The sequence below is a fragment of the Pleurodeles waltl genome, chromosome 6 (genome assembly GCF_031143425.1).
Source record: "Pleurodeles waltl isolate 20211129_DDA chromosome 6, aPleWal1.hap1.20221129, whole genome shotgun sequence".
In the NCBI taxonomy this organism is placed as follows: Eukaryota; Metazoa; Chordata; class Amphibia; order Caudata; family Salamandridae; genus Pleurodeles; species Pleurodeles waltl.
The window spans coordinates 818780543-818924721 of record NC_090445.1 but is presented as its reverse complement, the minus strand read 5'-3'; the positions used below and the strand labels follow the sequence as shown (position 1 = coordinate 818924721).

At 44.0% G+C, this 144179-nt stretch overlaps 1 protein-coding gene and 1 long non-coding RNA gene across 7 annotated transcripts; one reads left to right on the top strand and one right to left on the bottom strand.

Annotated features, from left to right (window-relative positions):
* Window positions 1-37860: 37860 nt before the first annotated feature.
* LOC138300278 (uncharacterized) lies at window positions 37861-45316 on the bottom strand. Of its 2 annotated transcripts, none has more exons than XR_011204901.1 (2): window positions 44087-45316; window positions 37861-40416 (listed from the first exon to the last, which is right to left on the bottom strand). It is a non-coding gene; the product is annotated as an uncharacterized lncRNA (long non-coding RNA). The 2 variants fall into 2 exon arrangements; XR_011204902.1 differs by having other exon boundaries at window positions 45281-45310.
* Window positions 45317-45347: 31 nt separating this feature from the next.
* Window positions 45348-122463, top strand: SFR1 (SWI5 dependent homologous recombination repair protein 1). Of its 5 annotated transcripts, none has more exons than XM_069239445.1 (5): window positions 45348-45757; window positions 83189-83278; window positions 85412-85531; window positions 88618-89010; window positions 121642-122463. In XM_069239445.1, exons 3-5 carry the CDS (start codon window positions 85433-85435, stop codon window positions 121831-121833), a joined length of 684 nt encoding a protein of 227 aa, XP_069095546.1. In that variant the 5' UTR covers window positions 45348-45757; window positions 83189-83278; window positions 85412-85432; the 3' UTR covers window positions 121834-122463. The 5 variants fall into 5 exon arrangements, with proteins under 5 accessions (XP_069095546.1, XP_069095547.1, XP_069095549.1 ...); XM_069239446.1 differs by lacking the exon at window positions 83189-83278 and adding an exon at window positions 64146-64223; XM_069239448.1 differs by lacking the exon at window positions 83189-83278 and having other exon boundaries at window positions 45349-45506.
* Window positions 122464-144179: the final 21716 nt, after the last annotated feature.

The window sequence follows — 144179 nt, the reverse complement described above, 5'->3', positions numbered from 1 at the left end:
CTGACTGGAGGAGCATGTGGAGTTGGTGGAACACCAGTTTTGTGGATTGCTGAATTTCTGTGAGCTAGGTGAGACACACACACTGGAGGAAGAAAAGCTAGGTTCTTAAATACACTTAAAAGGGTGCTCTTTGATTGAGAGAGGTGGAACTGGAAAGGGGCCTGGGTGAATCTCAAATAGGAGATGGGGCTAATAAGAAAATCAAACTGTAGGGTGGGGGGCCTCATCTTACCATTTGATGCACATATCACTGTGGCTCACATCCATTTGTGAACCTCTAGTGACTCCAATGGCCTGTGTTGTGGGACGATACGATTTAGAGTTGCTTCTGCTGTGACAGACTGCTTTCTGGATGAAGGGCAGGGGTGATGAGATGGCACTTCAAAAGTAAGCAGACCCCCCATAAAAAAAACTTCAAAGACTCTGATACTAAATCACATTCTGTGTCTAGACGTGGAAGATAAGAATGGGAGCTCAAGGCCTCCATAATTGTCAACTTTCAAGCTGCCAGTGGAGTTAAGCGATGAGAAGCTCTGCAAGACTTTGCCTGTGACCACAGCTTTGAGGTAAGGCCTGCCAGTCTCTCAGCTGGATGAGGAGACATCACCCAGGGAAGCACCAGCGCCTACCTGCTTGCCAAGACCAGTGTGCCATGTGAGAAAGAGGAGATTGCTGGAGTGCCTGAGTGAGATCCCTGTAATGAGGTGTGAGCAGAGGACAACCGCGCTGATTGGGCATTTGTGCATGTGTGGTGTACACGTCAGTGACCACATTTGCCAGAGGGAGCTGCCATGAGCTTAACTGTGCAGATCGGGTAATCGCCCATGTGTGGTGGTGGACAACCCCGTATGCCAGCGGGGGCGCTGTGAATAGGAGCTAGCTGCCGTGCTGATAAGGACATTTACCATGTGTGGGTTAGTAGCGGTGACCCTCTATGCCACAGGAAAGTACAAGGATTGTAGCCTGGTTGATGTGCCGTGTTGACCAGGGCAGGCCTGGCCCTGACAGAGGATCAGGGTCAGTAGCCATCAAACCACCCTCTACACACCAGTGGGAAGTATCAAAGGGCACTTGCCATCACATTGGAGAAGCATGGAGGATGCCCAACAGCTGCTCAGGCAGAACTATGAGTGTTACTCACCAAAGGCAGCCGCTGCATCCTCCATGCCCACGAGTGAGACGCTCTGAGAGATTCAAGTTTTGCAATGCCTGCTGCTAAATAATCGAAGGGCTGGAAGGCCTTGGGGGAACTTGCATGGCAATAAGTGGTTCAGCACTGGAACACTTTTGGCTTTTCTAAGAGAGTTGGAAGAGAACTCCTGAGACTCGGACTGCTAGTAGGGCCTAATCTGGAAGTCACCTATAGTGAAAGAGGAATGACCACTACCACTAGTGAGAGGAAAGTGAGACTCAAGGTCCTGCCTAGTAAACACTAGAGGCCTGACCTCATGGGGCTGTGTGTATTGTTTGTGTATGCCATATTTTAGTATGTGTTTGCATATAAATGTTACTTTTGTCATAAAAGACAGTATTTTACTGGACAATCACTTATTGATTCTATTGAACGTGCTTTGAATTGAGAAGCTTTGGACCGCTTGACCCACGCTACCACTGAGTCAAGTGCCAAAGGGGTACTTGGCCCAGTTGCTCAGCATCCATAGTAGGTCACAACCGGGGACAACTGGAGTAAAAGGCCTCAACCCCCATAGTTGGACCCAGTGGCTCCTGCTTTGATATACCCCTCTGAAAGGGGTTCTGAAATACAGATTTCACTAATGCAAGTTAAGGTTCAGTCTTTTCCCTTGTTAACGCTCCAATTCAATTAAGATTAAAGAGGTCTATTTGAGGGAAAGAAGAAACCTATGCCCAACTAATCAGTCAAGACTATTAAGGAAAAATGTGCAAAACTAGGCTTCCAGTTTTCAGTTTATAGGTTTGTGCAAATGTTAAGTTAATTATCTCCAAAAGTAAAAAGAAAGAATCAGCCAATTCACATAATGTGTTAAAGGACAAGTGCCATTAAGAAAGTAATTAGCCATAGCACACTAGCAAATAATCAATTAATAAGAATAATCCCCAAATACAAAAACCACGTGTGCAAGAGATAAAGTGAAATGTCTAATGCCTAGACAAAATCAAGATGAGCAATGTCTTTCTAAAATAACAAGCAGTGCAATGCTGTAATGCAAAAATGTATAAAGCCTATAGTTTATTCTAAATAAACAAATCATAATGACTAAAAGGTTGTAGATTCTTTGATAATATATTAGACAAAGACACACTATTGCATGGCATGACATTATGTAGAAAAGATGTACTAAAATGTTACTTGAAGAGGAAACCAATCAAACTATTAGCTTCCAATCAACCCCAAATTACACCTGTTTGCACATAAGTTTCATAAGCTATTGCACAATTTAGTTGCACATAGGACATACATAGGAAATGAAACTTGATACAATGGACTGTACTGCATGATAATAACGTATCATGCCATGCTTAGTAGCATTTGAAACTATCAAGAAATTGCTAGTGTTTGGGAAATTCCCATTAGGAGGATATGAATGCACTAACACACTAATAAGTGCAGTCAAAATAAAGACTATTACAATTAATTGGAAAGTCATTTAGACCCTCCCCTACTTTGAAAGCATTTTCTTCATTCATTTCTTTAAAATTCAAACCTCTAAAGCAAAATAGCAAAGTTTGAAAAAGATAATCAGTAATTCAGGTAAAGTGTACTCAGTGTACAAACCTATCAAAAGCACAAATTCGGGATTCCGAGCTATGTGTGGTGACCCAGTGCAGTAACTTGCTCGATTTATCTTCCCCTTCACAAACCCGGCACATGGAAGCCATTCAGCATTTGTGGGCCTCCTCCATACGGAGCTGCCGCAGAGCAGTCGAGCTCTAATTGGTGCATTTCCGAGTCACTCAGGTTGTCCAGGGCCCTGTGCTCTGTAGTCATTATCGATATGTCTAAGTCGGTGATATAGCTGCGGTTTTCATGGCCAGTCCCTTGAATATAGGAGTGGGCAATGTCCCTCATGGAGGCCTTGCATGCCTCCCACAGTGTCCCTGCCAAGTACACCGACCCTCTGTTCAGATCAAGAAAGACTTTCAGCTCACTGAGCAGTTAGTTTGCAAATTTGCCGTCCATAAGGAACCAAGCATTTCACAGGACGCTCCCCTGTGAATGCTGCATCAAATTGGAGCTGGACCACAGCGTGGTCTGACATCCCACAGGCGAGAATTTGTGATCTCGTATTCTGAGGGAGGTCAACGGCCGGCAAAAAGTAGTCCATGCGGGACAGTGACCCATGAGTGGCCGATGCATGAGTGTATCCTCATTTCTCCAGGTTACATACCTGCCAGTTATTTCTAAGGCCAAGCCCTTGTACCCAGTCCCCCAGACCATGGCTTTGCAGTGTGGCCCCTCTCACCTGTCCCATGCCAGTCCTTCCATCCCATGATGTCATAAAAGTCACCCCCTACTATGGTTACCCCAGGAGGGAGTGAGGCCACTAAATCCATCAGAGTTCCTAGAGTGGCCTGGTGCATGGCTGGTGGGACATACAGGCTTAGGATATTATGCGTTGTGCGTTCCCTCATGCCCTCCAGTGTTATGTATCAGCCTTGGCCTACATGTGTGACCTTAGTTACAGCTAATGGCAGTGAATTCTGTAGAGGGATTGCCACTCCTCGGATTGACAGGGATACTGTGCATGGAATATTCTACCATATCCCCGGCAGTTGAGAAAATGACAATATTGTCCCTGTAGGTGAGTTTCCTGCAGCAGTATAATCTTCAGAGCATACCACTGCAAGAATTGAAACACTGCCCTCCTCTTAACGCGGTCCAATAGGCCGTTCATATTCCATGTCATAACTGAGCGGGACCCTGCCATAACGGCGGGAAGAAAATCAATGTAGGTCCTTCACAGCTTGTCCCTCTGCCTCCTGAACAGCCTAGCAGGTAGGGATGCGTTCAGTGGGTACATTTGTTTGCAGTGATGGGAATTATTTCAAGTTCAAATCTGTAGTTGCATCGGGTTGTGGCCGGGCATGAGGTCAGTGTCCAACCACCAGCGCCCTCTTTCTCCCTCAGAGTCCTTAGTGACCTCTGCCTCTGATGATCCGGTGTGCCACCGTTGCAATTTTCTCTTTCGGCGCTTTTTTTTTCCTTTTCAGAACTGGGCCCAGGCACCTGGGTGAGAGTGACATCAGGCCAGGGGGGTGGTGGATTAATGACAAGTGAACGCTGTTCAGTAAGTCGTGAGCCTGGCATCCTTTGGGGTGTCAAAAAACAGAGTTTTGGATTACTCGCAGCTTGGGGGGGTAGAGGAGTATGTATGGGATCTCCATGGCCCACAGTTTCATTTTTACCTTGTTGTAAGACTTACCTTCTGTTTGAACTATGCAAGTATAACCTCAGAAAGTCAGTATGCATCCTGATTGGAACATCAGGTCCTTTTTAGGCCAGGGGCCCTTCAGGACTGTGTTTCGGTATTTATAGAAATGCGCTGCTAGGTGCCTGGGTGAGGCCCCGGGAGGGAGCTTCTGAGCAAGGGAGCAGTGAGTGCACTCAAGAACAAAGCAAAGGGAAAGGCTCATTGGGTTTAACCTCCATTGCTTGAGGAATTCCTCTGGAAATTGGCCCCTGGCCCCTTTGGGGAAGCCAATGGGATTGTTAAGGTGGGCTCGGATTTCTGCATCTACTGTCTAATGCACAGTCCTGGAGAGCCTTCATGTCCCAGAAAAGGCAGGTCACTTTAGAGGAGAGATGTTTAACAGTGTTCTCCAGTTCTAAGATTCTCCCTTTAGCCTCCATTACCCTTTCCAGCGTCAGTCAGAGATCTTGGCTTAGCCTGGGCTCATCCACGCTCACCTCCCCTATTTAGCCTCCAGTGCAGTTTTGGAATGATGGATAGCTTGTAGGATAACAGAAGGTTTGTCTCTGTTCAACGGAGCCTGGGCCCCAAGACTCCAGTCTGGGGTCGCTTTTGCTGCTCCCATTGGTGCAGTAAATGTATCCATTTTAGCCAGGCCCGAATGGCACTTATCATGGGCTATGGTGCCTCTGTCAGTGCAGCTGCAGGAGTCTGTAATGTTTAGAAAAGCCAGATGGCAATGGGGTGGCTCTCAATTGAGAGGGTATCAACTGGAGACCTCCCTGGAGTCCCACTTACTTTGGGGGCTGACCTGCTTGCACCAGACAGTCTGGGCAGCATGAGTGATCGGGCCCAAACCCCGACCCGCTAGATCAATGGTCGCAGGCAGACCCACTCAGCTGCAAATCCATCAGGGTGCCAGACCTCAGGGCATGGTTTTACCCCACGCTCATTCCTCCTCCCAGTAATCCCCAAGGGTGGCTGACAGGGCAAAGGCTGCAGGTGTTGCGTTGGACAGTCTTTCATGGTCTAGGACCTGGCCCTTCATGCCCCAATCGGGTCGCTTGCGACCAGGTTTGTGTTGGCTCGTTTTGCCCCCATCACCCAGGGCCACTGTGGGTCAGTGGTGCCGTTACCCCTCGGATTCCTGACCACCACATTCACTAGTCTGGGCCTTCTGAAGTTTGGTCCTCCCTCCCCCCGTCGAATCCATCCCTAGCTTTCAGTCACTTCCAAGCAGGGGCACTCCATTATATCTCTATTCTCCTGGGGGCTTCTTAGGTTTGAGGCATAATAGATTTGCACCGCCACTCCAAGGTTATTAATTATGGGAGTGCTGGTGTTGGCGCAGAGTCCTTTGTGTGTGTCGCTGTGAGAAGGGCACAGGGGCGGTCCACAGCTCTGGCCCGCCAGGAGAAAGGACAACGTGGGAGGCAAAGTTAGTCTGTACCGGCCGCACCTGGTAGACTGAGATCACTGCAAGGCATGTTGTATCGTCAGACGGGGCCCTAGAGTGACTCCAGCTCCAGCCCTACAGGTATGAGCATAGCACGAGCAGAAAATCTAGCCACCCCAGTGGCCCGATGCACCACTGAGGTGAACTGATAATCACTCATGTACAGTGTCTTCATCCACGGATGGGCCGCGGAGCTTGCCTCATCCCTAGTCTGCTATTTTGAGGGGCATGGCAGCTTGGCTGCAACTACTGCTCCGGTCCCTGCCAAAGAGAGTCTCAGTGTTGGGAGTGCGCCACTGCTGCAGCTACTTGTATTGGGGAAAAGGGGGGAGCAGACAAGACTGACACAGTGTTGTGCTCTAAAACTGTGATCCTTTTTTCCCTGGCAAAGCTTTTCATTTCCTTGTCAATCTTCTTCCTTGCCCTTTCAATAGCCCCAGGTATCTGCGCCCCCGCCACACCCGATGCAGAACAAAAGCAGTCCAAACCACATGGCAACTTGACCAAAACTGCAGGATTTCCCGGATATCTTTCTTCGTGTCTTTCATCAACTGAAGACCCTTTCTCGCTACTAGATCATTTCCTCCAAATGGATCAACAAAAGGTCAGGACACTGCCCCTTTGCCATCCAACCGTTCAAAGCCAGTAACAATTCAGACCATTCCATACCCCCTTTCCCATGTCATTGCAAGCAAAAGGTAGGCAAATTTAGTCCCAAATTCCCCCCCTGCAATCCTTTCTGTGCTTGTCTGCTTGCCTATTTGATGAAGGAGTGCTCTACCAACCAAATCAACAGCATTGGGCTTTCTGGACCCGCAACTGAACCTGTAGAGAACAGAGGGCCAGATGTAGCAAACGTTTGCGACTCGCAAACGGGCCGATTCGCAATTTGCGACAGTGCAAAATCGGAAATGGGATGCAAAGATCCCATTTCCGACTCGCAAAAAGCGATGGGACCCGTTTGCGAGTCGCATCCGTTGCGACCCCATTTTGCGACCCGCAAATTGCAAGTCGCAATTTGCGAGTCGCAAACCTTATGCAATTGCAACTCGCAAATTGCGACTAGTCGCAAAAAGCCCAGTTTGCATGTCCCATTTACCACTAACTCAGAGCAGGTGGTAACCATTACCAAAGTATAAAAGGGGACCCAGAAGGCATCTGGGTTACTCAAGATGGCGGAGATATACCTGATAGCAGTGAGGAGGAGAGTCTACGCAGCCCAGCGGAGGAGGAGGAGGGGCCACAGACAGGAGAAGATATATAGAACCAGGCTGACTCTTTTTCAGCAAACTGAAGAGGAGATCTATGACAAATACCGCCTTAGCAGCGCAGCCATTCTAGAATTAATAGATTTACTGAAACCACAGCTAGAACACAAGACTCTGCGCGGCTGCGCCATCCCTACGCATGTGCAAGTACTATGCGCACTGCACCTCTTGGCCTCAGGGAGCTATCAGGGGGTCATTGCCGTGGCAGGTGGGGTATCCCAAAGTGCAGTGTCAAGGTTCCTCAGGGCATTCCTAGATGCCTTAGTCACGCACATGTCTCACTTCATATACTTACCAAGGAATGAGGCAGAAATTAACAGCACCAAGCTGGACTTTTACCGCATTGTCCACTTTCCTCATGTCATAGGGTGTGTAGATGGGACACACATTCAAATATGCCCCCCTGCTAATCTGGAACACATTTTCCGCAACAGGAAGTGTACCCACTCACTCAACATACAGGTTGTTTGTGATGCCCATTATGTCATCACGGACATCGTAGCTAAGTTTCCTGGCAGTACCCATGACTCATACATTTTTAGGCATAGTGGGATACATCAACGCCTGGAACGTGGGGAATTTGGAGACGGTTACCTCCTAGGTAGAGCCACAGACACTTGCAGACATACACACAGGTCACTGTGCACGACAATCTGGACTTCCTGACCGTGTACTTTTGTGCCCAACAGGTGACAGTGCATATGCTCTCAGGCCTTGGATCATGACTTCGTTTTTAACACCCAGAACTGAATCGGAGAGGCAATACAACAGTGCGCATAAGAGGACCAGGAACCTGATCGAGCGCACCTTCGGACTGCTGAAGGCAAGATTCAGATGCCTCCACCGCAGTGGAGGCGCCCTCCAATACACCCCCATTACCGCTTTCAAAATTGTGGTCGCATGCGCCATCCTCCACAACATAGCCATCCGACGTGGGCTACCTCTCACCCCTGCAGACCCAGATCCTGATGATGAAGAGCAAGAACAACCACATCGCCATCATGGGGATAGGAGTCTAGCTAATCAAAGCAGACTGAGACGGGACCACATTGCAACGCAATATTTTGGACGGTACGTTTCAACTCCCACCATACTCACCTATTAACCATTTGTTAAGTGGAACAAAAATAACTGTTTTATTAATGTCATGAAGAAACTATATACAAGTTGAAATTGTCCATGGGCAGGAAAATGCCAACCAGTCATGTGGCACATTAACGCCATGTGCCACATTAATCTGTCCTGGCTGTTATCTATGATCTCCTGCCCCTCCTGCCAGCCTGGCTGGTCCCTGCTGCGTCCATGGTGCTGTGCCTACCACTCCTCAGCACCCTACTGTGAGTGGCAGAGACACTGCTCACTGTTGAGCCCTCCTCCCAGGTGTATTTGTTAACTTCCTGGCTGTGATGCCATCATCATGTGCCAGGAAGTGTTTCCAGAGTGTTCTGGTATGCTTTCTGGAGTGTTCTGCTGCATCTGCAAGCAATTTTGAAGGTATTCGCAATTTGCGACACCCACTCGCTAATTGCGAGTTCGTTTTTGCACACTCGCAAACAGCGACCTCGCAAACTGCGGACTCGCACACAGCGTTGCAAAATGCGAGTCGCAATTTTTTTTTTTTGCTACATCTGGCCCAGAAACAATAAAATCACCAAACAACATAACTAAACTTCATTTTCATCCTTGCGCATATACCATTGCACACAATCTGAAGCCCACCTCCCCACCTTCATTAAAGCCCCAAAAAGACGTCCACACACTCAGAGTGCTGAACAGCAAGACTTCTGCACTATCAAAATGTACCAACCCCAATTTGGGCACCATCTCCGCCAATATCTTTAACAACACTGTCTGCCTCACCCTCCATTTATGAACTCCCTCCCTAGCCCACCCTTCAACCATCCTGGTCCCCAGTTCGCCAGCAGAAGTGGGGTAACCCAACGGAGCTTCTCCATAAAGGCGATAACTGCCAGCTTCCCTGCTATCATCATCCTAGATTGGCCATTCTCAATAAGCATCAAAATAAACAGTACTACATCCTCCGCTCTCTCCCATTCCCGCTGACGCTTACACACCCCACTATGTAAAAATTCCCTCCATGCTTGTAGGCTCGCCACATGGAGACAGCCAATAAGTTTGTCACCAGTTGCAGCATTCTTTGTCTCTTATGGTCCACCAATTTTGAGGCATCAACACTTTTGTGAGCTCGACGTTCGTGGCCAGCCCAAGAAACCACTCCCACGGTGAATGAGACAAAGCATCCGTAATGTTACTGTCCACGCCAGGCACGTGCCTTGCCCTAAATGCAATGTGATGTCTGAGATACAAGAGGACAAATACCCTGAGCAACTTGGCCACTTGCCGATCTCTTGCCGACTGGCGGTTAACCACATGCACCACCGCCATGTTGTCAATCCTGAAAAGCACTTTCTTGTGGGCCAACTCCTTCCCCCAAAGTAACACCACCACCAGTGGAAAACATTTGAGAAAGGCAATATTACTCCCTCCCATTTCCAATTTCTTGGCCGGTCCTGTGCGCACCGCCTGCCCTGCCATTAAATCCCAAAACCCACCCCTCCTGCTGTATCGGGAAATATTTGAGCATCCCACTCCGTCTCTTCCCAAGCTCTTAAAGGCACCCCAATAAATGCCTCCAAAAAATGCCTCCACATCCTGAGGTCCTCCTTCACCCCCACTGTCAAATGCACACAATGGTGTGGCAAGCGTCCCCCCGCCAAAGCCATCCCCAGTCGCCTACAGAACGTCCGTCCTGCCCGCACCACCCTGCATGCAAAGTTCAAGTGTTCAAGCAAGGTCTGAATGTCCCATACTATCACCTTCTGCCTTCCCAACATGTCGCTCAACAACCTCAACATTGCCTTTGTCTTGTCACCAGGTAGGTGGGCCTCCATCCTCAACAAGTCAATTTCAATCCCCAAAAATGACAACGTTGTACTGGGGCCCATCGTTTTTTGAGGGGCCAAGGGGACCTCTAGGTCCCCCTTAATAGTCTGAAATTGCTCCAAAGCCCTGTGACAATGCAGCGAGTTGGGCTGTCCCACCATGAAGAAGTCATCTAAATTGTGAGTGACCAACTGCAAAAATGTACTGAAGCACTCAAGCACTCAAACAGTGCGCACGGTGTGGAGCAAACCATTGGGAGTGCCTTGTCCACATACCAGGAGCGTTCAAGTTGAATGCCCAATAGCTCCAAGTCATCAGGGTGTACCAGCAGCAAATGGAAAGCCGACTTAATGTCGCTCTTTGCCATCAGGGTCCCCTGTCTGACCTGCTCCACCAGTTGAAAAAACACATCTACTGATGCATAAGTAACCAATACTTGCTCATCAGAAATGAGATCATTGACCGAATTCCCTTGCGGCCAAGACAAATGCTGGACCAGGCGAAATTGCCCCTGCTCTTTCCTTGGCTCCACCCGTATGGGGGAGATTATCAGATTCTGCATTGGCCAATCTGAGAAAGGGACTGACATGCGTCCTTCTCTCACCTCTTTACTCAATTTGTCCCGTACCACCTGCCTGTGTGTCTCTGCCGATTTGAGATTGTCTACCCACCGTCACACCCTAGGCCCAGTGTACCCCAAGTGAAACCCCCCTAGCGAACCTCTCCCGGAGCAGTGCTGCTTCATCAGCCTTGTCATACTGTCCCAGCCAGAAAATTAGCCTTCCAGATAAACTGGTGTAGGAGATCTTCTCCCCAGCACCCTGAGACCCTCGTCCCCCACCCCTCCCCTGGGAGGAGGGGGGTTGAATTTCTGGGCCCCAGAATTGTTTGTTTGTGACTGCCCTTGACTCCACGACTCCCCTGTGCTATCAGGTCCCTCATGGCAGTTAACAAAGACATGCCGGCCTGAGCATCTGGAGCATTCAAGCCTAAAACAGCAATATTCTCTTGTGCAGAGTTCCAACACGTCTCCCCTTGTTGTGAGCTTCCGTTCCCCTGAACTGTACTCTGTCCCTTGGCTACAGAACCCTCCCCCCCTTGAGTGGGAGGCTCCCAAAAGGGGCAATATACTATGGGCAAGCCATTGGCAATATATACTGTCTTGCCAAATTTAGCAAGGCCCATGGTATGCTGCCATAGGTCCGTGTTAATTTCTATCCACTACACCTCAGGATCCACCGCCATATGGGCCCGAAACTCTTCATCGCATTGGATCCAGACTTAAACCCAGCATTTAACTGTGCCTTCCTAATCACATCCATGTGCTTCAGCAATGTCACTTGCCTCTCTAGGTGCTTCTCGAAGTAACTGCTGGTAAATATTAAAAATGCCGCCGTCCAATTCTCTAACGAACCGGCACTTTAGGACACTTTGATAGCTCAACCTCCTCTTTTGAACCCTCCTTTGACCTTAGCTCCCTGTGGAGTAGTTTTAACATTTTGACATGCTCTGCTCTCCATATCTTTTCTATTGTTGATAACATCAAATGTGCCCTTACAGCTTTGACTCCCCCATGTATGGAAGCTTCTTAATTTTTACCTCTTTGTTTGCAACACCGCCTGCTTTGTCCTCCTTGCTGTCCCTGTCTTTGGTCACCTGTGACCCCGCTTCCACTGACACACCACCCCCCTGCTTAGAAACCCTGTCATCCTTTACCTGCGTAGTCCCCGCCCGTCCTCTTTTGTCTGTCCCCCCACCTCAACGTCGGTCAAGTACATGCCTTTCCAGAGGCGAGCTGCACCCTCACTACTTTGTTCAGTGGCCTCCACAGCCACTGAAATCATCGTCTTCTTACTCACCCGTGTAATCTTACATGGCGTCAAGGTCAGTGAACGCTCCTGACTCTGTTGCGTTGCCAGTGACTGGGCCTTGTGTACACTCCTGCAGCTGCCCTCCCGCCGCAGAATACTTTGCTCCAGAAAACCATGAGAACCATCAGATGACTCTCCTCCACGCTCCCCGCATCTTCCTCACACCGCCGACATCTCATTGATCAAATGCAGTGCTTCCTCCTCATGCACCTCGCCTTCCTCTAAACTGCCCACTTCTACCTCATCATAATCAAGCAAAGTCTGACCACTACAAAAACTACTCACTGCCCAAGAAGGGTCAGGCCGCTCATCATCCACATACTGAAAGCTCCCCCGTGGTGGCCCAGCTGCCACCGAAGGGCACTGAAGGGCCATAACCTGCCCAGTCTTCCTCCCTGCTGCTGAACATATGGGATGTACCTGACCTGGGACGCTGGAGGCCGCCTTAAACCTGCTTTCCCAAGTCGCGTCTGCGCTGGTGCTGCGCTGCCTCGCAATCGAAGATGTTTGTCCCCCAGTGATCCAGCCACCCAGGGCCCTGCCTTCTCTTCAGATAGGGCTAGCGAGCCACTCCGCGCTCCCCCCTGCTGCTCCTACTTCTATGTACCAGCTCCTGCAAAATATGACATGGGTCCATTATGCTGGCCTCACCTCTACTGTTCCTTCCTTTGCCCATAACCCAGATGGCGGAATGCCCACTGTCCGTCGGTCCCCCGCCTGAAGCTGGGGCTCTTGGCCGGTCGTTCTGGTGTATTGGGCCCCCCCAACCTACCATAAACCTTCCCCGGGGGTTAGACTGGAAGAAGGCTTCCTCCTCTGACTCCCCTTCACAGAACTCACCCACTTCACCCTCTGACTTGCCCTACCCTTCTCTGTCACTCCACTGAAGCATGGCCGCCATCAATGCAGAACTTGAACCCCGTGCCTTACACTCTGCACCTCCCTTCTTGCCCCTTACCTTCAAATCCAAAACCTCAGAGCACAGGTCCATCTCTTTGACCCTCGCCATGGACACCAAATGGCAGGTACCCTCTTCCCTTGCCCCATCCTGACCCTGTTGGTTTCCCTGTCCTTCAGCTGCTGCACTCCTTTCCATATGGGCCTTCTCTTTGATTTTATGCCATTCTACCTCTCCTACTCTGTCCTCCCTCTCAGTGCCGCCCTGCACCACTGGTTCCCATGGGCCTCTCCCCCCCATCCCCCTGGCCATTGCCTTTTCTGTGCGAAGCCCTCGCATTCCGCGAGGCCCCTTCCATTGTCCCACTAACTCCCTCCCACCCATTTCTTCCTCTGTGCAGCTCCTCCCACCGCTCTGCCGCACATCCTAAGGCCCATTTCCCCCCCTTCCCATGTAAGGCCTCCCCCGTTCCCAGCAGCGCATCTGGTGAGGCCCGATGATGAGGCTGCCCCACCACGGCCACTAGTCTGACACGGTTGCAGCCAGGGGTGCTTACTGCTGTCATGTGATCTCTAGGGTGCGGAGGCGAACAGGTGTATACCGCCGCCGCGACCCCAGGAGCCGTGTGCTGTGATGGACGCACTGAAGGACGTACTTCTTGGGCCAGTAGATCAAGCCTATCGGCTTCTTCCAGCAGGCGCATAGCCTGCCTTACTTTATCTTCCGGCGCCATTAGGTATGACACCCCGCTGCTGCTCCTCTGCAAGTGCTGCCACTGCTGTGAAGGACTGATTGTTTTAAGGGGAGATATGCCACGCTAGCCCCAGATGATAAAGAAAAGATTTACAAGGGCCCTCACTCCTATGCCAGCCACAGTGTCACCTTAACTAAAAATGGTGGCTGTCTCCACAAAATGTGAGGCTATATACCTATGAAACGCAGCATAGCCCACGTAGCCCAAAGTAGGCCAAGCAGTCTCCAGGCTGCTCCATTTCCCCAGAGACCTCGGGGGAAACCTCCCCGGATCGCCTCCTCCTCAAAACCCCAAAAGAACATAGTACCCCCTCTATACATTTAACATGCCTTTTCACATAATATTTGCTGACTCATAGGACAAAGTCCACACGCTTTTTTATGAGGAGTTTCTGATACGAACTTGCCCCTTTTTGTTTTGTTTTTTGCTATTTAGCATCAAAAGAGGTCCATTATGGGACACTAAACTGGGTGTGTATCTGCCCACCATAGACATCAGTCCCTACTATTTTAATTTACTTATTTCTGGAAGTACCAGGTGATGGTTCTTAGTACGGATCAGCACATGCTTTCCTTCCCTCACCATCTCACCTCCGAGAATTAGTACATTTTCTTGACTTATGGCGCAGTACTTTTTCTATGTGTGCACATTTGGGCACGCTGGGGTGGCTGTTCCCTTGTTGTTTTTATTGGGTTTTAAGACTCATTTTCCGAACCCAGGGCCACATTGGAAAGACACTAGACAATTGAAATAGTGTACATCAAGTGGTTTTTTTACATAATTGCACAACACATTATGTTCACATTACAAATATTTGTGATGGGAGCCTGAATATGGGCTAAGGTAGCCCACAGGCCTAATGTGTCATCAGCAAAGATCTGTGTGGCAGCAAGGATTAAATGTTTGATTCCCAGAGGGGCTAGCTTAGCCTTTCATCATCCAGGGTGATACCACCTGGGCCTTTGAATGGTATATCACACCATCACCGCATGGAAGAGACCGGCTGTCATTAAACTAACACACTGAGCCCAGAACACTACTATCCCAGTTAGTGAGAACTTCCAGAACCTAGCGGAAGGGGTGCCACAACTTCAGATGACACCATACAGAAGGCAAAAGTGTGCAAAACAAAACGGTGGGAAGATAATATATATGTTTTATCTTGTGTCTGTCTCTTGGTCCTTTCCTTGTCCTGGACTCATGTCTTGTCATGGTTTTGTGTGTGATGCCATATGGTTTCTCAGGATTTTGTATGTCAGCTGGAAACACTGCCACATACACGACCGATCACCTACCTTCTGTACGGATTCACATGGTAATAAATGCTTCAACATGTGTATTTGCCCACCACATGTGCTGTGCATCTGTGTCTTCTCTTCAGATCATCTATTATCAGGGCCACCGGAATTATGCAGCAAATGACGGGCAAAAGTATGTGGCAGAGGTGCCCGAATTATGTGGCTAGAAAGTACAAATTATGCTGCTTAATGCTGGACATTCAGTGGCAACATTATTTTGCTGTTTTGTCATTTAACACACATTTGTACAGTCTGAGCAAGGATGTCTCCTTATTAGTACCAGTTTAACGTATGACCACAAGAGTCAGCAACTAAACCTCTTTAAAGGATATCAACCTCTCTGCAGAATATGCCAGAGTCACAAAACTGCATCATTCCTGTGACCATTCCTCTTATTAATATACACCAAGAGGAGACACTGCATGCTTAATGTGGGCTACATAAATGATCATTAGTATTGTATTATAATTGTTACTGCATTAGTTGTGTGACTGGGTTATGCAGAGAAATGCATTTTTACGACTGTGCTACGTATACATGATGTAGTCTGGGTTTCCAACACAGGAGTTAATATTTTCTCTAAAGTAATACATGATTCATATTTATGACTTGTGAGGCACTGAAAACTTGTGGCTGACGCAACATCTACTTATGGTTCACAGACTTCGACACATCCGCTCTCAGCATTACCACAACATTGATCTGTTTCAGGGCAGCGGTTCACGGCATCTTATCTTCATTACACACAAATATTCCTGTAACATGAGCAGTTTATTCCTGGACATCTTCTTTGACTTTAAGAGAGGTCAGAGCTGAGTCACTGCCTGAGAGGGACATGACTATCTTAGCTTATTCTCATTGTGTGTTCTACGACTACACACCAGAAGTACTCGAATGCTGTATGCTTTATATTTGTTGCAGTTGGGGATGCACAAGGTCCCCTTCAGAAAGTATATGGTCTAACCAAGCCCTGTGGTGTAAGGAAGGTGCCTTATGGAGTCACATAGTGGTTAGGTGAAATTATTGTCAATTTACCTTAAATACCTATATGAGAACTGCACCATTGGCACAGTTCTAGTTTGCCCGAGGAGCTGAAAATTGTACTGCTCCCTGGCCTAGCTGTTCCAACAGAACATCCAATGAATGACTTGGCCAAATTAATTCTCACATGGTTTGTCCCAGCTTGTAATGGAACAGGGAAACTAAAACCGATGGAGCGGAATGTGCCTCACCATGTCTCAGAATATTGTATTTGATATTACAATTCTCACAGAGCTGCTTGTCAGCTGGAAAAGGTCTGTGTGATTTCTCATTTACAGCTGTGCCACACAACCAAACTGTGTCAAAACCAGAAAGGGGACCAAGCATCAGCATGATATAACACAAGGCACCACCACTGCAGTATCCAGTGCCACAACAGGGATGTGGACAGTGGCCACCCTAGGCTAGAACAATGTCCACATCCTGGTCTACCGGTATATTTTGAATGCAAACCTTTTCCTAGCCCCTAATTGGGCACCATGAGATTTACTTGTCAAATGATTTCCCGGGAAGCTGGAAGTTGGGTTCATGTGCCCGATAGCACTCATTGTCCGATACACAATCATTTGCATGTATAGGTTCAACTTACTTGTGTAAATGGCTTCATTTACAAAAGTGGAATATGAATTTGAACTTATAACTCAATTTACATACACTAATTTAACACCTATATTATGTAACATTAGGTTGGAGTAAATCTGCTCTCATTAGTGTGGAGTGTGCATTCCACAGTGGGGATGTCATAGAGAGTTTGTGCACACTGACAAATAAATGAATTGGTAACTACTCCCAAACATTCTCAGTCTTAAAAAGGAGTAAATCATTTCTCAGGAACATAATGAGGGGGAAACATCCCTACAATTTGTGGAATTGTCAGAGATGTGGCTTCTTTGCCAAGAGAAACATTTTCCCAGTGCAAAATGTAGGAAAAAGTTAGAAAAGGTAACTGTCTTAGTAAAAAAAAAAAAATTCTCATATGCAATTGTTTACTGCTGCTTGCGATTGGGAATACTTTCAAAATGTTGTGACTGTTGCAGGCTCCTAGGATTACTTCTGGAATTCTTTGAGAATTCCAAAATCAGAATTGAAAATATCTCTCTTAAATGTAGGAGTAAACTTAAGACTGTAGGTTTTCTTAGTGAATGTGGCCCCTTGTTTCTGAAAAAAAAAACAAGCGTAGAACATAACTAGAGGAGCCATGACTCCAGGCTGTGTGGCAGCCAAATGCCCCCTCCTCCATGTGTATATTTATGTTACTATTTCGCTACTGTAATTCTAACTTGCAATTTAAAATGAAGCTGGTGGTTTGTGGTCAGGCAGTATTTGTTTGCTTCTGTACACAGAAGTTCGGCCTAATTTCCTAGTTGCATGTCTTTGCATTCTGAAACAGTCATCTGTGGCTCGGGCTGCAAATCTATCTCTGCTTCTTAGCATCTTTGGGCTGGGTTACTTTTCACGTCATAATTCGAATGGGCTTAAAGTACTTTCTTTTCAAATACTGGATTTTTCAACTTGCTGGAAATGCTTGCTTTGGGCCTCTGTTGTCATTCTGCTTTCTCAGTGAGGAGAGACGTCAGCAACCTCATGAGCTGATTGTGAGCGGCTTACTTATAGAGCACGAGGTGACACAGGGAGCAGTGCAGTGCACAGCAGCTTTTTTAATTCATTTGTATGTTGCGGTTCTTATGTGCTATATACATATTATAGGTATGCATTGAGGTTATTAGAACACTTCATTGCATGCCAATATAGAACATGCATGTTCACTGAAGGACTGGGAAGGCAAGATCCATGCCAGGCTTGCAGGGTAACCACTGTGTAAATAAATTCCATATTATGCATATTATCTTATGTGGCTATCAAGAGACTCTGACATGGTTCTGGAAATACCTTGGATTCTAAAAAAAACATATATTTGAATCCTTTTTTTGGCCCAATAAAATGGCAGTGAACCAGCCCTGTAGGAACTTCAAAGCACACTACTGGTCTAGGTGAAAAAACACTATCGTCCAAACCCAGGCTTCCCGTTCTACTTTGAGTGGTCCAGATGGCAAGGCCAAGACTTCAAATTTTGGGTAGCTACCCCAACAGAGATAAATCTCACTTCAAAACCAGCAGCCCGTACAAAAATGTATGCATGAAAAGGCACCATCAAGGCCCAGGAGATTCAGGTACACATATCTGTTTTACAGAGTCCAGTAATGAGCCAAGGGCTGTCATGAGACTATTAGCCCAAGTCAGTGCTTTAAATAAACACAGAGTAGCAGCCCTTATGTATTTCCATTTAAAACACTGACCCAAGGTCACAGATATTCACACCTCTGGAACCTATCCAGTCAGCCCATCTACACTGAAGCTCTCTTTCACCACTCTGAACACATTTGAAGCCTCCTGTACAGTTAAGCTGCCTCTTCTGTTATTCTCTTTCTGTACAACGTTTTTAAAAGTTAGGCTGGTATTGCCATTGTAGAGGAATAATGTGTTTAAAAGTTTAACACAGAGAAATATATGGCTGTCCCCTTTTCTTTGTTCCTAACTCTATTGACCCCTTCATTCTCCAGACTAAGGGGGTCATTCCGACCCTGGCAGTCATGGACCGCCAGGGCCAGGGTTGGAGGATGCACCGCCAACAGGCTGGCGGTGCATCAAGGGCAATTCTGACCGCGGCGGTAAAGCCGCGGTCAGAAAAGGGAAACCAGCGTTTTCCCGCCGGTTTTCCCCTGCCCCTGTGAATCCTCCACGGCGGCGCTGCAAGCAGTGCCGCCATGGGGATTCCGACCCCCTTCCCGCCAGCCTGGTTCTGGCGGTTTTCACCGCCAGAACCAGGCTGGTGGGAACGGGTGTTGTGGGGCCCCCTAACAGGGCCCCACATTGATTTTCAGTGTCTGCCTAGCAGACACTGAAAATCGCGACGGGTGCAACTGCACCCGTCGCACACCAGCAACTCCGCCGGCTCCATTCGGAGCCGGCTTCCTCGTTGCTGGTGCTTTCCCTGGGCGGGCGGGCGGCCTTTTGGCGGTCGCCCGCACAGCGGGAAAGTCAGAATTACCGCTGCGGTCATTTGACCGCGCTGCGGTATTCTGGCGGGGGAACTTTGGCGGGCGGCCTCCGCCGCCCGCCGAAGTTAGAATGACCCCCTAAATGCCATGAAGTTGGCTCTTTGTGGCTTGTTTGGTGCTATAAAAGTTTAGGTAAACACACTAGTTTAGGTTGCATCTCCCCAAGATGGCATCATTGCTGTCTCCTCTCTTCTGCATTGACAGGCCTGGGAGGGTTGCTGTGGCACCTGGCATACATCTACTACACTCCAAACCAAAACACATAGGCAAAAGACATTGTCATTTACAACGGCAATAGCTCTAAGTCTCATAAATGCAAGACCTATTGCATTGCAAATGCTTGTTGTTTTTATGGCAGGCTACTCTAGAGAATAACCCACCTCCTCCCACAGTCCTATGGGGCCAATATTTCACCTCCATTCGAGCTCAGTAAAGCCCTGTTTTTGTCTTTACTGATTTCCTATATAATCCGTTACAGATATCCATACACTTCCCCCTTTTTCATGCTATTTTAAACATTCCTTTTTACATGATCACTCTCTATCAATATGTTTGTGATATTATGTTTTTGCCTGTTCTTTTTTCACACTAATGATGTTTGGTGAATGTTGTGCCTGAAACACAAGAAAGGCAGTATAATATGATGAAAGTGATAAATATGGACTAACTCGGTCTCTGCTTCATAGGGTTCTTATATGATCTCCACGTCAATTAGCTGGCTAGGAACATTACAGTGTGCATCAAGGCTAGGCAATCTCAGTTAATGACACTTACCTTTTGTTTTGTTTTTAGGACTAACAGTCAAGTCCTCAGATCCGTGAAGTCAGTGCACTCATATATAAATAGCTCCACGGGTAATGTCCTTTCTGGCTTAACTGAGATCTGATATACAGGGATCCTGAAAAAAGCCGGTGACCTTTGCAGGTGCAAGCAGGCTGAAACATGTTGACCATTTGATGTGAAGGACATGTAATGCATTTCATCATATCACACTGTTTTTATTGTAACCCTATCCTAGTCATAATTAGGGGTTACTTACATACAGAGTTTATTTTAACTTACTTCCACTTTCACTAGAATTTTCACAAATCCCATTATGTCTTCATAACCAGTGGTGACTCTCCTTGTGGAGATTAAAAGACCAGGTGATGATGCTATCAGCTGTTAGTACACCAGGGGCTAAAACATACCACTGGTAGAAATTATCTGGTGAGGGTCTAAGAACACTTTTTTGGAGAATTCTATAAAAGAATCAATGACTGAGTGAATGGAGAGGTTTCACTCTTGTTGATGTTTATGATTTTTTATTGAAAGCTGAGTGAAAGCATTGTTTTAGTTCTGTATCCCCCCACTGATGTTTGATGAGCATATCTTTTCATTGACACATCCATTGCTGCTAGAATTGTCTATTCATATTTAGTCAATCTTGCATTTGTCAGAAGTTAAGTTCTGGTTCAGGTCAGAAGTGTGTCCACTGAATGAGGGACTAACACAGTTGTAGTGTTTTCCCTAGCAATTGAACCACTTTGATAGAAGTAGCTGCAATCAATCTTAAGCATCTTTGTAAACATTTGCAACATTGTCAAGAGTTCCAGAAAAATATGCCACAGGCCTTTTTCCATTGGTGTGATGTTGTGCAAGAACAGAAAGTGAGTATGCTTCTTTTTCATGAATAATGAAATAAGACTTGTAGTAAATTGTGCTTTTGATTGAGGGAGTGTGACCCCTTCTCATGTGACAACCACAATCCCGGTCAGGGTACCTCACATAACCTGTTTTTACCCCTCTAGTAAATTGGCACATACGTAGTCAGGTTTTAAAGGGAGGTTCAAGTTCTGCAAAATGTAAATTATGCCAGGTCGTATTGGCAGTTTAAAACTGCAAACATGTTGCAATGGCAGACCTAAGGCATGTTTTAAAGGCTACTTAAGTGAGTGGCACAATAAGTGCTGCAGACCCACTAGTAATATTTAATATATAGGCACTGGGTACGTGTAATACTACTTTACTAGGAACTTACATGTAAATTGAATGTTTAGGTGTAAGCCAGTGTTTACCGTGTTTAAATAAGTGAATAGCAGCACTTTAGCACTGGTTGGCAGCAATTAAGTGCACAGAGTACTAACACCAACAAAAATGAATTTCAGCAAACTTGAGGGGAGAAGGCAAAATGTTTGGGGGAAGATCACATCAAAGGCTGTCAGGCCTAACAAAACTCTTTTTAAAACAAGGCATTCCTAGAGCGAGTGCTGTATGCCAAGTGTGTCTCAGCTCCAGGAAGGCTTTCATTCTTCATCCCAAGGTACTTGATCATTTACATACCTATCAGTCAATCTCTGTAATTCCTTTGCAATTAAGGAAAGGTTTGGAATCCACTGTCAACAGTAGCAAACTATCTGTAGAAACACTCTTACTTCTCTCTGTGTAGTGAACTGATTCATTCTCAGAATCTCAGATATTAGATATTTGGACAACTTCCCGGCTCCTTTTTGAATTTGATGTCCTAAATATGTCACTTCTGTCTGACTATACTGTAACCTTGTATATGAAACGTTATACCTATTAACAGCTAAACAATTCAATATTGCAATTGTATCTAACTTCCATTCCTATTTTTTGGTGCAATCATAATTCTTCAATGTATTGTACCAAGAATGACTCACATGGTACTTCTAAATCCTTTTTAAGCATCTGGAAGAAGCTAGAAGGTGAATCTGTATAACCTGTATAACCTGTTTAACCTGGTGGGATTCTTGCCCAACCAAATATTATGTCTTTAAATCTGAATATAAAATTATACTTGCTATTCTTATATAGAGGAATAGAAACAAATGCAGAACCCATATCAATCAAGTTAACCACTGTGCATCTGCTGGAATTTTAAACAAAGTCACTGTTGATTCTGTACAACATGGTACTACTACTGCATTATCCATTCTACGATCCTGACCAATGCTTCATTTCCAATGAGGTTTTCAAGACAGGCTCCATAAAACTTGCTTCGGGATGCCTTCCTTCAGAAGCACCTTATTTTCAATCATAAGATCCCTTCCTCAGCTTCATGAGAAAGCAAAGATATTGTGGAATGCACAGATACGCTGCATCTGGCTTCATTGTATTCTGCAATGGCTTTGCACTTTTAATGAGCCCAACATGTTTTCCAGTAAAATCCCAGACCTCTTTTTCACTGTCTATCTGAAATCTGGAGGCATGTTCTCCTATGTGAAAACCAAAAATATACCATTTATTACTGCCTGTGATTTCAGTTTGAAATTGCATGTAGATACCATCCGGTGTGCAATAAATTACACATTTCAATTTACACGGTAAATCTCAACCCAACAGATATACTGGACTGGCTTCACTAATCATAAATTTGTGTTCATGTATGGCTACTTTACTGGAACATTTGCTAACACCTTTTTAATTACCTGTTCATTTGAAATGCCTACTACTTGGACTTCTTTTCAATAGAGGGGTAGGTCAGGAACTTCTATCGGTCTTACATACTGGCATGGATAGCACCAGTATCAACCAAATATTACACAGGATGTCCATTTAACTACTCCTTCTATAAAAAGCCATTCTGGCCTACATCTAGGATTGCAGTCCTCCTCCCCTCTCAGGCACCATCTCTGTGCTTAGGTCCTCACAGAACTCAGAGGGTAGCTGCAAATAGTGGAAACAAATCACTGAGGGCCTGATTCACAAAGGTAAACTTGCACTTTTGGGTAAGTTTACAATAGCTTTTTTAATGTGGGGAGACTCTGCACTCTTAAAGATACTACTCGTAAATCCCTTTGTGAATGGTATGAAAATGTAGTAAGTATTTGCCTTTGTTTCTATAGTCAAAGCACTCAACAAATAATGCCTACTCAGAGGGATAATGTGTGGCACCTACACCTTGTAGTCCTCATAGTCATATGTAACATTTCCTATAGATTGATTTACACATGTGTAATTCATAGTCTCTGCATAATATGAAATGTGATTGATTTAAAGCATTCTGACACCCAACTTTTGTATCAGTAGCACTATAAAAAATTAAATAAATGTGAGAGATGGGCTAAGAAGAGATGAGGGGCAGGTTGGTAGTGAGAAAATGCATGGAGGAGGAGGTTTTCGAGGGTGGTGGCAACAAGGATTACAGGGAATTTCACGGATTACCATAATAGGCAATGGTTTTGGTGCAGACTGCCTCCTCTCACAAACCCAGGTGCTAGAAGATTTTCATTGTGCAAACTCTTGCTAAGCTTTCTTAACCCTGTGCGGGTGGATGACGGCTGTACTCTTTCCCCAGTTTATCTGTTGGCCACTGGTCTACACTGGGGAGGGCTTCAAAGGATATTTGCACTGGACTCTTCCTTTTCTAAGACGAAAGGGTGGGGGAGATGCAGAATCGCTTCCGTATCAGCCCCCAATCCCTCCTGCCCATCTGTGACATCAGCGCGCTACGAGGCGTGCTGACGTTACATTGCCCCACCAGCGGCAGTGAAGACAACAGGTCAGTTCTTCCTCCTCCAACCAGTAGGGATTTAGGGAGGCACAATGCCACCGTATCAGGGAAGCATTATTAGAAAGGGGAGAGTATCCTCCAACAATGCCTCCCTGACATATTTCACGGCTGTGGATTGCGGTCGTGCTGTGATCCACAGCCAAGAAAACACTAGGCCAACAGGGATCGTCATTTTGGGGGATGACCGTTCCTCAGGGGGAGCAATATTTATTAAAACAAAAGTGTTTTCTCCCCTGAGGCACAATCAAGCCCCTGGGGGAAATTAAAAATTAAATTAAAAAAGTATAATATTTGTCAGGGGAAACAGCAAGCGCAGGCCCCAGGGTGAACCACAGATTTCTTATAAAAACAAATAAGAGGCAGGGGGCGTTATAGATCCCTTAACTCACCCTTTTCATCACTTTTGGCCCATTTGATCTTCAAAACATTTTTATATGTAAATCAGCAGATTGCAGAAATTATAGATTATGTGGCATTTTCTTTTTATAAATGTGTTTTCCCTTAGCAGAAAATACACATTTACAAAAAAGAAAATGCCACATAATCTGTCATCCCTGAGTAATCTGCAGGTTTGTATAAAACATTTTTGCAGCTCATATTCGTCAAAAGTGAGTAGAAATGTGGCAACATACAGGGAGTGCAGAATTATTAGGCAAATGAGTATTTTGACCACATCATCCTCTTTATGCATGTTGTCTTACTCCAAGCTGTATAGGCTCGAAAGCCTACTACCAATTAAGCATATTAGGTGATGTGCATCTCTGTAATGAGAAGGGGTGTGGTCTAATGACATCAACACCCTATATCAGGTGTGCATAAATATTAGGCAACTTCCTTTCCTTTGGCAAAATGGGTCAAAAGAAGGACTTGACAGGCTCAGAAAAGTCAAAAATAGTGAGATATCTTGCAGAGGGATGCAGCACTCTTAAAATTGCAAAGCTTCTGAAGCGTGATCATCGAACAATCAAGTGTTTCATTCAAAATAGTCAACAGGGTCGCAAGAAGCGTGTGGAAAAAACAAGGCGCAAAATAACTGCCCATGAACTGAGAAAAGTCAAGCGTGCAGCTGCCACGATGCCACTTGCCACCAGTTTGGCCATATTTCAGAGCTGCAACATCACTGGAGTGCCCAAAAGCACAAGGTGTGCAATACTCAGAGACATGGCCAAGGTAAGAAAGGCTGAAAGACGACCACCACTGAACAAGACACACAAGCTGAAACGTCAAGACTGGGCCAAGAAATATCTCAAGACTGATTTTTCTAAGGTTTTATGGACTGATGAAATGAGAGTGAGTCTTGATGGGCCAGATGGATGGGCCCGTGGCTGGATTGGTAAAGGGCAGAGAGCTCCAGTCCGACTCAGACGCCAGCAAGGTGGAGGTGGAGTACTGGTTTGGGCTGGTATCATCAAAGATGAGCTTGTGGGGCCTTTTCGGGTTGAGGATGGAGTCAAGCTCAACTCCCAGTCCTACTGCCAGTTCCTGGAAGACACCTTCTTCAAGCAGTGGTACAGGAAGAAGTCTGCATCCTTCAAGAAAAACATGATTTTCATGCAGGACAATGCTCCATCACACGCGTCCAAGTACTCCACAGCGTGGCTGGCAAGAAAGGGTATAAAAGAAGGAAATCTAATGACATGGCCTCCTTGTTCACCTGATCTGAACCCCATTGAGAACCTGTGGTCCATCATCAAATGTGAGATTTACAAGGAGGGAAAACACCTTTCTGAACATTGTCTGGGAGGCTGTGGTTGCTGCTGCACGCAATGTTGATGGTGAACAGATCAAAAAACTGACAGCATCCATGGATGGCAGGCTTTTGAGTGTCCTTGCAAAGAAAGGTGGCTATATTGGTCACTGATTTGTTTTTGTTTTGTTTTTGAATGTCAGAAATGTATATTTGTGAATGTTGAGATGTTATATTGGTTTCACTGGTAATAATAAATAATTGAAATGGGTATATATTTTTTTTTTGTTAAGTTGCCTAATAATTATGCACAGTAATAGTCACCTGCACACACAGATATCCCCCTAACATAGCTAAAACTAAAAACAAACTAAAAACTACTTCCAAAAATATTCAGCTTTGATATTAATGAGTTTTTTGGGTTCATTGAGAACATGGTTGTTGTTCAATAATAAAATTAATCCTCAAAAATACAACTTGCCTAACAATTCTGCACTCCCTGTATTCCCACACAGTGGAATGGCCTGAGCAAAGGATGACTGGTCATCCTTCAGTTGCTTATTTATGTATTTGGTTGTTATAGTGGTACTATTGAGGTGAAATCTTTGCCCAGGCAGTATTATGTTTTCAAATCACAAAATATGGAGTAATACTGTCAAAAAAGTGCTGCTCTGTGTTGCATAATTTGGCTTTCTTACTGCATAATTTTGTCAACCCTGTCATATAATTTGGTGCCCTTCCACTGCATAATTCCACTGACTGTGAGTTTTCACAAGGGGCACACCTGCTCACAAATTTGCAGGGGCTACTGCGTGAATGTGAGCTTTTTGACAATGAAGGTAGATTTTTGGTTTCAGGAAATTACTATTATACTAGCAATGGCCCAGCAAGTCCCCCAACAGTAAGGTTTTGCATATGCCACGACTCAAGTATGCTGTGGAAACGGGTATGTAGCAAAGTGAAGTAATAATATGTCTTTTTTTGTGTCTTTTGAGAACCTGCAGATTCAGAAAACCAGATAAGTAATTTTGTGTTTATTTACTGTTGAACACATCTCACATGCACACACCCACTAAAACAATACTTTTGACAGTATTTTGAAGGAAGATTTTAGCCAGTCAGCAGAGATGGCATCGCAGAAGACTGCTGCTCAGGCCCTAATTTGGGTTATAAGGACAGCACTGAGGCAGGATCAGAGACTGAGACAGCAGATACAGAGACAGCATCTGAGGGAGAGAAAAATGGAGTGTAATCTGGAAGTGATTTTTCAAACGGCGGAGTTCCATCTGATGACTTGTCTTCTGGTGATTCTGAGGGACATGATGATGGCGGTCATGCTGTTCTTTGGCACGTACAGTCTGTACAGTGGAGCAACCATAGCAGGGTAGACAAACCCAGAGAATAGGCAAGTGCGGCAGCAAGCACTGACGGAAAGCTATCTTGGCAGCCCCCAATTTAGTCCAGCCCCAAAGTCTAGCATTCACTTGTGACGCTGGATGCAAATTTGATACAACCAGTTTTTTGCCGATTGATTATGCCCATCTCTTTTGTATGTTGACTTCCTTCAGCAAATTGTGCAGCAAACAATTTTGTGTGGCAAACAATTTCTGAGGGAGCATGGAGGCACATCGGGGCCTCATTCTAGGGCAAAGCGGTGGACTCCCACTTCACTTGAGGAGCTGAAGATATTTTTGGGCCTCATGCTTGAAATGGGATTAGATGCAAAACGGGTTTGTCCATATAATCCCACCCACCTGGGCTTTACACAACAAAGCCAAAAAGTGGTGAAGAAATGGGGATTAATTATGCACAAATCTAATCAACTGCAATGCGAAATTCAATTCTTATTATGCCATGAATAAATCAAGCAAAACATTTAATGCACATTATTTAATGTTGCTATCATCTATTATATCATGCAGGACTCCCAGGTCCTTGAGTACACTTCATAAAACGACAAACATCACAAGCATTTATTTATTATCTACATGGTTCACCAACAAGTACTTATTCTCTCATCCCCTCTAGTGATTTGTGTTACGGATGTTCAGAAAATTAGTCTGTGTAGCAGTCCACCACTGAGGTAGTCAAATTAGGAGAATCAAAACCACAAAATGCTCAATTTGTTTATCCTCCTTTTTTCATCACTTGAACAATTATTTGCATCTGTAATTAACTCCTTTAAATACTGTTGATGAGTTTTGGCCTCGTTCTATTTGTGGCCTCTTCAGGACGGAACAGACAAGGCAAGCCCTGTGTTTTTCTACCTGCTTTATGTTGTTCCCTATAAAAGTGAAGGAGTATGAAATTGACTGAGATGGAACTGCTGTAACGTAAACTTTTCAATGGCTGTGCAACGGATACCTTCCTTCTATGGGCCACTACTTCACTAGGCATGTAGCTGTAGAATTTATTTTTCTTCTACTCTTCCTCTGTGGCCTGCTCAACACCTTTATCTGCTGTCAGAATGTGGTAGGTGTTCTGTACGCCAATTGACAACTGCATTATAGTCCCTACACTGCACATAATGGTGGATGGAGCATAACCCAAGTAGTCACAGAGTTCCCTGTGTGGCAAAAACGTAAAGTCTTGATGAGGTTTTGAAGTGCTTTTTATGGAACTTTTGTATACAACACAAGGATCACCCTGGTTTCCCATGAGAACCAGAGTAAGTGTAATAAGTTAAACAAATGCCCAGTGTGATTCATTCACCAACGCTTCTACTTTTACACTCAATTCTAACTTCACACTTTCAAAGCAAAAGTAGAAGTGTTGGCGAATGAGTCCAATGGAGTCTTTGTTTGGCTTATTACTTTAGGGAACTTAGGCAGTATTCTCCAGCATGTTTGCCTTAGTTTCATAACTCAGATCGTGGAACGTAGGCCTTGGAAAGCATTCTCGAACACCCCAACTTACATCCACAAACTGGAAGGAGTTGGATTTAGCAAAGTGTATGCACCAGAGGTGCAAAATAGACAAGTTTTCTTAAGCTTCAAGTAGCTAGCTATGGAAAGTGTTAGTATAGGTTAATTTGGCAAGTGTATGGGATTAGTCAGGACTTTAATCAGGATAGATACATGAATGGATAGGAAAAACCTAGGCTAGGTGTGCTTCCACAGGGAAATCGCATAGGTGGAATGCAGACAGTCAAGGTAGTACAGATACACATGCCATCACTCCATCTTCACCTACAGACTCAGACTCGTTGGCGCTGCACTCATCCTGACACTGAATTATTCCCTCACTCAACTAAGCAGATAACACCAAACCATACACAACGCAGAAGACAGCCTCTTTTCTCAACAACCCAGCACACACAGCGTGCACCTCAAACAGCTTCACTGACTCCCCATCCACAACTCAATTCAAACTCCTGAGACACACATTCAAAACCTTACACAGCACTGGCCCAGCATACCTCAATACCGCCTCAGTTTTCAGAAACTTTCCAGACACCTTTGCTCAGCTGGACCCATGCTTGCACACATTCCATTCATACACATAATTAGAACAAGGGTAGGTGACTTCTCATAACTGGCTCCAAAAGGGCAGAATGACCTCTCCCACTCATGTGCCATCTCTAAAATTATTGAATTCCAAATGAAAATGGACACTTGGCTCTTTGATTAGGTTAGTCCATGGGTCAGCCCTGGCTGCTCCTGCGTCAGTGACAGGAAACCGTCCCGGGAAATAGTGAGCTTTCCAAAATAATAACATTACAGAGAACTCTGTACTCAACTCCATACGTATGGTAAAAGGGTTGTCCTGTTTTTCATGTTCATCCTCCATCAGATCTTAATAGATGTTTAGTTTGCTGTCTGACAAGTGCATTAGAGTCACAGCACTGCACATAACGGTGGACAGGACTTATACTATGGCTCTGAATATCCTGTTTGTCAAAAATGTACGCGCTCTTTTGGGAACTTAGGCAGTATCCCCTAGCATGGGTGCCTTAGTTTCAAAGGTAGATATTCTCACTTTGTTTGAGGAATGTAGGCCTCAGAAGGACTTCTTGGACATCCCAAACCTGCATCCACACACTAAAAGGAGTTGGCTTTACCACAGTTATTGTGCTAAAGCTGTAATAGAAGCCATTAGCAGAGGTTCACTTGGCATGCGTTCTGTAATGTTCAGAATGGAGGTAGGTACTTGACAGGTGGTAAAACTGTAGTCAAACTGTTTATTCATTTGTGAAGGTTGTGAATGCACCATCTGTCAACATGTCTGGACATATGCGTTTATAGAGGTTTGTTTGTGGTGTGTTTGTCTGCAATTTGGCTCATAATTGGTTGATAGGTTGTCTTGAATAGGCAGTATTCCCCAGCATGTTTGCCTTAGTTTCATAACTCAGATTGAGGAAAGTAGGACTGAAAAGCATTGTCGGACACCCCAACTTGCATTCATAAACTGAAAGGAATTGGATCTAGCAAAGTGAGTGCACCAAAGGTGCAAAAAAGGGATTCCGTGATGTGGCGTATGAATGTGATGGGCCCTTGAATGGCAGTGGTATGTTGATGTGAGTGCACTGATCTGTTGGATTGGGCCCGTGGCCGGCGGTCTGAATAATTTGTGTGAGGTGAATGAATGGCATGTGAATTGACTATAAAGCAGTTGGTGTTGTGACATGGTTTCATGGCTCACCTTCAGTGGGCTTAATTTCAATATTCTGATACTGTGATAAGTGTTTGTGCTTTGAAGCTAGCATCTCCAAAGGTTTTAAAACCAACCACTGTAAGTGGAGGATTAACTTTAAAAAATGAATACCAGATTTATATCTGTGCCAGTAAGGATATCCAGCGCAACAGTAACAACATATCCTTACTGTGAAAATAATGACCTGATATGTATGCGGACGGACCACTGGTGTAACCGTGGGAAGACTACTCCATCTCTGGGGTTCAGACTGAGTAAGGGCCATCTGTGGCTGACCTCTACATCCCCCCACCAAATTTAGATGTGCGGACATACAGGCCAGTTTTCACTGCCCGTCACCACCTGAAAAACTATGGTGGTAAGGGGCAGCGAGATCTGTCTAACGCCCCGCTTGTTGAGGGAGATAACCTCCATGATGCGAGGGGCATTTAAAAAAAATAATAATAATCCGGTTTTGGGATTTTGTTTTTCACATTAAAAAAAGTACTCCACACCAGTTTAGAAAAATAGCCTATAGTTATCTGAGCAAAATAAGACCAAAATGACAAAAATCGAATATAAACAAGCACAGGTATCACTTTTTAAAGGTTTAAATGAGCCTTAATCCATAAGAATCAAGGGTTGCATATTTTTTAGCAAAAAAGTACTTGGGATGCGTCAAAAACAAAGACAAAGCATGGAACATGGAGGTGAAGCACTGAAAAAGCAAAGCGATGCGTCAGTTCCTTGCTGCACAGGGAAGGTGATGAGTCAATTCTTTCCTTGCAGGTGAGGCAATGCGTCGGTTCCTTACTGCAGGTGAGGTGATGCGTTGATTCTTTCCTCGCAGGAAAGGCATGCATTGAATTCTGGACATGCAACCTTGGTTGACACATGAGAAATTGACACCCAGTGACGATGCATGGAAAATCAAGACGCACTGTGTTGGTAAAGCTGCAGTGAAACAGGCGCTGCATCGATTCTGCAGCGGTGAGACCGCTGCTGCATTGTTTCTACAGCCAAGGAACAGGTGCTGTGTCAATTTTTCTGCCTAAGCACATCGGTGCATGGATTTTCTCCTTCAGGTCACCAGCTTACACATCCAATGGCCCAGGGACTGGAGTTGGCACCACTTGGCAAGTCTGGGCTCCCAGCAGAAGAGGCCAGGCACTGTCAGATGACATTTTTGGTGTTCCTGAGACTTCTTAAAAGGAGGCAAGCTCAGTTCAAGCCCCTGCAGAACCTTGGAAAGCAGGACGTGGAAAGCCAAGTACAGTCCTTTCACTCCCAGGACAGAAGCAGCAGGCCAGCACAACAAAGCAACAGGCAGAGTGGCAGTCCCTCCTACAGACTCCAGCTCATCTTCCTGGCAGAATGTCCTCACTCCTGAAGTGTTCTAATTTTGTGGTGTCAGACGTCCAGTACTTAAACCCATTTCTGTCTTTGAAGTAGGCAAACATCAAAGAGAAGTCTTTGTAGTGTATGAGTCCCTGCCTTTCCCAGCCCTGGCCCCAAACACACTGCAGGGGGTTGGAGACTGCTTTGTGTAAGGACAGGCACAGCACTATTCGGTGCAAGTGTCATCTTCTCCCATCAACCTAGCTCAGGAAGACTCATCAGGAAATGCAGGGCACACATCAGCTCCCTTTGTGTGATTGTCTAGAGTGAATTCACAAACAGCCCAATTGTCACCCTGACCAATACGTGTATTCCACAGCCAGACAGAGGCACATGATGGTTAAGCATGAAAATGGCCACTTTCTAAAAGTGGCATTTTCAAACCTACAATTCAAAAACCACCTACACCAAAACATGTATTTTGAAACTGTTTGTTCAGAGACCCCAAACCCCATATCTCTATCGGCTCCCAATGGGAAATTACACTGAAAAGGTATTTCCTCCTATGGGAGAGACAGTCCTTGCAGTAGTAAAAACCAAATGTAGCAGTATTTCACTATCAGGACATGTAAAACACACTAGTACATGTTCTACCTTTTAAATAGACTGCACCCTTGGGTCTACTTTAAGGGTAACTTAACTGTAGTAAAAGGGAAGGTTTGGGCCTGGCAAGTGGGTGCACTTGCCAGGTCGAAGTGGCAGTTTAAAACTGTCCCCACTACAGTGGCAAGTCTGAGACATGTTTACAGGGCTACTCATGTGGGTGGCACAATCTGTGCTGAAGGCCCACTAGTAGCATTTGACATACAGGTCCTGGGCACACATAGTGCACTTAACTAGGGAATTACTAGTAAATCAAATATGCCAATTAAGGATAAACCAATCACCAATACTATTTGGAAAGGGAGCACTTGCACTTTAGCACTGGTCAGCAGTGGTAAAGTGCCCAGAGTCCTGAAGCCAGCAAAAAGGAAATTCAGCACAGGATCAGAAACAGGAGGTGAGAAGCAAAGACAGGGGAAACCACGCCAAGAGCAGAAAGGTCTAACAACCCACAATTGAAAGATGCTAAAAACGCAGCACAGACACATCACATTTATGCAGTGAAACACCGGTTTTTTTTGCAATGTGGGTTGCTGTGGATTCTGGGCCCAAGCTCATCCGGGGCCTAGGCAAACCGAGTAAACCTGCAATTTTTTTAAACATAGACAACGAGTGCAGTCCATGGGTGTGTGACTTGTGTGGCTCTCCCCTGGTATTTTACCCAGAAGAACTTGCAAATCTCAAACTTTGGTAAAAAAGGGGGAGCCACAAATGTCCAACCACTCTGAGTTCCCACACCTGTCTCTCAATAAGAACAGTTCCCTACTTACTTGTATGTGTGGGCCAAGAGACCACAATACAAAAGGCCCTAAAGTGCTACGTTTAGGGCTAGGCAATCGGTGAAGCTGCTGTATTTGGGGTTGTGCTGTGCCGCCACCCAGCCAAATCTACAAACCACAGACATTTTTGAAAACTAGACAACTAGTGGAGTCCAGGGTAGAGGCCCTTGTGCGGATCCCATTAAGTTTTCTTACCCACAATGCCCTGCAAACCTCAAACTGCCTGAAATCTGAATTTTTTCTTACATATATGTGATTAAAATTTCGGAATCTGCAGGAATCCACACAATTTCTACCACCCTGAATTACCTTACTTGTAACAATAAAAATGCTGTCCCACTTGTGTGGCTGGGCCTGAGACCCGCTACAGAAACGGATCAAACCAAGGTCAATTGGAGCCCTCGCCAGAGCCCAAAATCCACAGCTACCCATTTTGCAAAAAAGTGTCAGTTTTCAGTGGGAAAATGTATCCATGATGCATTTTGGGCTGCTTCCTGTTAGGGACACTAGGTCTTCCCACACAAGTGAGGTACCATTTTTTATCAGGAGACTGGGGAACTGCTGGGCAAAAGGAAGTTTGTGGCCCCCATAGATTCCAGACCTTTCTATCATAGAAATGTGAGGAAATTTGTTTTTTTAGTCAACGTTTGAGGTTTGCAAGGGATTCTAGGTAAACAAAATCTGCCTTTTCCCATGTAAGTCACCCCACCATGGATTACCCTACATGTCTAGTTTAAAAAATGTACACATTTGCTAGTTTTCCCTAGGCTCCGGGTGTGCTAGGGTCCAAAATCCACAGCATCCCACATTGGGAAAAAAGGATCACTTTTAATGGGGAAAAATGGGATGCTGCTTTGGCCAGTTTCCTGTCTCACACAAGTGAGGTACCATTTTTATTTGAAGACATATGAAGCATAGAATAGTAGAACATCTGTTATTACCAATTGGATTTCACTGACAATGTCAGCCAGTGTGTATGAAAGAAGACATTTTGAAAAATACCATCTAAATCTTATGCTAGCACAGGTACCAACATGTTCAAAGATGCACAAATAACCACTGCTCCTAAACTCCATATCATGTGCTCATTTCAGAAATATGTAGGTTTCCTTAATACCCATTTTCCACTCTACCTATTTCACCATGTGAATTGGTCTATATTCGGTACACAATGAAAAACCATTGTACGGTGCAGCTCAGTTTCTGGCTCTGGGTGCCTTGGGTTCTTGGAGAACCTACAAAGCCTATGCAACCCTGCAAGCATAAAGGTCTACCGGATGTAATGGTATATTGCTTTTGTAAATCGGCCATCATGACAAAAAGTTACAGATAGAAACATAATCACAAAGGGTAATTTTTTGCCACTCATTTTCAATACTTCTTTATTTCAACAGTCAGTTTCTTTGGGAAATGCTAGAGGGATCTACCCCTTACTGAATTCAGAATTTTGTCTACTTTTCAGAAATCATTAGCTTTCCTGGATCACCCATGGGTTCCACACTGGTTTCCGCCACAAACTGGAAGTATGTTGAGAGCACAAGAAAAAGAAAAAAAGGCTATCTCTTTGAAAAATGCAAAACTGTGGTAAATAAATTAGGTGTTTTATACAGCTTTGCATTATCCTGAAAGCTGGGTTAGTTGATGCCATTTTTAGAGAAATAAACAGATACTTTTATCCGGACCACTTTTTTTTCCTATTTTTCCCCACAAAAATGCAAAATCTAGCTATATTTTACCAATTTTCTCAGTCCAGTCTAATGGAATGAACAAAACTTGGGTTACCTTTAGAATCCCCAGGGTATTGGAAAGAAAGATGCACATTTGGCCTAGATACCTGATGTTTAAAAAAGTATGGAGCCCTAAAAGTAAGCTATCCCAAATAGCCAAAAAAGGGGCTCAGGGTTGGGGGGAAAAAGAGCCCAGCAGTGAAGGACTTAGATGACAATGTACATTCTTTTGCCAAATTTAATTGTGCACATATTTTTTATTTTATAACTGTATGCCTAATAGCTGCTGTGTGCTGCCAGAAATAACGTATTGTAATGAACCAATCATGTGTATAACCTTTCTCGTTGGTTCATCAAAAAATATTATTTCAGGCATATATATCCAATTTGTTTATGAAACATTACAACAAAGGCAATAGGCTGGAGATATTTCTGGTGAAAAGTGAATGTTAAAGACACTAGGGGGGTTATTACAACTTTGGAGGAGGTGTTAATCCGTCCCAAATGTGACGGATATACCACCAGCCGTATTACGAGTTCCATAGGATATAATGGACTTGTAATACGGCTGGTGGTATATCCGTCACTTTACCGTCACTTTTGGGACGGATTAACACCTCCTCCAAAGTTGTAATAACCCCCTAGGCCTTTAAGAGTGGATTGTAACTAGGACCCGCACTTATCCTGCATAGATGCACACCTTCTCTAGTGGACCCGCAGCCAGGACATCACTATACGTCAGACCTCAAACTAAAAAGTGTGAATAAGAAAAAAACTAGACAGAAGGCCTTTTCCATCTATGCACCCTAATCCGGAACAACATATCTATATCCATCACCCGTCAGAACTGCCCCAACACTGCTCCAGTTTAGGAAAGAGTTGAAGGCTTACTTTGCTTGATCACCTGAGCACATCTGCCTTCAAATGAGTGCTCCTATGTGTGATTTGTTCCCTTTGATTTCTTTTTGCCAATACAATTTGTATTATCAATATATATATATATTTACGGTTGACTTTTTCTTTTTACTTCAATGTTTGAAAAGTGTAACATCTGCAAGAAGCTCACCACGCACATCTCTTTCAATTTCTTCTCATTGACACTTTTCAACATTTTTTTCTCATATTTTTATTCATTTTTTCGAGTGTCCAAAATCTATTCAGACCATATGTCTGAGAAGGCTGTGGCTCATTTTACCTATAGTGAGACACATACCACACGGCCACTACTTTTAAACCAGGCTGCTATTTTTTTATCTCTATGTACAGTGTTTCATTGTTTAGGAAACCAAAATGGCTGACACATTAGAAGCACCATATTGACCAAAAGGATTCGAAACTACAAGTATTGTGCTATTTTCTTCTTCAGATGTACAGGTAATTTAACAAACATAAGCTTCCGGACCGAAGCCATTTAAGGAATGGTATGCATACCACAAGTCTGCTTTACACATCAAAATACTTATTTCAAGGGGGAATGAGAAATCTGGCCCTAATTATTTTTTTTATTGAGTACAAATGTTTCCTCAAGAAGTTGCCTATCTTCAGACGATGGCTAAGTGATTACCTTTACAGTTGCTGCTCCTCAGGTAAGCTCGGTCACAAAATGTATTTCGAACATATTTAATGAATATTTTAGCAAAGAATTAAGTTGTTAATAAATGTTTCTTTTTTGCAGTTTTGTGTTCAAGAGGTGGCCAATCCTCACTCAACTTAATAATGACTATTGCCACTTTGTGTGCACTGCCCTTCCAATTTTCTGCTGCAATTTTGGAGCCCTGGGCCTCTACAATTTTTTTGAGACCTAAACTAGGCACTTTGTTTTTAGGTAAAGGATGAATTTTTTGCCAGATAGTTTCTTTTATGTTGATAAGCCATAAGGAAGGTGCCTTCTCTTGTGACAATATGTGAGTTATTACACTTGCACCGCTTGCAACTTCGTTTTTAATTGCTGCTTCACAGGTAGGTCTGACCACCAAATGTGACCATAACTAAGACACTTTTCCTTAGCAGATAATCTGTTTCATACTAAATAGTTTTTCTTATGTACAGATTTATGTTCAAGGCGTTGCCTTCTCCGCTCTCACAACTCCACAGTGGCTACACCGTCAGCGTGTGTAAATGTATTCAGTTTCTGCTATAACTCAAGTATATTTGCCTCACATATTTATTGCAAATGTATACAGTGCAACTATTTTCCGCAAATAATTAATTTATTACTTACTACTTTCAAATTGAAGGGAATTGGAAACATTACAGGGACATACAAAGAATTTACCTTTGTCCTTTTTATCTTCATTCTTTATACCAGTAAGAAAACAAAGTGAGCCAGTGGAAAAATCAACTCATTTTTTTCCAACCGACAAAGGCTTGAAGAGGGTTCTGTCACTGTCATGCATCTGAGACATTTGCATGTGGCTCATTTCGTTTAAAATGAGACATTTCACATGGTTATTACTTTTAAACCAGATTGTCATTTTGGAATCTGTATGTGCATAGGGTTTCATTGTTTTTAAGATCTAAACTGGACGACACTTTAGAAGGACCATATTGGCCAAATGGATTCTAAACTACATGTATTGCGCCGTTTCCCTCTTCAGATATAAAGGCAATTTAGCAGCATAAACTTCGAGTCCAGACTGAGGCCATAAAAGTTACTGTATGTATACCACTAGTCTGATTTATACATCAAATTACGTATTTCATTCAGGAGGGAATGGGAAATCTGTCAGTAATTATATTTTTTCTTGAGTACAGATTTGTCCTCAAGAAGTTGCCTATCTTCAGATGATGGCTGAGTGAATGCGTTTACGGTTGCTGCCAATCCGGTAGGCCCAGTCACAACATTTATTTCAAACATAAAAATGCATACTTTACTTCACATATACAGGAACTTTAACAGCATAAGCTTCCTGGCTGAGTCCATCCGAGATATTGCATATTTCAGCAAATAATTAATTTGTTTAAAGTGTTTACTTTTTTCAGATTTGTGTTCAAGAAGTGGCCAACATTCACTCATCTCAATAGTGACAAGCACTCTTTTGTGTGCAACTTCCTTCCACTTTGCTGCTATCCTTTTAATTCCCCGGGCTTCCACATTTTTTTCAAACCTAAACTAGACACTTTGTATTTAGTTAAAGGATGAGTTTTTTGCCAAATAGTTTCTTTCTATGTTGATATGCCATTAGGAACTGCCCTTCTTGTGTGACATCCGAGTTACTACACTTGCACTGCATGCAACTCTTTTGACAATTGCTGCTTCACAGGTAGGTCTGACAACCACATGACCAATCTGCTGTACAGACTTGTGATCAAGAAGTGGCCTTCTCTTTTCACAACTCCAGAGTGACTACATTGTCAGAGTGTGTAACTTTCTTCACAGTTTCTGCTATAGCTCAGGTATGCCTGTGCTGCAGCGCTGAGAAATCCTAGCTATTACCTTAAACTAAATAGTGGATTTCGCGCCTTAGGCCAATGGATCGACACAACACTGATTTTAGAGGATGTCAAGGATGTATGTCATAATAAACATAATTGAACAAGAAATCAATAATCTAATTACTAAGCAATAACAACACTAGTTTATTAAGAAGATTATACATTTATTTCCCTATATTAACAACGCTAAAGTCACTAAAATATTTCGCAAACATAAATGATAAGCATATAGAATCATCAACGGCTGATTAGAATGCCTTATATATCTAAGTTTATTCAAAGCAAGTAAACAAATTATCTCAAGTATTATAACACAACTTAACACCAATATTTGCAACGGTGAAATAAAATACATTTGAGCAAAAGATCAAAGAATGTCAATATAAATCATGAGCATGTAAAGACAAATTCCCTCACTAACCACTAATTAGCATTAACATGTTGGGCTTCATGTAAAAAGATTTAGAAACACAAATTTAGGAAAATATACTAACTCGAGTTATAGCAAAAATAATATCATTATGCAGTATTTAATTTATGAGATGCAGCTGGTACCTGCAAACAAAGGACACATATAACGATACAATTTCATACATTACCCATAGAAAACATGCAGATCGCTTTAGCAAGGGGACACCATCAGTAGGCGATCCCTCAAGCCTATATGACTAATATATCACTGGAAAAGCTCGTATGGTCTGGTATGAATCGACAGCTAAACCCACTTCACTAGTCCGAGTCTCTCCCATGAAGAATAAGAACTCCCACACCAAGAATGGGTGACAGAACATTATATTAAATTTCACAAAACTCATGATTGGTCAAGACATGGGTTGTTAAACAATTCAGCCAATAAAACTAAAGTTAGATAACTAAAAGTTACACATTCATAATACACTTAATTTTCATTCGTCAACATTACATTGACGTAATTATTAGCTAGACTCGATTTATAACAATTTCTTCTTCTCTTCCGTCTCGTCAGTGGATCCATTGTTCCATCTCGTTCAAATCTTAGGTTCAGGAAGAAACATCTAATATTGTTTCCATCTACTTCCACCCTCGAGGAAGAAACCACACGTTAGTGACAATTCTAAACAATAGGACAGTCAAACTCGAACAATGACCTAATAAATATGACCTTGTACGACATAACACAAAAACCCACTAGGTGTAGCTGTCTACACGTCTATAAGCTATTAATCACACTCTTTTAAGTAAGCATTGAGCAAGGTGAAACAACTGCACATTTAGCTAAAGTAGAAAACAAAAGGAATTATGATGCCCATTTACAAAAGTCACCTGTTTTTTCACACATTAATTCATCAATGATCAGTACATTATTAATCAAAAAAATCAATTAGTAAAATCTCTACTCCTGCACCTGCCCCATATATTTATTGAAAATGTATACAAGACAACTTTTTTTAGTGAATAATTAGTTAATCACTTATTACGTTTGAATGAAGAGCAGTGGAAACATTACAGGGACACACAGTACATTTACCATTATCCTTTTCTATCTTCACAGTCTTTGTGCCATTGAGAAAATGAAGAGAGCCCGAACAGTCAACTCCTTTTTTCCAAAACGACTAGGGCATAAAGGTGGTTCCGTTCTCAGTAGAACAACTGTGCTACTACATCAGGCAAAAATGAACAACTCAAAAGTAATGCATCGAAGAACATGGGGGTATACATGAACATTGTGCTTCAGAAGAAACGCAATTAAGAGTGGAAGTCAAAGCTGAAAGGCACTGTCCAAACAAAGGAGAGACTAATTCCAAGGCAGCATTTGTCAATCCCTGGGATCCATTAAGGCTAGTTTCAAAGACTGAAAAACTCCAACTTTTAGTTCCACATGGGCCACAAAATCCATCTGGACCTTTTTTTAAAAATCAAAGTTGGTGCCAAGTTCAGAGGCTTCATGGCAGAATTTTACCAAGAGTATACATGGCTTGAATACTCTGTGGTGACTGAATGGATGTACTGTTTTCCATGTCGCAGTTTTGGCTGTAAACTTATCCATTCCCAAGGAAAAACTGGCTGCTTTTGCAAACACTGAAAAACTGGCTGCTTTTGCAAATACTGAAAAACTGGGTAAATCTGAGTCATAAAAAAACAGTGCCTCCCATTTTCACCGGCAAGCTGTTCAGCTTCTTGAAAGCTACATGAATTCGCCCAGGACTGATGTGACTATCAAAGGCTACAGAAGTCTACCTGAGAGAAAAGAAAAAAAACACCAAGAAAATTGTGCTGTGATATCACGTCTTGTCTTTGCATAATTCAGACCTTAGAAGTAGCTGGTGCACCACTGAGAAGACCTTGTGAAACTACCATAGGATGTACCATGAATTATATTAAACGCTTGCAAACTTTTACACTGTTCTTCAAAATCGTAAGGCATCTGCTCATGCGCATAACATGTACACTTCGAAAAACATTCAGAATTAACTTATTCATGCAATGGACTCTGTTATGTTAGACAATTTAGAGGAAAGTTTCACTATGTTGCCCAGGGTCAACAATATGCTATACGAGACTTCTGATTGCTCCCATCCTGAAAGAGTTGCAGCATTTGTCAGACATTGTGACAAATCTTGGAAATCCATGAGACATTTATCTCTCTCCAGCAGACTGAGAAACTTGATTCTGCATCTTTGATGGCTGTACTGCAAACGGTTCTGGCTTCAGTAGACATTCTGAAAGATAAAATCTTACATCAGGGCTATAATGGTGCTGGGCAATGAAAGGGGTATATAAGGGAGTTCAGGCACTTGAGAAGGAATGTCAGCGAGATGTACCCTATCTGCACTGCTATGGCCACTGCTTAAACCTTGTGCTAGTGGATTCAATAACGTCCACAAGGGCTGCATCCTCTTTCTTTGGACACCTTGAGCTCTTGTATGCTTTCATAGAAGGCACCAGTACACATCATGCTATCCGCAAGAATATTCTAAAATCCCTTCAGCTACCAGTTCTGTCGCTAAAAAATGTTTCTGACAAGGTGGTTGTGTAGAGCCAAGGCCATCAATGCTGTGGCAGCCAATATTAAGGGACTTGAGGCTGCTCTGAAAGAGATCAACTCCACCACAACCTACAGTATGGTGCAGAACATACGTTCAAGCAGACAGTTTGGAAAAACAATACAGTCTTTTAATTTTCTATTCTGGCTGCCCATGCTGAGTCCTCTACTTAATGCGATTGATAAAGTGAGTAAGCAGTTACAGATGTCCAGGCAGAACCTTCGTTAATTTTTTAGCTTCCACTGCATTTGAACATGCTACTTGAAGTGCTACACACCTATAACCTTCAAAAGGCTTGGCACACGTGCATGTTGGTCCAACTCTGGTCTTGGTGCTGCACCAGTTCAAAATGTTGAGGGCTGCCAGTGTTACAAAATGTGCTGCTGTTGTTGACTGGAGATCAAGGGCCCGATTGAGAGCTTGGCGGACAGGTTACTCAGTCACAAATGTGACAGATATCTTGGCTGCCTTATTACAATGTCCAAAGGACATAATGCAATTTTAATAAGGTGGACGGGATATCCGTCACATTAGTGACAGAATAACCCCATCCGCCAAACTCTAAATCAAGCCCTAAGTCGGAAGGTAAAATCTTTGACCAGCCGAACCTAGTTGGTGCATCCGACCCATGCTCCATTGCGGTCAGCCTCAAATTTCGCCTAAGTCCTGGTCTACCTCGATCATCGATTATTATCTGCCCTTTGTCTTTTTTGCTGCTATTACTTCTTACTTTAAAAATTCATATTTCCGGTTCTCCTTATTATGAATCATTTTGGTGTAATTTTGTTTATTCAATTTTTACCAATTTTGCTAACTCGGTTTGGGAATTTTATTGTTTAGCATTTTTACTTTATTACTGTTTTGGTACTGCATAAATACTTTACACATTGCCCCACGCTAAGCCAGTCTGCTCTTTGCCATAGTTACCAGGGAATTGTACCAGGGGAGTGATCTCAGGTTATTTTACTGACTTTGAGGTTTCACCCTGAGAAGGGTTGTGATTATTCTTTGAGCTTAGTAGTCATTCACTTCAAATATTTATCAAATTTCTTGCATGAGATATGTGGTTTCTGCATCTTGGTGTGGATAGACCTATATTGCAACTCCGGCAACAATCATTACGAGCACCACAGTGACATATTACAGGACTGAAATAGAATGAAAGTTGAGCTAGAATGCACGGGGCTGCATCTAGTTAGTCAAGTAACGTCATAACTAAATCATGTTTACACTAGTGGATAATGTCTTGCATAGTAGGCCAAACTCGGATGAGCACAGACATAACGGGACCAGAACTTGGGGGCACACATCAGCTACATGTGATTGGAGAATATCTGTGTGCAGCAATGCCAGTTTCTGGGACAGTTTCTGGGTTACTGCCTTGTCTTGTTCCTGTGGTAGTATAAGCTCATAAAAAGCAGCTGTGTTGTGTGGAGCTTGAGAACATACTTTCCAGTAAACATGGTCGATAGGGTGTATAGTGGAGCAGAGATGTCACTTTTATCAATGAAGGCAGGCAATAGGTTGTTGCTTTTTTTTTTTTTTTTTTTTTAAATACAAGGAGGGAAAATGTTTATTTGATAAGTGGCTGTCAGGTCTCTAAATTCTAACAAAAAGCACTTGGCCAATATGATTAGCCACAAGTTGACAGGATTTATAGAGTACTCTACAGTAAACATGATAGTTATTTAGTAGCATTTTATACCAGAAACTTGCAAATTACATGACGTCTTGCATGGGAGTGGCAATTGCTTGAAACTTCTTCGTTCAATTTAGATTTAATGAGAAAGTATGAGTAATCCTGTGGCTAGAAAACTTAAGGGGAAGGGCACATTGGGCAGACTCCTAGGTGGGCAAGTGAACAGCAAGAGCGGAACTCTTTAAAGCACAAAGAAAGAACTTCTGTAAGGGCCCCAAAAAGAGGTGAGGTGCTTCCCGTGTTCTACATGGGACTCAACAATCAACAACCTCAAACCTTCTGATGATAGGTACAAAGTGTGTTAGTTCTTTTGTGGCTATATTTATTGTGGAGGTGTGCCCAAAGAGCATCTGGTGATATTTTTATGTCAGATCACAAAATGTTACGTCAAAGAGCATCTTCTTATGCAGTACAACTCCTTGACTGCTCTCGACTGTGGAATCTGACCACAAGCAGTTTCGCTACTTTATCCCTCTGTGTATACGATTGATATATACCCCCATTCAAGCTCTCAGCTCAACATCACATACTCTGATGTGTATAACTCACAGGGCAGTTCTCCTTTCTGCTGAGGTATCAGCAACATAGGCATGCTTCTCCACTTGGTGGTATGCCCACTTTTTTTTTATAATTCCTTCTTGAATTTATCAAGAAGCAGTGGCAGTTCTACTACTGACCCAGGTTGGCAAATGCAGGCACCTCACTCAATCACTACTCAGGCCCTGCCCCTCAACTCTTTTTGCATATGTCACTGGTTCTTAACTCCAGGGAATGGCTGTAAGCCTATTCATGACTGGTTCATGGGTGTATCCTCAGCTCCTATTTACGGAAATAGGTGCATGTTGTGTTGCAGCCACCCTGCAGAATCTTTTATCAAATGTATCAGTTTTCACGCATGATCCATGATGGCCCCGGTGGGTGTGGAGCCAAAAGTACAGGTTGGGCACTGGATGACAACAGTCAGTGGCAAGTCAGTGTTTTTTCCGTATAAATAATTGTCTCATGCATTGTTTCCACAAAACCAGTTGTAAGTTGTGCAGTTTGTGACAAATGCTACAAAAAACAAGGGGCTTAAGGGAACAAAACACCTAGCACAGCCCTGAAGAACACTTCAGTGACCTTTCTACCAAGTAATGGGGCTGTGAAAAACAAATCTAAGTCTGTAAATGTAGGGAGTCTAATGCCAGCAGGGGCTTTTCCTCAATTTGAGTTATAAGATTAATTTTTCCTGTTTTACAAATCATAGTATTTTTAATTTCTTATTCTATATTGTAATGAGAAAGAGATATGGGATTATATGGAAAATAACCAACATTTCACACATAAGCACGTTTGCCATTTGCTTTAGACTAACATTCCATTCTCACTTCGCAGGACACTAGGCTGGTACAGAAAGACATTGCACAAGCAGAAACATCACAAGATGCTTGTGGAGAAGCGGATTTTTTTTTTGGGTGTTTCATTTCATAACTCCTTCCTGCGAATTAGGTAATTTTGAAACGTGTACCGAAACTGGATATTGTATTATCTTCTTGTTATTGCCACAGGACCAAAAGAAGAGGTCTCACAATCTACGTATATTCTTTTCTCATAACAAGGAAATATTAGGGAAACTCAAGACAAAAAACAAACTGAACTGGTTATTACCGGGTGCGGGGTGGGGGCGATTCTGTCCAATCTCATGGTATAATCACCCAAATTGCAGTATAGAGGTAAATATATAACCTTTCGCGCAAGTAGTAATGTGTTGCAACCATGGATCTTCTCAACTAATAAACTGATCACTGGAAATGCATACATTCCCTGTGGACCTGTCCACTAATCTGACAATGTGCAAGTCATTTGAAACGGGCTTAATGGAAGAAATAAACACCAAAGATCTATTCTTAGAACAGGATCCCAGCATAGTTTTCATTCGGGTCTGTTTAACAGCAAGTGGCTGCTAAAGCCGGGCCTGCTCTTGAAGCTGTATTGTGCAGGGCCCGACCTGTTCTGCGGGTTCTCTCGCCAAGCCATTGAAAAGGGCATCTTTTACAGATCCATAAGGCTGAAAGTGCGAGAGCGGTACAGTGACGACTAGAGGTGTACCCACTGGTAGCTCCAATCCTCTTCTCTTGCATGCCCAGCAAGTAGCAAAAACCCTTACATTTATTGTCCTGCAGCGAGTAGCTCAATATGGGGGTTGAGGGGATGAGATAAGGGGTAGCACGACAGACGACTCAAAAGGTAAAAACAACAGAAAATGGGATCATTGGCCATCCTACTTTACTCAGTGAACGACTTTTCGGCGCACAGCAAAAATGAATAAGTAGAAAAGAAGTCAGTCGAGGCATTCTTGGAGAAATCAAGGACATCATCTGGGAAGCCTTTGTGAATTATTAGCGGATAGTGAAATACCATACACATTAAACGTTCAAATACGAGTAGCAAGCGCTATATACATTAAATTGCAATCTAATACAAAAATATAAAAGCAGTAGAATGAAATTTCAGAAACAACACTTTTGATTTCCTGAAAAATAGGCATTTTATCACCCAATGTTTTAAGCTGTACGTTCTGTCGGGAGCCCAAAACATTTCAGTAAGAAATAATAAAACAATACTGCCAGAGTGAAAAGACTAGGAAGTCTGCGTTGTCTTTTACAAAAGCAGGCACCAGAACTTCCTACAACACACTAGCACGAGAAACACCAAACAATACAAAATAACCGATCGAAAAAACAAAAATACAATGCCAGAATATGGTCACCAAAAACAGCAGCGCACGAAACCTCCTAGCAATACAGTTATATAATAATAATAACACTAAAACTAAATCGCAAACAGCGGAAGCACAGTTACACTATAAAAATAACTTCATGGGTGAGTCTTTCCAGGTCAAGTGGGTGCTTTTCCGGGTTCAAATGGATGCATTTTCCGGGGCGGGTCTTAAATGTTGGAACCAATTACACGATTTCCTCGATCAACTTAAAGTAGCTTTCGATTTGTCTTTTCCCACCTTCACTTTTAAAACTATTTCGAAAGTAAATCAAAACAATCGGGGTTTATACCAACCCTCCGACCGGAGGTAAGGAAACCGTACACATCGGATTCAGGGTCGTTCTCATGTTTGCGAGTGCTAATAAAGATTTCAAGTGCTACTGCTACACAACTTCGGACTGTGTGCAGGCCATGTTAACAGTGCAAACAGCAGTAGCAGCCACCGTTTTCGTAAGAGAAGGTTGAATTTAATCGTGAGACGTGTTCTGCCAAGGATTGTTTCCGGTTGTTGGATGTGGTTACACAGAATGAATATCATCAGAAGCAAAGACCACGTGGGTGTGTAGAAATCATTTTAAACTCTTCACTGTATCATAGTAAAATGCAACACTGTAGATCACATGCACAGCACCAAAAGCACACTTCATCGCCTTCCAAAATATTTTGGTTTGTACGTTTTGAAATTCAGGCTGTGCGAAGGGTCATGGACGAAGACTAGTCTAGTACTGAAAAACATAGCTGCTAAGTTTCGTATTACTGGTGAGTGACATTACTATGGCTTAAGTGTGCTTATGTGTAACATTCCATGCCTTATGCGTGACACTGAGTGAAACTCAATTGCAATTAAAACCGTGCTGAAAAATTCCTGTAAAGATAAATATTAGAAATCACCCCACGTACGAAGTACTAAAGTGAGTGCCACTTTTTTTCCAAATGTACTTGCACTGAGGTAGTGCTCCTCACTGGTGGCATTGTGCCATTGAATTTAACGTTACCTGCGTCTACCCACCATCACCTCATACAATAGTGTACACTGTCCGAGGTTTAACCATGTCATGCTGTTAATCATTTTCTGACCTCTTATGGCTGCGGACAGTGGTAACAGCCAAATGCTGAGTTTCAGGGTCTTTCTTAGCACGCTGACACATAGCTTTTATCACAGGTGGCTCAAAAAGAAAACTGCTTCAAAAAACTTTGCACCTCTCCAAACTGCGTGATAAAGTGTTCCAGTGTGAGAAAGACTAATGATTTGCGTTAGTCTGACCCTCGATGCATGACACTCGGCAGGGCTGGAAAAGGGCAATTAGTTATGTATTGTAATTTGATTTATATACTGCATACTTCCCGTGATGAGGCGTTGGAGTGCTTTATGATGGACAGTACACTACTCAATTGCCCTAAATTATTGGTTAATCTAGTGATTGTTATTGTTGGTTACTGAGGTGACCTTGTGCTCTTAGGAAATTGTTCAGGCTTGTCTACAGTTTCGTTTGATAGATTAGGTTATTGCGATTTAGGTTAGATTACATATATAGAGTTTATGTAAGCTAAATTTAGACTAGTAGGAGAGATGATTTTGTGATGAACATTGAGTTAAACTTGGAAGCGTAAAAAGACTAGGACAGATGAAATATTGTTGCACTGCAGAGAATGGTTACCCAGAAGGTGAGTGTATGATTTGTGAGGAGAGGTTGCTGAACTACAGTAGAGTAAAGGGGACATGCATTGCAGCAGGGAAGCTACTGTATTAAGGCATGCAGAGGATGGACTGTAAGAAGAGGATTATTCAATAGAAAGGGAGAAGTGTATTATAATAACTATGAAATCAAGATCAGTTTTCATGCAGGGCTTTAGGAGTATAGTGGGAGTAGGTTTTAGAAATATGCAATCAGAGGATTGTCGTAGTTTGGACTCTTGCTCTGGGCAAGACTGTTGGTTAAAGGATGACAGTACTTTTGTTTGTAGGTGACTATGCCTATCCTACAACAAATCGCAACTATTGTCCCAACCTTACCGAGTCCGAAGACAGTCTGGAAGATGGACACAAAACCAGACCCAACAGCCTTAAAGAAACAAACAATCCCAGTGGTGCTCGAAGCATTGAATATTCTGGATACCAGTTCTCCAAAGTGCTTGGGGAAGTTGGTATTTAATAGGGATTGTATCTCGGCTGATGGTCTCGCAATCTGGAGAGTATACGTCTCCTTTGCGGATGTCAAGGCAACCTGTTTTTGAAACAATAGCGCCTTTAGCCTGCTCAGCTTGTCATAGTTCACATTAATAGTATCTATGTGGGGCCACATGTCAGATACTTTTATCTCTCGTGTGGGGGGGAAGCAAAACACGTCCACAACACGTAACAACCTTCGAGACCGAGATTGTGTAGGCAATTCCTGGTCGCATGCCGCAACAGCTTTGATCGTACAGTACCACATAACTTCCATTGGAAAGTACATGAAATACCGGGCGAATCAAAGGGACGGGAGTACCCTTCAGCAAACAGGCCAAATTCGCGACCCTTGCATTGCAAAGACCGTGAAGAGATACCTGCTTGCATATCATGGAATGACTAACAGCAGTCTCACATTCGCTTCCGCTAAGAAAGACCTCTGTTACGCCGTTCAGACATTTATAGTCAAAGGGCAACTCCCACTCTTCCTTAATATAGCTATCTCCTATTTGCTCGTACCTTCCCACTGCAAGATGTTTCAGGCAGCTTGAGAAACGAAAGGTCGAAATTGGTAAATTAATTATGCCATGTAAGAGCTAGATAGTTGACCGACTCTCTGCTAACGTGAAGGGCAACTTATCTAACTTTTCTACATGAAGCATGGTGAAACCAGCCTCCCTTTTAGCCATTGTCTGTTGTTCTCTGGAGAAATTAAAGGCAGTGAAGAATTCACTCCAGTTAATATACTTCCATGGAATGCGGCCATTTTTCAGTGTCTGTAAAGTCCAACCCAGCTGCATGATGGAACGTAGCTGTGTTTGCCCATGATATAACCGGGACAAGTCTGTCTGAGTGATATCAATGATATGATAGTGAATAAATCCTGTTGGACAGTGTATTCATGCCGTTGTCTACAACAGCTAATGCATTTTCAAAATCTTCTTTATCCAATTGCCTTAAATGCGCAGCAGCCTCAATCTCTGAAAGTTTCCAAATTTCAATGTACATAGCATATAAAAACCTCTTTGAACGCTTTTTTCTAGGACCCAGCAGAGAATCTAGCAAATCTATATCTTCGGAAAGGGTGTTCAGGTGTTGCTTAACTGCGGCTAACGTGTTGGTCTGTACCCATTGCTGGCACAGCTTACCCACACTGTATGTTGTAACTATACCTGTATGTTGACCCGATACAAAGCGAGGGTCTGGCCTGTTAATCGAAAACCCCCTGAAGAGTTCAAAAAACGGGCTTGACACTCATTAGTGTCAGTGGGCCATATTAACCACCTGCCGGGACTGGAAAGTGAAGAATTATAGCTACCAGCCCTAACCGTTGCATCTAGCCAGTCCTCGGTGATGTTAAGGAAGTATTGCCAATCTTTAAACCTTGCCGGAGTGGGGGTACTGGGCGTGTTTAAGTCTTTAATTTTTGCTAACCCTAGACAGGATGTCTGCTAAATTGTGTCATTTGAGAAAATCATTTGCACAGGAATCAGGCCTGCCCGAAATTAAGCCTCCCTACCCTGTATCTGCCAATCTTGTGTTCCCCAAATACTTATCAAGTCAATAGTGCTCTTCCAATATTCATAACCTTCAACTTTGAGCCGGGAAACAAAGGGATCTGAATAAATCATTTTTGTATCGGTTAGCAAAATTTTCCTAACTTGTGTCGGAGGTATTTTAAAATAATATGACTCTGCTTTTTTTTGTGTCATGCCCAGAAAAGTATGTAAATTTATCACTATAGTACTTGGGGCTCCCCACCGGTGGTGTAGAACAGTGTTCCCACTGTGTGTAGTTTAATACTGGCCTGTATCTAGTGGCACGGTGTAGTTAGTAATGTCCCCAATTGTTATAGCAGAACATTTCCCCATAATTCATTGTATGTTCATATACATCATCACTTTCAAAAGCGGAATAGTCCTTCATTTCAGTTAGCATTGAATCAACTGTTTCAACATCCCAATCATCAGAGACAACACCAGTTGGAATTACATATGTCATAGAAATTTTGAACAAGTATGGTATTTGAATAATTTCTGTAGGCCCGTATATATCAAATGGAACTTTGTCCCACACAATCCCATCAGAAATCGGTATTGCTGTAACATTTACAGGGGACAAGTCTCTGGGGACCTTATGTGAGGAGTGATATGGAGTTAAAACTTCATCAATAGGCTCCACAGCAGAGCGATCAGGAATATAGTGACCATTTATAAGCAAAAAGAAAACAGTCACAAACCCAATCCATAAAAATAATTCAAAAAATGTCAAACAGAACCATAAATAGTTCCATGGGTATTTCAAATAGTTCTTTTTAAGTCATTGATACAGCTGACTTCTTTTTGAAACATTGTCAGTCACAGTAGTGGATGAGTCTGAAGAAAAATCGTCAATGAAATAGCTAGAGGCAGTCTCTGCAAACACAGGAGCCGGTGCACCATCTGTACTTTGGTCCACTTCAGGTGGAGGCTCTTGGTAGACAGTGTCATTAGTCTGTGATGTGTTTGTGTAAAAAACAGCCAGATTTTGAACCGGGGTGGTCACTGAAGTAGTGACAGGAACTAGCAAGAGTTCATTTTCCGCCCTCCCCATGATAGAAGAGGTGTCTGGAACAGCATTAGACATTATTGCATAGTCTGTAGTGGTTTTGTTCATCCTACTATGTAGATGTATGTCCTGTTGGGTAGTGAGAGGGGATCGGGAACCACCCAAGGGACCTCTTGGTCTACTGTGAAGGATCGGCCGCATGGTGTAATTTGATGTCATCAATGGAGATGAATCTGTTCGTTCTAGAGCCAGACAGCGGTGGTAAGATGACAGTCCTGGTGCCTTGAATTCCCAAGACCGGTACAGGTGCTCTGTATGATGGGCCGAACTCCTTCTTCACTGCGATCTTCTCACAAACCAGATCCCCAACTTTAGGAATCCAGCCAGTTGAAGTTTTCGCTAAATCCCTTATTCCTAAGGTGGCAGCACTTGCAGATGATTTATCACCACGAAATTGCTGAAGCTCCTGTAAAACGGTGAGACGTTCATTTATGTCAAATGGTGTTTCTGCTGCCACCATACCAGGGGCATCAAGATCTGGGACATACATATGTATCCCAAAGAGAACCTCATATGAAGTGCGTCCCCCCCCCCCCCACCAAGGACCGTCTTTGCAGATTATTCAGTGCTCTCTGGACCCCATATAGGTGATGTAACCAACTGCGGCCTGAACCTAATACTCGAGCTGTTAAGGACTGCTTTAGATCACGATTCTGCCTCTCCACGACTGAATTTCCCTCGGTATGGTATGGTGAGGAGTAAAGGAGTTCAACACCCATCGTCCCCATGGTGTCCCTGAATGCCTTAGAGGCAAATGCAGGGCCCTGGTCCAAATGGAATGCTGCAACCGCACATGTACCGATAAAGATGAGCAAGCCTTTTATAACAGTCCAGGCGTCAGCCGACCGCTGTGGCCATACTCACAGGAATCTAGACAAGAATCTACAGCGACTAGAATGTATTTGTATGCACCATCAGGCTGTAACGGACCACAATGGTCCAGGTACACACACTGTAGTGGCCTGTTGGACACTAAGAGGGATGTTTGCGGTGGGCGTTTGATATTAGAGCCCTTTATCTGCTGGCAAATGTCACAGCAAAAGACATACTGTTTTGTTTGTCTGCATAGACCAGGCCACAAGAAGCGTTTCTGTAAGAGTGTTATCGTAGCCGATATACCAGCATGTGCAGAAGCGACACCCTCATGCGCTGCTTTAATTAGATCTAATCTCTGGTCTTCATTGGGGATAACTCGATCTCCAAACCCAGGAATTGTTGTGTAAGCAACATTCTGCGCACTGATATGGTAAGTATAGTTTGTAGGGTATCCTTTCGGAAGGGGCTTGCCTGCAGCCAAATCTTTAACAGCAGTCAATATTTCATTATCCAATCTCGTCTGAGAACGAGTCACTGCAGCCACAGAAGCCGTAGCTACTGATGCTTTGGCCGCTTCATCAGCCAACGTATTACCGGTAACGTGTACTCCTACACGTTGGTGTCCCAATGTATGTACTACATGGACACACAGCAGCTTATCCTTAAGATCAGCCACCTTCCCCCACAATATTTTGTGTTTAATGGTGTTCCCTTTAGAATCTCTAAACCCGTTCTGTTTCCAATGATTGAGATAGTCATTGTAGGACTGAATGCAGTAATATGAGTCACAGACTATTAAAGTCCGGCATCCTGGCTCTGTATGTTTGAGTGCTAGAATAAGAGCTTTAAGTTCAGCCAACTGGGCTGTGCAGTCCCCTAAGGTCTGCGTGTCGGTATTGTGAGGGTGGAAGACTCAATCTTCCATCACTCCGCTCACAGCTGCGCAAGCTGCTGAGTATTGATGTTTAGTACCTACATCCGGTTGTGCTGAACCATCAGTATTTATGACAGTATGAAATCTGTCTAGTGGCAAGATATTTAGAGGAGCGGGGTACTCTTGTTCGTACTGGAGAAACTCTTGTGTCTGAAGTTCTGGATCGAATATATAATCGAACACAGTGGCAGTCAGAGACGTTGCCCATTGAATCCAACGTGGATGTAATGCTTTAGTGTTGGGAACGCTTGCTTTGGTGACAGCCTCTAAAGCCGGCACATGGGAGACAACAATAATACGTTTCCCCTGGGCAAGTGGCCTCTCTTTTATGACGGCCATCTGAACTGCCGTCAGAATCTTTTCTGTAGGTGCAAAACGCTGTTCTGCATTGGAGTATAAATGTGATTTATATGCAATGGGTACCGTGCCACCCTCATTGAATGTGACCTAACTAAATCCAATGGCACCAGCAATTATTCTGATGACCAAATTTGTTTTATTGTCACGTGTGTGCAAGTGTTGAGCTTCTAGCATGTCCTGTAGCATTTCCTTAAGGATGCGTGTGTGTTCAATTGTCCAGTGTCTGCTAGAAAAATTGGGCTGAACCAAGTCATAAAGTGGCTTGATACGTTGTGCATAATCTGGAATGTATGTTCTGCCAAAGTTAAAGAAACCTAGTAGTGACTGTAGTTTCTTAAGTGTATTAGGAGGGTGCAGTTGAGCACATTTTTCCAGAAAGTGCGGGCCCAGACTCTTTCCCTCGTTTGATAGCCCATATCCCAGGAATAATACACTGAGAAAGGCGATCTTGCTTATCTTAAAATTGAATTTGTAACCGAGGTCTGCAAATCTCAGAATGATCCGATCGACCCTTGTAAGATGAATGTCGAGGACGTCGTCCATGAGATATATGTTATCTACGTAGGATAACGCCTCAGAATCAATATCATGTAATATTGATGCTACATGGGCTGAAAATAGCCCGGGCTATTTTTATAGCCTTGAGGTAAACTACAAAAGCGTTTCTGAGAGCCAAATGAGAATGCTCTCCGGTCCCGACTTTCATGTGCTAAATTCTGGTAGAAGAAGCCATTAGATATGTCTAATGTTGTTTTATATTTTTTGCGCACTATATTGTTTATTAGTGCTGTGCTATGTGAATTTTGTATAGCATATGTGCGTGTATGACTATTTAAATGTCTATAATCAATGACTATTCTGTATGAATGGTCTGGCTTTGCAATAGGAAATAACGGATTATTCATTGCAGATGTACAGGGCTCAATCACTCCCTGGTACTCAAGCTGGGCGAGGATCTCCCTCACCGGAGATTTGCTTCATGTTTAACAGGATATTGTGGCTGTGCTTGAGGTGTAGACCTAACGGGAATAACATGACAAGGAGACTCCTTGTCCCAACCTACATGATTGCGATATAGCGCAGGTGCCTGCGCTAGAGCCCATTCAGCAGCATAGGCTTCTTTTTCTGCTTCCGGAACAAGATCGGAGAAAGAAGGCAAAATGACATCTTCCCCATGCGGGTGCTTGCCGACGTGTTCAGGTGGCCAATCTCTTTCGGCCAATAGGATATCACTAGTAAGTTCATCCTAGAATATCACACTAATGGTGCGCTCCACGTCTCCCTCTATCTGAATTTTCAAATCATAAACCCTATCGGGGGGGAGAACGCAACCGTCCGCTGTTTCAACTGCGATGAAATCGCTAGTTGCTGTCGCATCCAGATGATCTTTCAGATTCTGGCGACATATTGTGACCTCTTCTGATGCGCTAACAGAGTCACTGCCCACGTCTTGTTCCTCAACAGTGTTCTCAAGTATACTGGCATTTTTAGCTGTCAGTGCTGCCACCTTCTTCTTTTTAAACTGTGGCTTTTGCTGAGAAGTCTTTTCTTCTTTTTTAATGGTAGACTGTTGTGAGTCTTTCTTTTCTTTCACGTATTCAGGACGTAGATCTTGACGGCCCCCTCTCTTGCTACGTCTATCCAGTGCGTCCGAAAGGAACGAGAGGGTCATGAATCAGTATATCTGTCTGGAGTTTTAATGTTCTCCCTATTTCTGAGATTATATCTCCTTTCGGAGTTCTCCGGGTGTGGAGAATCAGCTCTCTTATTCCTTCTTTCTTTGAAATCTTTTTGTTTGTCTCAGCGCTTCTTAGAGCCCTCTTGTGCCTGCTTTGTACCCTCCTTATGGGTGGTACCTTGTAACTCCAATTTCTTTGGTTTGGCTCCCAGACTATCCCGTCCTATACTAGTATAGGTGTCGGACATTATTTTCGGTAGCTGTCTCTCTTGTTCCTGGTGTGGAGTTTCCCGGAGACGCCGGCGTATTGCCAGGTCTACCGCTTCCCCTTTAATATTACTATTGAGTATTATCGAGGAAACTGCGTCAAAGTTACGCATTAATTTCATCCCCAAATCCAGGGCTGGTGCAGCCCCATGCTAATTTTGTATTTGTTTTAACACTTCCGTTAAATTGGCTATTGTCGGGGTACCATGTGGTAGTATATATGGCAGCGAAGACTTTACCCCATGTGGCACAGTCATCCACCGAGGGAACCATTCCAAAAGGCAAGCACATAGTGAACAGTCTTTTTTTCCTGTGGTCCCGTATGGGGAAACACAGCTTCCAGCTGATTTGTTTTCTGGGCAATCCAGAACAGTATTGTAGGAAGCTGGCTCTGTATGCACTATTTCAAAGTAAGAAATAGCATGCACAGAGTCCAAGGGTTCCCCTTAGAAGTAAGATAGTGGCAAAAAGAGATAATTCCAATGCTCTATTTTGTGGTAGTGTGGTCGAGCAGTAGGCTTATCAGAGGGTAGTGTTAAGCATTTGTTGTACACACACAGGCAATATACGAGGCACACACACTCAAAGACAATTCCAGGCCAATAGGTTTTTATATAGAAAAATATATTTTCTTAGTTTATTTTAAGAACCACAGGTTCAAGATTTACAATCAACACTTTAAATGAAAGGCACTTCACTTAGGTATCATAGGAACTTTGAATCAGCAATATAGCATGTACAGTTTTGGCAAAAATGGCAATAAGCTATTTTAAAACTAGACACAGTGCAAATTTCAACAGTTCCTGGGGGAGGTAAGTATTTGTTAGTTTTGCAGGTAAGTAAACCACCTACAGGGTTCAAAGTTGGGTCCAAGGTAGCCCACCGTTGGGAGTTCAGGGCAACCCCAAAGTTACCACACCAGCAGCTCAGGACCGGTCAGGTGCAGAGTTCAAAGTGGTGCCCAAAACGAATAGGCTTCAATGGAGAAGGGGGTGCCCCGGTTCCAGTCTGCCAGCAGGTAGGTACCCGCGACTTCGGAGGGCAGACCAGGGGGGTTTTGTAGGGCACCGGGGGGGACACAAGTCAGCACAAAAAGTACACCCTCAGCGGCACGGGGCGGCCGAGTGCAGAGTGCAAACAGGCATCGGGTTTGCAATAGGTTTCAATGGGAGACCCAGGGGTCTCTTCAGCGAAGCAGACAGGCAAGGGGGGGGGGGGCTCCTCGGGGGTAGCGACCACCTGGGCAAGGGAGAGGGCCACCTGGGGGTCGCTTCTGCACTGGAGGTCAGATCCTTCAGGTCCTGGGGCTGCGGGTGCAGTGTCTTTACCAGGCGTCGGGTTCTTTGAAGCAGGCAGTCGCGGTCAGGGGGAGCCTCTGGATTCCCTCTGCAGGCGTCGTGGGGGGCTCCAGGGGGGTCAACTCTGGCTACTCACAGGGTCGATGTCGCCGGGGAGTCCTCCCTGTAGTGTTGTTTCTCCGCAGGTCGAGCCGCGGGCGTCGGGTGCAGAGTGGAAAGTCTCACGCTTCCGGCGGGAAACGTGCTGTCCTCTAAAAGTTGTTTCTTTGTTGCAAAGTTGTTTCTTCTTTGGAGCAGAGCCGCTGTCCTCAGGAGTTCTTGGTCCTTTTAGATGCAGGGTAGTCCTCTGAGGCTTCAGAGGTCGCTGGACCCTGGGGGACGCGTCGCTGTTGCAGTTTTTCTTGAAGTGGGGAGACAGGCCGGTAGGGCTGGGGCCAAAGCAGTTGGTATCTCCGTCTTCTCTGCAGGGCTTTCAGGTCAGCAGTCCTTCTTCATCTTCAGGTTGCAGGAATCTATCTTGCTAGGTTCTGGGAGCCCCTAAATACTCAATTTAAGGGTGTGTTTAGGTCTGGGGTGTTAGTAGCCAATGGCTACTAGCCCTGAGGGTGGCTACACCCTCTTTGTGCCTCCTCCCTGAGGGGAGGGGGGCACATTCTTAATCCTATTGGGGGAATCCTCTATCTGCAAGATGGAGGATTTCTAAAAGTCAGAGTCACCTCAGCTCAGGACACCTTAGGGGTTGTCCTGACTGGCCAGTGACTCCTCCTTGTTTTTCTCATTATCTCCTCCGGCCTTGCCGCCAAAAGTGTGGAGTGCCCTGTGGCGCCATAACAAGGGGGGTGAGCCTTTGAGGCTCACCGCCAGGTGTTACAGTTCCTGCAGGGGGAGGTGAGAAGCACCTCCACCCAGTACAGGCTTTGTTACTAGCCACAGAGTGACAAAGGCACTCTCCCCATGTGGCCAGCAACATGTCTGGTGTGTGGCAGGCTGGCAAAACTAGTCAGCCCACACTGGAAGTCGGGTATGTTTTCAGGGGGCATCTCTAAGATGCTCTCTGGGGTGTATTTCACAATACAATGTAGACTGGCATCAGTGTGCATTTACTGTGCTGAGAAGTTTGATACCAAACTTCCCAGTTTTCAGTGTAGCCATTATGGTGCTGTGGATTTCGTGTATGACAGACTCCTAGACCATATACTCTTATGGCTACCCTGCACTTACAATGTCTAAGGTTTTGCTTAGACACTGTAGGGGCATAGTGCTCATGCACCTATGCCCTCACCTATGGTATAGTGCACGCTGCCTTAGGGCTGTAAGGCCTGCTAGAGGGGTGACTTATCTATGCCATATGCAGTGTGAGGTTGGCATGACACCCTGAGGGGAGTGCCATGTGGACTTGGTCATTTTCTCCCCACCAGCACACACAAACTGGCAAGCAGTGTGTCTGTGCTGAGTGAGGGGTCCCCAGGGTGGCATAAGACATGCTGCAGCCCTTAGAGACCTTCCCTGGCATCAGGGCCCTTGGTACCAGGGGTACCAGTTACAAGGGACTTACCTGGATGCCAGGGTGTGCCAATTGTGGAAACAAAGGTACAGGTGTAGGGAAAGAACACTGGTGCTGGGGCCTGGTTAGCAGGCCTCAGCACACTTTCAAATCATAACTTGGCATCAGCAAAGGCAAAAAGTCAGGGGGTAACCATGCCAAGGAGGCATTTCCTTACAGGTATTTTTTCCTGTTCCGCAGGCACTTTACCCATAATAGTATGCACTGTTTGTGGATTAATCCCAGTAGCCAATTGATAACCACCAGGTGCTGGCGGTGCTGGGCGCTCTGGTGTTGTGTTCAATTTTCGCATTACGAACTGAACTAATCGTCTATATAATGTCACCAATTCATTATACAGTATAAATCTCGCAGATCTTCCATTTGCATATTTTGGATGCCTGGGTGAGGTGTGTATGTGGCAAACATAGGCCACGTTGGTCCATCATTACTTAAGGGACCTAACCTCACTCTTTGTAGTACATGTGGTAGGGCGCCTTCAAACCAGTTCGGATGCTCTTGGTATGTGAGCGATATTTCATGATACTGGTATGCTTGGTACCATAAAGGTACGTTTTCAATTTCATATGTGTGGAATATATGTGTTCTTTGGTCTACCTCAGGAAAGGTGACCCAACAGTAAAATGTTTCTGTTTGGTATGCTTCATTAGCATCTATTATAAGACTAACATCCCTGCCCTCATCTGTAAGGCCATGCGTTAATAAATGTTGTGTTAGTGCATGTCAAGCATTTTCAGGAATGTCTATGGCAGCAGCCATTTTGTTTAGAGAAACGGAACACCAAAAATGGGGAGTATAAGTCCTTTTATGAGTTCGAGCTCGAACAACCTACAGCTTAATCAGGTGTTACCTTTTCAGCTGAGGAGGATTTTCCCAAAGACCACAGATGTCTCCGTATAATGGTACTTAGGGTACCTGTTGTCTGTGATACAGTGATAGTCGGGGTATCTGTAAATTAGTGCCTAAATACCATAGTTGGTGGCGCCATGTCATAGTTTGGACTCTTGCTCTGGGCAAGACTGCTGGTTAAAGGATATCAAGCCTAAAAGGGGAGTATCCTATAACCCCGCCTGCTTAGGATACTAACCAAAGCAAACTCACAACAATTAGCAGGCAAGGGATAAATTCAATAATTATTTCAAACAACCAATATTAACTCTTGGTTTCAAGGGGTAAATTATTTGCCCTTATTTATTCCATTTATTCACAAAATACAGCATCAGACTCATTAGAGAGCAACCTATCTCTTATTCTATCATCATGGCGAAGATATATACAAATCTAAATACATTTGTATTTACAACAAACATATCTTACAAACAGTACACAAATGAACATGTGCCCATCTACAAAGCTTTAACAGATAGTCACTGTAACACAATTCACAATGTGATCTAACATTATATGGTAACCAAGGGTCTTGCACCCAGCTGTACAATACCTAAATGTTTTTTGGCAAGGTATTATGTGTTGCTAAACCACTTATGTTTATTAATTAATTATCACTCCACGCCCTTGATTCCACTAGCAAGATGTCGACGCGTTTCGGCCTTAACACTCAGGGCCTCGTCAGGACTGTCAGGGGGCACTGGCATCGCTATTTATCCAAGCTACTTGGTCTAAGTATAACCATGCATATCCTGGGGCGTTAACTTTTATATTGCTCCTCCACTCTGTATGCGTTCGCGGGCCTCGCGTAGCCCGGAGGCTGCAACACGCTGCCTTCTATTTTCAATGAGTCTGATGCTGTATTTTGTGAATAAATGGAATAAATAAGGGCAAATAATTTACCCCTTGAAACCAAGAGTTAATATTGGTTCTTTGAAATAATTATTGAATTTATCCCTTGCCTGCTAATTGTTGTGAGTTTGCTGGTTAAAGGATGACAGTACTTTTGTTTGTAGGCGACTATGCCTATCCTAAAACAAATCGCAACTGTTGTCCCAACCTTACCGGCTCACTAGCAGCACCTCACCAGAAACACAATAGTAAAAGGTGATTTGTGGCAGCCTTTACGCATGGACTCGAGAATAAGACATCTCAGGGAGTGTCGTGGTTAAACGGAGATTACCCCTTTCTCACAGATATATCATGTCTCATACAAACACAGGCAATGACAAAGATGCAGTAAAGTTTCAATAATTTTTATTTAACATAACTGCAATTTGCGATAAGTTGCATGGGCTGCAATGATTAGGATAATGAATAATGCAAGAAACAGAATTGTGAAGACGAGAGTCATTATTACAAAGACCCCCACCATCATGCAATGCATAGAAAAGACATACAAGATGTAATATGCTACAACACCCTAATGTGAGAGGCCTAATCTCCTACCTAAAGGAGAGCTGGGTTTGCTAAACCTAATCTGCCAATGCCATGTCCATGAGAGGAGCCCCCAACCCTCGTTACCTTGGAATGAGGTCTCTGTCTCAGACTCCGCAGGGACACGAAGACTGGGTCAGCGTCAAGATGACTGCAGCATCGGTATCAGCGATGGTGGCGATGCCCTCTGGTCGGAATCCCTCTGATTATCTGTCTAAAGTGTGATGTATTTATACAGATCTACAAGGACCCCTGATGTAGGTGTGTTCCCAAACAATAGATAACAGACATGCTTGGGACGGCAATTAATATAAACAATCCCTCGAAAGTATAGAGAGAGAAAATCCCTAACTGTGAACACCTACTGTTTTTTTGTCTTTGCTGCTTGATCTTGACACCTTAGCGCGGTGACACTGATAATGTAAATCATAACAAGTGGCCTAACTATAAACAAGGCAGCCATCTTAGAAGAATTAAATAATTAAATGGGCTAAGACAGAGCAAGCTAAGTAGGTTAAAAGTCACTAGGTGACGGGGCCACGAGTCTGCAAGCCAGAGGCTAAGCTAACTCCTGTTATCCCATTAAAACGAACTAGGATTCACTACAGGATGTGAAAGAAGGGCTGTTTTTGTTACCTGTGGAAAGATGATATGTTGTTGCTTCTTTGACTGTTTTGTTTGGCTGTTGATGCTGTGGACAGTCTGTCTGTTTTGGTTATATTTTAGGCACACCCACATATAAGGTATAAGGTTATCCAAAGAAATATATAACAGCAAAAGTGAAGTTATGCTTAGGCACAGTACGATCAAGCAATAGCAAACGTTTCAGAGGTCCTCTCATTACACAAAGTATGATCAAATAATTCATAAGATTTATAGAAATTCCTTCAAAGTGTTTTTTCCTTCACAGCATAACCTATCCACTTGTAAAGTGTATGAAACCAAAGCTGACAGATGTTTCACAGGATTTAACCCCACTTTTTCAAGCCTCGATCACTTGTTCCGTTTTTTAATGTTGTAAGCTACAATGTATTTTTTATTGAGTCGATTTAGGGTTTCTCCAATAACATCATTTAGTGCTTCAAATTTCTATTTGTTTCAGATATGTAAATATTTGGTAACAAGCTAATCCAAGTTATGTAACCAGATTCAATCCGATTTGGCGTGGATCAGTTCACACGTTTCACAGGATTCCACTCCGTTTTCTCAAGGCTGCAAGTGACATTACATACATTTATCAATAAAAAATAAATAATTAACACACAAACCACCAAAAACTTACAAGAAACATCTGTTTTGATGACTTAAAAGAGACTGCTTAAGCTGTCTTGCTGAGGTTTTGTGTGCATAATGTTTCCCTTATTAATTGCATACCACAGGAAAAGTAATGCTGGTTCAGCGCCGATCTGCAAAACACAACTGCTCCTTTGTGAAGTGTCCATATCACTTTACTGACTTTTTTATGTAGAATATTTTATTATTTTTGCTTATTAAAATATAAACATCTGATCTTGTACACATAGAAGGAGTGGTTGGGGGTTTAGAAGTATATTCACCAGTTTCACAGTGTTAGCAAAAAGTCACTCTTTGGACTACACACCACTTACAGATCACCACACCCATGCCTTATAGCACCACATTCTGTTTGAGACCACCTCCTCGAGAACTACTTGAGGCAATATATCTTCCCACCCACTTGTCTCAAGGATGATTCCAACCTTAACATGACAAGGACATTCACAGTATAGTTATGTAGCAGAGGTTGATCCAGCCTTGTCTAAAATAAGTGGTGCGTAAGATACCTGTTGTTTTCTGCTCTCTAATGAAAAAGCTTCTGAAGTGTGCAAGGACGTCTGCAGCCCCAGGTTCAGTCTTTAGGAATAAGACTGTTTCTTGTTCCTGTTTACTTACCCCTCTTTGTAACAGCGCTTGATAGTATTTCACCATCCCTGTCTGATGGCTTGGTTCTGGCATCCAAGAAGTGTTCCCAGGCTAAACCATTTAACTACCAGATGATCAGCCTTCTAGATAACAAAGCGAGGATCAATGGTAACTGTGTATTTAGCTAACATTAGGACTGGACTGAAGCACATAAAATTGTGCCGTTTTGCCTGATGGGGTTTATATCCTCAATGAAAAACACTAGTAATTCTTTGGTCTTATTAATCCTGTCTAAGAAGAAAATGTAGGTGCAGAGGACTGCTTATTGTTAGGTTTGTAGATTTCACTTCATCATTTGTCAGTGTCAACCACAATCTTTTATTAATGTAGGAGATTTTTGAGGGCTATTGTAAGGTTCTTCACTGACAATTTAGTGTGTTTTAAGACTGGCCCAGGATACCATACTGAACACGAATTTCAACTAAAAGGTCTACAAACAGTTAGCATCTTCACACCATTTAATTTTTTGTCTTTACACAACAGAAATGGAACAGTTATTAAGCAAAGTAGTTTAGGCTAAGCGTTGCGGGTGTTCCTCTGTAAACTCTGCTATTTGCAAACGATACAGCCTAGTTAGATAGTACTCCACTGTCAAGACTTTGGGTGAACTCCTGCATTTTTCTGGTGGAAATAATTTAGAGTTAAATGTCTCCAAAATGAAAGTATTGTTTTTTGATTTACAAGCAATGCCATGTTCAATGGGTGCTAGGTCACTTGGTGATCACTGTCTCTTCATATGTCTGAATATAAATTTTTGCGGTGATCACTGTCTCTTCTATGTCTGAGTATACATTTTGGCAGTCTTGAATCACAAATCCAACAATAACGTTAACATACACTACTGTTAAATTGCATAACACCAATCAGCATCGTGTTAATCACTGCCATCCATATTGAACGTGTATTTATCAGGTTAACTTGTCTGCTTTTCTAGGGATGCAACATTGTCATTTTGTGTGGAGATTATTTTACATTTCTAAAAGAAAAAATGCACAGGTGCTGATGTGCCTATAATATGTTTTATTTTTGTCTGTGTTGATGCTCATAGGTTTGTAACCTCACACTTGTATTCAGACTAAGGACTGTTCTAAGTGATTCTATAAATTCACTTGTTTTGTGTGTGATTGAGTCAGCTGGTATCTTTCAAAGAAACAGCATTTAGGTTATGCCTTAGGCAGGATCGGCTTGCAGGGGCACTGTTGGGGTGGGGCGGTGTGGGGTGGGCGTGGGGAGTTGCAGGGGGCTTGGGGGTGCATGGGTGTGTGAATTAATAATAAAAGAAAAATCGCCGTGCCATTCCTCTCCTGTACTGCAGGCACAGGCTCCCAGCCTGCCCTGCAGCCAATCATGACGCTCCTCAAAGCAGACTGGGAGACTGTGCCTGCTCTCTCCAGCCCGGCAACTCCATAGCGGAGGAGCCGCACCTGGCCTTAGTCAGTCTCACACCTAAGGATTAGTTTAAACCAGGCTCAGGCTTGAACAATTGTGTTTTATAGCTTTGCTAAACACAACACATTCTATTTTTGTATTGGTTATTAACTCATTTTCTCTACTTCAAAATTAGGATATTCTTCGCCTGCTTATGTACATCTTACCCATCCGACTTGTCCTGTCTCAACCTTGATTTAGAACCAGAGAAGCTCTTTTTTGTGCTTTAGGCCTTTGTTTCTGGCATTGTGGGCTTTAAGGTGTATCTGCAATAATTCTCATTTTTGTTTCTTATGCAGTCACTTATGCAGGTTATAAGGAAGACATTGTCCTCATTTTCTGTATTTGAACGCAGCTAAATGACTTGCGGAACCAATTACTAAGGCCCATTTTTTTATTCAATCAATCAGTTTTTGTAAAGCGCTGCTACTCACCCGTGAGGGTCTCAAGGCGCTGGATTGATGCCACTGAGATCTGCAGAGTCTTTCTTTGAGTGTTGATTCGGCTGCCTGGGATAACATGCAACCTAATTGTTGCATTGCCAAATCTTTACTTGCTGCACTCAGTTGTCTCATAGGTGTTCCAAACTGCTAGTCTTGCACAGGCTAGGTCTTTTCTTTTTAGTTGTAACAAGCTCACCCAGGTGTGACTAATGATCTTCAGCTTTTTTCTTGAAGTACTCGCTGGTTTTGGTTTGCTCTTTGTTTTGTGGTTTCAGCTTATATACATTTTAAATTGATGTGACAATAGTATTAAGAGTGCCCTATTATGGGACCACTTGGTGAGTTGTTGATTATGACCAAAACTAGTCTATAGCAGATTTACGCTTATCTAACTACATGTTTTGACTTTCGATTAATATGTATGTAACATGGTTTTGCTGACTTGATCTCTGTATCATATTTTTTTTGCTTTTATTACTCAAACACATAAATGCAACTTGACTTTACTTTTTATGTGGCAACACATTTAATTAACCCGTTTTCTATGTAATGGAATGTGAGGATCTGGGTGTACTACATAATAGGGCTAGGTAGCCTTATCATGGAGTGCACATGCAGAGACCCCTTTGGGCAAGTAGTCAGTTGCAGCCCTGTTTTGCAATGCAGCTTTTCTAGTGCCTCGTAGATCTAGTAATAACTCGGCCAAGGCGATGGATGTATTGTTAATAATCTTGACCATCAAACATGATAACTCGAGTACTTTAAACAGCTAATCCTGGAACTCCTACTATAAAAATAGTTAAGCTCCTATCCTCTGATCTAGATAATAATTGAATTTCAGAGTCACAGTCTTCACTTAGTTGAATTGTTTCTCTTAAATGTTGATTATGTGATACAGGATGAAACAGAAATATCATAAGTCCTAACCACGTAAAAGCACACGGTCCTCCAGTTAAATTGGCAGTAATGTAAGTATAGGTGGTGTTTCCACAAGAGAACAACCACCCCACCGGTAGTTTAACATGCTTGATGTGACTAGCAGCAGTCACAATGTTTTGGCAAGACATGCTATTGTTCATGTTTTTACACATTTTATCATTTCTATGCCGTTACAGTACTCGTTGTTCCCACAGGATCTCTTGAGAAGACCCCGTTGTTGCTTCAAGACACATTGGAGCACTTTTTTCGATTTTGTAAGTGTTGCAAGTTAAGTTGTAGCAGACATCACAGTAGTAATGTTGTAGGTAATCACGTGTGTTATGTTATCCCATTTTTCATCCGTTACCTCTTGGCAAAACCTAAAATACTCGTAGGGGGTAAAGTGAGTCAGTACATCACTTTCTTCTATGGCTTTATCTTTGTTGGTGGCATTAAAGATGTACATCAAAATGCTGGCAGGAGTTGGTATGGCAATTGACCACGTCAAAATAACGTCAACAGTACTTTTCATATTCGTCATGCAGAAATCTGCTCTGTTGAGCAGAGTGCGTTCCAAATGGATCCAAATGTCATTTTGATGCAGTAAAGGTGCCGATCCGCACAATCGGTCAACCACTTAGGAGCTGGGGGCTTTCAATCCCTGCCAACCCCACACGGACACGCCCAAACACCGACCAGGTAGCGCAAGCAACACAAAGACACCTTGCAGTGTGGTCTGTAAAAGAGACAAGTATGAAGATTCCCGTAAATAACATTTATCTGCTGGTACGGGTTCCCACTTTTCCAGTCCTGGTTTCATGACTAATAATGTGTTGTCCCTGCCTTTTGTTATAACTTCTGCTGGTTCACAAAGACAGAGAAGCTAAATTGCTCCTGGCTCTCAGGGGCCAGTGGTACAGAAAAGAAAGAATTGGCAATATCAGTTGTTGCATACCAGGTCCCTTTATGTTTTTGTAGCCTTTCAGTCAAAACAATGGTGTTGGGGAATGCAGCAGTCAGAAGGGGCGTATATTTGTCCAATGCGCTGTAATCAATCGTCATTCTGTAGCATCCATCCGCTCGGCGCACAGGCCATAATGGATTGTTCTACTCAGTTGTGATTGGAGCCACTATACCTGCCTCTGTTAATTCTTGTATAGTCCGATTTATCTCCTCATGCCCTCCAGGAATTCTGTATTGTTTCAAACGACTCGCCCTGGTTGCTGGGAGCACCTTCTTTGGGGGTATCTTTAGACGACCCACCGTCACGGCTGCCACTGAAGTGTATCACTTTGATCCAAATTGATAACAACCATCATCCAAGTATAGAGTCATTCCCTTCACAATGTCAACTCCCAGTATATACTCCAAGAGGGGCACAATCAAAACAGTATATTCTCTTTTAGATGTTCTCCCTATTTTCATTTGAACATTAGTCTGCACTGTGGGGATTTGCTTTCCACCCAACCCTGTGATTGTGTAGTGCTGACCTGTGAACTTTTTCGGATTCCCATATATTAAAGAGGACTTTGCTCCGGTGTCCACCAAGGCCCAAACCTTTTGAACATTTCTATGTTTCCAATGGATTTCTGAATCAACATGGGGTCTGTTATCTTTACGAGCCCATCCCTGTACCGGAGCTTGGGCTGTGTCCTAATCTGATTTAAACCTGTCAAATGTTGTCCCAGTCAGGTCTGGATATGTGCTCTCATGTTTTCAGCAGTTAACCAATTGCTTTCCAAATCTTCCTCCTCCTTCCCTCGTGAAGAAACATTTTTCTCCCTCTCTTGTCCTTCCTCCTGCATCTGTGACTTGCCCTGATTCACTTGTTTGTTATCCTGCTTATTCACTTTTCTGATTCCCTCCTTTCTGTCCAGCCCTCGCTTACGGTATATCTCCCACAGACTCTTAGTAGCTATCCCATCTATCTGCTCTTTGTTGACACCATCGTTCAGCAGTGATATAAACATGTCTGTCCTAGATACTCTGTAATTGTCTGCGCGGCCCTCAGACTTTGAGGCTCTCTCAGGTTTCATCCAGACTCCAAGATCCCCTAATTCACGAACTGCATCCAGCACATCTTTTAAAGGATTACCTGTCTGATTTAGCCCCTAAACTGCTCCTGTACAGTGGGATCAGTGCTAAGTATGTAAAACTTAGGAGCATCTCCTGCATCTAGCATTACTCCAGAGGCTATTGTGTCAAATAATTGTACCATCCATGTAAGTAATGTTTCCCCAGGTCTCTGCCTGAATCTGTTTATTATGTCATTAACTTAGTGTTGTGTATAATCCTGTAAGGAATCCACAGCCGCACCCCCGGAAGGGAATTGGGGTCCGTGCTGTAACTTTCATCTGTGTATGGGCTGCGTCTGAATTATTTTCTGTTCATCTGCCTCTCCCTAAATAACATTACTTTTACAAAGCTCCTCACTGGAATCCAACAAATCTGTGGAGTCCCAAATATTGGCATTCCAACTATCAGGATTCCAGTCTAGCCCTACTTTAGCAATGGCTAAATGAACCTTCATTTGATTCACTCTTCCATGTCGCTTCCTGTATTTATATTGTGCAACGCGAACGGCTGCTTTCTCACCGACAGACTGATAAGTATCAACTTTATCCTGCAGTAACGTATTCTGAGAGGACAGCATGGTTACATTATTTTTGGCTTCAACTAGTTGCCTCTCCAGTTGCTGATTTTTTTGTTCTAACTGAGCACATTTCTCATGCATTTTTCTGTAAGCAGATAACAGGATCCAGCCCCGTCTGCCTAAAATAGATAAATCATGTCCCCTCTCTACTGGCACTTTTTGCAATCAAAGTAATACTTTTTTGGTTCAGCATCAACAAGACATTCACTCCAATTCTCATATATTCCTGCTCCACATGCCCATTCGTTCACAAGAACATCATAGGGTGATTTCTCCCACCCTGGTATTTCATTTGTCACCTGGGAAACTGCCTTTGACTTTTTGCGAAACATTTTCACTTTTACATATTTCACTTTGTATCCTGCCGACTACGCCAAATTGTTTTGCTTTGCTTCAGACTCAAAGGAAACTGATGCCAAAGAATGCAGCACTCCTAGTTTGAGTAATGAACTTATTAAGGCACTTCCCCGATATCCAACAAAAGCCCACGAAAATATGAACATGAGCATTTAACTTGAATGCAGTGAAACACGTGTCAATGCTAATATACTCACAGCAGTTAAACAATGACAGGCATAAAAAGTGCAATACATCAACAATGAATATATGCACTGAAACTATATATGTGTGTGTGTGTGTGTGTGTGCGCGCACAGCCAAGCTAGATAATTAAAAATAAAAATTATCACCATGGGCACTGAATCCAACATCATCCTTGCCAACGTCAAGCTGATGAACCCGACAACTGAGACAGGAGAACCTCCCCAGAAGGGATTTGATTTGTGCAGTGCGCCACCTTCAAAATGAGTTCCATCTGCCTCAGTGGCAAGCTTCCTCACCTTATATACCTTTAAACAAACCGCAGAGGAAGGTTCGGGCAACATTCCCCTCCCTTCAAGTAAGTTATGAAATTCAACTGCTGGCTGTACTTGGTCTGCGTCGAAAACATGCAAAGGTACTCACCCTGCCCTGATGTGCATTCTCGAGACAGAGGAGCAGTAATTTTCCATATTGAAAACATTCCCAAGCTGAGACTGTCTTATCACATCTACTGTCCACATCCCCAAGTTATGTTTCTGCATAGTGCTACCTGGTGGTGGTGGAAAGAAGCATAAACATGTTCTATGTGACAACAAGCTTGGTGTAGAAAAACCCTGCGTCACCGATGTGAACGGTAGGCACCTGAAGCTAAGCTAAGCACAAAATGGAGTCAGTGGTTAAGATGGTGTTGGTGGGTAAATGTAGATAGCATTACAGTACTCCCCACTAATCTTCCAAGTTGAGGCTGAGACTGCAGCCACTATGCAGGCAGTGAAGTCCCTGGCATGTCCTCACTTGTGTGGCTGATGGACAGCAAACGTTTGCAAAGTAATGGCTGTTTATGAGGGGATATTCAAGTGTATTCCTTATAGTGGCCCTCTGGTACTTTATAGGTCTTAGCTGCAGAACTCAGACCTCTTGTTTCCAGTATACATAAAGTGGGCTCTCTTTGGGTAAACTGCTAGTTCGTGATTGTATTGGATGGTTTTGTTGTCTGTCTCACTTTCCCACCTTTTATTCAATGGGTTTCCTCTCACCTACCCACTCTTTCTGCTTTCCTCCCCCTTCATGCGGTTGTCCCTACCATGAGCTGTTTGGTCAAACTGCACTTTGACAGGATAAGTTGTATCCTTTCACTGCTAACTTGGGGGACTATCATTTCAGTGACAGGATTTTTTGGCATTTAAAGATTACATTGGTGAAGGGACATAAGAAGGAGCAAGGCTCCAGCTTAGCAATCACAATATCTAATGAGCTACCAAGGGAGCAATTTGTAAATGTCGGTGTAATCAGGTCTTTTGCCGGTAGGGGAGACTTAGATGCTCACTTGCACAGCCCTCCCTCACTCTTTGCAGTTGGGAGGTTTGCGTCAACAGGTCCAGGCCATCCACTAATATTGGAATGGTTATTCCCGGGCTTCTCTGTCGTGCAGAAAGTCTGTGCTAGGCATCAGTATGGTCTGTATTTTTTTCTGCAGTTTCGACAGTAGAAAGGTAGTAAGTTTCCAAGTCTTTTATTGAGAATACACAGCACATTGTACTTCTGAGAGAGCCGCAACCAAATTAAATCGGAACAATGTAGACCAGGATGTTTGCAATTCAATGTTTTACAAAGGTAAGGATGAAGGAGAAAAAGGAGGGGTGAATGGGAGCAGTGGACAAATGACAAAACATCTTCCCTCTAAAAATACAAGAAACAGTAGAAGGCAGAGAGAGGAAAAAGGAGAAGGAACAGAAGAAAAGGAGATTAAGAGGCTGGAATAGCCGTACTAGTCATTAATTATTCTCTGTGAAGGTGTTTTTACTGTAGGCTAACATTTTACACGACCAGTAAAGGATACATAACTATGGGAGTTATCTTGTTAAAATGCAGAGTTGGTTATTCCACATCGGAGCCACCAATCTCTCTGCTGGCACAGTCTTGATCGACAGTCATTGCATCTTTACGTGGTGGAATGACTACAGGACTGCCCTAAATGTCATAATCAGGCTCCCCTCTGGAATTCATGATGATTTCATATGCCATTCTGCCAAAACCACATTTGGCACCCCTTCTGTTACTCTAACATCTACCATCCTGGGTGATAAGACTACCCTTGTTAATCTTGACAACCTTCATGGGCTTGTAAAACTTAGAACAACCTTTTCTCAATACAACAGTTAATTTGTATTCTGACATGATCTCTCACCTTAATGTTGAGAGATTTGGTCTTATGTGCAGCACCATAATGCAGTTTGGAATTGTTCTGCTGAGACATCACTCTGCTCCTGACCTTACCAAGGTCATCTATGCTTTCACTACCTCTTCCTTAGGCACATGTACTTCTAACTAATCAAGGGCACACACTGGAAACAAGAAGTTTTCCCTTCAGCAGCTGGAAGGGGCTCACCTCAGTCAGTGACTTAAACCCCATAACCTTTCCCTGATGCTTAAAGTTACAGGCTTAGAGCCTGATATGGCAAAGTGGACAGTATCCTTAAGATAAGATAAGGTTAAAACATTTTGCTTGACAGTTACAATGGTTATCATAAGAGCAGTAGCCACATATGTAATGGCTTTTAAACAGTCATGGCCCGTCCTAACCTCCTGACCTTTTTCCCAACAAAAAGAGTGTGTGTCAGGTTGAGGAGAGATCAGCCTGACAGATACTTTATTTTCAGGTGAGGCAACCAGGAGCTAGATGTGCGCTAGTGCGCATGCTCCGGGCTGCCTGAGCCGAACCTTACTGGGTTGAAGATGTCACAGTACCTGTGGTGGTTACCTCTCAAGCCTGGCTGAGCACCTCAAGGCCCTCCCCTTTGTGTTGAGGGGGAGCGTTACTGATTCCCTTGGACCTGAGCGCTTCAGTTTTAAGCCCTAAAGTGGGCAGGGCCAAGCGTTAATCTCTGACTCATCGTCAGAGTTTGGTGGAGTCAGAAGTTTCAATTACCCCATCCCACTCTGTTTGAGGATTGAAGGACTGCTGCTTATGAGGTAAGACAGCAGTACCAACCCACCTGGAACCTCCGAGGCAGAACTGCTCGGGTAAGTGCAATTTTCATTTAATGTTTGTTGCGTGCAAATGTATGAATATTTTGGAATGAGTGTTATGAATAGATGTGCATGTATGTGTGTAAACGAAGAGGTGTGAGTGAGTGTGCATGTGTGTCCCGTCTGCGCTTCCCGCTAAAATTATCAGCCGCCACTACATTTAAAACCAGGAACTCAGACATGTTACGCAACATGAATTGCACCCAATTATCGGCAATGACTGTCTCTGGAAATCCTTCCCTGCTAAAAATTTCTATGAGAAAATATAATACTTCAGAAGTAGCACTTCTTTCAACAAACTTGTCTTTTGGCCACTTTGACTAATATTGCCTCACATTGAGAGTCCACGGCACAGGCTGCATAGAGGCAGCAATGTTCCTAAAATTTGCATCTCACTTACCACACATATCACTATTTCTAACAAAACAATCACCCTCAGAACCAATATTAGGTCTCCCAAAGTGGTTTCGCAACAAGTTTTGCACCGTAGACATGCATATGAGATCTTGGTAGCATGCCTATAGAATGGTATTATTCACACTTTCTGGAGAAACACATTTGTCCTTTTCCTTATAGAAAACAAGGTTTTCAGCCACACTAAGCTCCAAAGATATGTGGAAAAACAAATATAGGACCCACAAGATTCCTTTACACTAAACATCCGTCACGAACATAGGGCCTCATTACGAGTGTGGCGGCCTCAAGACCGCCACACTTGCAGTGGCAGTCTAACCACTGTGTACCTGGTGATAAAGACCGCCGCATTACAAGTTCGGCGGTTTGGCCGTAACCAAACCGCCACAATGCCACCAGTCCTGCCAGCGCAGTCGGACCGGCACGGCTGGCGGTGAGCTGCTCCGGGACAGCGGCAGGCCTAAGACCACCTGCCATATTAGGAGGCAGCAAGCCGCAAGGCTTTTCGCGGCAGTTGCCCTGCCATGTAAACCCTGGCAGTAATGCACCCGGCGACAGGAATTCTCATACCTGTCGTCAGCACACGCATGCCCACACGTCCACACACTTGCGGACACCCCCCCCCCCACACACTTGCAGACACACAACCTCTCCCAACCAAACACAGACACCCACCCCACCCAACCAAACACAAATAGACACGCACCCCCACTCAACACACCTTCATACACGCACCCCCACACATCCACTTGCTTGCACGCACCCATACAAACACCCCTACTCGCATGCATCCCAATCTACACACCTACTCACTCGCACCTCAACACCCTCTTCCCTACGCTTGCATTGAGACACACATGCACACATACATACACACATGCACACCCATACTGCTACACATACATGCACACACACGCACACAACACCCCCTACTGCACAGTTGCAAACACCCCCACCCAACCGCACACTTGCAGACACCCCACCACCCAACCGCACACATACATACAAACACCCCTCCTCACTCTCACACTGACATACACGCACCCCCACTTGCTCTCACACTGACATACATGTACTCCCTCTCGCTCTCACACATACCCACACCCTCCGAATTCATACACACCCCCTCTGCATTCATACACATACACATCCCCCTCTGCATTCATACACACCCCCACCTCCTCCACATTCATACACATCCCTCTCCGCATTCATACACACACACCCCCTCCACACACGTAGTCACACACGCATGCGCACCCATTCCGACACACACACACATGCTTGCACACATTCATGCACACACCACACACATGCACCTAACACCCCCCCATTCGGTCGCTCCACCTACCTGTGTGGTCCGGGAGGAGGTGGATGTCAGTGCTTCCACCGCCATTATGGCACCGCTGTGCAAGGACTGCCGTGCCATATTACTGATCGTAATTGCAGCGTGGCAGTGCTGGTGGTGAAACTGCCTCTCTCCCACCCTCGGCAGGCCTAGTAGTGTCGGGTTTGTGGCTGTAATCTGGCGGTTTTCGGTCTCTGACTCGTAGCATGGTGGTCTTCCAAAAAGACCGCCAATGTCATAATGAGGGCCCATACTTCTTAACCTGATTCAGCACCATGTCCCTCAAAACTCAAGCAACAATGCAAGTGTCTTACTCAAAGGTTTCTTCCTGGTCATTTGCTGGGCAAGGCAAATCAAATGAGTAGTCTACATTCTGGTTTCTATATCTCAGGACATACAAGACTTAAAAACACTACTATTTATGCAGTTTCAAACACTATCTGTCTATGCAAATGTTAAAGAGAAAATTCCTCTAGGGAATAAAATGTGCATGATTAGCTTCTGATCTGCCCTTATGTTTAATTTGTTACTCCAAATGCAATGTCTACCATTGCTGATCTCCCCTTGAACTGAACATTGGGTGGACATAACTCATGGAATTAATTTGCCATTGTCAGAAGGCACAGCCTTGATGTCCAGTTTCCAAGTATGCCATAACTGTCCTTTCCCCGCACTTATAGGACACACATATGAGGATTGTCACAACCACCTCCATCAATGCAATTCACTTCTTTAGCAACCAGGACCATAGTAACGACTTCTGATTTATGGTCTTGCCTATGGCCACCAGCCTGTGATTTTTCCAAAACTTGAGCAGCTTTGGATTTACAACTATGTTTCCTTTATCTTTAGGGTGAATTTCCAAAATGTCCAGAATGCCCACGGATGTTACACTCTTTGTTTCTGGGCACCCTTTTTAAAACTCAACGTGAGAAGTAATATCGCACTGGTAGCAGTTAATTTTGTGCTCAAGTTTGCTTCCAGTGTTCTTCTGTTTGTTACTTATTCCATTCTTATTATGTCTTTTTTCCTCACTTCCCTCAGCCAGGACACAGACTGCTCTATTTATTTAACTGTTTTTACACTATCCTCATGATTAGTGCCCCAGTGACCGCCAGTGTTTGTTGGATTCTTTTGTTGTTTGTATTTATCATTAGTTAATCTCTCAATATTTCATCAAAGGCTGTTCTAGAGTTACGAGTGGTTGACAGTCTTCTTAGAACTGTTAGAAATTATTTGACAGCCTAGCCTTCCTTTTGCCTCTGAGTATAGAAATGGTACCTTTGCGGAGTGATTGTAATGATGGGTTTGAAAGAGCTCTATAACCTAATTACTGCTTCCTGAAAGAAATCATTCTCTTCTTCACCTTTTGGTGTGTCTACCTTTGGAAGGGTCCTGAACATTTCTTTCTTTTCTAACCTCAAGCAATGGAGAAGGTTGTCCTTCCTTTTCTCAATTATGCACTTTGTTGGCATCAACAGTAACCAGGGTGCGTAAGGAATTCTTCCTTCTACCTTTTCCAAGGAATGGGTGGGAAACCCTTGTCCACTAAAACTTTATGGCTGGTCTAACTTCCTGGTTACTGTGATGAGTCAATTATACGACAAGAGAAAAAAAATCAATATACTGAAAGGAAAACATAAAGACACTTTTACCTGGGGGGGGGGGGATATTAGTAGTAGTAGTATGCACACTGGTGAATACCAGTACAGTTCCTGTGGCTTGGAAGCACCATCTCAAATGTACAGTTGTCAGGAAAGCATTCATATGGGCCCGGCCAAGGCCGTTCTTAAATACAAGAAGTGTAGATAGGCACTCGCTTGAGCAACAGTTGGAATATAGGTTGCAACAGGATCAACGTCATGAATGAGAATTGAAAAGCCTAAGTCTCATTATTAGTAATTTTACTGTGTGGAACGTGGGACCAGTGCCTGAGATGTCATAAACTTTACTGACCAGTGTGCTGAATCCAGATAAACTTTGACACTGATATCGGAGATTTGCAGAAGCAGTCATGACTGATTGATTGTGGCCTATAGAAGCACCTAAGAGCGCTAGTGTACCGCTGTCCCCTGCAGCACAGCCTTCGGTGTTTGGCTCCCAGCTCCACCAGGAGCCCTGCGGAGGAGCGCAGGTCAGCTGCTGGCTTTCCCCCTCTCCCTGGAAAGCTGCAGCTGACATCGCCCATTGTCACAAGTGGCAGAGCTCTCTAGCGAGAGCGAGGCGAAGATGGGAAGAGTGATAATGCTTCACAGACAGTATTTCTTTTCTGACAATTAGAATTTTTTTACTAAACATGCCTTTTTAACTAGCTTTCTACCCACATATCAGTCTTGTTCTGATGACTTGACCCTTTTTCCCGTGCAGAGTAGTGTGTGGAGGGCAAGTGCAAATGCATCTCAAAGTAACCTGTGTTGAGAAACACATATCAAAAATGTAATTTGAATAGCTTTGTTTGATAGGAGTGCATGTGCTTCTTCTCCCATTTGTTCCTCTGTACCTTGTGGACTCTTCTTTATCCTTTCACAAAGGACACTCATTTTCTTCACCCTTTTGTAATATTTTTCCTTTGTGTCTTTGAGTTTTCGGATACTTCAAAGTGCTAACAGGCTGATGCACATATCAAAAGTGTCATTTTAATATCTTTGTGTTATGGGAGTGCATGTGCTTAAAGGACACTCATTTTCTTCACCCTTTTGAAATATTTTTACTTTGTCTTTGAGTTTTCGAATGCCACAAAGTGCTAACAGGCTGATGGATTCCTTTTTTGGCCATCTACCAAATATTAAGCATTGGCAAAGCCAATAGGTCGCGACTTTTGTACTTATTGGCGTTGCTAATGGTTTTTAGCAATGGTGTACAACATCGCTAAAATATATACAAAAAAGCACTATTACATGTCTGCCTGCATCTTACCGTAGGCATGCATACACCTACATAAGGACTACAAATAAATAGTAAATAAAAAAATAGAAGTAGGATAAAAGTTTTTTTTTCCTTTTTGTTTGAGACACAGGTGGGGGCAAGCAACACAGGTGGGGGCCTGGGTGGGGAGAAGCAAGACAGTGTGGAGTGGGGAGAAGCAAGACAGGGTGGAGTGGGAGGAAACAACGTGCAGAGTGCAGATGGGGGATGTAAGCAGTGAGAAAGGGAGAAGAAACACAGGGCTAAAGCACCAGGGAGGATGGGGGGAGAAGTAACACTGAGGGCGCAGGTAGGGAAAGCTATACAGAGGGGAAAGAAGAAACATAGTTGATAGGGGAACGTAGAGTGTGGGGAAGAAGCACACTGGTTAGAAGAACATGGAGCTGTTGGGGGAAGCAAACAAGCTATAAAGCAACACAGAGGAGAGGCACACCAGGGCAAGCACAACTTGGAGGTGGGCGGGTGAAAAGCACATGGGCGAAAGAGCAACACTGACCTTGGCCGAGGAGGGAAGAGTATACACAAGAGGGACAGCTGGACAACACTTAACCAAAAAGAAAACAGTAATGCTTTAAAAGTGGGAAGTAAGGGACACGAGTAATGCATCCACGATTACTGCACCCATACTCCAGGGGAGGGACAAACACAAGAAGAGGAATAAATCCCACATAAGTTGACAAATAAAAAGCAACTAAACAAGAATAATGATAAAGCCAATCAATAATGGTAAGCAATGGGCAGTTTCTAAACCCACTCTAAGCTGACAATGAGGGCCTGATTTAAATACTTGCAGAGGGGATTACTCTGTCACAAACATGATATCTCATCCTCTCTATCACAATCCCATAATATCCTATGGCGATCGTAATACGGCAGATAGGATATCTGTCCCATTTGTGATGGAGTAATCCCCCCACCAGGATCTAAATCAGGCCCTACGTCTTTTCACATACAAATACCTTTAGCTGTCTATCATCATGACTCAGACATCAGTGGCCACCTTGGAATGAGTTTTCTTTAATAGAAAAAACATTTCAAGATTGCTGGACATGCATGCACATGTGTATTGATGCCAAAAAGCATTGTCAAAGGTGATAGCTAGGCCTTTTAGACCTGAGATGTTGGCTTTGCCAGTGCTGGTTTAAAAATGTGGGTTTGTGTCTTTTTTTTATCTGTTTATTGAGTTTTGTGATATATATAAACAAAACAACACAAGGTCATTCAATGACTATTTTGTTTTTTCTCTTTTTTTAAATTTCTTTTTATTGGATTTTCATCAGGATCCACCAAGATAACAGAAAAAATAAAACATTGCAATTCCATATTTTGTCTTGAATAACTTCACCAATGGTTTCCAGAGAGAAAGCTCTAGACAGATAGAAGCAAACTAGGTAGCTACGCACATTCATTAGGTGATTTAACCCAGAAGAGATTTACCAATGATTGCCTAAAAAGAGTTCACCCCAGATCAGGAAAAACTTTTTACCACTTCGTATTCTCCTAACATATCTCATTTCCTGATTTCTGACTTGCATCATTTTACTCAGCCATTCTTTAGGGGTGGGAGATAACTCAGATCGCCAGTTTCTTAACAGGAGAGATCTAGCAACCACCGTGGCGATAAAAATGAGTTTTTTCCCACCTAGATGGGAGCCTTGCCTTGGGGTCGAAACCCAAGCACATCAACCGAATACACCGGGAGTTATAATAACCTGAGCCATAGTTGTTAACATCTTGAATATTCCATCCTAGTATTCCTGTATGAACTGACATGTCCCAATCACATGTATCCGACCCGCCACCCCTACTGCCTTACAACGAAAGCAGAGATCAGGACAGCTAGGCACCACACGGGATAAGGTTTGCGGGGCTCGCTATAGTAGCCATTTACTAAAAAATAATTTGCACCTCTAAGTACTGTAAACTTTAAATGATTAATCCTCTCCCAGCACTCTCTTGAGAGGTCAAGGACCTCCTGGCGGACCCATTTTCTTGCCACCTTTGCCCCGAGATCAACCTTATCCCTCTCCAGACTAGCCTTCTCCATGTACCTGCACGCCTTATCCCAGGGTGGTCAACCAATTCGCCAACTAACGCCTGAGTATTAATGATTAAATCGATATCCAAATCCCTTAAACTGTGAAGCATAGTGTTATAGGATCCCACCAAAAGGAAATTATTTGGGACAACCATCTGAATGTTTAAGGGAATTTCCCAGTTGTCATTAAAGCGAAAATCCCCAATTCTACTAAATCCTGCATGCTCCCATTTCCTTACTACGTCTGAATTGAGCTGAGCGCCAGAGCGTAGCGTAAACTGTGCAAGAGGAATGTAAAAATGCAAATATGGGTTTGAATATCTTCTAAATAAATCTGATTTTCTTTTAAAGAGCCATTTAGGAATCTTATAGCGAGCTCTTTTTGGAGATTGCACCAAAAGTGCTGGATTCGGAATATCGTGCTCCCTGCATATTAATTCACGAAAGTCATTAGTGAACAAACAGCCTACAGATTGATCTGCTTTAAAATTAGTGAAATAATGCACAAAAAAGACAAAGTAATAATCTTTAAAATTGGGTAATGCTAAACCCCCCTTTTCTCTATCCGCGCATAATGTGCTTAATGCAGCTCGTGCCTTCTGATTTTGCCAAATATATAGGCGAAACATAGACTCCAGTTTAAAATAAAAAAAATGTATGTTAATACACAAGGGATGGCTGAGAACAAAAAGTTAAATAATGGTAATACTGACATTTTGATCAATGCAATTCGACCTAATATAGAAAGGAGGAGAGACCCCCATTGAGCAAGCAGAGCTTGAGTTTTCGAGAGCAGCGGGGCGTAATTAAGGTCATACAGGTCTCCTATATCGACTGAAAAGTTAATCCCAAGGTATCTCTTTGGCATAGCATTCACACAGTGCCTTAATTCTGGGAGCAGTTTAATAGAAGAAGTGCCACACAGAATAATATCGGTCTTACTCATATTGATCTTGTAGCCACCAATTTGCTCAAATTTGGCAAACACATTAAAAGCCGCTTCCTGGGAGATTCTCTCTTCATGTAAAAACATAATGATATCATCAGCATACAGTTTGATCTCCCCATTGACTTCAAGGGGGGAATGAATCCGATTATTTTGTCTGATTTTAATGACTAAAGGCTCAATGAAGAGAGCAAAGAGTATAGGAGATAAAGGGCAACCTTGCTGAGTCCCACGTTGTGCTTGAAGTTGACCAACACAAGCGGAATTAATAATAATATTGGCTTCAGAGTTTGAATACAGCCTTTGAATTAATGCGGAGACCTGATAGGGCACCTTATAGCTAGACAATATTGCAAAGAGTGTATCCCACACAACAAAATCAAATGCTTTTTCCGCATCTAATAAAAGGATGATGGCAGAAATGTTATTAGAAGCGAAATAATCAAGAGCCTCGGCTAAGTAGTGCATATTAGTTGCAAGTTGCCGACCAGCAATAAACCCGTTCTGATCAGGATGCACCAGTTTATTGACAACCCCATTGAGCCTATTAGCCAGAAGTTTTGTAATAATTTTATAATATGTATTTAGCAAAGAGATTGGACAATATGCATTAGGATTTTCCCTGTCCTTATTCTTTTTGGGAAAACTAACCACATTCCCGAGTGCCGAGAGTTGGGAATCTGTTCGCCCTTAAGCAGGCCATTAATTAAAGACAAAAAATCGCCAGTGACTACTTTAATGAAACCTTTATAGAATTCAGCTGGAAAGCCATCAGGTCCACAAGCCTTCCCCATGGGGAGGTTCTTGACAACCTCAAGGAGTTCTAACTTCGTAAATGGCTGTATTAGAGCATTGCTGTCTTCTTCTGTAAGACTAGGAATATCCAGTTTCCCCAGGAATTCCTAATGGTCCTGGGGTCAATAACTGGAGCATGGCTGTAAATTTGCCTATACTGTTCAAGCATAATTTCATCCACAACTCTGGGGTCAGTATGCCTAACCCCGGTGACAGGGCATCTCAATGCATGTATCATATTGCCAGCAATTTGATCCCGAGCCTGCCATGCCAGGAATTTGCCTGTGAAATTACTCTCTTCATATACCTTTTGCCTATGAGCCTGATATCCTATATCAACCTTCTTAAAACAAAATGTTGGCCAGTGCTTTTTTTAGCTAATTCAAAAGACTGTCTATTGTTTTCCATGGGGGCATGTAGGTAAGTAGTTAAACACCTTTGCACTGCCTCTTCCAGAGCCCTGGCTTGCTGTCTCTGGGAAGATTTGTCTGCTGCTTCCTTGGAGATGACCAAACCCCTGAAAAAGGCCTTAAACGAATCCCAGACTATAGCCGGAGTTGAAGATCCCTGATTAAATTTGAAATTTAACTTATTTTGTCCTTGGAGATCTGTACCCATCCCTCATCTTGAAGGAGCTGTTGGTTAAAGACCCACCTTCTAGGCTGCGGCTTGGAGACATCTGAAAAAAGAGACACTTCCAGCACCAGGGAGGCATGGTCAGATAAGCCAGAGTGCCGCACCGACTGAGTCTTAAAACGCAATGTTTTAGAGATCAGAAAAAAATCAATGTGGGAGGCGCTTTTAAACAGGGTTGAGATGCACGTATACTCTCTCTCGTTTGGGGCACTCATTCTCCAAGGATCACAAAGCATCAACACTTATAGTCTTTAAAGATTTTGGCAACTCTGGGCTTTTGTTGTTTCTTACCCCTAACAGTAGTGTCCAAAAATGGATCCTGAAGAAAGTTAGAATCCCCACCAATAATAATTTTACCTAATAGTTGCAACAGGGATTGAAACAGTCCTACGAAAGGGGCGGGGTCATCTAGCAAGGGTGCATAAAAACGAAAGAAGATAAATCTTTCTTTAGCAATTAAACAGTGCACCCAGCACCATCATCCTTCGGGATCGCAGAGAAAGTCAAGTGCCCGAGCATTAAGGCCTCTAGCCAAAATGACCGCCACGCCTCCGTGAGCTGCTGGGGCTGCGGCAACCACCTTAAAATTGGCAAACTTTTTAAACATGTGGAAGCCCGCAACTTTTTTAGCTGGGATATGAGTTTCCTGTAATAGAATAACCGATGGATTTAGGGCAGTTACCCTCTCTTCAATTACAGACCTTTTCCTCCGATTATTTAAGCCGTTGACATTCCAGGAAACTATTCTTAATGAGAAGTTCAACCTTGCCATTGGGTTCTCATAAAAAATAGCCGAAGAAGCACGTGATCTGAACCCACCAGGGAATTCGAGCATTGGCCTGGTCCAAATAATATCACCCAGTTTGTAACCTTAATCATTCTGAATTGTGCGCAGCTAGGATTTAGTGTGGAAAACCGGGATCCTGTACCCCTTGCCAGCCGTCCCAACACCTGCCCAAAACCCCTATCTCCACCCTTAGGTGGCCAGCTCCTGGGGCCCTCCCATCTGAGCAATCCGGGGCCACCCCTTACCCCCTAGCCCCATCCTTCCCAAATCGGGTGCCTTGGCATGGCGCCCTATACCATAGGCTCCAAAGGGACTGGAATGTAAGTGCCATAGTAACGCATTAGATTTACACTCTGTGAAATCCACCTTTCTCAAACAACATTCCCCCTCCTAGTGCATAATCTGTCCTCCTCTCCCCCTCTCCTATTCATATTTTCCCCTCCCTTTTAGCCCCCCCACCCAGACTGCTTTTGAATTGAATGCAACAAAGTCTTAGCAGCATCAACTGTATGAATAAGATTAGAATGTCCCTAAAAAAACACTTTAAGTTTAGATTGCTGTACAAGTTCTGCCGGAGCGCCAGCTTTGTGGAATACCAGAATCATCCCTTTCAGTTCTCCTCCGATGTGCAGCCGCCACCGACATATCTGAGAAAATTTTGAAGGCAAAATCGCCAGGGACCTGATGTATTTTACTCTTAATCGCTTGTTGAAGGATGCGTTCATTGACACGAAAGTCACCAAAATTTACGAGAATAGTTTGAGGATACTTTGCATGGGGTGGCTGTACTGCAGGAACCCGATGGGCCCGCATGATGGTAAGATCAAAATGTTTATCCGCTGGTTAAGAAAGCACATGATGCAGGATAAGATCCGTAATTAAATTTGTGACAGTCTGTCCATTTTTCCTCCCTTCAGGAATTCCTGTAAATCTCAGGCTAGATCTGCGTGAGCGATTCTCCGCATTATCTAGCCAAATCTGTAAGTCTAACAAATCTGCTTGCTACTTTGCCACTGACGGTTCCACAGAGATGTGGGCATCCTCCAGATCAGACACTTGCTCTTCGACCTCCTTGATACGTAAATTATGTTGCTGTATTTACTAGAAATTAAATTCAATTGCGATTCTGTTCTCTGGTTTGCCTCATTTTGCGAATTTGTCAAAGCTTTTAACTCAATTAAGATCTGAAGGAGCAAATTTTCTGAAGGGGTATCGGAGCTTGCCTTGTCTCTAGGTGCATGGGAAAAAAAACCTGCTTGTAAGTTCAGCTGATCTTGGGCCAATTCAGAGGGTCCATTAACAGAGGAGTTCTATGGGGGGGCGGCTGTAGTACTTATCCCTGATGCAGAAATTGACTCTCAGGACTCGCGGGATAGATCGAGTAGGGAGCTGTTTGCCTGAGGAGCAGAGTCACTAGTCAGTGGGGCAGCAACAACTTTTTGGCCCTTCGCCAGTCCACCAAACAGAGGATACAGTAGCTGGGAGCCTGCGCCCATATCCAGAGCCTGGCTGTGATTAGCTTCGGAGTTACAGCTCGAGGCCAATTGGTTCTGAGGTGGGTTAACTTTATTCATTAACTGCAGATTTAAATCCAGGTCCGGGTCCAGGTTTCTAGCCTCTCCAAGCAGAGAGTCAGAGTCAGAATTTTGACCCACCGAGCAAGTCATAGAGGGTGGGAAGCTGTGAGGAGAAGTATTCCTAAGAGCTGAGTCAGTGGTTGGCAGAAGGGCGGTGTTTAAAGATGGATCCATATTCAGGTGATTGTCAGATGGGGCTGGGCGCTTTGTTTTAACAGTGCGTGCACTGCACCAGGAGCTCACCAGACAGTGCCTGCAGCAGTAAGACTTATTCAGATTAAAAAAAAAAAAACTAAACTCCCACACTGACAGAGAATATTGTAGTCCGTAGCCCCCACCTCACCTCCCTTTCCTTTAGAGAGACCAGTCCTCCTTTCCTCAGGGCAGGAATCCAGACACGCACTTGCCAAGCCTCTTTAGGGGAAGAAGCAGATTCCAGCCGCAGCAGAAGTCACAGAGGTCGAAATAGCAGAGGGGCAGCACTCCAAGCCCACTCCAGATGACCAAAAACGGGGGGGAGCGGGAGCTTCCTAGAAGTCTGGTGAACTTCAAAGTCTTTTTCCGCTTTCAAAAACGCATCGCCGCCATAAGCGCGTCCGATTCAGGACGCGCGTCCTTCCCTGAGCCTGTGGTTAGCCACAGAGCATGACGGGAGCTCCTACGCGGCTTCTCAATGACTATCTTTGATATCAGCAGTTATAGTCAGAACAGTAATAAATTCAATTTGTCCACATAGCCAAGGGAAGAGGTAAGCAGAAAGGGGGCTCAGCAGTATGGTTCATGTTAAAGTGGATGTGTAGACCATGGGCCCTATATATATTCAGGTGTTTAGTGGTGCAGCCTCGCTATTCATATATTTCTATCTCAGCCTTACAACAAAAATATGTTCCTGTGCACCACAGGGCTATTGGAGAAGGTTCTGGGGTTTTCTAGTGTTGGGCTGCATATAGAATGCAGTTTAGAGTTATGTTGGGTTTAGAGGCAGCCTGGGGTTCAGTTCCACAGAGTGGGCTCTTCACCCTTGACTGGAAAAAGGCCAGAGGGGGAAGATAGCTCTGGGATTGCAGCAGAAAGCCCTGAATAGCGTGGGTGGAAGTGTTCTGGTCCGGTGCTGGCCAATCAGCTGCAGCTGTGGTTACCTCAACGCATGGCAAAGGGGACTGGACCACCTGGGCTGCTGATACACAAAACCTCTAGGTGCTACTCATCTCTTTCTGTAACCTAACCTTTCTGTAGTTTATCACTGTCCGGTGCCTGTTTGCACTCTTTGCACCCCTCCATGTTGTGAACACACTATTTCATCATCCCCCTTTCTGCTCACCTCTCCCCGCTTTTCCTTTTCTTTTTCATCTACCCTTTGTGTCTTCCCCTTTTCTACATTTGCTTCCTCTATGCCTTTGTTTCCCCCTTTCTACTCCTATTATTCATCGGTCTAAAGTGACCAGCATTTGGTGACTCCTGTCCTGGTGCCTGCCAAAAGGCACTGCAGGATGCTTTATGCCCTATATTTTGGTTCCTGCCACACCTGATCTACTCTTTCAATCCCTTACAGGCTGGAAAAGAGGTATCTATTTGTGCCTTAAAGGGAGGAGCTCTGGCACAGGAATGATCCTGCACAGTGCAGTTCCAGGATCATGTTCAGGTATAGAGATTGCAAGTTCAGCCCCCTGAATGTGCGAACGGAGACCATGTTGGGGACATATCCTGGAAGTTTACCCTTGGTATTTATTCCTTCCCTGAAGGCTTTTTGAAAGTGCTGAGATTTGTCAGCTCAGTGGACCGAGCCACAGGGAGAGTATGATTTGCTCAGGATAATACAGTCTATTAAAGGAGTAGACCCAAGACTGCAGTACAGTGCAACTTGCTACAAAGGCTATACCTTTACCACCATATTGCACTTTGATGGATACCCCACCAGACTGGTCCATTCTCCCTGAGATCCACTTCCCCCAAGGTAACATCCTGTCCATTTATTAACCACACTCTTACTTGTAGCTTTTACATTGATTCTAAATACTTCAGATCTTCCTAAAAAGGGACCAGAGGAATAAGTTGAAAATGAGATTGCCAAAATAGCACACAATTTGCCCATATGGGAGGCCTGAATTACAAGTTGAGGTCTCCTGCATCCAGTTTCCACCTAGACCACAACTAGGGTGTGACAGTTATTTTGATGGCAAGGCCAGCGGACAACCCTTCCTAGGTAAATGCCACAGTATTGTGCATCCTGTAACTTTGAGACTACAAAGTTTATTGTCAGCATATTTAAGTGAAGTGATAAATATGATATTAGACATCAGGTATCCTAGTTCCATGGCTAAAGAGTACCCACTGGGCCAGGTCCTGTGGCAATAGATGGTTTATGGACAGTGTTCTTGGCAAATACTGATATTTGGCAGTAGCGTTGCAGAGCTTAAGATTGTTTCATTCAATTTAGACCAGAGTTGTTTATTTTCTCAGCATGTCTCTCGTATGGTGCAGTAGCCAGCAGCCAGTGCTTACTCCTGAAGCTCTTGGAGGGATTAGAACTCAAATACAGAATGGATAGTAATCACACTCGACACACTCAATCTTCGGGTGGGATAATCTTTTAAGATGGCTTGATTTAGGAGTGGGGGGTTTCAAATGAAATCGTAAAAATGTGCTGCACGGCTCAAAAACCCCTTGCTCCCCAGCAAATGTCTTCTGATGTCTCTGCCTATGATGTCTCTTCACACTGGCAAAGTAACCTGCAAAGTGATCATGGAAAATTGGCTTCCCTACTAATAGTAGTCTCCTGATGTCGGAAGATGTGTCCATGTATGACAAGGTTGAGCTAGAACCGTGGCTTTTAGGTGAGAAGGGGTTGCTTTCCTGCTCCCAGGCACGCAGATGAGGGCAGGATGGGGCTGGTGAGGGTCAGGCAAATAGAAAGGGGATTATGAAAGGGAGAGACTGGGATGGCCAGGACAGAAAATGGGAGCCTGAGGGATAGTGAGGGGTGAGTGTTGTGCCAATATGAGTGTATAAGCTGGGTTGTATGTTCGTGTGCCTGTGTCAATGCTGAGTGAGAAGTGTGCAGGGTGAGTGCTTGGTATGGCCATATATTGGCACATGATGAGCCCTTGCATTATTTGACTACTCCATATCAGTATAATCGATTGAGGTATTTTAATAGTACACTACCAGCCCTGTATTACTTGTATTTTAGAAGCCCAGACTAACATGAAGGTGCCTTGCATTTTATGGTACAGAAAAGCAGCTATGAGTCACAGAACCGTTATTGAATGTTGAATTTATTAAGTAGAAATTAAATATAGCTTAAGCAGCTGGCTGAAATCCCCATTCATTCTGTGCAGGCATTACACATACACTGCCTTATACCTTGTTCTGCCCCACATGCACGCCATAGACCACACAGGGTTTAAAGTCACACTTTGAAAGTGTTTAGATGAAAACCTCACATGCTTAGAACCTCGCCCGTGCCCTGGACGCCATTAGCATTACATGGAAAGGTTGGTGTGGTTAGATGCAGGGCAGGGTCCCAAAAGGCACCGTTTTTTTGTAGAGTGACCCTGATATCACGTCAGGAGATACATTTAGGTGTTGACTTATTTTCACCCCTGATAATGGTTAAAATTCAAATTCATAGAAATTGGTGAGAACAAGCTGTTGCTTTTTAAGGGATGGTACTTTACAGAACTTAATGACCAACTATAAAAATTGACTATCTTCAAAAAAGCTTAAAAACGCACATTTATACGAAGCTTCTTGTTATGTGTTTTTTTGTCTTCAGAGTAAAGCACCATCTGGCTTCATGATGGAAAGCCCACCAGCAGGATCTCCAGCGGTTTGCAGCGCGTCTCCTGTGTTTGTGTCTCCAGCTCCTTTGCAGAGTAATCTCTCTGCTAAACAGGTATGAATAACACGAGACAAACTGTGTAGGGGCCTATTGAATTGTCCTTTTGTAATTGATTGTGTTTGTTCTTTTTGATCCATGTAATTCCTAATTTAAACGTGTCAAATGACCTTTAAAACAATCTCCTGTTTAGCACATCTTCTGCTGTGGTTCGTAATTGCAACCCTACAAATGGGACTCATTTATGGTTTCGTGAGGTGCCTCAAAATGAGCATTTTCTTATCTATCAAAGTAAGTTCATGGTTTTGTTCAAGATGATGTGGCACACAAAATGCATATAATGAAAACTGAAATGGAAGGCAAATAATCTCCAATGAGGCAAAACTATCCAGTGACAGTGCCGCTAAAGTCAACCAATTAGTTGTCAAGCCCCTCACAGGAGAGTGACCTTATCAAGGGCATCAAAACGACAAGTGTAACTTTTGGTGTGTAGACTATTAAGAAACCACTAATTGATCCACAAGGAAATATTTATTAAATGTAGGAAACTGTTTATTGAACAAATGCTATTAAAGAGAACCAATATTTATTTAAGGGCCTCCTTAATAGTGTAGAAAACCCCACCGTGTTTTATTCGCGGGTGCACAGATTAGATATTGCCAAGCAGTAGCATATAATGTCATTTAAATTGTAGATCTGGGATCTTTAAGAATGACTGTGCCTGTTTTTGAACGGCATGCCAAAATGTAAGAAAAAAATAAGGCGATTGCAGAGAAAGGGCAAATGAAGGTGTTTGAATGTTTTATTTGTGTATTTTAGAAAGGTAGTATATGGTGTTAAGAAAATATTTATTTTATGGCAAGGTTAGAGGCTCAGGTTATATTTTGTTAAACACGTTCAGAATCACAAAGGTAACATGAACATTTAAGTTAGAATCAAATGATCTGAAGACACGACCGTTGCCTTCACTGTATTCTGAAGAAAAATATGTGATGTCAAAGTCCCTTTAATGGAATGGGTTCCAGTTGAGGTAGGGCCAACGATGGCAAAACCCGTCGTCCACTAATTCCCTTGATCAGGATTGGGCAGGAATCAGGAGAGTGGCGTTTCCTAATGAACGTTTGGGGTTCACCTCTAAAAGCTATTGTCATTTGTTTTAAGGCTTCTAGACAATTCTCCACACAGAATTTGGCATCATGTGAACGCTGTGGATTGTAAATTGAAGGAGAATTATGTCCAGTGTTCAATAAGAATATGAAAATAATGCATTACCTTTTCGCCCACGTCATAATTTTAGTCGTAACTAATGGAGGCTTTTCTGCCTCCTCAGATAGGCATTCCCTCTCAAGCAAACGCCAATCCTTTATGCAAACATTTCCCCGTCCTAATCCCATCAGGCATGACATGTGCTGCCTACACCCGGCACATCCTGTCTTTCCTGTCTGTTTTTCACCAGGCAGTAATGCTGGAAGTCTGGTTCCACGACAGAAGATTTCAGCTGAATGTGGAGCACCAGTACACCATAACCTGCGTACTCCCTTTCTCACTACAGGGCTTGGATTGGGGTTGAGGAAGTCTGATTCTGGTTCTGGAGGAAGGTGGTGAAGGATGGCGAGGCCAGAAGGCCACCTTCTCCGTTCAGTGAACTTTAGAGATGGTTCCATCTTCCGGACGCCTTGCCCTTTGCGACACTGGGGTGCAGGGTGAAATTATTTGTGCCTTATTAGCTGAGATGCACATTTGCATTTTCAGTATCAGTCAGACTCCTGCGCTTGCAGCTCGTCTGTCGCAGTGAGCATGTTAAAAGCAATAATGCGGTTTGTGGTAATATTAGGGCTTTTCCAGATGTTTGGGCGATTTCTTACCCAGGAGTAAAATAGAGAACTGGAAAGAATAAAATTGTGCAATCTAACAGTTGGACTAGGAGCAATTTGCCATGGCACGTCATTAGTATGTCGCCCAGTTACTTTATCATTCTTAATACCTTGTCTTTTAGAGCTACAGTTGCTGCCTTTAGGACCTAGTTGGGCCACTAACTCACTGATAAAACAAGAAACTGGAAGTGCTAAGCCAGTCGTGTCACCAAATATTGTACTTGTTATATGAAGGAAGACAGGAACTGAGGGTAGCTATATTGGAGATATACATGAGCTGAATAATTGCCTGAAATATTAAGTACTTCACAGTCAGCTCTAGGGTCGTAAACTGAAAAGGAATCTGAGCAGTTTGAAAAGGTGAACTGTAGAACTCTTGTGTGACAGCTTCCATCAGTTTTCTTCAAACATAGCCCAAACCCTACCGTGACAAGGCTTTGGGAAATGTTCATTTACCTGTAGTTAGAAAAGCGTTATTGCTTTGTAGAATCTTTAGCTTTCTTGACAGGCATGTCCCGGGGTGATGGAAGGGAATTGTAAATTTGGGACTACTTATGCAAGACTCTTTTTACACAGTGTTCTTTTGTCCTGTAACCTGTTGATGATAGGTTTTGCGGAAATCTGCCCTGTGACTCTGTGTTCTGGGTTTTCTCAATTCAGTTATCACTGAAAAGGGTGTTGAGTCTCCCTGCCTTCCACCTTTGCCCTGTGGTTGGACTGTATGTGCTTTCTGATCAGTCCCAGTGAAGTGTCCTGCAGAGAGGTGGCTTACCACCTTCCTTGGTGCTCAGGTGGGGGATGAGTCTTTGTGTAGTCATAGTAGAGAATCCACTGAAAGTGATACTGGTCTTGTGACCTTAGGCCAAACATGTGGAAGTAATGTTTAGCCTTGCTGGTATCATAATGGCTACCTTTGGTAGTAATGAGAGACAGACAATAGAACCTTCTGCCGCTTCCAAAGAAAAATACGTTCTCTGACTCACTCTAGTGAGGAGTTCAATACTAGGCTCAAAGCTATCTCAGACTGTTAGTTACCACTATCCTCAAATACTCATCCGTCATTCTTTCTATCCATGTGTATGTACACCCTTCCTTTCAAGCACTCTCACACTGAGAAGTTTTCATTTGCAGAAATTGCCACAATAAAGAGGAATGCTGTCCTCCTCTCTTTCTACCCCTAAACCTACTTCTCAGTAAAGATGCACACTAAGTATATAGAGAATTTCTGAGTTTTGCTGAGGAATGCCATTATCTTTTTTTTCCCCTTAGCCTCTGAGTGCAGCTTTAAGAGAACGGCTGAAGAAAACACGACGCTCGTTTAGTTCATTATCTACTGTGGCAAAGCGTCTAAAAGTGGACTCTGAAAAAAATGACACTGCAGCTTCTGAGGATCTATTTTTGTTAAATAAGTGCCCTTCATCTCTTCAAGAAAGCATTGCTCAAAAATCTGCCGAGGCTCTCACTTTGAAAAGTCCCCAACAAGACCGGAGTTCCTTTAGGCCCACAATCAGAACTCCGTTGAATTCTCCACATAATATTTCCTTGGGCACTGATGTAAAGCTCCGAGGTCTCCTAGAGGAGAAGAGGGAACTCATGAAGAAGGTTCAAGAGAAAGAAGAGCTTCTTCGAAGGCTAAAGATGGTCAAAACGTACAGAGCAAAGGTAAGATGATAAAAACAAACCAATTGACAAGATCAAAGATTTCCAAAACACTGTAGAAACTCTTGAGGGTAAACTGATTATATTAACATAGGTAGTGTGACATGTTCTCATAGGTCTGCATGTTTGTTTGGTTATTCCAACACCATGATTGTTGTTCATTGAGAGCAACAAGGAGAATTTCCATGCATAAAACATTTCTTAAGAAATAAAATCTGACTAGTTAGGGCAGAAATTAATTTATTAATTCTTGAAGGCGTGTGAAATGTTAGAAATCCAATTTAACAGAGAAAGAATTTAACTTAGACCCAAAGATGCTAACATTGGTATCCAATCGATATATTTTAAATGATACTGCCTCTTTGATATAAAATGGTGTTCTTTTTTTATGAGACGATCATTTGTTGCTTTAATTTTTGTAAAGGTTTTTGCAGACATTTGACTATGATATACAGTTGTGTTACAAACAGAAGTTCAAGCATCTGTGGGAGACTCTAGAGTGAAAAATGAAACACACACTTCACACGGGATGTGATGCAAATACATTTGATCCGTAAGTGTAATAGAAACCGTAGTCATCAGATTCAACGCTGGACATCAAATGTGGCAGTCTTCTGCTTAAGCAGGAAGCAGAAGAAAAGTCCCTTTCTAATATTACTAATACTCAATAAGGTTGGATACATTTTCTCATGCTGTCACCAGGTTACTAAAACTTTCTTGCCTTCCAGAGAGCCTAGTCTTGTTCACTAAGATCCTCATGTGAGTTAGACAAATCTCATCTTGGTAGCAGAAGTAGAGAAAACTGGTTAATTTCTTAAGTGGTGTGACATGTTCAGTTGTAACTTTGTTCAGGTGGCATGGCGCTTCTCATGAAGCTAGAGAATGAGTAAATGAGTGTCCTATTTAATTTAAGATTAAACATAAAATGTTTAGTGGAGAACAGACGTTTCTATCAATTTGCGAAGAGTAATGTTATCAAGACAATGTTGAAAAAGTGGGAAAAAGTGTCTCTGTTTTCAGGGAACTACGTACGATAAGTCAGTTCCCTGGGGGCTCTTTCTGTGATGTATGGGAACTAATGCGGGGGAAAAAACAGGAAATAAAATCATGAAAATCCGGTTTTAAGGAAAGACAACTGTTGGAAACAGCCGTTTGTACAGGGTTATCCCCAAACTTATTATTTTCAGATCTGTTTTATTGCTTTTAGGACCCTGGGCACTTTACCGCTGCTAACTAGTGTTAAAGTGCAAGGCCTCCCTGTGTAAATTGTATTGGTGTTTGGTTTCTTCATGATTTGCTTGACAAGTAAGTCCCTAGTACAGTGCACCAGGTGTGCCCAGGGCCTGTAAACCAAAAGCTACTAGTGGGCCGGCAGCACTGATTGTACCACCCACCCTGCAAACAAGTCTCAGGCCTGCCACTGCAGTGTCTGTGTGTGCAGTTTTAAACTGCCATTTCGATCTGCCAAGTGCACCACTTCCCAAGGCCCAAACCTTCCCTTTTACTACATGTAAGTCACCCCTAAAGTAGGCCCAAGGCAGCCCCATGGACAGGGTGCAGTGTATTTAAAAGGTAGGACATGTACTGATGTGTTTTACATGTCCTGATAGTGAAATACTGCCAATTTCGTTTTTCACTATTGCAAGGCCTATCTCTCCCATAGGGTAACATAGGGATTTCCTTGAAATATATTTTAAGTGTAATTTCCCTTTGGGAGCAGAAAGAGATGTGGAGTTTAGGGTCTCTGAACTCACAATTTAAAAATACATCTTTTTGTGAAGTTATTTTTTGAATTCTGAGTTTGTAAATGCCACATCTGCTAAAGACTTCTAGCTGTAGACTCTTTACCTTAGAATTTCCTGGCGTCAACTTGAAAACCGGAACTTTTGCTGAGCAATACCCTTGCCTGCCATCTGGTGGCGTCATTTAGATCTGTGTGGCATCATTAGAGCTGTCTGTGACGTTACCGTCGCCTATAAAGCCACCACCTAGGCGCGCGTATGTCAGTTCTTTTCCTTCCGCGATGGTTAAAGCTCAGATCCAGAATCAAGCTACCCTCTGTCTTTTTTGACAGGCTTTTTTTTCGGATTTTTGTCGAAGATTAGATGTTGTCTCTGGGAAGGATGACATCTAGGAAGATGGGATTTAAGCGTGCAGTGGCTTCCACAGCACTGTGTGGGTGACGGACCACCAAAAGGTATGTCTCTGGTGTTTAGATCGAGACCACGACTTGAAGTCGTGTTCCGACTGCCGGGCCATGGCTCTGAAAGCTTTGAGGGAGTGGTCCCTGAAGTTCAGATTGGCCTGGAAGTCGATGTTGGTGGGCGGGGCTCCGCAGAGGCCCCGATCGAGGAGGATGTTGCAGGACCGCTCCAGGAGCTCCAAGTCATCTTCGTCCCACTCAAGGTCCTCCAGGCACTCGGGGAAGGGGCACAAGAAGAAGAAGTCGAAATGGAGTTTGACTTCACCTCGCCGACGAGGCAAGTCAGGAATGTCAGCGTACCAGGCACAGTTCAGCAGAGCCTCCCCCCTTTCCGGGAGCGACCCCCGCTCAGCTCAAAGAGTTTTATGAGACCATGCATCTCATATTTGAGCGGGCAGGCCCTGCCAGCGCCCCTTTGGGTCCCTCGAGGTCGGCAGGGGCCCCATCCGGTTCCACGCCAGTGGCCTTGGCGCCGATGGGATCTCTTGGATCTTATATTGGATCCAGAACGACGCCGAGTTTACACAGTTGGCCTCCTCTGGCGTTGCTCCTGACATTAACACGACTGCCTTTCACCCCTTTTGAGGCTTCGGAAGGGGCGGGGTAACACAACTCCCACAGACCAGCCACAGTCCTCTGCTAGGTCAACATCTTGCGCGGCGACGGGGTTGTGGTCCCTTCAGACCCAGAGGGTCTGGCCAGAAGTCGTCCACCACCAAGTCCCCCTCCTCCACAGCGCCCAAGTCCTCTTAGTGTGATTCTGCAAGACTATACTCGTCCAGTTGGAGGGAGCATTCAGTTTCATCTCCCTCACTGGCGGCCCATAACATCGGACAAAGGAGTCTTGCAGATGATACAGAAGGGCTATTCCTTCCCCTTCCGGTCTTTCCTTCCCCAATGCCTCTGTTAAATGAACGACTGATGGAGGATCACTTAGCTTTGCTCCACGAGGAAGTTACGGCTCTCATGCCAAGGGAGCCATAGAAAGGGCCCTTATGTCAGAAGTAGGCAGTGGTTGTTAGTCATGCTACTTTCTGATACCCAAAAAGAACAAGGGCCTTCGCCCTATTCTGGATTTGCGGGACGTAAACCTCTTCCTCAGAAAGGAGTAATTCAGAATGCTCACTGTGGCTCAGGTCTTGTCTGCCCTAGACCAAGGAGACTGGATAGTAGCATTGGACATACAGGATGCGTATTTCTATATCCCCATCCTGCCTGCCCACTGGCATTACCTGAGGATCAAGGTGGGCCACAAGCACTTTTAGTTTACTGTGCTCCCCTTCGGCCTTACCAGCGCGCCTCGGGTGTTCACCAAAGTGATGGCGGTGGTAGCAGCTCATCTGTGCAGGTTAGGGGCTTCAGTCTTCCCATGCCTTGACCCTGAAGGCTCCTTCGCCACAGGCAGTCGTCACCCACCTTCAGACTACGGCGAACCTCCTGCATTTGCTGGGGTTCACTGTAAACATGCCAAAGTCACACCTGACTCCCTCTGAGACGCTCCCTTTCATTGGAGCTGTTAGGGGCACAGTGCAGTTTCGGACCCATCCTCCTGAGCAGCGAGCCCAGGATATTCAGGACATGATTCCGATGTTTCGGCCTCTACCCTGTATTTCGGTGAGAGACTCTGAGGCTGTTGGGCCTCATGGCCTTCTGCTAGTCAAATATTCCAGATGGCATATGAGGGCTCTGCAGTGGGACCTGAAGTTCCAATGGGCAGAGCATCAGGTCAGGTCTTGGAGGGAACTGCAAAAGATTTGCAGTGGTTGTTAATGAACTGTGATTGGGTCAGAGTCAGACTCCTCTCCCTTCCCCAACCAGAGTTTACTGTAGTGACAAATGTGTCACTTCTGGGATGGGGAGGCCATCTGGAAGAGGTAGAGATCAGAGGCCTCTGGTCTCCGGCGGAATCCAGACTCCACATCAACTTACTGGAGCTCAGGGCGATCCACCTGGCATTGAAAGCATTTCTTCCTGTTGTAAAAGGGAAGGTGGTGCAGGTGTTCAAAGACAACACCACCGCAATGTGGTACTGCAACAAGCACGGTGGTGTGGTACTCTTTGTCAATAGTTCCTGAGTCTCTGGACATGGCTGGAAGAATAGGGCATAACCCTGGTGATTCAGCACCTGGCAGGTTCTCTGAACGCCACAGCAGATGAACTCGGCCGTCGATGCCTAGCTGATCGCAAGTGGTGTCTCCACACTGAGGTGACACAAGGACTCTTTCAGCAGTGGGGAGAGCCTTGGTTAGATCTGTTCGCCTCCGCAGAGAACACGCAATGTCAGCAGTGTGTTGGAGCTCGACAATGCTTTTCGGCACGAGTGGAGCACAGACCTCCTGTGCGCCTTTCCGCCTATAGCACTTCTGCCCAGAGTTCTCAAGAAGATCAAGAACCACCAGGTCCAAGTAGCCCTGGTGGCTCCGGACTGGGCACGGAGAGTCTGGTATCCCGAACTTCTGAAAATGAGCATCGATCCCTCGATCAGACTGCCCCGCCAGGAAGATCTTCTGTCGCAGCAGCAGGGGAATGTTCTCCACTCAAACCTGTCAACTCTGTGGCTTCATGCATGGAGATTGAGTGGTGGCAGTTGACAGCCTTCGACCTTCCTCCCGAAGTCTGTAAAGTTGTTTGGCAGCCAGACATCCCTCCATTAAGAAAGTATACGCCTGCTGTTGGAATCGTTTTGTAAATTATTGTACAGAAAGATATGTTGATCCTCTTTCTGCTTCTCTCTCTGACATTCTTCTATTTATCTTATCCCTTGCCCAGCAGGGTTCTGCCTTGGGCACTCTGAAAGGCTATCTTTCCCCCTTATCAGTGTTCTTTCGGCCGCCTGATCAGCCGTCATTATTCAAATCACCTATTGTACATAGATTTCTCAAAGGACGTGTACATATGTTTCCCCTTACGCCCTTTGTTATGCCTCAGTGGGACTTGAATCTGGTTCTCACATTTCTTATGTGTGCTCCTTTGAGCCACTGCACAACTGTTCCCTCTGGCTGCTCACCTTCAAGACAGCCTTCTTACTGGCAATAACATCTGCCAGGATGGTGAGTGAGATGCATGCTTTCTCATCTAAGCTGCCATACCTCACCATGTTCCCGGACAAGGTGGTACTTCAAACTCGTGCCTCTTTTTTCCCCAAGGTGGTGACCTCATTTCACCTGGGTCAAATCATCACCCTGCCCACCTTCTTTGCTCCACTGCATCCCTTTAAGTAAGAGGAGCGACTCCATCGTCACGACCCAAAAAGAATGTGGTTGCTCTACTGTGACGGCACAAAAGAATTCCGGGTGGATGACCAACTCTTTGTGGGGTACTTGGGAGCAAAGAAAGGTCGGGCAGTGCAGAAGCGATCATTTCACCCATTAGCGATCTGCTAAGCACTGGCCAAGAAGCAGCCTCCTGAGGGCTTGAGAGCTCATTCCACCAGGGTCAAGGCTGATACCACTGCATTAGCACGGGGTGTTCCAGTCCTGGACATCTGTCAGGCGGCGATGTGGGCATCCTTGCACACGTTCGCAAGACATTACTGCCTGGACAATCAGGTCCGTAGAGACAGGCATTTTCCAAGTTCGGTCTTACAGGACTTTCTAGTGTAAAGAAGATCTGTCTGCAGGCTACCGCCAGGAGGTTATGGTTTAGGTATCTATTCTACAGTAAGGAATCTGCAGCTAGAAGTCTATCAGATGAACAATTTACTTACCTTCAGTAATGCATTATCTGGTAGAGGCTGTATCTAGATGCAGATTCCTTACACCCACCTATGCCTTCTCGCTCTGCAGACATGTCCAAATTGGGTCAGGGATTGTCCCTTAGAGGGCCCTAGTTTTTTGCATAGACAAGCTGTTAGTTTTTTCCATGGCTCTGTGCTTCTGGCTTGGAAGTTAGTGGAAAAGGAACTGAAGTACGCGCGCCTAGTTGGTGCCTTTGTAGGTGACCATGATGCCACAGATGGCTCCAACAACGTCACGTGGATCCAAACGACGCCATCCGACGGCACGCGCAAGGGTATTGCTCAGCAAAAGTTCCAAACTGACGCCAGGATTCTCTAAGGTAAGAAATCTGCAGCTAGATAGAATCTCTACCAGATAATGCGTTACCGAAGATAAGCAACTTGTTTTTATAGACAGTGGGCGTTTTCTTGCTTAACCATTCTGTGCCTCTGTCTGTCTGCTGAATACACGTCTAGTTCAGGATGACAGTTGGGCTGTTTGTGCATTCACTCTAGACAGTCACACAAAGGGGGCTGAGGTGTGCCCTGCATATCCTGATGGCTCAGCACCAGGCTGATGGGTCTTCCTGAGCTACAGTGGTGGGAGGAGCTGACACTTGCACCTTAATAGGGCTGTGACTGTCCTCACACAAAGCAGTCACCAACCCCCTGGAGTATGTCTGGGTCCAGGGCTGGGAAGCATGGTCTTGTGTACTACAAAAACTTCTCTTTTAAGGGTGCCTACAGAAATGGGTATAAGCACTGGACTTCTGACACCACATAGTTTGAACACTTCTGGACTGAGGACATTCTGCCAGGAAGAAGAGCTGGATGCTGTGGGTGGGACTGCCACTCTATTGCTTTGTTATGTTGGCCTGCTTCTTGGTGCTTCTGTCCTGGGAGTGAAAGTACTGGACTTGGTTTGCTACATCCTCTTTCCAAAGTTCTTCAAAGTATCGAACTGAGCTTGCCTCCTGTTAAGAAGAGTCAGGGACATCAAAGACTTTGGGGGTCATTCTGACCCCGGCGGGCGGCGGTTGCCGCCCGCCTGGCGGGACCGCCATTTGGCCGCACCGCGGTCAAAAGACCGCTGGTGCCATTTCAAACTTCCTGCTGGGCCGGCGGGCGCTAACATTGTTAGCGCCCGCCGGCCCAGCGGGAAGGGGGCCTGCAACACTGAAGCCGGCTCCGAATGAAGCCGGCGGTGTTGCAGGTGTGCGATGGGTGCAGTTGCACCCGTCGCGCTTTTCACTGTCTGCTAGGAAGACAGTGAAAAGCAGGCTGGGGCCCTGTTAGGGGGCCCCTGCACTGCCCATGCCACTGGCATGGGCAGTGCAGGGGCCCCCAGGGGCCCCTAGACACCCGTTACCGCCAGCCTCTTCCTGGCGGTGTAAACCGCCAGGAAGAGGCTGGCGGTAAGGGGGTCAGAATCCCCAAGGCGGCGCTGCTTGCAGCGCCGCCATGGCGGATTCGCCCAGCCGGGGGAAATCCATCGGGAAACCGCCGGATCCGGTTTTCTGACCGCGGCTTTACCGCCGTGGTCAGAATGGGCAGGGAAGCACCGCCAGCCTGTTGGCAGTGCTTCCGTCATTTTAGCCCTGGCGGTCTCGGACCGCCAGGGTTAGAATGACCCCTTTTATCTGCCAGTGCCTGGGCTCTTTTGTTGAGAGTCCTGACTTGCCAAGTGGTGCCAACTCCCTTCCCTGGCCCTTTTGGAAGTAGAAGCTGGTGATGTGAAGGAGAAAATCCATGCATCAACGCGCTGCGCCGTAAGAATCGACGCAGCACTTGTCTCGCGGCTGGAAAATCGACACATCGTCTGTCCCACGGCTACAGAATCAATGCAGCGCCTGTTTCACCGCGATCCCATTAACACAGCACGTCTGGATTTTCCAAACATTGGCCCTGGGCGCCAATTTCTCAACACCCCTGCATCGCAGTAAGGAACTAAGGCTGCGTGTCTGGCAATCAACGCATCGCCTTTCCCGTGAGGAAAAAATCAACGCTTAACTTCCCCTGCCAGTAAAGAACCAGCACATCGTCTCAACTGCGAGGAGAGAATCAACGCATCACCTCCCATGAGCAGTAAGAAACCGATGCGTCACTTTGCTTTTCTGGCACCTCAACTCACCTGTGGCCCACATTGTCCTTGTTTTTGGCGCATCCCAGGTACTTTGTGCTAAAGTGATACATTCATTTATTCCTATGGATTTAAACTTGCCTAAACTTGTAAAAAGTGATATCTCGACTTCTATATGTTGAACTTTTGTTGTTTTGGTCTTGTTTTATTCAGATAAATATTGGCTATTTTTCTAAACTGTTGTGGAGCCCTTTTGTAGTGTTTTCAATGAGAGAGAGAGAGTGTGTGTGTGTGTGAGTGTGTGTGTGTGTACACATGTGTACACTTTTACACATTGCCTCTGGGATAAGCCAGACTGGTTGTGCCAAGCTACCAAGGGGGTGAGCAGGAGTTATAATAGCTATGTGACTCCCTTACCCTGGCTACAGTGAGGGCTCCGACTTGACTGGGTGCAAATCACTGCAATTAGAGACCCGATTTCTACCAACAACTAAATTGAAAATTAAAGGAAACATTTTAAAAGACAGATAATATTCAGGAAAACCCCCAAATTATTTAACCTTTAGGGGTGACTGTTTTTTAGGAGTCTGGGATGGGTGAAGTTTAGGGCTGGTGATTGTATATAGGGACCTTGTATTGGTGGAGTGTAGGGGTGGGAGGGGTTTTTAGGGTTTCCTGATGAGTGGAGTTTAGGTGTGTTGAGGGGTTTTTGAGGTGTTCAGGGGTGAATGTAGGGGTGTTGATGGTTTTTAAGGTTCACACATGGGCCGGGTTTAGGACTGCAGAGGGGTTTTAAGGTTAAATGATAGAGTTTAGGGGTGGTGAAGGGTTTTTAGGGTTCAGTAATGGGTTGCATAGGGGTGGTGAGTGGTTTTATTGGTCAGGGATGGGTGGAGTTTAGATGTATAAAGGGTGTATTGGGTTGGGTGTTGTTAAGGGGTGCTGAAGGTTTGTCAGAGTTCAGGATTTGGTACAGTTTAGCAGTGGTGAGGGTTTTGAAGGGTTGAGGCATAGAAAAGGTTTTGTGGAGTTCACGGATAGGTGGAGTTTAGGGGTAGGGTGGGGTTTTGGATTTCAGTGATGGGTTGAGTTTAGTGGTCAAACATAGGTGTAGTTTAGTTGTGTTAAGGCATGTTTGGGGTTCTGGGATGGGGGTAGTTTAGCAGTAGAAAGTGCTTCTTAGGGTTTAGGCATGGGTGAAGTTTAGGGTCCAAGGATTGCCAGAGTTTAGGCATAGTGAGACTTTTCAGAATGGATGATGTTAAAGGGATGTGAGCGGGTCGGGATAGATGGTGTTTAGGGGTGGTGCTGAGGGGTCAGTGAATTAAAAACATCCAAAATAATTGTTTGACACTGTAAAAGATATAAATCCGAAATAATATCCCCTGAAGTAAAGCAGTTAAATAAGTACCTCAGACAAAAAGGTTTCTGAAAGTAAGACCTGCAACCATTGCATTTATACCTCAAAAAATAAGCATGCAAAAACATATTTTTCGAATAAAAAGACATTCAATTAATTGGTTTCTATAAAATTGTAAATGTCATTTAGCCTGCAAATTTCCATTAAACAGATTAGGTGAAATGTGATCTGCTGAGGCGGCCCCAGAAATAAAGATCCAGCAGGGTAAGTCAAGTACTTTGCCATGTGCTTAATCCGAAGTCCCCATAGGTAATAGCGGAACAGGGGTGCAAGACTGTGGACTACTGGCAGCAAGCCTGGCCATGCCACTAGCCTACCCAGGATGGCTAACCACCACTTGGAGTATGCTTTAAGTTTGCAGCAGGTCCATTCCTAGCTGCCTGTCCATCACCTTCAAATGAAGTAAAGATGTAGACTTGCCAGCAGTTTGGCAGAGGTTCCTCTGAATGAGTCTGTGAACTTTGATGTTACCACTGTTATGCGTCTAGGGTGAGGGAGGCTGGTACCTGTCTAGGTAAGCAAGCTGGCCACAGTAGGTCTCCATACACACTTGTCACTCCTCTTTGATGGAAAGGCTCCAGCCATCTAAACACAAACAAGTTAGGCCGGCTCTTTTTTGCATCACAGTCTCTTCTATGCACTTTTCACAGATCCTTCTGTTGTGGGTCTTCTGACTGATCAAAGTATTCATGAAATAAACTGCACAAGGCTCTGTTGTGTTCTTATGCATGTAGTTGATTGATTTCAGGGAAGGAGTTGCATAAACGTTGTGTTGCACATCACTCCATGTTTGCAGGATTTGAGTACACAACTTACCATACTCACTGTATAATTGTGTTTGATGAGCCATGGCTTCTTCTCCTGATCCCAAATTCTGTACAGTATTATCCTAAAGTTAAAAAACATGTTTGCACGATTGTTGGACTACAATCAGGATGAGTAAAGGTAATCCAAATGCACTTCTCATAGAGAACATATGCCCAGGAGTAATAATACCTGCTCCAGTAGGTGCCGTATTGTCTGATGTAACTACTTTGTATTGCTGAATTTCAGGGGTCAGGAGCGTCAAAGCTTTAGTTAATTTTCCTCTAGACTGGGCTTTAGTTTCACCTGAGGATCTTCAGTTTTCTAAACTAAAGTGATTGAGTTATTGCACTGAAGTATCCGGGGGAGCTTGGTACTTTTTAAGTATCTGCACAGAACAACATCATTTTACAGTGATGTTAGTGCCTCTATTCAAACCACCAAGAGATTCATTAGTGCTCCCAAAATGCATTATTATGTGCTCTGACCAGCCATTCTGAAGTACTGTACTGGAAAAAGATGCGTGTTTTTATTGATTTGGTGGCTGCCATAGACATACATTTGCAGAGACATCCTATCCTACCACAAAGATCTGCTGAGGCAGCACGACCGGGAATTGATAGTGCTGAATGATGTTGATCGCTGACCATTGATAGCACACTAAATTCACATATTTTCAGAACTACCAAGAGCAATAACTAGTCATAAGTTTAACGACAAAAAATAGTTTGTCCCAGTAAAGCTGATTAGTGCCATCCTGGTAAAGTTTGTGTTCAGAAAATGAAACATTAATGTGACAGGAAATTAAATTCTAATCTGTTTTTGCCCACAAGGGATTGGAGAAAATTTATAGTATACTCATCAGGTTGAAGCAGTAAAAAATCAACTGAACTCTGTTAAGAATGGAACTGCATGACAAAAGGACAAAGGGTGGTGACAATAGAAATATGAAGGATACTCTCACGTGGGTATAAATGTCCAGCATGCAAGATTCAATTTTAAAACATTTCCCTACCTCTTACCAGAGAGACCCACAATTCTAGGAACGAGATTCTCAGTAGGGGACCTTGAATTCCACATGGAAAACACTACAACTTCTGTAAATACTGAGGCACAATGCAATATATTTCTTTGTCCTGTATTTCTCAAAGGGTTACCAGTCTACAGTTTATGGTTATTGTAGGTATATTTGTGTTAGTGGTGGAGCAGTGAATTGTTCATGGGCTTACGTGACATCACAGACTTTCATAACCTAGACTGCACATGGGCTAACACAAATGTCTTGTAGGAACTCTGCAAAAAATAATAATATATGGGATAAAGTACCCCCTGCTGTACATTAGAAGGATATTACTAGTCACAGATGAGTTCCATAACCATATCTAGAAATGAGGCTGAAGGCCAGGATCCTTGATAAGATTATGGAACTCCGAGATGACTTGCAATATCCTTATCATCTACGCCATGGTGTTCTTTAGCCCATATAATACATGTTCATACCATCACCTTTTCCACAAGCCACTTAAAATCTTGGTGCTTAACTCTTTCATATGAAAGAGCAAGAATGTTTGCCAACATGAACAATAAAAATAAAACCTGTAATGCAAAATTAAGTACATCAAAAACTTGCTTGATATTTGTTGCAACCAGATGGTAGAAACTGTTTAATACAAGTCAATTGTTTTAATTTTTTTTATTTCATGCTGCAGTAGCTCGGAATGTGTAGAAACATGCTGAAAGTTTCTAGCTTTTCTCTAACTATCCAAGCAGTACAAAAATGAACATGTTCTCTCTGCTTGTCATGGTAAACTAGAAAAATAGAGCAGAAGAAAGAAAAGCAATGTAATGTTTTCTTTGCTTTAAACAATTGCTTAAAGTAATGTTCGTGACCTGACCTGCCTGTCACCTTGGCTGCTTGCAGCAGGCATTATGACGTCAAAACTCGACTATAACAACTTATAATAGTTAAGTTCTGACATCTTTTCTTTATAATCGGTGACTTGGTGCATCACAAGTCACCGATTATGAATAAACTAGAGTCTGGCATTTATACAGGGATTACAGAATTCCAAATATTATAATTGAATTACACTTTTTCTTCAAAATAGTCAATGACTGTCTCTCCTTGCCAGTCATTCTAAATCCTGTTACCACCACCACAAAACCATATCTATCCTCCTTCAAATTGCTGTCCTCTAAAGAAACCAATGAACTATTCAAGGCTGTCAGCATAAACAGCTGAAAAGCAGACTCCTTCCCCAAATATATTGAAAAATATTTTTTTGTATCCTCTGCACCCATACCCACAAGAAGTAATGAATTCCTACTTTTAATCAGGAGATTTCTTTAGTGACCTAAAACATTTAATGTAAAACAAAGTTAGGACTTCATCAGTCGGACACAAAGAACTGCAGATCTGTATCCACAGGAGCTCTTCTGGGTAAGCTTATTGAAAAAAACAGCTTTGTTCCTCAAGTCTCTGCTTTCCGTGAATGAATGAAACAACATTCTCTTAGACCTGTCATCCTTAGGTGGTTTTCCCTCAAAACATTTGGTTGCTTACTTCATGTGTGTGCTGATTCTTTTTGTTGGCCCTAGGACTCTGAGCACTTTACCACTGGTGACCAGTGCTAAAGTGCATGTGCTTCTCCCCTAAATATGGTAACATTGGTGTATACACAATTGGCATATTTAATTTACTTGGAAGTCCCTTTTAAAGTAGTGTACTATATACCCAGGGCCTGTACATTAAATGCTACTAAAGCGCCTCCAGCATTGATTGTGCCACCCACTTTAGTAGCCCTTTAAACATTTCTCAGTCCTGCCACTGCAGAGCCAGTGGGTGCAGTTTTACTGCCACTTTGACTTGGCATTTAAAACCCCCTGCTAAACTCTTAGCTCCCCTTTTATTGTAATTGTATTTTTATAGCGCATCAAAAGTGCTTTTCGGCAATTAGGATTAGGTGGTGGATTAGTATAGGGAAATATGAGGATAGTGTGAGTGTAGGGAGGTATGGGTTAATTTGATTGGAGGACATTTGAGTCTGTTAGATTGATTGAATAGAATATTGGAGAGATAGAAGAGTGAAGAATCCAGAAAGTGTTAATTGGGAGATCATAGTAGTAAGATGACATATGGGAAGAGTAAAGGAGAGAAGGAGGAGGGAAGAGTCTAGTCTGTAGAAAGGGATTAGGGAGATCATAGTAGTACAATGAGGTTTGGGATGTGTCAAAGGAGAGATACATGAGAGAATGTAGTAGGGTTGGTTTGGAGATCATAGTAGTAAACTGAGGTTTGGGGTGAGTCAGGAGGGGTAGATGAGGGAAGAGTCTAGGAATGGTTATTTTGGAGATCATAGTAGTAGAATGAGGTTTGGGATGAGTCAAGAGAGTGAGGATAGATTGATAGAGATATAGGGTGAGACAGAGTAATGCATTGGATATAGTGTTTTTTTTACCTCTTTTATCTTGTACAGTAGAATTGAAGTAATAAATAGATACATGATTACATATTACGGAAATATATGTGTAATTAATATAATATATTGAGATTTACGTTTGATTGTATAAACACAAACTTTCAAGTGTTGCAGTATTTGAAGTTAATTTATTTGTGTACTTTTATAACATTATTTTTATCTTTCCACAGTATTTCAATAGTGAAATGATTGTAGATAAATAGTAAAGATAATGTTAACCTATTGTGATAGGTAAACCAAAACAGAGACTTATAAACATCTAATCGAACAACTTATATAGAAACTATCCAATGACCTATGGACATGTTAAGCATTGAATAATATAATTATATATATATAAATATATGTATATATATATATATATACATTTGTTAAGCAAGCCAAAGAGTATGTAGTTTTACGGAAATAGTTATTATACATATTTGTACAGAGAAATACACAATTGTGTATGTATGTGTATGTGTGTATATAATTTTCTATATATATGTGTGTGTGTAAAATCAAATTATAAAATTTTACACAGGGATATCTGCATATGCAGTACATTGCTGCTTAGGTACAGGGGTTATGTAGGAAAGAGCCAACTCTTGAGTAGTCTTCTGAAGGTAGATCCGTGGATCTTCTATTTAGGGGTAATGAATTCCATAGTTTGGCCACTTGAACAGAGAAAGATGTATCACCTATTGTCTTTTTCGTGTGTGGTGGGGTTTTGAAGCGAGGTGCCTATATTTAGTGGAGGTTCCTTTGTTGAATGCATTTGGAGAATTTATTCCTGATGAAAAGTGGTCCTATTCCATGTATTGCTTTGTGGGTGATACAAAGCAGCTTGAAGGTGGATCTTCTGGCATCCAGTAACCAATGTAGGGCCCTCAAAGCACGGGAGCTGTGGGCTTGTGTCTTTACATGTAGGATTAGTCTGGCAGCAGAGTTCTGAATCTTTTGTGGTCTTTTCATATTAGATAGAGATGATCCATGGTAGAGGCCATTTGGTGTAATCTGGTTTAGACAGTACAAGAGAGATAGTAGCCTGGATCTGGTGTGGAAAGCTGAGGTGGGGGAAGATGCGTTGCACAGTTTTTATGGAGATGAAGCTTGATCTTGCTAATTTGTCCACTTGGGCATTCATTGGTAACTTTGAGTCCATGGTAATTCCAAGGTTTCTAACTTCTTTAGATACTTTAGGAGCTGGTCCCAGTTCGTCAGGCCGTGCGCAGAGTGGCTCATTCTTTTTCCAATTGCCATATGTGAGTATTTCGGTTTTGGAAGCATTCAGTTTGAGAGGGCTCCATGTCATCCACTGATCAACAACTTTGAGGCAACAGAAGATTTGTGAGTTTCCAGTGTCTTTGGGGCATACCAGTTTAAAGAGTATTTGTGTGTCATCTGCATAGTTGTAGCAAGTGAGCTGAAATTCATTGATCATTGCTGGTAATGACTTAATGTAGATGTTGAAAAACGTGGGTGAGATGATTGAGCCATGAAGGACCCCTAGTTTTGTGAAGTACGGTTTGGATGACAAAGGGGGGAGTATAGATGACATTTGTTCTGTTTTGACGGTATGATGTGATCCATTCAAGAGCAGTATCCTGTATGCCGGCTTCGTAGAGACTTTGTTTCAGGGTGTCATGGTCAACTGTGTCAAAGGCAGCTGAGAGGTCCAACAGAAGTAGTGCAGCAACTCCATTGCAGTCTACTGTGTTTTTAAGGTCATCCCAGATGGCGATGACTGCAGATTCTGTGCCTCTTCTTGGGCGGAATCTAGTTTGGTAGTCTGAATGTATGGAGTTATCTTCAATAAATTGTGACATATGGGCAAATGCTGCTCTTTCTATCAGTTTGCCCAGGAAAGGTCCAAATTTAATTGGTCTGTACATGTTGGGGTCACGTGATTCCAGATTTGTTTTCTTTACTTAAGGGCATGATTATGCCTTTTTTAGGTCTTCAGGAAAGATTCCAGTAGTTAAAGAATTAGTGATGAATCTTTTTACTGGTGTGTCATCAGAAGTAGATAAAAGAATGACAATGTGTGGTGGGCAAGGGTCAGAAGGGCAGCCAGTAGGCCTGCTTGGTTTGAGCAGATCCATAAATTCACTTTGTGATACTTGTTTGAAGGAATGCATTGGCTGGGTTGGCTTACTTTTGGAGGGAGTTTTGGAAATGCTTTGGAAATGCTAGTGGTCTTCCTTTGTTTGAACTAGGAGTCCATTGTGTCTGCCTTGGTGTAATGATTTGCCAGTTTGTCTGTGAATTCTTGAGTAATGGTATGAGTTCATTCTATGCATTTAGGTTTTCGAAATTCAGTGAGAATTTTTATAAAATTCTTTATGTGCAGATTTGCCATTTTAAATACTGAATTCATAGTACCTTTTTTTTAGCTTTTTTTGATTGGTTATTTGTATATTCTGTTAATTTTGCACAGTTGAAGTTTGTCTTGAATGCTGTTTGTTTTTAGCCTGGTTCATTGGTGCTCTGATTTGTTGTTTTATCTTTTTTAGTTCTGCATTTATCCAAGGTGCTTGTTTTCTTTTGTCCTGTGTTGTTGTTCTGAGTGGTATTAGGATATCAAAAGTTTCCAGTAGCCACTCATAAAGCTTTTTAACAGAAATTATTGTGTCTAGATCTGTGTTGTCTGTTAGTTGTGTTTATAAATATTCAAAATTGAGTTTGTTCCATGGTTGATAGGTGGATGCATGTAAGGTGGTCTTGGGTGTGCTGATTTGTGGAGTTTTATATTTGAAAGGTACCAAATGGTGGTATCACCATGTGACTGGTGTGATGCTTTGAAGGGTAACTAGTTCTAGGTTTGCAAAAATGACATCTAGGATGTGTCCAGCGATGTGTGTGGGATTGTATACAATCTGATGTAGGTTCAGTGTGACTAGGCCAGGGATGATAGATTTTGGATGGGGCATGTAGGGTTTGTCAAACCAAATGTATAGGTCCCCAAAAATGCATAGGTTGGAGTATAGTGTAATAAGGTTTGAAACTGTGTCTAGAAATGTGTCTGGGAATGTCAAATTGCTAGGTGGTGGTGTGTAAAGGAGGAGGACATTACAGTAGGAAGTTGGTGTAGGGTTGCATCTGTGATGAAGGCCTCACAACCTTGTATGGAAATGTTGTCCGTTTTGCTGAGATTTATTGTTTCCTTAAATAAATAAGCTAGTCCATCTCCACTTCCGCGTATGCAGTCTTGTGTGATAGTTTGATAGCCTGGAGGAATGGCTTCATGCAACACTGGAGCCATGTCATCTCCCAACCATAATCCAGTTATGAAGACTAAGTAAGGTTGTGTGTCTGTGAGCAAGTTGTAGATGTGGTGCTTGTTTTAAGAGAGTGATCAGGCATTTATTAGTAGGCAGTTTAGAGATTTTGTTTTGGTGGTGGTGTGACTTTGATTTGTGGAAGAGTGAGCAGTATATTTTAAACTTGTAGCAGGTGTGCCATTAGTGCTGATATTAACTGTATGAGGGTCAAAATAGTGTTGTTTTTCTACATCATGTTCCTTGTCCAGCAGGCTTAGAAGGCATTTTGGTGGATCTGTGTGTGCCTGTGATGGAGATGGTGGTTGAGAGTGAGATGGTCAGTTGTGTTGTTTTTGTAGAGTAGCCTTTTGTGTAATAGACCTGGAGATGCGAAATTGTGAAGAGTGCGATGTTGTTTATTTAGTTTGCATCTGTTTAGGGTGGAAGGAGTATGGGTTAGGGCTTGTGGTGGAGCATGTGGGTCATATTTTAAGGCTCTGAAGTGTGCAGTGGATGAGAGGCAGGTGAATGACTGTTGCTGTGTTGGGGTGTTTGTGGTAGATGTTGGTGAAGATAGAGAATTTGGGAGTAAAATTGGTTCAGGATTTGTATTATTTGTGTAGTTATGAGGGTGGGAGTTGGTGTTCGTTTCTATTCTGTGATGGAAAGTAGTATGAAAGTGTGAGTGTTTTTTGATGTGCTGGTGTGTGTGCTTTGTTTTGTTTTTGTGGAATAGTGAGAGGAGATGTTGATGTGGTGGTTTTCTGTGAAGAATGTGTATTTAACGTACTGCTAGTGAGTGGTATTTGAACAGTACAGGGGGTGGTGATGTGTTTTGGAGAAGAGGGTATGTGGTGTGTAAGAGAGGCTGGACAAGAGCTATGAGTGTGTGTGTGTTAGATTAGATCACCGGAAAAGACATTGTGGAGTGGAGTGGAGTGTTGTTTTTAGCCTGGTTCATTGGTGCTCTGATTTGTTGTTTTATCTTTTTTAGTTCTGCATTTATCCAAAGTGCTTGTTTTCTTTTGTCCTGTGTTGTTGTTCTGAGTGGTATTAGGATATCAAAAGTTTCCAGTAGCCACTCATAAAGCTTTTTAACAGAAATTATTGTGTCTAGATCTGTGTTGTCTGTTAGTTGTGTTTATAAATATTCAAAATTGAGTTTGTTCCATGGTTGATAGGTGGATGCATGTAAGGTGGTCTTGGGTGTGCTGATTTGTGGAGTTTTATATTTGAAAGGTACCAAATGGTGGTATCACCATGTGACTGGTGTGATGCTTTGAAGGGTAACTAGTTCTAGGTTTGCAAAAATGACATCTAGGATGTGTCCAGCGATGTGTGTGGGATTGTATACAATCTGATGTAGGTTCAGTGTGACTAGGCCAGGGATGATAGATTTTGGATGGGGCATGTAGGGTTTGTCAAACCAAATGTATAGGTCCCCAAAAATGCATAGGTTGGAGTATAGTGTAATAAGGTTTGAAACTGTGTCTAGAAATGTGTCTGGGAATGTCAAATTGCTAGGTGGTGGTGTGTAAAGGAGGAGGACATTACAGTAGGAAGTTGGTGTAGGGTTGCATCTGTGATGAAGGCCTCACAACCTTGTATGGAAATGTTGTCCGTTTTGCTGAGATTTATTGTTTCCTTAAATAAATAAGCTAGTCCATCTCCACTTCCGCGTATGCAGTCTTGTGTGATAGTTTGATAGCCTGGAGGAATGGCTTCATGCAACACTGGAGCCATGTCATCTCCCAACCATAATCCAGTTATGAAGACTAAGTAAGGTTGTGTGTCTGTGAGCAAGTTGTAGATGTGGTGCTTGTTTTAAGAGAGTGATCAGGCATTTATTAGTAGGCAGTTTAGAGATTTTGTTTTGGTGGTGGTATGACTTTGATTTGTGGAAGAGTGAGCAGTATATTTTAAACTTGTAGCAGGTGTGCCATTAGTGCTGATATTAACTGTATGAGGGTCAAAATAGTGTTGTTTTTCTATATCATGTTCCTTGTCCAGCAGGCTTAGAAGGCATTTTGGTGGATCTGTGTGTGCCTGTGATGGAGATGGTGGTTGAGAGTGAGATGGTCAGTTGTGTTGTTTTTGTAGAGTAGCCTTTTGTGTAATAGACCTGGAGATGCGAAATTGTGAAGAGTGCGATGTTGTTTATTTAGTTTGCATCTGTTTAGGGTGGAAGGAGTATGGGTTAGGGCTTGTGGTGGAGCATGTGGGTCATATTTTAAGGCTCTAAAGTGTGCAGTGGATGAGAGGCAGGTGAATGACTGTTGCTGTGTTGGGGTGTTTGTGGTAGATGTTGGTGAAGATAGAGAATTTGGGAGTAAAATTGGTTCAGGATTTGTATTATTTGTGTAGTTATGAGGGTGGGAGTTGGTGTTCGTTTCTATTCTGTGATGGAAAGTAGTATGAAAGTGTGAGTGTTTTTTGATGTGCTGGTGTGTGTGCTTTGTTTTGTTTTTGTGGAATAGTGAGAGGAGATGTTGATGTGGTGGTTTTCTGTGAAGAATGTGTATTTAACGTACTGCTAGTGAGTGGTATTTGAACAGTACAGGGGGTGGTGATGTGTTTTGGAGAAGAGGGTATGTGGTGTGTAAGAGAGGCTGGACAAGAGCTATGAGTGTGTGTGTGTTAGATTAGATCACCGGAAAAGACATTGTGGAGTGGAGTGGAGTGTTGTTTTTAGCCTGGTTCATTGGTGCTCTGATTTGTTGTTTTATCTTTTTTAGTTCTGCATTTATCCAAGGTGCTTGTTTTCTTTTGTCCTGTGTTGTTGTTCTGAGTGGTATTAGGATATCAAAAGTTTCCAGTAGCCACTCATAAAGCTTTTTAACAGAAATTATTGTGTCTAGATCTGTGTTGTCTGTTAGTTGTGTATATAAATATTCAAAATTGAGTTTGTTCCATGGTTGATAGGTGGATGCATGTAAGGTGGTCTTGGGTGTGCTGATTTGTGGAGTTTTATATTTGAAAGGTACCAAATGGTGGTATCACCATGTGACTGGTGTGATGCTTTGAAAGGTAACTACTTCTAGGTTTGCAAAAATGACATCTAGGATGTGTCCAGCGATTTTGTGTGTGTGTGTTACACAAGTAATTTACACATTGTCTCTTGTGATAAGCCTGACTGCTGTGGGCCAAGCTACCAGAGACTGAGCACAGGTGTGTTTTGGTGTGTATCTGTCTTACCATAACTAGAGTGGTGGTCCCTTCTTGGACTGGATGTATACCCCTAACAGCTAGAGACCCATTTCTATCAGTTTCTGACCTGAAATAGTCACTAAATCTCCATTTATTGCTTGCTGTGACTACCTCAAGCATATTGTTGATTCTAATAGATTGGATACTCTCCACCTACTTGACCTTCTATCATCCTTCTAAACCATTGACCACCAACTACGACTTCATAGACTAATTGACAAAAAAAATCCAGCAAACTGTCCTTATTAGAATCAGGTTCTTCTTCTCAGAAATTCCTCTCAATTTGTCATGTGTTCTCCATTATGCTGAGCATCATTCAGCAGCTAGACAGGTGTCCTTCAAGTCTCATTGATACTTCTTCTTTAGTATAATGTATATCTGTCACCACTGCTCTGGTTTGTCAGTGCTATAACGCTTACTTGTAACAGCTACACCACTGACACCCAACTCATCTTAAAACTGGAAAATCTCTTGGGCCTGGACAAAGGTGGCCTCAGCCAAGAGCTTCAGGACATAGGTCACTTAAGTCTGTAGAAGCATCTTAGTTTTTCAGCAATGCTCCTCCATGTCAGTTGGTGATATTAGACTCCATACCGCACTGGAAGTGACAGAGCAGTCTTGCACATAAGAGACACTCCTCCATGCTAATGTCATTTCCTTTTCTTTGAAGGCCTTATGACATAGATCTGGAGGTTAGCTCTCAACGTTTTAAGTCTTCTAACTATTCCAGAGCATTTCACAATGTGTTAGGGAATGATGACCCCACCTAAGATGATGGGATTCAAGCTGTACCCGACTGCAGGATGCAGATGTCAGTAATGGACCCGCACAAGGTGCACCTTTGGTGCTTAACCTGTATGACCAATGCGCCCTAATCTACTCAAAGTTGATTCGAGACCAAGAGGCAAAGTTCTACATTTCCAGCTATAAGGCAAAGCTGTGGTCTTCCTAGAGGTCCTGCTTGCATTCGATGGCTGTTTCTGTCACTATTCCACTTCCTATTATAAGTCTTAGAGTAAGTCAAAATCTAAATATAAGGACAAAAAAGCAAAGCAGAACTCGACCCCATCCCACCACACTGGTAACAAAGCCACAAAGGCATCAAGATTATAGTCACACCCATTCGGGGTATCCAGTCTTGGTTCGAACGCTCCCTGAATTCTCCGGGTCACCATTGAACCCGCAATAAATCTAGAGCTTCTAGGAGGCCTTCTGCAAATCCTTAATGCATTTCGGACTCCTAGCACACCTTTGTGTTCCACAGAGCCATAGAGGCCTCCGGTTGGGCTGTTGCCAGTTGGCCCTCCCCAGCCCTAAAGGCTTTCCTACTTTCCATTATGGGGGGTTTATTGTAGGTTTTCATGGGCAACACCACTGCCATATGGCACGGAATCTTATAGAGACTTCTAGTTGCAGATTGTGAGAAGGTAGCCTCTTTCTAGCCTTGTTACCCCCACTTTTGGCCTGTTTGTGAGTGTATGTCAGGGTGTTTGTCACTGTTTTCACTGTCTCACTGGGATCCTGATAGCCAGGCCTCAGTGCTCATAGTGAAAACACTATGTTTTCAGTATGTTTGTTATGTGTCACTGGGATCCTGCTGGTCAGGACCCCAGTGCTCATAGGTTTGTGGCCTATATGTATGTGTCACTGGGACCCTGTCACACAGGGCCCCAGTGCTCATAGGTGTGCATGTATATGTTCCCTGTGTGGTGCCTAACTGTCTCACTGAGGCTCTGCTAACCAGAACCTCAGTGGTTATGCTCTCTCATTTATTTCAAATTGTCACTGACAGGCTAGTGACCAATTTTACCAATTTACATTGGCTTACTGGAACACCCTTATAATTCCCTAGTATATGGTACTGAGGTACCCAGGGTATTGGGGCTCCAGGAGATCCCTATGGGCTGCAGCATTTCTTTTGCCACCCATAGGGAGCTCTGACAATTCTTACACAGGCCTGCCACTGCAGCCTGAGTGAAATAACGTCCACGTTATTTCACAGCCATTTTACACTGCACTTAAGTAACTTATAAGTCACCTATATGTCTAACCTTTACCTGGTAAAGGTTAGGTGCAAAGTTACTTAGTGTGAGGGCACCCTGGCACTAGCCAAGGTGCCCCCACATTGTTCAGAGCCAATTCCCTGAACTTTGTGAGTGCGGGGACACCATTACATGCGTGCACTACATATAGGTCACTACCTATATGTAGCTTCACAATGGTAACTCCGAATATGGCCATGTAACATGTCTATGATCATGGAATTGCCCCCTCTATGCCATCCTGGCATAGTTGGCACAATCCCATGATCCCAGTGGTCTGTAGCATAGACCCTGGTACTGCCAAACTGCCCTTCCTGGGGTTTCACTGCAGCTGCTGCTGCTGCCAACCCCTCAGACAGGCATCTGCCCTCCTGGGGTCCAGCCAGGCCTGGCCCAGGATGGCAGAACAAAGAACTTCCTCTGAGAGAGGGTGTGACACCCTCTCCCTTTGGAAAATGGTGTGAAGGCAGGGGAGGAGTAGCCTCCCCCAGCCTCTGGAAATGCTTTGTTGGGCACAGAGGTGCCCAATTCTGCATAAGCCAGTCTACACCGGTTCAGGGACCCCTTAGCCCCTGCTCTGGCGCGAAACTGGACAAAGGAAAGGGGAGTGACCACTCCCCTGACCTGCACCTCCCCTGGGAGGTGTCCAGAGCTCCTCCAGTGTGCTCCAGACCTCTGCCATCTTGGAAACAGAGGTGCTGCTGGCACACTGGACTGCTCTGAGTGGCCAGTGCCACCAGGTGACGTCAGAGACTCCTGCTGATAGGCTCCTTCAGGTGTTAGTAGCCTATCCTCTCTCCTAGGTAGCCAAACCCTCTTTTCTGGCTATTTAGGGTCTCTGTCTCTGGGGAAACTTTAGATAACGAATGCATGAGCTCAGCCGAGTTCCTCTGCATCTCTCTCTTCACCTTCTGATAAGGAAACGACCGCTGACCGCGCTGGAAGCCTGCAAACCTGCAACATAGTAGCAAAGACGACTACTGCAACCCTGTAACGCTGATCCTGCCGCCTTCTCGACTGTTTTCCTGCTTGTGCATGCTGTGGGGGTAGCCTGCCTCCTCTCTGCACCAGAAGCTCCGAAGAAATCTCCCGTGGGTCGACGGAATCTTCCCCCTGCAACCGCAGGCACCAAAAAGCTGCATTACCGGTCCCTTGGGTCTCCTCTCAGCACGACGAGCAAGGTCCCTCGAATCCAGCGACGCTGTCCAAGTGACCCCCACAGTCCAGTGACTCTTCAGCCCAAGTTTGGTGGAGGTAAGTCCTTGCCTCACCTCGCTGGGCTGCATTGCTGGGAACCGCGACTTTGCAGCTACTCCGGCCCCTGTGCACTTCCGGCGGAAATCCTTTGTGCACAGCCAAGCCTGGGTCCACGGCACTCTAACCTGCATTGCATGACTTTCTAAGTTGGTCTCTGGCGACGTGGGACTCCTTTGTGCAACTTCGGCGAGCACCGTTTCACGCATCCTCGTAGTGCCTGTTTCTGGCACTTCTCCGGGTGCTACCTGCTTCAGTGAGGGCTCTTTGTCTTGCTCGACGTCCCCTCTCTCTTCAGGTCCAATTTGCGACCTCCTGGTCCCTCCTGGGCCCCAGCAGCGTCCAAAAACGCCAAACGCATGATTTGCGTGTAGCAAGGCTTGTTGGCATCCTTCCGGCGGGAAAACACTTCTGCACGACTCTCCAAGGCGAGAGGGATCCGTCCACCAAAGGGGAAGTCTCTAGCCCTTTTCGTTCCTGCAGAAACCTCAGCTTCTTCTGTCCAGTCGAAGCTTCTTTGCACCCGCAGCTGGCATTTCCTGGGCATCTGCCCATCTCCGACTTGCTTGTGACTTTCTGACTTGGTCCCCTTGTTCCACAGGTACCCTAGATTGGAAATCCACAGTTGTTGCATTGCTGGTTTGTGTCTTTCCTGCATTATTCCTCTAACACGACTATTTTGTCCTTAGGGGAACTTTAGTGCACTTTGCACTCACTTTTCAGGGTCTTGGGGAGGGTTATTTTTCTAACTCTCACTATTTTCTAATAGTCCCAGCGACCCTCTACAAGGTCACATAGGTTTGGGGTCCATTCGTGGTTCGCATTCCACTTTTGGAGTATATGGATTGTGTTGCCCCTATCCCTATGTTTCCCCATTGCATCCTATTGTAACTATACATTGTTTGCACTGTTTTCTAAGACTATACTGCATATTTTTGCTATTGTGTATATATATCTTGTGTATATTTCCTATCCTCTCACTGAGGGTACACTCTAAGATACTTTGGCATATTGTCATAAAAATAAAGTACCTTTATTTTTAGTATAACTGTGTATTGTGTTTTCTTATGATATTGTGCATATGACACTAAGTGGTACTGTAGTAGCTTCACACGTCTCCTAGTTCAGCCTAAGCTGCTCTGCTAAGCTACCATTATCTATCAGCCTAAGCTGCTAGACACCCTATACACTAATAAGGGATAACTGGGCCTGGTGCAAGGTGCAAGTACCCCTTGGTACTCACTACAAGCCAGTCCAGCCTCCTACACAGATTCCTTACCTTAGAATTTCCCCCAGGTGTCAGACTGGATCCGGAGATTTTTCTTAGAGTAGTTACCCCTGTGCGCTGTCAGGTGCCGTCTGTCGACTCCGCGGGGTCATTGGCATCATGGTCGGTGTGATGATGTTGCGGTCATATACAGGCGCCACCCCGGTGCGCTAACGTCAGTTCTTTTCTTTTCGTGTAAGCCTTCGTAGAGATCCGGAGGAGAGCTACCCTAGCATTTTTTGATTAACTGTGACACTTTTTGATGAGTTTTGGCTGCATTGAGGGATGTCCCGAACAAACTGATTCAAGCCCTGCGACTCCTGTCACAGAATGATGCCAGTGACGGATCAGCACCTCGTCATTCTCTGATGTCTCCCCTGCTCAATTCAAAGAATTTTATGAGGCCGTGCGCCTCATCTTTGGGCAGACCGACCAACCCTCTGCGCCTTCGGGCCCAAGGGAGTCAGTGAGGGCCCCCTAAGGTTCCAAGTCGGCGGTTTCGACCCCGACTACAGAGGGCACCTCCGGATCCATTCCCAGATCCGTCTCGGCGCTGGTCGTGCCAACGTGACCTTCCCCGGCGTCGTGACAGACGTCCACGCTCCCGACATCAGTTGGGCCGACAATCGGTGTCGATCCTAAACTGATCCCTGATGACCTGGAGCTGAAACAACATCACTTGACGATGATTCCGGTTTCCATGGGCTCTCCTGGGGCAGATCCTGACCCCTAATGCTATGGGTATGGATATGGGGATAGTGTAGAGGGGTTGCTGGACCATTTAGAATGCCAGCTTGACCCCGACATGGACTGAGTTCATGATTTGAGCAACGCCAGCGGGTTAGACACCTCCCCAGATGCTGGCATGCTTTCTCCCCGCTACAGAGGAGGGAGCGTCATACTCTATGGTGGTTCGAAGGGCTGCTGAGGTTTTGGACCTTGAGCTTCCTTCTGTGGAGGTCAGGACTAACCTCCTGACTGAGGTGCTTCAGCCTGGGCCTCCAATTTGGAACCCTTCCTTCCCTTCGATGAAGCCCTTACGGATGTCCTTCTGGGTACCTGGTCCAAACCGAGCACAGGGGTTCCTGTGAATAGGACGGTTGCCCGCCTCCATCGGCCTGCGCTGACCGACCCAAAACTCCTGACCCTACGCCTGAGAGCCTTGTCGTCCAACTTCATCATCCTCTGGCGCATTCCCTACCGCTACCCCGGACAGGGAATCAAAAAGACTAGATAACTTGGGGAAGAAAATGTTTTCTTCCTCCAGTCTAGCACCGCCGTCCATGAACACTGCATGCCTTTTGGGCCACTACTCTCATACACTCTGGGATACGGTTGTGCAAGTGCTGCCTCGAGTCCTGGAGGAGGCCTGGACCATTCTCTCCCAAGCCGTTACGGATGGGAGAGATGCAGCAAAGTTCACGAGTTGTTATGAAGTAGATGCGACCGACTGACTGGGCAGATCGGTTGCAACGACGGTGGCCTTGAGGCACTACACCTAGTTGAGGACTTCTGGCTTCTGGCTTTTCAGGGGATGTCCAGCAATCCTTGATGGACATGTCCTTTGATGGCACCATTCTCTTTGGATAAAAAGCGGACTCAGCGCTCGAGCGTTTTAAGGATTCCCGGGCTATGGCTTGTTCCCTTGGCCTCGTAGCTGCTGCCACCCCCATAGTCCACTTTTTGCTCCTTTTGAGCACCCAACTGCGTTCTTTTCCACCTGGCCACCAACCTCCGCTTGCTGTACAGCCCCTGCGTGGTCGCGGATGCAGGATCCCACAAGCTTGTGGATCAGGGAGTCAGCGGTCCACCCAGTCCACCCCGCCCCCTTCTCTGCCTCCAAGCCTTCTTAGTCTGTCGGAACATCTGGGACCAGTTGGCGGCAGGATCCGCCATCACCTGCCCCACTGGGAATCCATTACCACGGACAGGTGGGTGTTACAAATCGTCCGAAGGGGCTATTCCCACCCCTTCGAGACTTCTCCTCCGGCCGTGACACCATCATACGATCATCTATCGGAGGATCATTTGGCACTTCTCAGTGAGGAGGTCAAGACTCTCTTGGCCAAGTGAGCCATAGAGACGGTCCGTACGTCAGAAGTAGGTCGTGGTTGTTATTCCCGCTACTTTCTGGTGCCCAAAAAGGACAGGGGTCTTTGCCCTATCCTAGATATCCAGTCCCTCAATCTCTTCCTGGAGAAGGAGAAATTCAAAATGCTAACCCTAGCTCAGGTCCTTGCTGCCATGGACAATTGAGACTGGATGGTTGCGTTGGACTTGCAGGACGCCTATTTTCACATTACTGTCCTGCTGGCCCACAGATGTTACTTGCGATTTGTGGTAGGTAACAAGCAGTTTCAGATCACAGTGCTCCCCTTTGGCCTTACCAGCGCCCCTCAGGTGTTCACAGAAATGATGGTAGTGGTTGCAGCTCATCTGCGCACGGTAGGGGTTTCAGTCTTCCCCCTGCCTCGACCACTGGCTTTTGAAGGCAGACACACCCCAGAAAGTCGTCTCCCACCACCAGACTACGGGGAACCTCCTGCATTCGCTGGGGTTCACTATAAAAATGCCTAAGTCACACCTGACTCCCTGAGATGCTCCCTTTCGTCTGAGCTGTTTTGTACACAGTGCGGTTTCGGGCGTATGCTCCCAAAAAGTGAGTCCTGGATATTCAGGCTATGATCCCGATGTTTCATCATCAATCCTGGATTTCGGTGAGAATGACTCTGAGGTTGCTGGGTCTCATGACCTCCTGCATCCTGCTGGTCCAACATGCCAGGTGGCATATGCGAGTTCTTCAGTGGGACCTGAAGTTCCAATCGACGCAGCATCAAGGGAACCTCTCCGACATGGTCCAGATCTCGGAGGGATCTGCAAAAGATCTTCAGTGGTAGTTGTCGAATCAGGATTGGGTCAACGGAACATCCCTCTCTCTTCCCCATACCGATCTCACAGTAGTGACAGATGCGCCACTCGTGGGATGGGCGGCCACATGGGAGAGGTGGAGATCCGAGGCCTCTGGTCTCCGGCAGAGTCCGGGCTCTACATCAACGTTTTGAAGCTCCGGGCAGTCCAACTTGCATTGAAAGCATTGTGTGGTGCAGGTGTTCACCGTCAACACCACCGTCATGTGGTACAGCAACAAGCAGGGTGTAATGGGGTCGTGGACCCTTTGTCAAGAGACTCTTCACCTCTGGACATGGCTGGAACGGAAGGGCATTTCACTGGTAGTTCAACATCTGGCGGGCTCTCTGAACGTCAGTGCAGACGAACTCAGACGTCTATGCATAGCCGATCACGAATGGTGTCTCCATCCGGAAGTGGCGCAAGGTCTCTTTCAGCAGTGAGGAGAGCTTTGCTTAGATCTGTTCGCCTCCACAGAGAACGTGCAATGTCAGCTGTTTTGCGCGCTTGAGTTTCCAAGGCGGTATTCGCTCAGCACCGCTTTTCGTCACAAGTGGTAATCAGGCCTCCTGTACGCCTATCCTCCAGTGCCACTTCTGCCCAGAGTTCTGAAGAAGATCCGGCACGACCGGGCCCAAGTAATCCTGGTGGCTCTGGACTGGGCACGAAGAGTCTGGTAAACCAAGCTATTGAGCATGGCCATCGATCCTCCGATCAGACTGCCCCTTTCGGGAGGACCTTCTGTCGCTGCAGCCGGGTACGGTCATTCACCAGAATCTTTCCAGTCTCCGCCTCCTTGCATGGAGATTGAGTGGCAGCTGTTTACAGCTTTCGATCTTCCTCCCAAAGTCTGTGGTGTTATCTTGGCAGCCAGGCGTTGTAAGACATTTTTGGCATGGTGTATCAACAAGTCTGTTAATCCCCTCTCTGCACCTCTCTCAGAGGTTCTCCTCTTTATTCTTTCTCCTGCCCAGCAGGGTTCTGCTCTGGGCATCCTGAAGGGCTATTTTTCTGCTGTCTCTGCCTTTTGAAGGCTACCAGAGCAACCTTCTCTGAGAAACCTCCCAACAATGGAAGATTTGAACAAAGGACTCACACATATATTGCCTCCTATCCCATCCATAATGCCACAGTGGGATTTGAACTTGGTCCTCACATGCCTCATGTGTGCCCCTTTCAAGCCGCTCCACAACTGTCCTCTGCGGCTCTTGACCCCTAAAACTGCCTACTTGATTGCCATCACCTCTGCTCGCTCTCTCTCCGAATCCACCATTCCTAGCAGTACATCTTAACAAGGTGGTGCTTCGTATCAGGGTTTCTTTCCTTCTCAAAGTAGTGACATCTTGTCACATAGGCCAGTCATTCACCCTGCCTACTTTTTACGCTCCCCCACATCCCTCTCATGAAGAGGAGAGACTCCACCTCCTGGATCCAAAAAGAGCATTGGGTTTCTACCCCAATCGTACCAAAGATTTCCGGGTGGACGATTAACTCGTTGTGGGTTATGTGGGTGCGAAGAAAGGAAGGGCGGTGCAGAAGAGGACCATCTCTCGATGGGTAGTCCTCTGCATCAAAATGTGCTACGCTTTGATGAAAAAGCAACCCACTGAGGGTTTGCGCGCTCATTCTACTAGAGCAACTCCTGCTACCACAGCGTTAGCACGCGGAGTTCCAGTCCTGGATATCTGCCAGGCGGCAATGTGGGCATCTTTGCATACGTTCACCAAGCATTACTTCCTGGACAGTCAGGTCTGCAGAGATGGCTACTTTGGCCGTTCGGTACTGCAGGACATTTTGGTGTGATCTTAGTTTGCAGACCACCACAGGGGATGGTATTGCTCGGGTATCTATTCTAAGGTAAGGAATCTGCAACTAGAAGTCTCTATCTGATGTACAAGTTACTTACCTTCGGTAACGATACATCTAGTAGAGACATATTCTAGTTGCAGATTCCTTACCGACCCGCCCATTCTCCCTGCACTGCGAACTGATTTCTAGGGACAGGAACTTTGCATTAAGGGCCCTAGTTTTGGCGCATGATTCTCAGTGTTCTTCATGGCTCCGTGCTACTGGCCTGGAAAGTCGTGAAAAGAAACTGATGTCAGCGCGCCGGGGTGGCACCTATATACGACCACAATGTCATCACGGCGACCACGATTCCAACGCTGCCTGCGGAGTCGACGGACACCACCTGATGGCGTGCAGGTGTACTGCTCGAAGAAAAACCTCTGGATCCAGTCTGACGCCTGGGGTAAATTCTAAGGTAAGGAATCTGCAACTAGAATATGTCTCTACCTGATACATTGTTACCGAAGGTAAGTAACTTGTACATTAAGCAGGGTGGAGTGGGGCCTTAGGGCCTGTGCCAAGAGGGTTCGCGTCTCTGGATTTTCGGCCTATGATCCCGATGTTTCAGCCTCTATTCTGGATTTCGGTGAGAATGACTGATGCTGCTGGGCCTCATGACCTCCTGCGTCCTGCTGGCCCAACATGCCAGGTGGCATATGCAGGTTCTGCAGTGGGACCTGAAGTTCCAGTGGACGCAGCATCAGGGGAATTTCTCCGACATGGTCCAGATCTCAGAGGGAACTGCAAAAGATCTTCAGTGGTAGTTGTCCAATCAGGATTGGGTCAACAGCAGATCCCTCTTTCTTCCCCATACCGATCTCACAGTAGTGATAGATGCGCCACTCCTGGGATGGGCGGCCACATGGGAGAGGCGGAGATCAGAGGCCTCTGATGCCACTGCTCTCTGTGCCACTCTACTACACTCTACTACACTCTACCTCACTGCACTGACACTCTACTCTGCAACATTGCACTCTCCTCCACTGTACTGTACACCAATCTACTCTGTACTACTGCATTCTATCCGACTGCACTCTACACCACTCTACTCTGCATCACTCCACTCTATGCAAATGCACTCTACAGCACTGTACTCGGCACTGCACCACTCTACGCTACTGCACTCTCTGCCACTCTATTGTATGCCACTCTACTGCACTCTATGCCACTCTACTCTGTCCCACGCCACTCCGTGCCACTGCACTCTATGCCAATGCACTCCAAACAACTGCACTGTACTCTGCACCACTGGGCTTTATGCCACTGCTGCAATGCCACTCTACTCCACTCCACACCACTATGCCACTAACTTTTAGCCATGCTCAACAGCAGCCAATCTGGTGTATAACATGGCTAAAACACATTGGCAAAGCCAACAACTCTTACGTAGACGAGACCTATTGGTTTTGCCAATGTTTGTTAGTACTATCAGGTACCGAGGTCCCTGAAAGTACTGTGAATGTGTAAGTCCTTATTTAAAACATGCATTTGACACTTCATCAGGGGTAGTAAGCACTATATAAATACAATTACATCATAATATAGGCTGCTACAAAATACGCAAATACATTTTGGGTAAATAAAAAAACAGTGCTTCTCAAATACAGATTTGAATAATATACAGTTTATACCTACTACTAAAAAATGTTATAACACTCCATTAAAACCACACACGCCTCAGCTCATCTTGGAACACCATTACAGTACCTCTCTAAAAGAAAATATCTTTGCCATCAAAAAGCTTCAAGTGACTCCTTGAATTAAAGTCAATGCAGGTTTTCAAGCCCCTTTGCATTTGCAGATTTACCAGTTTAGGGAAGGAGACACCCTGGCAAGAAGGCCTTTTCTTATCTGTCTGCCCCTCCCTCCCTCAAGGCACAGGAGACACCTTGCCTTTCAATCCAGCTGGGGAAACTGATCTGCCCGTAATTTCGCCCTGTTTCCGTTGTCCTTTTGGTGAAAGGCTAAATTACAGACAAATGCTGTCTGTTAAGCCATTCATCAAGGACAACGGACGGCAAGGCGAAATTATGGGCAGTCCGTGAAATGTACGGACAGGTGGTCATCATACGTAGGCATGCTTGTACCGAGTCATAGCTTTATCAGACGTCAATTGTGAATGAAGTTACGTCAGTTTCTCCTTTGTATAAAGATTGCGTGCCACATTCATCTCTCTTGGATATGTAGTAGGGCTTATGGAGCTGGCTTTAATGTCTGAGTATCTGTACATGTTAGGTGTTTGGGACGCGTGGTTATCGATTTTTCACATTACAAATGGCAAAATGTTTGACGATGAAAGCCCTGAGTTTCAGGGAACATCACATGGTGTAAAAAGAAATGGATGGGAGCAGTAAAGGAAAACGTTGCAGGAATAAGAGGCTGCAAAGTGGAGTCTGGCAGGCTTGGAGCGGTGGGAAGCGCTTTGGGGGACGGGGAGGAGAGTAGTGTGTGATTTTAATAAGGTTACCAAATGACTTTGTCACCAGTGACACAGTACATCAGTTCTGAGTTTTCATATTACAACCTAATGATTAGTGTTTACCCTCTCCAATGACTTCTAAAATGCTACACCGCATAATGAAAACATTGCCTATGTTGGTTTTGGGCATAGTCATAAACATATCCATGGCCATAGTTTCTGTCCTTTCAGACACCTTTTGTGTCATGTTTCCCTGTGTATTAATCTAAAGGCTATTCATCTTTTGGTTAGTTTAAAAAAAGTGTTAAACCCTTGAGCTTCTTCCTGAATACACCTCACTTCTCCCATGAGGTGCTGTTACATGCAAGGCGTAACCTGATTTAAGCACACTTGGACACCTCAAACGGGACAGGCCTCAACACTAGGCATGATGAGCAAGTTGAGGGGTTTTCTTACTACTCCTCTGTAATCACCAGTACTCAGTGGTGGACGTTAAAAATAGGATACTACCTATGTAAGGTTGTGCAAAAAAATGTTTTTAGCAAGACACAAAGTGCTGCAACACCATCCAGTGCCAAATTGTGTTCTATACATATCCTAACAAAAGCACATAAATAAATGTTGATCCCTGCATGCACATTGTGAAGGACAGAATGGACTCACTGCCAAGCACAATCGAGCTGTATCCGAGTCTACAGCTTGCAGCTATCATTGTATTAACTGACTGTTGTGTTGTTCTCTTTTCAGAATAATCTGACAGAATTGAAGTCTTTGATAGAGAAATGGAGAAGCAGTAGCCAGCAGTTGCTGTATGAACTGCAATCAGCATTGTCTACAGAAGGCCAGAAACTGAGTCTCTCTCAGCTCATGGACAGTTGTGGAATAGAAGACACTTTGCTACACTACAACCGGGCAGAGGAAGACTTTGAGGAACCCTAAACTGCCAACTCTCTTTAATTGTTGTCACTAAACACTGAAGATTGCAGTCCGGACCCCGGGCGAGAAATTGGAAAGTTTAAAACTGTTTGAGTTCAGAACAGTGGATTATGTGAACGTTTGTGTGTTTCTTTTCGAAGTGTCGTTGATTATACAGTTGTGTTACCGAGGTGTGTATTGTTACATACCATAAGTATTGTAAAACGTTTCACTCATCCAGTAGGAGAGGGGTTCGTAGAGTATGCTGCAGGATTACCTGCTGCAGTTGGTGTCATAGCACTTGAAAATTATAGGATCCAGTACTGTCAGCTGTACGTCAGCTTTCAGAATGAACACTGACTGTAAATGAGTTCAATTTAAATTGCATTATATCTTATCTGGATATCCAGAATATCTGGCAGGAACTTGGCCCTGCTGGAACTATCATTGACTTCCTGCTTTAAATCTTTCTATCACGTACTGTGAGGGCATGGTATACTGAAAACATATTTCAACCCCTTTTATGTGTAAAACACCTAAGTCACTACTACCAAAGTAGATACTATTTGTAAAGTAGATACGTTTACGTATTGAGAAATGGTCAAATGTATGCCGTTATTAAAAACTATGGAGTTTATTTTCAAAAAGGAGAAACATTTTAGTTGAGTAAAGACAAGTTTTCTTTTGTACTAGAGTTACTCCTTTGTGGGATATTCACCGAAGTCCAGATGATTACATAGGTACGTTTTCAGCATTCTTAGGTTTCCAAGTATAGGTCACTAGCCTTTTTATTCTAACCAGTTTCAGTCACGGATGTACAGTGCATTTTACACTGTCCAATAAAACATTTGTAGAAACCTCCTCGCATGCACCCTGATAGACTAAGGGGATGTACCCCTTATTCTCAATTTGAAAACAGACTGACTGCTGCCTTGTGCTGGAGTAGTTCCGCTCTATTTATACAGTAGATATTGGTATTAAGTACCCCCAAAAGTCTAACCCAAAGATCTTGTGTAACCACTACATAGTGATCGCTTCCCTCCGCTTTTCCTTCCACACCGCCATCCTACTCAGACAGTTAACGAAGTAGTTGTATTTTTCTACATGAATAAGGACATCTGTGTTCGTAAAATATGCAGGGTTGAATTTTAGGACCACAAACCCAACTTGTTGCACAACTTAGTGAGACCTAGATGCACAGAACCTTTAGTGAACTGGAACGTCTCGAGAGAATGAGGAGAACGCAAAAATAAAGAGATGATCCCTCTAAAGTGAGAGAAACCTGAACACTTCTGAACGCCAGTCACTAACACAAAAGGCAACTTAGAAAGTATTGGATATGTGTTCTTGACACAGCGAGTTTGCTTTGTGTTAATGATTGAGATGAGGAATTATTTACATCTGCTTTCAAACAGGTAAAGATAATTGAAGCTCAATGCACTACAAAGATCCTAAGACATCGTAAGCATCATTAATGTGTCATGCTTGACGGTGTGCTTATGTCTGCACATCTCCATCATGCACCATCTCATGCATTAATAAACCCGATTTGTTACTTTAATTTCTGGCAAGGGCTGCAAGGAGCCCCAATAATTGAACTGAAATCATGTTGAGGTCCAAACTGCACAGTGGTTGAGTACAGTAGTAGGGGTTTGGCTACCAGCTCTTTCTTTTTGGCTACCAGCTGATCCGTTTAAATATGTAAATTATTTCCATCTTCCAGACTTTTGTCAAAGATAAAAAATACCTGCAACTTATGCTGACTGTCGAGAGCTGAAATCCCTCCTTACTGAAGAAAATAATTTTATTGATTGGCCTTTTTGTGAATATAGAGAGCGTTGCCATCCACCACCTTATACTGCATGGCTCATCAGGACCCTTTGATGGCTGTTGTTTTCAGTCTTCTCTCTTTTTATGCTTTGCATTACTCCTCTATCTCCTGATGAGCCTCTATAATTAAGGCTCCAGTGGAGGGCTAAGTGCCATTATTGCCCACTTGCACAGAACATGACCCTCCCAACCCTCTATTGTTGGACTACTAGCGCATTGGTGCGGTGTTTCCTTAGAGCTCTACAGTATTCTTGATGCCAAACACTTCAGTAGCTAACTTACCAACATGGATGAGCAGAGAGGGTTCTGACTGAGTGAACAACGATCACTATTTGTACATGAAGCACTGATCCAGAACGTACTCTAGCACTAACAGGTTGTTTTCCTTAGTCCACCATGGCAGACATGTTGCAACATTGAGAGCTTGCCCCTCAATCTTCCAAAGTGTGCATTTGTCTCTGTGGAACCCAATGGGGGAATTAATCCTCTGCCCACACTGTGCCTCATAAGTGTAGAATTATGTTGCTTAAAACAATTGAAAGAACGGTGTTTGAAACCACATTACTGTCCATGTGAAGTTGTCCAGTTGATTTTCAGGTGAAAAGCACAAACTTTATTATAGCATGATGAATTGAAGTGTCTGAATGGGGCAAGATAAGAGTTTGGTACACGCAACGAGAAACAAACTTGTATATTAGAGGAAAGTGTTGCAAAGAGGTGGTACGACTTCATGCTTTAAACTGTCTAGTTGAGCAAGTCGTCCAAATAGGCATAGATTTGTAACTTCTATAGCCTGAAATGAAAGTCCACTCCTGACTGCATGTTAGTGAATCGCACTTCGTGAGCCTAGAGTGGAGGTACATGTAGCAGAAAGCAATTCAACTTACACTCATTTCCCCAATGATAAAATAAAGTTGTTTTCTTTAGATGAGTCAGTGTACGCGATATGGTCGCATACATCTGAGCCAGATTTATAATCTCGAATATTTATTTTCTCAAAAAGGTGTTTAGGGCTAAATTAGTCTACAGGATGCAAAGGATATTTCATGTAAAACCTGTATACTACAATTGGGAATGAAGGATTCGCAGTCACAGTAACTAAAAAGTACGATCGTGTGTTCGCTACTAATGTGTTTGGAAGATTAAGCGTGTCCAACACCTGCTCTCCAATAATGACCGTCTTGTAAAGCAGTATGATGGTTTCGTCTTGTAGCTGAAGGCAGGAGGCCATTGTGTGAACAAATAGAGCTGTTCCTTATGTTCTTTTTATGTTTATGCAAATGTTACACAATTAATGGTTAATTTTTAGATTAGTCTTTTGTGTTTTCATAATATTTAATTTTCCTTGGAAAAGTATGGATTAGGCTTGTTCTTATGCTACGTTTCCCAGTGGATACTGTTGTGGTTGCTCATTGCAGAAACAAACTTTAGAGCAGTGCCTTCAGTAGAGAAACTCATTGTCATTCTGTTGCCCAGGTTCTTCGTGGTATCTTGCACACAAGTTACTGAGGGTCCCACATATAAAGTAAAGTCTGGAGATAAAGAAACTAGCCACAGCATTACATACAGGGAAGAGGACACAGCACACTAAAAGTAACTTTCTGTTGGAGACATATAACCACAAATTCCCCACTTTTGAATATCCTCCAGGTGCCACACTGATCTAGTGATGTTTTTGTCATAAAATTACTCCTGCACGTTGCTAGGTGGGGTTGTTTGATTACGAGTTGGCTCCAAACTGCCCGGAAGTGACAGAGAAGAGCCACATATATGCGTCCCCCATGCAAATTGATGTCAGTTCCTTTCTTCCTATGCCTTCCGACAAGTACCTGGAGCTCTGCTCACTTTTTGAATGCTTTTCAAACAACTTCTAAATCATCTCACAGTCCCCACCTAAAATGAGAACTTTCAAGCGAACCTGCTAATGAAGGAAGCAGATGTTAGTCATTGACCTGCATGTTTGTCTTTGATCTAAGGACACAACTCTAAGTCTTGTGATAAGAGTGCCATTTTGTACCAGGGAGTGATCCAAGAATGTGAGGCAAAGTTGTTTGTCCTCAAACACAGGAAAAGTATGCCTTTGCCTAGGTCCCACTCTAATTTACGTTCCTTTGTGTTCCGGGGACCGCTCCTGTGACAGCTCAACTTTGCGCTCAGGTATGTCAAAGCAAAGCGAGACTCAGCCCCATCCCGTCACTCTGGCCCCAAAGAGTAGGCACAAGGGTGTCACATTGTCAATGGCAGTTCTTCGAGATATCAGGCCACGGAACCAACTTGGTCCTGAAGTGACCTGAGTTTCCTACACCCATCATCAACCTTGCAGCAGGTTGAGGTCTTTAAAGAGGCCAACCTCCAAATTTCATTGTACTTACTGGCACCCTTTTAGACCCCAAGAAACTACGCCGCCCTCAAGTCAGGTTACCAGCTTCAGGTCCCTCCCTGCCGTGGTCTGGGACTGGTACCGGTCCCATACTGACGTTGCCACTGACTTCTGCTCTGGCCCCAAGACCCACACTGGCTCTTGTCACCATGGCACAGGTGGATGATCAGGTGCTGACACCAATGTCAAACTCTGAACCAACTTTAGCTTGAGCCCGACCGATGTTGTGTTACAAAATTACAAAAGCAAAACCAGATATCATGCAGCCAGACTCTAATCCGTTTCCTCTGTCACATCGCAGCTACAAATCTCATCCTACACCAGAGGAGGATCCACATGAGTTTGTTGATGATGATAACGGGCATGGCTTGCTCCCCTCCCATTTTTATGTTGATGATGCCTTAAACATTGATTTCCAGACCTCCAGTGGGTGTGATACTGCTCCTGAGGCAGTGCTTGACTCACCACCTGGGCCACCAACAGAAGAGTGCGCCTCATTTGTAGTGGTGGTTTGGAGGGCAACGGAAATGAAAAATTACAGCTACCCTTCATGGAGACCGAAGGAATATTCTGATAGAAAGTCTGCAGCCTGGGCCAGCAAATTCAGAGCCCTTACTTCCTCTTACTGATGCCCTTACATATACTTTGATGGCTACTTGGTGGTAGCCTTCTTTTTGCCCCACTGTGAATAGGCAAGTGGCTGTACATCATTGAGCAGCCCCTGGTGACCTGGATTTCTCAACAAGTGTTCCAACACAGAGATCTGTTTCCTCCTGGCCTCGACCAGTAAGGTAAAACCAAACTCCTTGGTAGTCCCTTCTCCACTCACTAGCTAGATGCCTTTGGCGGACATGCTCAGCGTGATCTTACTGATAGTCCCATAAGATCTTATGGCCTCTTTGCTCCAGATGATACATGATGGACAGGATGTGGCCAAATATGTTGTATGTGCATACCCAATACTATGGATTGCCTGGATAGTCACTTTAATGGGTGCAGAGAGAAGGCAGACTCTGTGTTGGAAAGCTCTAGAGACAGCAGAGCTACAGCACTTGGAGATGGCATAAAGACAGAAACAGCCTTCCCAGTCAGTAATGCAGCAGACACCCAAGTCCCTTAGAGACCATGGACTCTGGTCTGCCAGGCAGCATGCGAGCCAACAGGGATATCAGTCTTCCAATTCCTCCTCCTCTTCTACAACGGCTAACAAACCTATTTCTTTTGCCCTTAGAAGGTTATGCTGAACCAGGGGCAGCCAAGATTGAACATTTCCTCCCAGATGTCTAACAGATTGCTGTTTCAGATTGTACAAAATGGTTATGCTCTGTCTATTGTCTACTACCCCCTGTTATTCCTCTCACACCAGAATACATTTTGGATGAGCACAACCCCATCCTGTTACAGGAGGTGAGCCTGTTTCTCTCCAATGGTACCATCGAGAATGTGCTGGACATGGAAGGAGGCAGGGGTTGTTATTCTCACTATTGTCCCAAAAAAGGATGGGGGGGCACCTTAGGTTTATCGTGGACCTTCGGCTCTTGAATTTCTTCCTATGGAAGGCCAAATTCATAATGCTCATGCTGGTCCAGATTCTGTCTACCCTGGCCCCAGGTGACTCGATGGAGTCTTTAGGCTTGCTGAACATACATTTTTGCATAACCGTGCTGCAGTCCCACAAACATTTCCTGTAGTTCAATGTGAGCCAGAAGCATTTTCAGTTTGCTGTGATCCTCTTCAGCTGCACCCACACCCATCAGGCATTCACAAATGTGATTGCATAGTCGATTCCCATCTTTGAATGTCTGGGTGTGTACCCCGCCACAGTCAGTCATGGCCCACTTTCGTACGATGGCAGACCTATTGAAATAGTTGGGGTTCACTTTAAACTAGCCATATCCCATATGATTCCTTCACAGAGGCTTTCTTTCATTGGGGTAATCTTGGACACTTTGGATTTCAGGGACTTTCCTCAGCTGCATCAAATCCAGGACATTCAGGCTATGAGCCCAGTGTTATAGGCTTGGTTCTGGATTATTGTCAGAACGGCTCTGAGGCTTTTGGGCTTCTTTGCCTCGTGTAGTCTCCTCATTGGCTAAACTAGGTGTCACATGTATACTCTGCAATGGAAGTTCCAGAGGGCCCAGAATCAAAACGGTCTTGCCGACATCATCCAGGTCTCGAAGGAGAAAGGTTTGAGATTTGCAGTGGCGGCTCCTCAAACCTTATAATAATAATAATAATAGTAACTGGCCCAGCAGCAGGCATCTCTCCCTTCCCCACCCAGAGCTGACTGTAATGACAGAAGTGTCACTTCTGGGCTACAGTGGTCTCTCAGGGAAGGTAAAGTTCAGAGGACTCTCGTCTCTGACGGAGTGCTGGCTGCACATCAATGCAGTAAAGCTGTGGGCCATTCATCTGGCATTGCAGGCCTTCCTGCAGTCTACCAAGAGGAGCCCGGTGGAGGTTTTTATAGACAACACCACTGCCATGTGGTACTGTAAAAAGCAGGGAAGAGTGGGGACCTGTGCTAGGAGGCTTGTGTGTGTACTGAAGGTGGTTGGAGTGCCAGGGCATCATCCTGATCACAAACCAGCTGGAAGGATCCCTGAATGCCAAAGTGCACGAACTGAGCAGACTGCGTCTGGCAGATCATGACGGGCATCTTCATCTTGAGGTGGGAAACAATGTATTCCAGCAAGGAGAAAAGAACCTTGGTTAGGTATTTTTGCCACTATCAAGACATGCAGTGTTGAAAACTTTATGTGTTGGAGTCTCCAAAGGTAATTTGTTAGGTGATGCGTCCTGGCTGTAGTGGACATCTGTGTGCCTTGCCACCACTTCCTCCCCTGTCCAACCCAGCCCAAGTCATTCTAAGTAATTTCATAATTGGCTAGGGGAGTGTGTACCGAATGTGTGCGTCAGCATTTTTCCTCAGATCAGGGTTCCACTTAATGATGACCACCTGCCTCAACAATAGGGCAAGACCTTCCACAACCAAATGTATGCAGTCTACACATACATGCTTGGAGATTGACTCTTGTCAGTTGACTGTTTGACTTGCCGTATGAAGTGGTGGATGTCATCCTTGCTTCCAGGCACCCTCCCACAAAATCTGTTTATGCAGGGAACTGGGACAAAATTGTGACCTTGTGTGGTGTTTGCTACAATGACCCCTTGTAGTTAGCCCATTAAGGCCATGCAGTGGGTACTATTAAAGGTGATTTGACAGCCCTTTCACCTATCCTGCATTTGTCACAATATTGGTCCTGTTTAAATCTGTTATGATGAGGTTTATTAATGTTTTGACACATTTCCACCCAAGCTGTTTGTAATGCCAGAGTGGAACCTTAACTTGGTCTTTACTTTTGCCATGTGTACACATTTCAGTGTAATGCATAGCTGCTTTCTCATTCTCCCAACCATGATGACTGTCTTCTTTGTTGCGATTATGTCTGCTTGTCATGTGAGTGAACTTCAAACACTTTAAGTGCAACAACTATGCCATCTTTTTTTCTGGACAAATTGTTACTGAGGACTCAGGCACCCTTCTTACTGAAACTCATGACTCCCTTCCACATTGACTAATGCATCAATAACAGCATTCTTTGCTTACCCTCACCTCTCAGAAAAGAAGGTAAGGCTCCATCTGTTGGACCCCAGAAGGCCTTTAAGTTTTTACATAGATTGTACCAATGATTGTTGACAGGATGATCCACTTTTTGTGGGGGCGCCTGAAGCAAAGAAGGGTAAGGTGGTGCAGAAGAGAACCTTGTTGAGGTGGATATTCTTCTGTGTAAAGATCTGCTGTGCGCTGGCCAAGAAGAAGCATATTGAAGATCTAAGAGCTCATTTCACCAGGACTAAGGCATTAAACTGCATTGACCTGCTGAGATCTTGACATCTGTCTGGCTGCAGCGTGTGTGTCTGTGCATACGTTCACGAGGCACTGTTGCCTTGACAGCGAGGCCAAAACGGCAATTCACCCGCTCAATCCTGCAAGACTTTTTTGTCTGAATCCACTCCACTAACCTTCCACCTTTAGGAGGTACTGCTTTGATACCTAGTCTAAGGTGAGGGATCTGCGTTTAGAGGTACAAGTTAGAAGAACAAGTTACTCCATGTTCTGTGGAGGGGCCTCTTTAATATCTAAAAAGGTCCTAAGTTAGGATTCAACCCACTGTAGCCAACAATTGGCATTGCTCTGCATTTGAGGGTGTTGAAATGGTAAAGATCATAAAGTGACATCTACACATGAGGAGGTGCTCATCAACTTTACTTCTTTATGGAGCCAACACAGAACTGCACAATGCCACCAGCAGGAGCACCAATATTAAAAAAAAAAAGGAGGAGGGGTAACTTGAGGAATCTGCCATCAGATGGAGTATCCTCCAGAAAGTGTGTTACTGAAGGTAAGCAACTTCTTGATTAAAAGGCCTTCAAATCCCAGCTTATTTAAGAATTTCCTCTTTGTATAAAAGCTTCAGATACTCAGCAGAAGGATCTCTATGTGTACTGTGATGAATGGGAAATTGGCGACAATACTTTTCTCACTCCAAAAACAGTGTACCATCCTATTTAAATGCAATCCTTTTTTCCCAGGAGTTTTTGGATTTTAAAACTTGGAAATGCACATTCTAAAATACACTAAAACATACAGGGAGTGCAGAATTATTAGGCAAGTTGTATTTTTGAGGATTAATTTTATTATTGAACAACAACCATGTTCTCAATGAACCCAAAAAACTCATTAATATCAAAACTGAATATTTTTGGAAGTAGTTTTTAGTTTGTTATTAGTTTTAGCTGTTAGGGGGATATCTGTGTGTGCAGGTGACTATCACTGTGCATAATTATTAGGCAACTTAACAAAAAAAAATATATACCCATTTCAATTATTTATCATTACCAGTGAAACCAATATAACATCTCAACATTCACAAATATACATTTCTGACATTCAAAAACAAAACAAAAACAAATCAGTGACCAATATAGCCACCTTTCTTTGCAAGGACACTCAAAAGCCTGCCATCCATGGATTCTGTCAGTGTTTTGATCTGTTCACCATCAACATTGCGTGCAGCAGCAACCACAGCCTCCCAGACACTGTTCCGAGAGGTGTACTGTTTTCCCTCCTTGTAAATCTCACATTTGATGATGGACCACAGGTTCTCAATGGGGTTCAGATCAGGTGAACAAGGAGGCCATGTCATTAGATTTCCTTCTTTTATACCCTTTCTTGCCAGCCACGCTGTGGAGTACTTGGACGCGTGTGATGGAGCATTGTCCTGCATGAAAATCATGTTTTTCTTGAAGGATGCAGACTTCTTCCTGTACCACTGCTTGAAGAAGGTGTCTTCCAGGAACTGGCAGAAGGACTGGGAGTTGAGCTTGACTCCATCCTCAACCCGAAAAGGCCCCACAAGCTCATCTTTGATGATACCAGCCCAAACCAGTACTCCACCTCCACCTTGCTGGCGTCTGAGTCGGACTGGAGCTCTCTGCCCTTTACCAATCCAGCCACGGGCCCATCCATCTGGCCCATCAAGACTCACTCTCATTTCATCAGTCCATAAAACCTTAGAAAAATCAGTCTTGAGATATTTCTTGGCCCAGTCTTGACGTTTCAGCTTGTGTGTCTTGTTCAGTGGTGGTCGTCTTTCAGCCTTTCGTACCTTGGCCATGTCTCTGAGTATTGCACACCTTGTGCTTTTGGGCACTCCAGTGATGTTGCAGCTCTGAAATATGGCCAAACAGGTGGCAAGTGGCATCGTGGCAGCTGCACGCTTGACTTTTCTCAGTTCATGGGCAGTTATTTTGTGCCTTGGTTTTTCCACACGCTTCTTGCGACCCTGTTGACTATTTTGAATGAAACGCTTGATTGTTCGATGATCACGCTTCAGAAGCTTTGCAATTTTAAGAGTGCTGCATCCCTCTGCAAGATATCTCACTATTTTTGACTTTTCTGAGCCTGTCAAGTCCTTCTTTTGACCCATTTTGCCAAAGGAAAGGAAGTTGCCTAATAATTATGCACACCTGATATAGGGTGTTGATGTCATTAGACCACACCCCTTCTCATTACAGAGATGCACATCACCTAATATGCTTAATTGGTAGTAGGCTTTCGAGCCTATACAGCTTGGAGTAAGACAACATGCATAAAGAGGATGATGTGGTCAAAATACTCATTTGCCTAATAATTCTGCACTCCCTGTAAGTACACATCTGACATCTATAACTTCATGAACTGCAATACCAAATTTGTGATTTAATGTATTGTGTGTCACAGCTTCTCAACAGATATTGTAGAGGTTTCTGGCCTTCTTCTTCTCAGACATTATATAGGAGTATATTGTAGGTTTGCAACAGGCTTAACGCCATTTAGGTTATTAAAGCCTGTTTTAGGCAGGCGTGGTGTGCACTGGGCTGTTTTAGAGAGATGGGGATAGCACTATTTGTAAAAAAAAATGCCTTGTTGGCTGGACAAATTTGCGGCGCAAGGGCTAGTGATAGTAGTTTTCACTACTGGCACCACACAAGAGAAAATTACAGAGTAGAGGACTCCATGTACAGAGATGCACATCACCTAATATGCTTAATTGGTAGTAGGCTTTCGAGCCTATACAGCTTGGAGTAAGACAACATGCATAAAGAGGATGATGTGGTCAAAATACTCATTTGCCTAATAATTCTGCACTCCCTGTACAACCCAACATTCTGGTGTTTTAGAAAGCCTTATGGATGTATGAATGAAGGTTCAACCCGTAAAAGAAAATTATAGGACTGCCTATGAAGTTAAGGCTGATTTCTGTTGAGAGAAGGAAGCCAATATTTCTGAACTAATTCCCAAATGGTTATTTTTGTACAAATTGTAAATATCAAAGTTGTCAAAAACCTCGAAGAGGCATGATATGTTTAGGTTCTAATAGATAAATAGCAGGTTGTATGGTTTTCATGTTGCTTTAAATCTACTCTTTGTTCCTTTCCCTGTTTGCACATTGCAGGATTCTGAGTATGCATTACTTTTGCAGAAACCAGACTAATGGCTTGTAGTAATCAGGTTATGTACTATTGTTGATGTTCCCTGTCTGACCCTTACACAAACCCACTTTTAACTTGACCACCAGCAGAATGTGTTGAACATCAGTACGGGCTTTAGTGGAATCTTTAAGGAGACAATACTGCACCTTGAATTTTTTAGCCCATATTGAATGTCAAGATAAACCGATTGAAGCTGCACATTGCCTCATTATCTCACAACTCAATACTGATAATCACTTACTCACTGCCATTTGGGTATTTCCAAAAATCATGCGTCACCCATTATCAAAACGTGTAGTCATTAGATTACTAGATACCTTGGCTCCCTTGAGCAGTGTTCAGGTGATCCTCATTGATAAGAAATATTGATGAGACATTTATTTTTTGTACCCTGCAGCCTTCCCTGGTGTACATTCTAGAGTGCCTTTGATGGTATAATATTTAATTGGCATTTTGGCTTCGTGGGCGAGACCATAGGTGCAGGGTAACATACATGGGTACATACGTAGGTAATGTTTCTAGTACAGGACTGGGACAAGTATTTCACATGAACTATACAAGTCAATTACTGGATAATTACTTGTTTAAACTAAAGCAGGGAAAAGATAGTTTGACTTACCCCTGACCCATTTTAATTAATTAGAAAGTGAGTTTCCATACCCAGAGAAAGAGATTATCTCCATGTTGAGTTTCCCTTATATTGTCATGTTTGAGTGCAGCGCTGCGACTTAGTAGGTCTGGCTGAGCAAGGTGACCCTTTGCTATACAACTTTGCCAACTTCAAGGATGCTATAGTTTAGTTGTTCATGAAATACACATAGATGCATGCAGTGGATAAGGAGTTACATAATCCGAAGCAAAGAAATAAGGAGTTCCTTTCTTATCTAACCTTGTTTATTGAACTAGCTATAGAAATAAAGTGGCATGAGGAGAAACATTCTCTCTTTTTATGTTGCCTTAGTGATGACTAAAAAGATGTCCTGCGGAGGTACTTAATACTCCTGATTCCTATGATAACTTCATAGTAGTGAAACTGGAGAGGGAAAAGGAGACAAGATTGAAGTGGGACACTAAAATAGCTCGAATTTACCAGGTCAAAAAGGATAGAGAGCTGCACCCCTTAGCCAATGGGTTAAAGCCTTTACAGATTGTCCATCAACCAAGGAAGTGAAATAGAGGCATCAGAAGCAGAATTTGTGCTTGTACTGCGGCACGGCAGGAAAGTTAACTAAGGGATGTCCAGCAAAGCCTAAATTAGCCAATGTGGCAGTAAGTGAGACCTCTCTTATCAGGCGCAAACCCAGTTCCTATCTCTCAATAGTTTGACCCAAGAATACGTACGCATTATGTTGGCCATGCATGCCAATGCTGAGTAGCCATAGGAGCCCTCCTGGACTCAGGAGCAATGAGGAATTTCATTTACATAGGCTGTGCTACGTCCTTAGACTTATTCTCGAGAAAGAGCATCTAGAACCTGTAAGAGCCATAGATGGCACAGAACTATCCTCGGGGCTAAATACTTATCAGACTGTGCCCTTTATAATGGAATGTAATACTGGCCATGTTGAAGGCCTTATTTTCAGTCTCATTGACACTCCTTTATTTTGGTTCATATTAGATACTCCTCGGCTTAGTGTACATAATCCTAAACTCGTTTGGAGCTTCTGTAACGTGACCCGTGATTCTATTAATTGTTTTCAGTATTGTTACTAGGAGCCTTCAGGGTCAACTACCCCATTGTTTTGTGCAGTGGTGGAAACCATTCTCGTGGGTTGTCTACCACTTCAATAGAGTGACTTCCAAGATGTCCAGCAAAACAAAAGCTAGAGTCTGGCCTCCATACAGGGGTTTCACTGCTGTATAGTTCTGCGGCCAGGGGCAGTCTTACCATGCATTCTAGTGCATGCCTTAACCAAGGAAAAAATGAACATCTGCAAGAATATCTCAATGAGCTCTTTGTGAATGGGTATTCAACAATCAACATCTGCGGTATCCTCACTGCTTTCTTGTGCTGAAATGAATGGAGAACTTGTCAACTGAGTGGCCTTCAGTGCCCTGAACAAAGTCACCATAAAGAACGGAGTCCAATAACACTTGGAAGCATTACAGAGCATGAAAACCATAATAGTGCATCGACAAACTATTTAAAAGGAAATGTAGTCATCCACTTGTTTTCTTCTCTCTCTTTCTGACTCTTCACAAGACAATGTGTTTTGGGTCCAGTTTAAACAAGCATTTGCAATGCAACGGGTCTCGCGTTTGCTCATGTTAGAGCTGATATCGTTGTAAACTCCTAACCCGACTTTTCACCTAGCGGCAAAAGTGCATTTATGTACGTAACCCAAAAAAGTGCAACTAACTATGTAAAGCGCTCGACTTCTGCCAAGCAAAATTACGCTAGTAAATTCGAGAAAAAGGAGTCCACGAGCCGGACAAAAAACAGCGAGCCTCACATGTTTTCTGTACTTGGTCGATGCGCTCGAGGAGGGCTAGCCACTGGAAAAGGCATGACGTGTGCATGCCTTCGACTAATGAAAGCAAGCGGATTTTAATAGGCAAGCCCACAAAACAATAAAAAACACTGGCGTGATGTCGACGGGGCTCCGAGCCCTTTTCTAATAACTAAAGCGTCTCGCTGCGATACGCATGCGCGAGCGCATGCAACGCAGGCTCGACCCTAAAAAACATATTATATATATATATAAATAATAATGAATGTTGCGGCACATCAATGTTAGCATCAGGAATGCAGTGTATACACTAGCATTATGGTAGATCATAGGAGGAGTTTACGTTTTTTATTATTGGCAGCATGTGAAAGGGATTTAAGTGGTAAGCGAAGTCCATGTTTTCAGTGCATCCTAAGAATAGTAGTGCCTTGGTGTGCTGTTTCTTAAAGCCTGCTGTCTCGAGGATTTAGATTTCCAAACTCTGCAGCAAGCAATTTCTATGCCAGGTATTGGGGACAGCCAGTATACAATATAATTTTAACTAAATCTTTCATTTCATTTGCACCTAGCATCAGTGGAAAGCCATCACCCTGTGGTATGCCTGGGGAGATCTGTCAAGAGCTAGCAAAGAAGAACTTTGAATGCAGCGCACATGGGAATAATTATTTTGCTCTGGCCTTGCTTGATATTGAACAAGCATTTGACACAATCTGGGATGCAGGAGGTGCTAGCATGGATAGGTTTGGGGCATAGCTTTATTAGATGGTTAATGGTGTTGGACAACAGCCCCATAGGGACAATGCACATGTGGTTTCAGTGGGATTTGGACTAGAATTTGGCATGAAACAAGGATGCCTACTCTCTCTATTACTTTTCGCCATTGCCATGGAACCACTGGCTTACAGGCAATGGGGAAGACTATCCATGTTGTCTTCTTGTATGCAGACAGTGTTTAATTTATATGGGACTCCTGAGCTGTTCGGTCCCAATTGTTCTACACACCCTGGAGGAGTTTGTGGAGGTATTTAGACTGCACCTTAACCGTCAAAAGTCTAGATTATTTCCGTTGGGCCAGTGAATGCGTCTTGAGGTACAACAGCTGTTAAGAATGGGGCCTTGGGTGGGTTACCACATACTACCGCTATCTAGGTATAAGCAAGCATCTTGCTCAGTGAGCCTGAGAGTTATAAACTGAATATGGGACAGGTGGTGATAGGACCATGTGCCTCCATAAAATCTTGGAACATACTGCGCCTATCAGTTACGACAAAAGTAGCATTATCAAAAGTGGACTTCTACCCACAGTGCCTCTATATTTTTTGACGCAAAAACAACAAGGTAATGGATCGAATGCTTGAATTAATCTCAGCCGCTGGTAATCAATCAGGGATGCATCCCAATCCATAATTTCTTTGCCAACCATGTCACCTACGTTTGGACCCAACCATATGCAAATCAGTCTTGACCCTGCTCCCTATGGGAACAGTCCAGCCCAAACTGCCAAGCCAGGTCCTCCCTGGACTGGAAGCAAGCATACTGGGACCATTTTAGGGATATCATCCCTCATCAGATAGACTAGCTTGAATCCAGTGGCACACTGAAGCTTGGGACCCGTGTCTGGGCATTCGAACCATTACCTTTTTTTTTTTTTTTTTGCATCTGTATTTTTTGAAGCACAATGATTGAATTGCTGCACAGGGTGTTTGCTGAATTGGACTCTGCCCTTGTGGAATTGATTTGTGGCGGGAAAACAAACCTAGACCCAAACTGAATAGTATGAAGAGGTAGGGAGTGGGCTAAAGGTGGGTTGGCGATACCTGATAAAGGAGCTTTATTATATGGTTGCTCAGCTCCAGCATGATAGTCACTGATTAGCGGAAGATGACAGCTCGGGGGAAAAAGGCTACTGAAGGTCACCCGCGGGGACCCTGTAGTAGACAGCTTATTAATGCAGGGCAGGGATGTGCTCTCACATCTCTCACATGTTATTAGGCAAGTCTTTATGGTATGGGATGCAGTAACTAAAAGAGTTGCACGTCGTTCTCAGTTTGCATCAGACATGCAGATATGGAGTATACACCCCTTTGCACAAATTCCCAACATCATATCAGTGGAATGTTGTTGACCTGTACCCTAATATTATATTTTTTAGATTTTGTTTTTAATGGATGCACAAGTGTTTAATGTTGGGACTGGCCAGTTTCTGCATTATGCAAAAATAGGACACTCTTCCAAAGAGATATGGGCCACTTTCCCAGACACCCCCAGGCCAACAAGGATTATGGTTAATGTGTTTGCTTTTTTTAACTGAAACAAGTTGATCAGAGTTTTGTACAGAGCCCTTCGAGTGGATAGGACATTGCAGCAATTGAGGGTGTGGTACAAATGGTAGGAGAGCCTTCTTGATCCACTTGTGATTTGGCGCAAAAATGTCTAGGAGTTAAACAGGTATCAGGTTATAATAATCAAAAAGAGAGTGAAACCCAGATATAAAAGAAGATCTACAAATTATTTTTGAGAGACCCTCTCACACTAGTACCCACTAGTGGCATGCTGCAGCATTGGCTCGTCACACCAGTCACCTAAAGTGTTGGTGTGGGCTCAACCACCAAAGAGAAGGATCCTTGATAATTGTGGTGGATATCAACACAAAGAGGTAAGGTGGCTTGATGGGGCTGACCAGTTGTGGTTTATGCCATGATAATAGTCCTAGTTGGGTACTGGGAAATGTCTTTACAAAATACCAATCTTATTAGATGAGGAAGCCTCACTCACGTTTTGTGGCATGCTGCATCATATCAACCTTAAAAAAGGGAGGAATTTCTTAGATAAAATTCTACTGGATAGAAACGGATCCAGATAACTAAAAATACCTAGAGGTAAACCCAGGCTATCACCTTTATCAATGGGAACCCGTGGTGCAACGTAAAGACAATAATGGGATGGAGTGCGGGCTTAATGGCCCAATCCATCCTTTTGTGGTGGGTAGACACCAGCCGACTTTACACGAGCAACTGCAGGGCGATACTGCTGCCTTGAAAGGGGGTGCATAGATTGCATTAGGACAAATGGAATGTACAGTGTATAATACTCGGAGGAGTAAGCTCCTGGGGGGTCTCTGCTCTAACGGATGGTAAGGTAGCGACTGTCAATGTAAAATGACGGCTGCATAGGTGTTTTTGAATGGTCGAGGGAAATACGTAGGTTGAACATGGATGATCATTCTTTGGTCATACTGATGTTTACAAATACAGAGGTCATTGAGGCGGGTGGTAAAGTGTGCAAGTTACATATTTTGGAGTTCTTTACAAACTGTATTATACTGTCGTTCCTATTGGGAAGAATATGGTATTTAAGTAGAAATGTATTGTATTTCTGTTCTGAAAACAATAAAATTAAATCAAACAAAAAAACAAGGAACAACCTGGTACTGTATCGCCCTGTTTCCTGAGAAGACAGGCAGTGTATTTTACAGTGAAAGTGCACATTTTTTGCCACAGTAATAATATTCATTAAATGTAGGCTGCATTGTTCAGTGCTTGCGAAGTCACATAAAATCGCAACTAGAATTTTCTTTCTATGAGAACCTAAAATGTATACATGTCATTGAGTTACATTTCAAAAGAGCTTCCAATATGGAGCAATCAAAACTGTAGTTTAATCAAAACCTGGTAGTAAGGCACGTCAGTGTTTCAACCCATACAGATTAATCCCTCGGCCATCAATCAGGACTGAAAATCAGTCGAGAGCAACAGAACAACAGTTTAAGACAGAAGGGCGCCTTTCTGGACCACGTGAATGCAGTACATAGGAGAATATAACATTACTGTGCTGTACGAATTAGACACTTTATAGGGTAAAGGCCAGAAATGTAGATGTGATACATGGAATTGATCAGAAGTGTGTTGAAAAATCAAAATCAGCAGCGTGATAACAATTCTGCACCATCTACTGAGCGCTAAATACGTCTTAGTTACTTTTGTGCCGGGCAAAACTGATCCTTAGGAAGGAAGAGCTGAGCAGACGGTTATTGTCCTCTAGGGGGCTTGACATCGCGTTGCAGCCTATTTGCCTTCTTTGCATATAGGTGTGTGGCATGTTAAAACTCAGCACACGCGCTGCTATACGTCCAAGGTCACATGCCTAGGATGTTGTGTGTGCTCCATGACCTCAGCCAGTTGAGGACGAGCAGGTCTGAGAACCACACTCTTACCAGCAGATCACGATCAAAGTTGTGTTGGATTTTCAAGATCTGTCTGGTGCCATCTGCGTGATAGGTACTGATGGAAAACAACAATAACTAACAAAGTGTCCCTCCCTGTTTTTTACTCATTTATCACCCTTCCATATATTCTGATATTTATACTGGGCATGGCTACCCAGTGGGACTGTCTGATGATTGCTAAAATAGACAGATTTTAAGTACCCTCCTAAAGCAGGTGCCTGATCTTTCCTGCCTAATCCGCATAGGGAGATTACTTCAGAATTTTGGGGCTAAAAATGTAAACGATCTTCCACCTCCTGTTGCTTTCTTGATACTCGGGAGAGGAAGGAGGTTAAGACATTCTAAGTGCAGCATATTTTTAGGAGCATATGGCACTATCGAGCTTTGTATCAGCCGGGGTCTTGTTTTCTGGATTGCTCAATTCACCAAGCAGAAAGTTTTAAACTGTATTCTCTTTTGTATTGGCGGCCAATGAAGGGCTGCCAATGCTGGTGCACCTGAAGTCTGCCTGTGGATTTTAAAGAGCGTGTGAGTTGCTGCGTTCTGAATTACTTGCAGCCGGATGATGACGTAGTTATGACTGCCTAAGCAAAGAGAATTCCCATAAAAAAGACGCGAATCAATAAGACCCGGTACTATTACTTTACTTAGGTGATCTGAGAACCAGTTTAACAGTTTTCTTAAGGAACGAAGGAGTCCGAAGCAGCAGCTACTAACATCTTAGCCTGGATAGCTTCTGACCTATCCAGATCCCCAACCTCTTAACTGATCTGATGGAGTAGGTGTCAGGAGAGGTCCCAGCTCTGTTGGGCAATTCATTTCATTCCAAACTGAGGAGTTATTGCCTACCACCATAACTTCAGTATTATCTCTATTCAGTTTTAATGAACTATCCGACATCCAGTTTGTCACATGGTTGAGGCATGCACTTAGCTGGTGTGAAGTGGTGTTTCTATTTGTGGAAAGGGAGAACACTAACTAGGTATCAGCATATAAAACAAGAGCGAAGCCATAAACTTGCACTCTTTCTGCCAGTGGAGTACATACATATTAAATGTGGTCTCAAGGAAGATCCCTGAGGAACCCCTCAATTGAATTCAAACTTCTTGAATCCAGGAAGCAGGAAGCTGGATTACAATTTGAGTGTCGTTCACTTTATTCCTGCCTCCCTTATTCTGTGGATAAGGGCTGGGTGTGAACCGTCCTGGTCCAATATCCCTCTTAATTCTTTAGTTGCCACTAAGAGAGCTGTTTCAGTACTATTCTTTGGTTTAGACCCAATTTGGGTAGGGTTCAGGCTGGAATGTGACTCCAGGAATGCAGATAGATGCTCATTCTCATGTTTTTCAAGAATTTTGCTTACTCCTGGGAGAGGAGAGATGGGGCGATAATTTTCAACCAGTAGAGGCTCAGCAGTTGGCGTTTTTAAGAGAGGTTTTACTATTGCATGTTTCCAGGCCCATGGTACAGAGCCACTTTCTAATTAAAGGTTAATAGTGTCTGTCAGCTCAGCTACAATCATAGTGCCACCCTTACTGAGGATAGGTGGCAGTGCTTGATCTAATGGTGAATCTGATTTGCTTGTGTTCAGGATCTCCTTAGTAGTCTCCAAATCACAGAAGAAAGCACTTTTTTTTTTGCTTTTGCTGTTTTAAGGTTTGTGTGGTTACATCTGCTTTTTTTATAATTACTGTGGCTTTGATGTATTAAATTTTAGTACCTTAATAGAAAGAGGAAAATAGAATAGAAAAAAAAGGGGAAAATCGTTTTTTAATCAATGTGTGTGTGTTTTTTTTAAATTAGCATTTTTAAATTGTGCAAGAGTTATTTCTGAGTATTTTTAATGTTCTGGGGGTTTGGGGAAAAGGAGTTTAGTTAAAATAGCCTGTGGAGGGAGTGGAAATCGTTTTTACTTGTATTAAACAGGAAGTGAGGGTCAGTAAGAGCCCTCCTTCCTGTTGGGACCGCAAGTTAGCGGTCTAGTGTTAGGGAGCCGATTCTGGGCTGGGCCTCGGTCCTGCAGGCATAAATGTGCCGGAACGAGCGACCACGCGCAGCGGACGTGCCGCTGGCACGCCAAAGGCGCCCCAAAGGCAAGCCCGTCTTAACCCGTCCGTGCCCGACCGGGCCCCGGGGCCAGAAATGCTGCCCTTTTTCAAAGCTGTGCAGTATCTGGGGGAGAGGAAGATTACAGCAAACTATCGCCTAATCCCACTAATTATGTAGTATCTAAGCCTTTAAGTAAGGGTGGATCTATTTGGACCTGTGAAACCTGTAATTGGGCTATTCAAGTCCCTATAGAGGCAACAAAGGTAAGAAACCAAGACATTAGGTCGGCAGGGTTGGGAGAGAAAAAAATGAAACAGAAGGCATTTCATAATTACAGCTTTCAGTATGCCTTAATGAATGGTAGGCCCCTTCCCAAACATAAAAAGGAAATCTGCGAAATGATTGATAATTGGCAGATTGATTGTCTATTTATTACTGAAACCTGGGGTAAAGTAGAATCGGACCCAGACTTCATTGTTGCCTCTCCACCAGGTTTTACCTTCCACAGACTTGATAGACCTCAGAACAGGGGGGGTGGGGGCGGGGTCTGGCCATTATCTATAGGTCTACGTTGGCATGCACATGCATTAGTTCTTCAACAGATTCATGTGAGGCAATGACATTCACAATTTCTCAAAACAGTGGGGTACTACTAGATGGGCTGTTGATATATCGTCCACCCCGACCGACCACATTTTTTTTACAGTCTTGGCCTAAGTTGATAGAACCTATGGTTCTGTCTGCAAAAGCTGTGATATTGGGCGATTTTAACATGCACTTTGATGAGACGTCAACTCCTAAGATCCGTGAATTCATTGACTTTATGGAGGCCCTGGATTGGACCTCCAGAGTCTTGTCGGCCACCCATATTGCAGGGCATATTCTGGATGGGGTGTTTGCACGAGCTACTCAACAGGTGGAGGTAACCATGATGCAGTTGAGTTCGACGGATCATCTGCTGAAATTTAAACTCACCTCAAAGAATGTTGGGACGTGGAAACGAACAAGGTAGTCAGGTTATGGAAACAGGTTAAAGTAGAGGAATTAGGTCCAGCTTTAGAAGCTGGTTGGGATAAGGCTAAAGCTATGGCCTTGCCCCTGATTGACAGCTTTCTGAAAGGAGTGGAAATGACTATGGAAGAAATGGTACCCCCTGTAATTAGAAGGCCCAATAGTCAGAAGAAACCAGGTCACCCCTGATTTACAAAAGACCTCAAACTCCTTCAAAGAAAGTATAGACAGCAGGAAAGACGGTGGAAACTTAATCCAGTACCTGAGGAAAGGGTGGCCCTTAAGTCCACTCTAAAGGCTTATAAAGCAGCACAATTTATGGCCAAATCTAAATTTTATACTACCAAAGTAAAGGAGGCTATTAATGCCCCCAGGGAACTTTTTAAGACTATTAAGGCCCTAACTGTGCTCAAGAAGCCGGCTGGTCTAGAAAACTCTCAGGGTTTCTGTGACAAAGTTGCTTTTCATTTTGAAAATAAGATATTGCAAGTACATAGCAACTTTGATACCCAGATCATTCCCGAAGTATTACCCCCCATGATAACAGAGAGTGCTACAGCAGATGGCCAGTCACTAATGTCATATTTTCAAACCCCTTCCATGGATACTATTAAAAATAAGATTCTTGAAATTAAATCGGGCTCCCCTCTGGATCCGTGTCCTCCTTCCATTTTTCACTTGGTTCCGGATTTAATGGCACGGATGTTGGTCCCCATATACCAAGAGGTAGCTATGTCTGGGGAGTACCCTTCTATCTGGAAAGAAACGATAGTAGAACCCCTTAAGAAAAAACGAGAGGGGGATAATCAGGACATGAGTAATTTGTGGCCAATAGCACGTCTCCCGTTTTTGGCAAAGATTCTAGAAAAAAAATTGAACTCTGAATTGATCGAGTTTTTGACAAAGGCGGATGCTCTTGATATCTCCCAATACGGGTTCATAAAAGGGCATAGTACTGAAACTGCCCTAATCTCATCCTCTGATACTATTCGAAGGATGGTTGATGAAGGCAAGGGACCCATTTTGGTTCTTTTAGATTTATCCGCTGCCTTCGACACGATCTCTCCCACACTATTAATGTCCCGTTTGCATCATGTGGGTTTGAGGGACAAGGCGCTTAAACTTTTGAAGTCTTTTCTTACAAATAGATTGACCACAGTTAGCTGTTGTGATTTTAAATCTAGACCTTATCTTCTGCCATGTGGGATTCCGCAGGGATCTTCCCTCAGCCCCACATTGTTTAATGTGTATGTAGCGCCTTTGGCTAGTGTAATCCGTACTTTTGGTTTCATTCCATCTTCCTATGCTGATGACTCCCAGCATATTATTCCTATTAATCAGCCATGGGAGGAGGTTGCAGATCGGTTCAGTAATTGTATGGTGG

Bases quoted from the DNA above. Each gene is read 5' to 3' on its own strand.
- SFR1 (XM_069239445.1), top strand. From the start codon at position 85,433: ATGATGGAAAGCCCACCAGCAGGATCTCCAGCGGTTTGCAGCGCGTCT. The intron at 85,532-88,617 runs GTATGAATAACA...TTTTCCCCTTAG, and splicing joins GTAATCTCTCTGCTAAACAG to CCTCTGAGTGCAGCTTTAAG. The intron at 89,011-121,641 runs GTAAGATGATAA...TTCTCTTTTCAG, and splicing joins TCAAAACGTACAGAGCAAAG to AATAATCTGACAGAATTGAA.